This window comes from Thamnophis sirtalis, unplaced genomic scaffold (assembly GCF_051295495.1).
Source record: "Thamnophis sirtalis isolate CommonGarterSnake01/CBP01778 unplaced genomic scaffold, rThaSir2_p1.2 scaffold_11, whole genome shotgun sequence".
NCBI classification, from domain to species: domain Eukaryota; kingdom Metazoa; phylum Chordata; class Lepidosauria; order Squamata; family Natricidae; genus Thamnophis; species Thamnophis sirtalis.
The window spans coordinates 35,942,499-36,086,677 of record NW_028261391.1 but is presented as its reverse complement, the minus strand read 5'-3'; the positions used below and the strand labels follow the sequence as shown (position 1 = coordinate 36,086,677).

At 39.0% G+C, this 144,179-nt stretch overlaps 3 protein-coding genes and 1 pseudogene across 13 annotated transcripts in view; 2 read left to right on the top strand and 2 right to left on the bottom strand.

The window, feature by feature from the left end:
- Positions 1-6,196, bottom strand: part of LOC148043607 (adiponectin-like) — a 9,651-nt gene extending 3,455 nt beyond the window's left edge. Inside the window, exons 1-3 of the mRNA XM_087725520.1 lie at positions 6,115-6,196; positions 3,063-3,293; positions 939-949 (exon numbers count right to left, since the gene is read on the bottom strand). Coding sequence (XP_087581646.1) covers positions 939-949; positions 3,063-3,286 — 235 coding nt within the window. The 5' untranslated portion in view covers positions 3,287-3,293; positions 6,115-6,196. The remainder of the gene's footprint in view (positions 1-938; positions 950-3,062; positions 3,294-6,114) is intronic.
- An 8,290-nt stretch (positions 6,197-14,486) lies between these two features.
- On the bottom strand, positions 14,487-15,778 carry LOC148043606 (adiponectin pseudogene; annotated as a pseudogene).
- Positions 15,779-38,157: 22,379 nt separating this feature from the next.
- ST6GAL1 (ST6 beta-galactoside alpha-2,6-sialyltransferase 1) lies at positions 38,158-132,230 on the top strand. 11 transcript variants are annotated; one of them, XM_087725511.1, is made up of 9 exons: positions 38,158-38,233; positions 41,407-41,456; positions 48,631-48,768; positions 97,960-98,161; positions 116,915-117,562; positions 118,600-118,697; positions 125,584-125,685; positions 127,260-127,434; positions 127,825-132,230. In XM_087725511.1, exons 5-9 carry the CDS (start codon positions 116,962-116,964, stop codon positions 128,064-128,066), a joined length of 1,218 nt encoding a protein of 405 aa, XP_087581637.1. In that variant the 5' UTR covers positions 38,158-38,233; positions 41,407-41,456; positions 48,631-48,768; positions 97,960-98,161; positions 116,915-116,961; the 3' UTR covers positions 128,067-132,230. The 11 variants fall into 11 exon arrangements, with proteins under 11 accessions (XP_087581637.1, XP_087581640.1, XP_087581638.1 ...); XM_087725516.1 differs by lacking the exons at positions 38,158-38,233; positions 41,407-41,456; positions 48,631-48,768 and adding exons at positions 60,728-61,025; positions 107,019-107,104; positions 111,867-111,941; XM_087725514.1 differs by lacking the exon at positions 48,631-48,768 and having other exon boundaries at positions 38,169-38,233.
- A 77-nt stretch (positions 132,231-132,307) lies between these two features.
- Positions 132,308-139,808, top strand: GPR35 (G protein-coupled receptor 35). The gene is made up of 3 exons (XM_014068643.2): positions 132,308-132,569; positions 136,621-136,775; positions 138,482-139,808. Exon 3 carries the CDS (start codon positions 138,493-138,495, stop codon positions 139,411-139,413), a length of 921 nt encoding a protein of 306 aa, XP_013924118.2. The 5' UTR covers positions 132,308-132,569; positions 136,621-136,775; positions 138,482-138,492; the 3' UTR covers positions 139,414-139,808.
- The last annotated feature ends 4,371 nt before the right edge of the window (positions 139,809-144,179 follow it).

The window sequence follows — 144,179 nt, the reverse complement described above, 5'->3', positions numbered from 1 at the left end:
TGGATGCATAAGTATGCATTAATAAATAAGGGATATAATAGTTGATTTTGTTTTCCTTTGCCAGTACATGGACATGGTGGTTTCCCATTGTATATAGGAACTTTGTTAGGACGTGATTATCTTCAGCTAGATACTTTTAGGAAGCTATTAAAAGAAAAACATATCTCTTTATCCTGTTTAACTGATGATAAACTTTTCATGGTAATGACAAGGATAAGGATTCTCATAATATTGCTTTTATGACAGGGAGGAAGGATAAAAATGCCAGTATGTATCATAACCAGTCATGACATGAATGGCAACATATGGGTAGTAGATATTTAATATTTGTGTTTGCATAACACCCTTATTTGTTCTGACAGTCAAATCAGCAGGTTTTTTGGGGGGGTGGGGGGACGGGGACATCTCACAAAAAAAGGAGAGAAGGCCTCCCAAGATGGAAAGAACAGGTGAACAATACTGGGAAAACAGAAAAATCACTTTACTTTGAAAAGAAAAAATGTTTCAGGATTGCAAATGGATGCACCAAATGGCAGTATCTGGAACATATGTGTGGTCTTGCCTTCCCCCCCAGTTGGATAAAAAGATGTTAATAGGGATGGTTTTGGACCCAGTGGCTCGGTGGCTAAGACGCTGACTTTGTCGATCAAAATGGTCGGCAGTTTGAATCCATAGTGCCACGTAACGGAATAAGCTCCCATTATTTGTCCCAACCTCTGCTGACCAAGCAGTTCGAAAGCATGTAAAAATGCCAGTAGAAAAATAGGAACCACCTTTGGTGGGAAGGTAACAGTGTTCTGTGCTCCTTCGGCATTTAGTCATGCTGGCCACATGACCACGGAGATGTATTCAGATAGCGCTGGCTCTTTGGCTTTGAAACAGAGATGAGCGCCGCCCTCTAGAGTCAGGAACGACTAGCACATATGTGTGAGGGGAACCTTTACTTTTACTTTGGGGGTGGTTTGGTTGCATTATTATTTTAAAGCCACTTTGCCCACTTTTACTTATTCATTGATCTATTTACATTTATTTTATCTACAGAGATCATGCAATCACTGATATACTTTGCCCACTAATGCCATTTTAAATTATTATACTTGGAAGGTACTGTAGATGGCAAAAACAACAAAAACCCCAATGCTTTTTAATACTAGGGCTATGAAGTATCTTTAATTTCCCCTGCTGGAGTGGGGCATATCATGATTAAAGTTAATGAATTTGCAGATCTCATTTCACAGTCTTGAACACTACTGTTAATGCCCTGGCAGCAGTAAATCAAGAACTTGTTGGAATGAGACAAGCAACTATACAAAACCAACTGGCTCTCCGATGTGCTAACTGCTACTCAAGGAGAACTGTGTGTCATTATTAAGGTGGAATGATATCTGTTCATCCTGGACAAGGCTAAATCCATATACTGATAAAACCTTTGAGACCCATTGCGATGAAATTATCTGTGCTGAGTAGGCAGAACAATGATGATGATACAGATTTTCCCCTGCCTAAATCACAGCTTTTGTATCATTGATATTTGACATGAATCCTTCTACTCACTTTCCAGAACATTTAATAACAATCACAATTTGTTCAGGATACATTTGTTCTCCTATGTGATAATCATAATTTGTCTATATAAAATGGATTACCATATTTCTAGAACTAGATGGAAAGCACAAGTTGTGAATTGAATATAACTAAAATATATATAACTAAAATAATAATTATACACATCAAAAGGATACACTGATTTGCACCAGTAAATTCTTGATACATGTTTTTTTGTCAAAGTCTGTACAACTCCTCCCCAAAACCCAAAATTTAATAAAAAACTTAATTTTATTTTGAATTACTTAGTCTATGGTATTTCTTTTAAACTTGTACTCCTTTATTATCCCCACTTCTTTTTTAAAGAAATCATACTTAATTTGCTGGGTTTTATTTTACTATATTGACTAGTAATTTTTGAATGTTCAAATTAATGTTTGTAAACGGGATTTTTTTTCTTCCCCAGGTTCAATGAAGAATTCAACTTTATAATTATATTTTTAATAACCTGCTATTCTTCCTTTCACCTACCGTGTTAAAATATATTTCGTAGAAAGTCATGAGAAGAAAGAACTAATTATCCTCTTCTAGAATATATATTTGTTCAATATCTAATGCCACATTTAATTTATTTCTAAATATGCTACTTGATACAGTCTGGTAATGTATTTTACAGTGTTGTTTTTTGCCTTGTGCTTCCTTTATTATTGGGTTCTATTATTATCATTTTATTCTTTTTAATTGTTCTGCTGCGATATGACCTGACCAGATGCATTTGGAAAGCAACTTTCAGAATTTCCAGCAGGTGTTTTTGGAAAGAGTTGCTGGCCAAACACATCTGAAAGGTACCAGGAAGGCTGAAAATAACTTTATTCAAATATTACTTTTACTGGAAGTCCTGAAAAGAAAAGAAAAACTAGATTTATAGTTTTCATAAACAAACACATTTCTTTTTTTCGGTCAGTTAAATCTACAAGGACATCAGGTTTTCTTTTTATCTATCTGATTTGGCTGCTCTTTCTGTGTACTTAATGACAACACTATTCAGATTTTCTTTTAACATCAACATTCTGTTTCTGGGCCATCTACAGCATTCTATATTTCTATATTTTCTTCCTATAAATCTAAAGAACATTTTTGAAAAAGGTCTATCTTGAGAATTCCTGGTGTAAATAGTGTTTCTCAAAATTGTAAGATTTGTGGTGGTCAACTCCAAGAATTCTCCAGCCAGCTATACTGGCTGGGGAATTCCTACAGTTGAAGTCCAAACATTTTAAAGTTACCAAATTTAAGAAACAATGGTATAAATAATCATCTGCATCCCATTAAACAGTAAATCTGATCTAAATGAATTAAAGCAGCCTTATCACTTGATGTCACCCACATATATTACACAACACTTCCCATAATCCTTAGCTAGCACAGGAATTGTGTTGCAAAACACCTGGAGGACAGTAGATTAGAGAATACTGCACATCAAACATACCGTTCTCACAGAAACAAGCTGAACACTAAACCTCTCACCTAGGTCTCCTTTCTCTCCCCTTTCTCCTTGTCTTCCATCACGTCCATCTCTCCCCGGTACTCCATTATGACCTGGGTGACCTGGTGATCCGGCCATCCAATTTGTACAAGATCCTTGAGGCTGTGGAGAGGTTTCTTCTGCAGAACCTTCATGGTTACAACTAAACACCACTAGCAGCACCACAGAACAAAAAAGGTGGCTTGATGCTTGTTTCATGTTTAACCTGGAAAAAATAAAGTGTAATACTATCAGACATTTTTTTAGGAAGAAGCAGTGGTGGATTTCAAAATTTTTTAGAACCTCTTCTGTAAATGTGGCCTGCTTTGTGGGAGTGGCTTGCTGGCCATGTGACTGGGTGGGAGTGACTTGCCAGCCATGTGACTGGGTGGGAGTAGCTTGCCAGCCACGTGACCGGGTGGGAGTGGCTTGGCAATCATGAGACCGGGTGGGTGTGGCCAACTCATAAAATGTGGTTAAACTCACTTAACAACGCTCTTGCTTAGCAACTAAAATATTGGCTCAGAAACTGGCATTTGAAGCACGCAAGTCTTAACTCTACAAGCTACAAGACCCTTGCACCCCTAACCCTTTAGAAAAAAAACCCAGTGATGTTCAAATTTGATAGCTTTAAGACTTGTGGATGTCAACTCCCAGAATTCCTCGCTCTTTATCTTGATGATGTGCGGACAGGCTTGGGAAAGGAGCTGGAACCGGTTCTAAACGGCACTGTAGATTTGTGGAACCTCTTCTACAGAAGAGGTTAGAACTGGCAGGAACCCACCCCTGGGAAGAAGATACATTTCTGCAAAAACAAAGGAAAGAAATTATTGATCTACAGCAGGGGTGTCAAACTCGATTTCATTGAAGGCTGCATCAGGATTGTATTTGACCTCAGAGAGTCTGGGGACATGGGCATGGTGGGCATGGCCAGATCAATGTCACTTGTGTCAGGGGGACACCTGGGGTGGCCAAGTGCTCAGGCAGGACATCCCTGAGACCCTCCCTCACTCTCATTATAATCTCCTTCCTTCCTTCCTTTTTCTTCTTTTTCCTTCTCTCTTCATTCTCCTTTCTTCCTTCCTTCCTTATTTTTTCCTTTTTTGCTCTAGTCCTATCTTTCATGCTTTTTCTTTGTCTTTCCTCTTTCCCTTTCTTCTTTCCTGCCTCTTCTTGCATGGTCAAATGCAAAAGGGGAAACATTTCTCCTTTTGTTTTGTTTTTAATTTGTTTTGATAACCCTTTGCCAGTGAAAGCAGAGCTTGGGGGAGGGAGCTCCGTTTTCTCTGGCAGAGGCACTGCGGGCTGGTTCTTTGCTGTTTCCAGGCTGGCCCCACAGGACAGATCCAGCCCGCAGGCCTTGAGTTTGACACCCCTGATCTACAGCTTTCAGTATTTTTCAGCAAAGGTCATGGTGGCTGAAGGTGCTGAGTTGCAAATAGCAATAACTAGAGACCTTAGGAAACATTGGAAGTGGCTTTATCTCAGTTCAGGCCATTTTTCAGTCTGATCCATTATAGTGAGAAGTGATTTGTTCTTTATTCTTCAAAATTTCAAGGAGATATTCCTGCCCTGATTGAACATGGCTTCAATTTGAGAGCTTATGATTCTGCATGCCAATTTATACTTACCACAGTTCCTCCCTGGGACTTATATGCATATTTATATCAGTGAATGTGGAACAGATTTAGGAAATATGAAAACTCTTAATAATTCAAGATCTGGCTATCTGTGGAACCACCCATTTCAAATAATATTTGCCTGTCTAGTAGGATCAGATAGATGGCCATCTCTTCACTAAGAGAATGTAGTTTCTCACTCATTGTCCTTCTTTCGTGAATCAGCATTTCCACAGATATCTGATTTTCCAGAATACTATTAATATGTTACTTTCAAACACCTTCTCTCACATTAAATTTTACTCCAGCACTTTCCTGCCAGCTCCTTACCCTATTTCAACTCATCCTTCCCATCAGAGAGAGACTGTATGGAAAAACCTTACCAATTCTCTTCCCCACCCCCTCTCCAGCTTCAGGTTATCAACAGCAGTACATTTGTATGTCAGGGGGATCCTATGACAAGGTGGCAGAAAGTGTGACCTTTTCCATTCTGACAGCCTGCAATCCCATTATATTTTGAAATATTATTCAATGTAATGAAGTTTATCTTGGAGTGACTGGCAACCACATATGCATCTGCATTTCTGGAACTTCTCCATCCTGCATACTGTTCAGTATGTTTTGACCATGCCACATTTGTTATTTATTTGTGACTAGAAAGGAATGCATTTCTCATTGGCATACCCATCTTATACAGATATAAATGGGTGGAAATACTATCCTTGATCTCATGATGTATCATGATATCACAAATCTTCAGGGAACATAGGGATATTATGCAGTTCTTTTGCTAAAAGTTATGAGTGAATTTACTGTGGCAGAGGTCTGCAGAGAAGGCAACCTGACTGCAGGAAAATAAAACCCAAAAGGAAAGTATATGAATGCCATATTATCTATTGAAATGAAAAAAAAAACAATTGGGAATTTCCAAAATTGGCACTCAGAACAGAGGTTTTCTTTAACAATTTATCGAGAAAAGCAGTATTTTCCTTTTCTGAGAAAATCTCTCACTGCATCATGAAATAAAACTTTCAGTTTAACTAATTGATTCAAATTACAGTTCTTTAGCTGGTTGTTTTTAAGACAGTGAAATTTATGCTCAGGTTGAAAAGATTGTGCTGCACAGCTAATGACACTGAAAATGGCCAGAAAATACTAAAATTTCAAATTTGCAATTAATAAAACTCAAAAAGATTCCAAACCTGCTACATTCTACATTAAAATTATAATCTATTAAATGTTCAATCTCTGATTATTAATTCAAACAGTTTAGAACCTTTGGACAAATGCAGCAACTAAGCAGTTTAGTCAATAATAATATTCAAAATAATAATAGATGATAATATTAGCACATTAGAGGACAAGCAGAATTTCTGAAGAAAAGTACAGCTTAGTGCACTAATCTGTCCCAAAATGCATCTTTCTTACCACCTGTTTAGGTGAGGTCCTCTGTAGTTTGCAGGCACATCAGAAATGCAGTGGAGAGAATAGTGGTCCTTGGATCACTTCTCACAAAGAGGCACATGGAACTGTCAATTAAGATGCTGCCCTTTAGGTTTGTTACCTAATCTGGTAACTATATGCAACATCATTGCAAATTGCAACATCATTGTGAGAATTCAAGAATTAAGCACGCCACTAAAATCTAATGTGGCTTATTTTTTACTTGCTGTAGACAGGGTAACTTGTTGCTACCAAGGCACTGAACTTTTAATTATTTTTATTGCAGCAAGGGTCACAAAAATGTGATGGTAAAATAAATAATGTTCACTGGAGTAAGGCAGGATCAAATTTGCAGAGTGAATTTATGTATTTTTGATTTTGTTTGGCTTTTGTTTCTACAGTCAGATTAAAGCAAAATACGAACCTGAAGATGAAATATAATACATAATGCCAACCCTTACTTTAAAAAAATACAGCAATTATCATGCTGATGAAAAATACAGATTATTGTTAAATTTAATGGTTTGGATTGATAAAATACATAAAGGAGACACAAATTATCTATGGGACATGCCATACTTGTCCATATCTACTTTATATCTTAGGATGTTAAGTGTACAGGGAAGAAAAAGCAGGTTCTTTCTATGTTCATGCATTTTTAAGTGTCCCTTTGCTTTAACCTTTGATACTGTCTCACATTCTGTATACATCAAACATATCCAATGGAACAATTTGTGATTTGACCAGCTTCATGGCTCTCAGCTGCAAAAGGGAAATATTATGTAAATGATACAATGAATTATATTTGGCTGGATTATCTAAAAGCATTTGAAACATACTGCCTTGTTCTTACACAATACACAATAACTCTCTCATCCAAATTAGAATCATGGTATCAAATGTCATGATGTTCAGATGTTATTGACCAGAACGGTGCTGGAAATTCCTAACCTTAGAAATCTACATTATAATCTACTTTCTGATAAGCATGATTATTATTTTTTTTGATAGCTTCCTTTAGTTTTGGCCCCTCCTTATCGTAAATTATCCTTCTGCAAAACTGATGTCACAGCGGTACGACATGCAATCTTGCAGCTCCAAAATCACTGTCAATATCTCTGCTGCTGGATGGTCCTTTTGGACCTAAACCGTCCCGTAGAGATGGTGATAGAGAAGGGCACATTCTGTTGATCCCAGAGACTTTGCAAAGTCCCTGGTTGATCCAGGAGAAGCCCTTTTTTCCGGCGGCTGCAAGGCAGCCATTAAAGCTGTTGAAGTCAGGGAATGGAATGGAAAAGAATGCAGGAAAGAAAGTGTGTTGATTATGTGAGATAACCTTTCATCATTATTATTTGAGAGAACACCCTAAAAGACCAAAAGTATACTTAAAGTTGAATACTGAAGAGGTTAAGTAGCAAGATTAAGCCAGAATCAAACTGAGTGTTTTTTTCTTCTTCTTACTTTTTATTGCTGGAATTTGACTGGACTTTTACAAACGTTTTCTACTTTTTAAACTGGACTGGTTTTTTCCCTTTTTAAAATATTTGCATAATAATTTTTATTGTCTAAGACTTCTCCTTTCTACTTTTTTTCAATGGTTTATTGTGTTTTTTTTAATTTATTTTTCCTTTTTTTGAGTATAAGGAAAGGAAGTGAAAGTGGAAGAAAATAAGTAACACAGCCACCAAGAGGCTTGGAAATATTGTTTTCTCTTTTTGTATGAGTACTTAGAGAAAAGTTAAGAGGTGTTACATTTCAAGGACTCTGGGCCCGTTTATCGAATGATAGTGGGATGAGAATGGAGGTTTGCTTTTACAAGCAAATGGGAGGGAGGCTTTTGAAGAGAGGAGGGGCAAAGGAAAGGGAGAATGCGGAGTCGCCTTTCAGGGATGCCAAAGTGGCGGGAAGCCAGCACCGCCACCAGAATTTAAATCTTTTGGCGGTTCCAGACAGGTGAGGCAGGGAGCAGAGACCCAGGAGCCTTTAAAGTGGTGGCAGGGCCCGGCGGCAGGACTTTAAAGTCCCGGCGCCACGTCTGCCATAGAGCGTGACCGGGATCCACTCTATGGCAGACGCTACAGCGGGGCTTCGGTGGGACTTTCACGCTTGCCTCACTGGCCATGAAGCTCGCCGCATGTCACTGTGTCAGACCCTAGTTGTTTGTTCGTTGTCAGTTGTGTTAATAAATGATTATTGCATCCATTCGTCTCTGTGCCATTACCTCAGGAGAGTATTTACCACTGGCAACGAAGGTGGGTTGGGATCTGAGAGGAAGCGCACAGTTCAAAGAAATAACGACTGATAATGAGCCACAAAATGATGGCCATACCTCCTTTGGCCGCATTTATGCCCGAGAAAGAGTCGTGGGAGGCGTTTATTCAATATTTCGATTGCTTCCTGCCCATGATCTTACAGGAATAACCACGGAAAGGAAGAGGGGTTATTTCTTAAGTCTGTGTGGGCCAGAGATGTTCTAAATGGCCTGGGCTTTGGCAGCGCCAACCTCAGTGCATGCTGTGCCATGGGAAGTGCTACTGGCCAAGCTTAAGGGACATTACACATCGGCTCCCTCCCGTTTCGCTAGGTGGTTTGTTTTTTGCCAGTGAATACAAAAAGAGACTGAGACTGTTAGTCAATTCATGGTAGCACTTAGACAAGCCCCTATTTATTGCAAGTTCCCAGATCTTTTTTTAAAAAAATAATCTTTATTGGTTATACATTTTTTAAAGAATAAGATATACAAATACAAATACAACTTTAAACATATAACTCCCCCACCCCCCGGTGACAGTCATTCACAGCCCAACTTTTTTTTTCTTCCTCATTGTTTAGTCTCTAACCAGCATCTTCTCGTTACAAAGTTCAGAGATCTATTACAATACCCATGTTCACTTTTAGTTCCCATTGTTAACAACTGCTATTTAACTTTCCCCGTTTTAAGTCCCTGCGGTTCTCCTCGTCGCCCATATATACCATAGGTTCCAGCTAAGATAATGTTCCGTTTCTCCTTTGTCCCTCAGCCAACCAGTCATTCTGTCCATTTCTGCACATTCATAAATCTTTTAAATTATGGCATCTTCCAATGGTATGGTAGTAGATTTCCAAAATTGCGCATAGGTTATTCTTGCGGCCACAATTATATGTAGGCTCAAATGCCATATAGATTTACTTATGTTTTCTGGTTTTATGCTTAGTAAGAAATTCTCAGGGTTCCATTCCATGCTTGCCCGGTAACCTCTTTTAGCCAGTTTTGAATCCTTCTCCAGTATTTTGTGGCCTCAGTACAAGACCACCAAATATGGTAGAATGTGCCATCCCTTCTTCCACATTTCCAACACAGTGGAGATAACCCAGGAAACATTTTGGCTAACCTCGTTGGAGGAAAGTGCCATCTATAAACCATCTTGTATATGTTTTCTTTAAACACTGTAGATATTGTAAGTTTAATAGTCTTATTCCATAGATCCCACCATTTGCCCATTTCAATCTCATAGCCAAAGTTTCTCTCCCATGTTATTAGAAGGCTTTTATCCATCTCTTCTTTAGCATCTTGACAGGTCAAAAATTGATAAATCTTCGATAACATTTTCTTATCTCCGCCAAACAAAATCTTATCTAGCCCCTGAGGGTTTGGGTAGATCCCAAACCATACCTTATCACTTTTAAACCTATTTCTAATCTGTAAATATTCCCACCATTCCAGATTCCTGCCCTGCTGCTCTAATTCCATCTTTGCAAATTCCAGATCTTGATGAGGTGTGGTTGGAACAGCTGATTTATGGCAGCAGAGATTTAAGGCTTCAGCGCCGCCTACTAGCTAAATCCAAACTAACTTTGGTCATTGCCCTATATGAAGCACAAGTAGGTGAGCAGGCTGCCCAGTCAGCGGCAGTAATTCAAAAGTGTCAAGCTGCCCACAACCTGTCAGCAACAGCCATAGTAAATCAACAAGCAACTGAAGAGGAGGATGGACTGGGTACAGCTGGCGCACCTTAAGTTGACATCGAACAGCAGGTGAATTTACCTCAGGCAGGCTGCCTGAGTTGTGGCGGGAACCATGTGCAGTCAGCTTTCCGGTTCAAATCAGCCACCTGGCGGCATTGTGGTAAAACTGGTCATCTCACCTATGTGTGCTGTTCCAACCTGCCAGCAGCAGACAATGGATGTCCCATGAATCGACCATCGCAAAGGCACCAAGTCCAGGCTAAGGAGATCTGCCATGCCATTGACTGTAACAGTGATGACGGAGAAACTGTCAACACAGCATCTGAAGGGAAACGCAGCAGCCAGAAAATATTCATTACTGTATTAATTGAGGGATCTCAATGTAGAATGGAGATCAACATGGGGTTGGTGAAATCCATTATTTCGTGGGGCAACTTCAAAAGGATTCTGCCCACACTTTCTAAAGCAGATTTGTCCCCGACCACCTGTGTCTTAAAAGATTATAATAAAGGGCTATTCCTATTGGTAGTGGGAAGTTTCAAATTGAACATGGCAAATTCAAGGGAACATTACCATTAATAGTTGTTGAGGGACCGCTAGCTTCATTATTGGGGTTAGATTGGTTTGAGGCATTGGGGTTTTCTATTTCAGGGATTCATTCTACTGAAATTGCTGCCGGCTTCAAAGATCTGATCCAGGAATTCAAAGATGTTTTTAGCAATGCCTTGAGTAAATATACTGAATCCCCAATAACTTTTAATTTAGACCCCAATGTAGCGCTCATTTGTCTAAAGGGTAGGCAGATCCATTTGCTCTGCAAGAAAAGGTGGATGCTGAGCTAGATAAATTAATTCAGCAAGGAATTCTAGAACCAGTAGATTATGCGAAGTGGGAGACCCCTATCATAATTCCAATAAAATCAGACAGATCCATTAGGATCTGCATTGATTACAAATTGACAATTAATAAAGGCCACCATTAAAGAATTGCAGCAACTATTCTCCATTCACGCACTACTGGACACTTTGGTGTCCAATAAAGGTCCTCAATTCACCTCTGTTGTTTTCCAAGTGTTCCTAGCTGGGTTGGGCATTAGATACAAATTGGTGGCCCCTTATCACCTGTCCAGCAGTGGTAGAGCAGAACAGACAGTCCGCTGCACTAAAGATGCATTACAGTGTATGGGACCAGGTCAGAAAATCAACCAATACCTATTGGCCCAACTTTCCACCCCATGCCCCTTAACCGGCAAGAGTCTAGTTGAATTATTGATGGGATGACATCTTCGTACCATTCTGGACCGTTTACACCTGCACTACAATGTGAACACTCCACCAGAGTGTTCTTCACAAACCCACACCTTTGACATAGGGGAAAGAATATCCACAAGAAATTGCATAGCAGATCCTAAATGGGTCCCGGGACAGTTGATTCAAGTAACTGGCCCATGTTCCTATAGGGTCCGGTTAGTGGCGGCACCATATAGATTAGCTTTGGCACTACGATTCATCAGTCTGTCCACCTGCTAGGCCCACTATGCCTAGTTGTTCTTAACTTTCACATCACCACGACGAGGCCACCTGCCACCCAAACTGCTCTCAACATGCCTGAACACAACACTTCTTCGATACCCGCCACAATCTCATCAGAACACATACCTGTTGATCCGTGTAGTCCAGCAGGGGCAGAGTCTCTGGAAGGCCAAACCAAGAGGAGGAACGAGGCGCTCTGGGAGGATTCACTGGAAGCCTGCCTACCTCAGAGACTATATATGTGCAATCCGGGGGGAAGGAGTGTTACATCCAGATGCGTGCAGGCAGAAGTGTCACTCAAGTGGGAAATGTTTGTTTATTGGCTCCAGGGCAGATACAGTCTGGTAGGAGCAGGGCAGGTTCCCTATTGGTTGACTGTCTGACAGCTCGCTTATAAAAGAGCTGTCAGACCCCAGTTTTTTGTTCATTGTCAGTTGTGTTAATAAATGGTTATTGCATCCATTCGTCACCGTGCTGTTACCTCAGGCGAGTATTTACCAGCTCTATAATAGCCAAACATCAATTTAGCCATTTTTGAGAATTCACAATTTTGGTTCTTGCAGGGATTATTTTTTCCACATTAATTCATAATTATCTTTCTTCATCAAAGAACCCAGGCCTTCTGAATAAAATAATAACTTAACCTCTGTGTGTAGCATTTTTGTACAAAATAATGTAATTTTAAGCCCAAAATTGGTGGTGGTTATTAGGGAAAGTCTTGGACCTTGGGAGGTCGCTGCCTCAGATAGGTGGGTATGAGTCCCTTTTTGTGAAGTGCGGCCTTGGAGCTCAGGTGGGCCTTTTTGTCATGTACCTGTCTCCCTGCTACATTTCATTGGCTCTGCCTGAGCTGCTGGATGTGTTAGCCGGGCTGACGATTGATTTCCCCAGGCTTATGGTCCTGGGGGATTTCAATCTGCCTTCCATTGGCGAGACATCCAATTCAACTTGGGAGTTCATGGCTTCCATGACAGCTATGGCCCTCACTCAGTTAATTCGACACCCCACTCATAACAAGGGACACACGCTCGACCTGATTTTTCTCTCTGGATAGTGGATGAATGATCTAGTTTTAGGGGATATTGTTATTCAACCCTTGTCATTGTCTGATCATTTCCTCCTCAGGCTTGACTTCCATACTGCTACTGCCCGCCGCAGGGAGGTAGAACCGATTAGATGGTTCAGCCCCAGGCGCCTGATGGACCCTGAAAGGTTCCTGATGGAGCTTGGGACTTTTCCTGAATCCCTTGCTCACAGCTTGACCCAGGCCCTAAAGGAAGCTTGGGATAGGGCGGCCACTGGGGCCTTGGACCGCATTGTGCCTTTGCGGCCTCTGACTCGGTTCCAATCCAGGGTAGCTCCTTGGTTTACCGAGGAGGTCCAGGAGATGAAGCGCCGGAGAAGACACATAGAGAGTGGTTGAAGGGCCAGCCGGTCCGAATCTGACCGAACACTAGTAAGAACTCATATTAAGTCCTACTTAGTGGCGATAAAAGGGGCAAAATGGGAAAAATTTTCCGCTCTTATCACATCCGCAGAAACTGCCCAGCTGCCCTGTTTAGGGTGACCCGTTCCTTACTTAATCAAGGAACTGGGGATGACCCCTTGCAGGGCAGGGTTGAGGAATTCGTCCAGTATCCGCAGGACAAAATAGCTCAGATTTGGACAGGCTCTGGACTCTGACTGGGTAGATTCAGGCAAGTCGATGGGGATTAATCTTATGGAGACTATCTGGGATGAATTTGATCCTGTGACTCCTGAGGGTGTGGACAGGATTATGGGGAGACTTAGTGCTGCCACTTGTGTTCTGGACCCGTGTCCCTCCTGGTTAGTTTCGGCTTCCCGGGAGGTGACATGAGGCTGGCTCCAGGTGATAGGTAAAGTATTAAAGGAACAAAGATATGAGTTTAAATACAACTGAAATTTTAATTTAGGTCTAAACAAGAATCATTCTGAAAATTTTGATGCTAAAACTTTATCTCACTGGCTTGATTCACACATCATGATATTACCATAGTTGATTAAATAAATCACAATTAGCTAAAGTCACACAGCATGCCAAGCTATAAAATGTGGTTTACAAACCACAGTGCCTGTATGTATATTATATGCAAATCCAAAACCAAACTCCATTAAGGCTTAATACAACTGTAAATCCAATCATTTTTTTATTCTTTGTGATGTAACTATAAATAAACATACTGTAACATTATCTTGAGTAAGTATAGGCTGAAATCTTATGTCTGTGTGTGTTTGTGCCAGTGGAGGGTTACGACCAGTATGCCCCGGCACGGGCGTACTGGTACCTGCCGGGAGCACCAGGTACTGTTCCGGTATAGTGTTCCGGAGGGCCTACCTGCCTGCCCGCGCTCTTTACCAGTATTTGAAGTTTTTAGGGCTTCTGCACAAGCGCAAGGAGCATAGGACTTCTGCGCGATGCTCCGCCAAGCAGCTGGAGCGTCGCAGAGGGGTTGCGGAGTGCTGTGGGTGGTAAGTACGAATGTGCGCGCTGCACACGTTCATGTGGTGGGCGCCCAGCCCCATTGCACTGTATCAGTTGCAACAGGATACGGAACCCACCACTGGTTTGTGCACATGTATTCATGTTTGTGCATATGCTTATTACTTGATTTCATTGTATCTGATTATTGCATAACCGACAACTGAATGTATGAACTGAAAACCATTGAAGTGGTGTGAAGGAATACAAATATTTGATGACTTACACACAGAAATCATAATATGCAAGCAATAAGCATTCAAATTTGAACCACCCAAGGCTATTTGTGTTTCTAACATACCAGAAGTCTACAAGAAAAATGGAGTCCATATCATGCTTGGCTGTTTTCCATCTTCCCTACTTCATCCCCTTTCTACAACTCAATTCAAATCAGGGTAAAGCAGAAATCCCATGAAAGTTGAATCATTAACATTATCAGCATAGACACTACTTTTTTCTTCTCCATATAACTGTAGCCAGACTTCATTCCCCGATTCCAAATGGAGTAAAACAGATCCAGAAGCCTGATCCACATTGTTTTCCTGGTACTGGTCATAGGTGATTATGATTGCTGTGTCCTTCTTGAATAAACTAACTTTCAGATCTGAGGCATATACACTGAGATGATATGCAAAATAATATACTCCAGAAATGGTGCATTGGAACTTTCCTGTGACGGTATTGTAGTGATTTTGTTCATTGTAGAAGACCTTTGTAAATTTGATAGGCATATTAATATAAGAAACTCTGGATGTTAAACCAACACTAAAGGCAGATCGATAGACAGTGGCACTTTCCCCCTTCGATCCTTTAAAGCCTGGAAAACCTGATGGTCCTGGAGGACCTCGCATACCAGGAAGTCCGTTATCTCCCCTTTCACCCGGTCCACCTATAAAGTAAATTGAATTTTTTTATTAGGATAGTTCATTCTCATTTAACTGAAGACTCATATCTGATTGCATTATATTACCCTCTATTTCTCTTCAAGACACCAAAGTCCTCTTATAAATGGCAATAACAGCAGTTATAACTAATATTATAGTTAGCGATGAATCCTGTGATTATTTATCAGAGGTTATTACTCATGAATTCCAAGCACTTCACCTTTTCAGAGTTATGAGTTTAGTGATAGTACTCCACCAAGAACAAATAGAATGACTCCTAGCTTAATCTTCTTCATAGTTGTACATTTTGGTGTTCAGGTTTTAAGAAGATCCCCACATTCAACTGTTATTGAGGCTATGAGAGCCCATTAATCAGAAATTGCAGTTGCCCCACTTCCTGCTAGCTTCCCAAGATATGGAGCCATTCTAATCACATGAGAAATATTGTTCCATAGAAAAGGAAGGCTGTAGAGAGGATATGAGTCTGATATTCCTATCAACAATACTCTCCTAGAATGTGTTTCTAAATAGCCAGATACCATTGAATGCAGGTAGCCCTAAAGATGCACTAGTGCTATTAGGGACATTTCAAAATATCTCTGTACCTCTAGTTCTGTGGTCATAGCTGTATCAAAAGTTGTGGGGGGAATCCCTTGGGAATTTTCATTTGTATACCTCAAGGCACATATGGCCTTGGATCTAGTTTAGCTATAATGGGAATCCAGTGCTAGTTGGTGTAAGAGATCCAGTTTACCAAGAGGAACGGCAGGCTCTACTATCTCCTCCATTTACCTAATGGAGGAGATAGTAGCATTTGCAAATGGGAATGGATTCCCCAGCTATTCCTGGAAAAATCTATTATCTGCCCATAAAAGTGGTAGATGGGGCAGAAGATAATTCTTTGAGGGGCAACAGTGGATTTGGATCAATAGAAAATAAAGGATATTATCAAAAAACCAAAGTGCTGATAGTAGCAGAAGAAACAGTAAGCATTATTTTAAATGAGAAAGAGAATAAAGATATCCTTGACCATCTTCTATCACGTAAATGAGCATCTTTTTCAGTCTGCCATTTATTTTGATTCCAGTAATTTCTGCAAAACATGAAGTCTCATAAATAGTTACCTCTTATGGATGCATAAGTATGTATTAATAAATAAGGGATATAATAGTTGATTTTGTTTTCCTTTGCCAGTACATGGACATGGTGGTTTCCCATTATATATAGGAACTTTGTTAGGACGTGATTATCACCAGCTAGATGCTTTTAGGAAGCTATTAAAAGAAAAACATATCTCTTTATCCTGTTTAACTGATGATAAGCTTTTCATGGTAATGACAAGGATAAGGATTCTCATAATATTGCTTTTATGACAGGGAGGAAGGATAAAAATGCCAGTATGTATCATAACCAGTCATGACATGAATGGCAACATATGGGTAGTAGATATTTAATATTTGTGTTTGCATAACATCCTTATTTGTTCTGACAGTCAAATCAGCAGGTTTTTTTTGGGGGGTGGGGGGACGGGGACATCTCACAAAAAAAGGAGAGAAGGCCTCCCAAGATGGAAAGAACAGGTGAACAATACTGGGAAAACAGAAAAATCACTTTACTTTGAAAAGAAAGAATGTTTCAGGATTGCAAATGGATGCACCAAATGGGAGTATCTGGAACATATGTGTGGTCTTGCCTTCCCCCCCAGTTGCATAAAAAGATGTTAATAGGGATGGTTTTGGACCCAGTGGCTCGGTGGCTAAGACGCTGACTTTGTCGATCAAAATGGTCGGCAGTTTGAATCCATAGTGCCACGTAACGGAATGAGCTCCCATTATTTGTCCCAACCTCTGCCGACCAAGCAGTTCTAAAGCATGTAAAAATGCCAGTAGAAAAATAGGAACCACCTTTGGTGGGAAGGTAACAGTGTTCTGTGCGCCTTCAGCATTTAGTCATGCTGGCCACATGACCACGGAGATGTATTCAGATAGCGCTGGCTCTTTGGCTTTGAAACAGAGATGAGCGCCGCCCTCTAGAGTCAGGAACGACTAGCATATATGTGTGAGGGGAACCTTTACTTTTACTTTGGGGGTGGTTTGGTTGCATTATTATTTTAAAGCCACTTTGCCCACTTTTACTTATTCATTGATCTATTTACATTTATTTTATCTACAGAGATCATGCAATCACTGATATACTTTGCCCACTAATGCCATTTTAAATTATTATACTTGGAAGGTACTGTAGATGGCAAAAACAACAAAAACCCCAATGCTTTTTAATACTGGGGCTATGAAGTATCTTTAATTTCCCCTGCTGGAGTGGGGCATATCATGATTAAAGTTAATGAATTTGCAGATCTCATTTCACAGTCTTGAACACTACTGTTAATGCCCTGGCAGCAGTAAATCAAGAACTTGTTGGAATGAGACAAGCAACTATACAAAACCAACTGGCTCTCTGATGTGCTAACTGCTACTCAAGGAGAACTGTGTGTCATTATTAAGGTGGAATGATATCTGTTCATCCTGGACAAGGCTAAATCCATATACTGATAAAACTTTTGAGACCCATTGTGATGAAATTATCTGTGCTGAGTAGGCAGAACAATGATGATGATACAGATTTTCCCCTGCCTAAATCACAGCTTTTGTATCATTGATATTTGACATGTATCCTTCTACTCACTTTCCAGAACATTTAATAACAATCACAATTTGTTCAGGATACATTGTTCTCCTATGTGATAACCATAATTTGTCTATATAAAATGTATTACCATATTTCTAGAACTAGATGGAAATCTGTCAAAGCACAAGTTGTGAATTGAATATAACTAAAATATATATAACTAAAATAATAATTATACACATCAAAAGGATACACTGATTTGCACCAGTAAATTCTTGATACATGTTTTTTTGTCAAAGTCTGTACAACTCCTCCCCAAAACCCAAAATTAAATAAAAAACTTAATTTTATTTTGAATTACTTAGTCTATGGTATTTCTTTTAAACTTGTACTCCTTTATTATCCCCACTTCTTTTTTAAAGAAATCATACTTAATTTGTTGGGTTTTATTTTACTATATTGACTAGTAATTTTTGAATGTTCAAATTAATGTTTGTAAACGGGATTTTTTTTCTTCCCCAGGTTCAATGAAGAATTCAACTTTATAATTATATTTTTAATAACCTGCTATTCTTCCTTTCTCCTACCATGTTAAAATATATTTCGTAGAAAGTCATGAGAAGAAAGAACTAATTATCCTCTTCTAGAATATATATTTGTTCAATATCTAATGCCACATTTAATTTATTTCTAAATATGCTACTTGATACAGTCTGGTAATGTATTTTACAGTGTTGTTTTTTGCCTTGTGCTTCCTTTATTATTGGGTTCTATTATTAGATAGATAATTAGATAATTAGATTTGTGGTGGTCAACTCCAAGAATTCCGCAGCCAGCTATACTGGCTGGGGAATTCCTACAGTTGAAGTCCAAACATTTTAAAGTTACCAAATTTAAGAAACAATGGTATAAATAATCATCTGCATCCCATTAAACAGTAAATCTGATCTAAATGAATTAAAGCAGACTTATCACTGGATGTCACCCACATATATTACACAACACTTCACATAATCTTTAGCTAGCACAGGAATTGTGTTGCAAAACACCTGGAGGACAGTAGATTAGAGAATACTGCACATCAAACATACCGTTCTCACAGAAACAAGCTGAACACTAAACCTCTCACCTAGGTCTCCTTTCTCTCCCCTTTCTCCTTCTCTTCCATCCCGTCCATCTTTCCCCGGTACTCCATTATGACCTGGGTGACCTGGTGATCCGGACATCCAATTTGTACAAGGTCCTTGAGGCTGTGGAGAGTTTTCTTCTGCAGAACCTTCATGGTTACAACTAAACACCACTAGCAGCACCACAGAACAAAAAAGGCGGCTTGATGCTTGTTTCATGTTTAACCTGGAAAAAATAAAGTGTAATACTATCAGACATTTTTTTAGGAAGAAGCAGTGGTGGGTTTCAAATTTTTTTAGAACCTCTTCTGTAAATGTGGCCTGCTTTGTGGGAGTGGCTTGCTGGCCATGTGACTGGGTGGGAGTGACTTGCCAGCCATGTGACTGGGTGGGAGTAGCTTGCCAGCCACGTGACCGGGTGGGAGTGGCTTGGCAATCATGTGACCGGGTGGGTGTGGCCAACTCATAAAATGTGGTTAAACTCACTTAACAACGCTCTTGCTTAGCAACTAAAATATTGGCTCAGAAACTGGCATTTGAAGCACGCAAGTCTTAACGCTACAAGCTACAAGACCCTTGCACCCCTAACCCTTTAGAAAAAAAAAAACAGTGATGTTCAAATTTGATAGCTTTAAGACTTGTGGACGTCAACTCCCAGAATTCCTCACTCTTTATCTTGATGATGTGCGGACAGGCTTTGGAAAGGAGCTGGAACCGGTTCTAAACGGCACTGTAGATTTGTGGAACCTCTTCTACAGAAGAGGTTAGAACTGGCAGGAACCCACCCCTGGGAAGAAGATACATTTCTGCAAAAACAAAGGAAAGAAATTATTGATCTACAGCAGGGGTGTCAAACTCGATTTCATTGAAGGCTGCATCAGGATTGTATTTGACCTCAGAGAGTCTGGGGACATGGGCATGGTGGGCATGGCCAGATCAATGTCACTCGTGTCAGGGGGACACCTGGGGTGGCCAAGTGCTCAGGCAGGACATCCCTGAGGCCCTCCCTCACTCTCATTATAATCTCCTTCCTTCCTTTTTATTCTTTTTCCTTTTCTCTTCATTCTCCTTCCTTCCTTCCTTCCTTCCTTCCTTCCTTCCTTCTTTCCTTATTTTTTCCTTTTTTGCTCTAGTCCCACCTTTCATGCTTTTTCTTTGTCTTTCCTCTTTTCCTTTCTTCTTTCCTGCCTCTTCTTGCATGGTCAAATGCAAAAGGGGAAACATTTCTCCTTTTGTTTTGTTTTTAATTTGTTTTGATAACCCTTTGCCAGTGAAAGCAGAGCTTGGGGGAGGGAGCTCCGTTTTCCCTGGCAGAGGCACTGCGGGCTGGTTCTTTGCTGTTTCCAGGCTGGCCCCACAGGACAGATCCAGCCCGCAGGCCTTGAGTTTGACACCCCTGATCTACAGCTTTCAGTATTTTTCAGCAAAGGTCATGATGGCTGAAGCTGCTGAGTTGCAAATAGCAATAACTAGAGACCTTAGGAAATATTGGAAGTGGCTTTATCTCAGTTCAGGCCATTTTTCAGTCTAATCCATTATAGTGAGAAGTGAATTGTTCTTATTCTTCAAAATTTCAAGGAGATATTCCTGCCCTGATTGAACATGGCTTCAATTTGAGAGCTTATGATTGTGCATGCCAATTTATACTTACCACAGTTCCTCCCTGGGACTTATATGCATATTTATATCAATGAATGTGGAACAGATTTAGGAAATATGAAAACTCTTAATAATTCAAGATCTGGCTATCTGTGGAACCACCCATTTCTAATAATATTTGCCTGTCCAGTAGGATCAGGTAGATGGCCATCTCTTCACTAAGAGAATGTAGTTTCTCAATCACTGTCCTCCTTTCGTGAATCAGCATTTCCACAGATATCTGATTTTCCAGAATACTATTAATATTAAGGTGACCAGACGTCCCGCTTTTGGCGGGACACCCCCGCTTTTTGATGCATATTCCCGCGTCCCGCCCGCTTTTTAAAAAGGCACGCTTTTTTTGGCGCTCGCAGCTCCCGCCCATCAGCTGCTGGGCTGGCTCATCGTTTCGTTCTATGCTACCTACAAATTTAAGCCAGCCCAGCCTGCCGCTCATTGATTTGATTGGCTGGACTCCAGCCAATCAGTGAGCTGGCCAACCAGCTCACTGATTGGCTGGACTCCTTAGCTGAGGGCGCATGCGCGAGTTTCCATTTTATTTCGTCTTTCTTTCTTGTTGGGGTTGCAGCTGCTGCGCTTACTCACTGGTAGTGAGTAAATAAATAAATAATGTATTATTTTATTCTTATAATTTTATTGTCTTATTGTCTCGGTCACGGACGGAGCTTTGTGGCGGCGCCTGTGCTGTACGCTTGCCTTCCTGGCTTCCCAGCGACCACGCCGCAAGTCTGCGAGGCGTGGTCGCGTCCCGCCGCCCTCCCCTGCGGCTCTCGTGCCACAGAGTCCGTTTTTCAGCCTTGCTGCCCTTGCAGACAACTTTCACTCGCTTCCGCGGCTCTCAAGCCGCCCGGCAGAAGCCACGTGGAAGTTCTCTGGGCGAGGTGAAAAACAGCCGCCGCCCCGCCCGCCCTCCCCGGCTGGGCTAGCTTAAATTTGTAGGTAGCCTGGTAGCATAACGAAATGATAAGCCAGTCTGGGCGGGGGAGCCTCCCCCTCCCATCAGCTGCTAGCTAGCTAGCTCGCTGGGCTGGCTCATCGTTTCGTTCTATGCTACCTACAAATTTAAGCCAGCCCAGCCTCCCGCTCACTAATTTGATTGGCCTGGACTCCAGCCAATCAGTGAGCTGGCTGGGATGGAAAATTTTCAGCACGCCACGTGCTGAAAATTTTCCATCCCAACCAGCTCACTGATTGGCTGGACTCCTTAGCTGAGGGCGCATGCGCGAGTTTCCATTTTATTTCGTCTTTCTTTCTTGTTGGGGTTGCAGCTGCTGCGCTTACTCACTGGTGGTGAGTAAATAAATAAATAATGTATTATTTTATTCTTATAATTTTATTGTCTTAGACTTATTTGGTACCGTGGGAATCGGGAGGCGCTGGGCTGGGGAGAGGAGAAGGGAGGGGGAGGACAGCACCCGAACCGCGATAGCAGAGAACCGATAGGAAAAGCACTTCGTTCGTCCCTTTCACCCAAACCTGAGCTAGGGCAAGCCCCGTGGCCATTGCACACATGCGCTCCCTCACTCGCGGCGGCGGAGGAGGAGGAGGAGGAAGCAGCCCGGCGTCGCTGGTCGCCGCGTGCTCCCTCGCTCGGGGCGGAGAGGAGAAGGGGGGGAAGCAGCCCGCCGTTGCTGGTCGCCGCGTGCTCCCTCGCTCAGGGCGGAGAGGAGGAGGGGGGAATGCAGCCCGGCGTTGCTGGTCGCCGCGTGCTCCCTCGCTCGGGGCGGAGAGGAGGAGGGGGGAAGCAGCCCGGCGTCGCTGGTCGCCGCGTGCTCCCTCGCTCGGGGCGGAGAGGAGGGGGGGGAAAGCAGCCCGGCGTCACTGGTCACCGCGCGCTCCCTCGCTCGGGGCGGAGAGGAGGAGGGGGGGAAGCAGCCCGGCATCGCTGGTCGCCACGCGCTCCCTCGCTCAGGGCGGAGAGGAGGAGGGGGGAAGCAGCCCGGCGTCGCTGGTCGCCGTGCGCTCCCTCGCTCGCGGCGGCTCCGGAGGAAGCAGCCCGGCGTCGCTGGTCGCCGCGCGCTCCCTCGCTCGCGGCGGCTCCGGAGGAAGCAGCCCGGCGTCGCTGGTCGCCGCGCGCTCCCTCGGTCGTGGCGGCTCCGGAGGAAGCAGCCCGGCGTCGCTGGTCGCCGCGCGCTCGCTCGCGGCGGCGGAGAAGGATAGGGAAGCAGCCCGGCGTCGCTGGTCGCCGCGCGCTCCCTCGCTCGCGGCCAGGCTTTGGTCCCGCCTTTCCCGCTCTGCGTGGGAGAATGTGTGTGTGTGTGAGAGAGAGAGAGAGAGATTGTATGTGTGTGTGTGAGAGAGAGAGAGATTGTGTGTGTGTGTGTGTGAGAGAGAGAGAGAGAGAGAGATTGTGGGTGTGTGTGTGAGAGAGAGAGAGAGTGGGTGTGTGAGAGGTCATAAAATGGGGCAAAACCAATGTGACCACTGTCTGTGATTCCTTTGTTCCATCCAACTATATATATATATATGCTATAGAACAATTAAGAAAATAGTGTGCAAATCATCTGACTTTCTGTTTCCTAAGATCTTAATCAGTGTTTAGTCAGAGATGTTCCAAAAAGTTGATTTTAAAGATGTTAGAACAATGTGACCACTGTGATTCCTTTGTTCCATCCAACTATATACCAATTATCCCATATCCAATAAAATCAAATTCTGATTCTTCTTTTCCCTGTATTTCTTTTGTTAATATATCCATTTTGGCACAGTCCATAATTTTTCTTATTATTTCTTCTTCATTTAGGTTTAGTTTATTTTTCCACTTCTGGGCGAAAGCGATCCTTGCTGCTGTAAGTATGCGTAATATTAGATATTGTATTTCTTTTTTGTATTTCATCGGTATAATTCCTAATAGAAAGAGTTCAGGTTTCCAATCTAACTTAACCTTTGTTATTTCTTCCAACCAATTTTTGATCCTTTTCCAGAATTTTTTTGCCTCTTCACAAGTCCACCATAAATGATAATATGTGCCATGATGTATTGAATCACATTTCCAGAAATTTAGCGAGGTATTTGTTGAAATTTTGGCCAACCTTGACGGTGCCAGATGCCATCTATAATAAAGCATTTTGTACTGGTTTTCCTTGTATGGGATTGATAGTGTCATTCTTAAATTTATTCCCCAAAATTTTTCCCATTTGTCTAGTTCAATGTTATAGCCAAAGTTCTGTGCCCATTTTATCATTGGTTCTTTCACAATTTCCTCTTCCATTTGATACTTCAAGAGGAATTTGTATATTTTCCCTATCATCTTTCTGTCCAGACTTTGAATAATTTTATCCAATTCGTGTGGTTCTGTTTCAATACCATATATTTTAGTGTCTTTATTGTATTTAGTTTTAATTTGGAGGTAGGTTAGCCAATCACCTTTCATATTCTGATCTGCCAATTCTTCAATTGTTTTTAAATTTCCCTGTCTATCAATTAGATCTCTGTATCTTAGAATTTTGTTCCAATCTGTAAAATTTGGGTGTGTCGTTCTTTCTGTTGGTGATAGCCAATTTGGGGTTTTCACAAAGTGTTTTTATTTTTATTTTGAGCCATTGTTGCACTAAAGTTCCAATTAAATGATTTTGAAAGTATTTGTGCGTTTTATGTTTGTCATTCCATAAGAAATTATGCCAGCCTGCCTGCAGGTCATGGCCTTCTAAGATCAGAATTCTTTTATTCTTTAACTCAATCCAATCCTTCATCATTGTCATTGTTACTGCAGTTGCGTATATACTAGGCTCCCTGTGTGCTTCCATCCATCGCTACGAAGATCTGCTGACTCTGCCTGCCTGCTGGTAAGTGAGCCGGGTTTTTTCTTTTGTTTTTTTAATGTATTTTAAAATAATATTTTATTTATTGTGCATATGATTTTTTAAAATAGTGGTATTCTGTGTTGATTCTTTTTTTAAATTGTCTTAGACTATTTTAAAAAAGATTCTATCCAAAATAAATTGAAACAAGCCATTTTTAAAATTTCTATGCACAATACTTTGAAATGGACTCAGGAGTCATGATTGACACTGAGTGAATTTGCACTTTAATAATCAGGAAGATACAATGGCATTGAAAAAAGTGGCTGATGACCATTTTTCACACTTAGCGACCATTTTCACACTTAGCAACCGTTGTGGAACCTCATGGTTTAAAATGATTTTACTTCAATTTATTCTGTGTGGAATAGTTTGAAATGGTGACAGTATAAATTATTGCTGGTGTAATACTTAATAATGGTTTTTAAGGATTTCTTTTATTTATAGAATACCTTTTTATTATTTTGGGGGGATTTTTATTTTTAAATTGTTTATAAAATGTATTTACTACAAGAAATGTTCCTTTTTGCAAATGTGATCTTTGCAAATCTTTGTGATGCAATATGTTCAGACCAGGTTTATGTGTCTCAAAGTGGCTGCTATTCTATGGGCAGGGCAGGTTGGTGCAAGGCAGCTTTGCCAGATTTGGTGTGTTTCACCCTCATTGAATTTTATATAGTATAAAATCATATAATTTTAATTTTTTTTAGATTATTAACATGAGTAAGAAAAGAGGATGCAAATTCAACGATGATCTAAGAAATGAATTTCCTTTTCTTAAAAAAACAAAAAGCGACCACATAGTAAGATGTGAGAAATGCAATGGCGAATTTTCTATTGCGCACGGTGGGAGGCATGATATTACAAAGCATTTGGAGACGCAGAAACATAAGAGATATGTAGATGCTGTTGCATCTTCCTCCAGAATGCAAGACTATTTTCATAAACCAACATATGCAGACGAAGACAAGAAATTAGCATTGGCAGAAGGACTTATGTCTTTTCATACTATTAATCACAATCATTCCTTCCGATCTATGGACTGTACATCACAAGTGGTCAAAAAGTTATTCAACAAAAAATTTACCTGTGCTAGAACTAAATCCGAGGCAATTGTGCATAATGTGCTTTCCCCATATGCATTTACAGAATTAAGCAAAAATCTAGAGAAAATTAATTTTGTATCCATATACTCTGATGCATCAAATCATAAGGATATCAAATTATTTCCAACCCTTATTCGATTTTTTGATTCGGAAACTGGAATAAAAATCAGAATGTTAGATTTTGTTTCTTTGCCTGGCGAAACTTCGGAAATAATTTTCAGTTCCATTGTTAATATTTTGGAACAAAACAATTTAAAACACAAAATAATCGCATATTGTGGAGACAATACGAATGCAAATTTTGGAGGAAAAGTGAGAAGGGGTACCAATAATATTTTTTATAAATTAAACCAAAACCTTAATCAAAATATTATTGGTGTTGGTTGTGCAGCGCACATAATACATAATGCTATTCAAACAGCTGCTGACTTGTTGCCCATAGATGTGGAAAATATTATTGTTAAAATATATTGTTATTTTCATATATACACTGTGCGCGTTGAAAGTCTTAAAGAATTTTGTCAAGATGCGGAAGTCGAATATCACAAAATGCTTGGATATAGTAAAACACGCTGGTTAGCTCTTTTGCCAGCTGTCGAAAGAATTTTGAAACTATAGGATCCTTTGAAGTCCTACTTTCTATCACAGGATAAATGTCCTAGAATTTTAAAAGAGCTTTTTGAAAAAGAATCTTCAAAAATTTGGCTAAAGTTTGTACACAATCAAGCAGCTCTTTTTCAAAATAGTATAAAACTTATTGAAGGTGACAAAATTTCGGCGATCGAAGTAGCAAATGAACTTAATAATTTAAAATTTCAGTGTCAACAGCGGTTAGATGCAATTTTTATTCCCATTACTATCCGTAATACTATAAGGCAGCTAGAAGAAGAAGGTGCAATAAATCATGCAGATAACATGAATCATTTTAAAAACTTCTATAGTAACTGCGTAGATTATTTAGAAGAGTGGACGGTACATTTTAACAATATCGAACATTTTAATTGGGTTGAATTAAAAAAAGAACTTGATTGGCATGATGTGCAAAAATCATTCGAGCATATTCATCAAAATTTCCCAAATAGTGATATTTCTGAAACTAATCTTTTTACTGAGGTATCACATTTAAAACTATATATATGAATAAGGAAAAAGTTGAATCTTGGGCATCAGCAAAAATGACAATAGAGAATAAATGGATAGAAATGTTTAATCATTTTCAAAGAAACCATATTTCATATAATAATGTATTAAAAATTGTGGAATACGCGCTGTCCTTACCAGGAACTAATGCTGCGATTGAACGTGTTTTTTCTACGGTAAATCAAGTGTGGACATCAGAAAAATCACAATTAAGTGTTGAGACTTTGAAAGCCATTTTATGTGTAAAATATAATTTAACGAATTCGTGTGAAAAATTTCATGACCTTTTAAACAATGACAGCAATCTACTAAAAAAAATTCACTCAAGTGAGAAATATGCCAAAGAGTAAAATTATTCTGTACATAATTTTTGTAATATATTTAATAAATATAAATGTAAATAAACGTATTATATTTGTACTGTACATAATTTTTGTCAATATATTTAATAAATATAAATGTAAATAAATGTATTATATTGTAGTTATGTTGAAATAAAAAAAATATTACAATACTATTTTTGTGATGTATGAAAATTTTTGTTGCGCCGTATAAAATTTTTAATCAAGCCCCCCCCCTCCCCCCCCACCCGGCAGAAGCCCCGGGACCGAGTGGAAGTTCTCTGCGCAAGGTGAAACGGCTGGCAGCTGCCTCTCCCATGAAGATGAAAGAATGGAAGGAGGAAGGAAGAGAAAAAAGGAGGAAGGGAGTGAGTGAGGAAAGAAAAGGATGGAAGGAGGGAAGAAGGAAGGGAGTGAGGGAAAGAACAGAAGACAGATAAGGTGAAGGTAGATAAGCAAGAGGAATGAAGGAAGAAGTGAGGAGTCTCGAGGAGGGGGAAAACATTTAGTGACCAAAGTTACAATGGCATTGAAAAAAGTGACTGATGACTATTTTTCACACTTAGCGACCGTTGCGACCATTTTTCACACTTAGCGACCGTTGCAGCATCCTCATGGCCACGTGATCAAAATTTTGTTTGGCAACAGATTCGTATTTATGCTGGTTTCAGTGTCCTGGGGTGACCTTTTGCCAAAAAAAATTTTTTTAACCCCCCCCCCCCCCGGTGAAGGGCGTCCCTCTTTTCCAATCTGAAAATCTGGTCACCTTAATTAATATGTCACTTTCAAACACCTTCTCTCACATTAAATTTTACTCCAGCACTTTCCTGCCAGCTCCTTACCCTATTTCAACTCATCCTTCCCATCAGAGAGAGACTGTATGGAAAAACCTTACCAATTCTCTTCCCCACCCCCTCTCCAGCTTCAGGTTATCAACAGCAGTACATTTGTATGTCAGGGGGATCCTATGACAGGGTGGCAGAAAGTGTGACCTTTTCCATTCTGACAGCCTGCAATCCCATTGTATTTTGAAATATTATTCAATGTAATGAAGTTTATCTTGGAGTGACTGGCAACCACATATGCATCTGCATTTCTGGAACTTCTCCATCCTGCATACTGTTCAGTATGTTTTGACCATGCCACATTTGTTATTTATTTGTGACTAGAAAGGGATGCATTTCTCATTGGCATACCCGTCTTATACAGATATAAATGAGTGGAAATACTATCCTTGATCTCATGATGTATCATGATATCACCAATCCTCAGGGAACATAGGGATATTATGCAGTTCTTTTGCTAAAAGTTATGAGTGAATTTACTGTGGCAGAGGTCTGCAGAGAAGGCAACCTGACTGCAGGAAAATAAAACCCAAAAGGAAAGTATATGAATGCCATATTATCTATTGAAATGAAAAAAAAAACCATTGGGAATTTCCAAAATTGGCACTCAGAACAGAGGTTTTCTTTAACAATTTATCAAGAAAAGCAATATTTTCCTTTTCTCAGAAAATCCCTCACTGCATCATGAAATAAAACTTTCAGTTTAACTAATTGATTCAAATTACAGTTCTTTAGCTGGTTGTTTTTAAGACAGTGAAATTTATGCTCAGGTTGAAAAGATTGTGCTGCACAGCTAATGACACTGAAAATGGCCAGAAAATGTTAAAGATTTCAAATTTGCAATTAATGAAACTCAAAAAGATTCCAAACCTGCTACATTCTACATTAAAATTATAATCTATTAAATATTCAATCTGTGATTATTAATTCAGACAGTTTAGAACCTTTGGAAAAATGCAGCAACTAAGCAGTTTAGTCAATAATAATATTCAAAATAATAATAGATGATAATATTAGCACATTAGAGGACAAGCAGAATTTCTGGAGAAAAGTACAGCCTAGTGCACTAATCTGTCCCAAAATGCATCTTTCTTACCACCTGTTTAGGTGAGGTCCTCTGTAGTTTGCAGGCACATCAGAAATGCAGTGGAGAGAATAGTGGTCTTTGGATCACTTCTCACAAAGAGGCACATGGAACTGTCAATTAAGATGCTGCCCTTTAGGTTTGTTACCTAATCTGGTAAGTATATGCAACATCATTGCAAATTGCAACATCATTGTGAGAATTCAAGAATTAAGCACGCCACTAAAATCTAATGTGGCTTATTTTTTACTTGCTGTAAACAGGGTAACTTGTTGCTACCAAGGCACTGAACTTTTAATTATTTTTATTGCAGCAACGGTCACAAAAATGTGATGGTAAAATAAATAATGTTCACTGGAGTAAGGCACGATCAAATTTGCAGAGTGAATTTATGTATTTTTGATTTTGTTTGGCTTTTGTTTCTACAGTCGGATTAAAGCAAAATACGAACCTGAAGATGAAATATAATACATAATGCCAACCTTCACTTAAAAAAAATACAGCAATTATCATGTTGATGAAAAATACAGATTATTGTTAAATTTAATGGTTTGGATTAATAAAATAGATAATTGAGATACAAATTTTCTATGGGACATGACATACGTGTCCATATCTACTTTATGTGTACAGGAAAGAAAAAGCAGGTTCTTTCATGTTCATGCATTTTTTGCATAAAGGTGTCCCTTTGCTTTAACCTTTGATACTGACTCACATTCTTTTCTTTTTTTTAAGATTTTATTTCTTTTAAAAAACACAAATATTTCATCATTCGTCAATCATTAAAACATTGAAGTACATTTTTTTTGTATGCCCGTCCCTCCCTCCACCCCCCAACCCCCCTCCTCCTCCCCCCCCCCGACTTCCCAGAACCCGTACACGGTATGGATTTTTAACTAACACAGTCTAAAATCTATTGAGAAAAAAGAAACAAAGAAATTAATGACATTCTGCATTGACCTTAGCTTCTTCTTACTGAACTAACTTTAAACAGTTTAAATCATTTCTGATCTTAAGCATAGGCTAACTGGAATTTCTTGGTCCCGTATTTATTTTGTATATAGCCAATCCATTTTTTCCAGTCTCGTTTATATCTCTCATTTGAGTGATCTTTAAGATATGCCGATATTTTAGCCATCTCGGCTAAGTTTGTGACTTTCAATGTCCATTCTTGGATTGTAGGCAAGTCTTCTTTCTTCCAGTATTGCACCACCAACAGTTTTGCTGCAGTTATTAGGTGCAGAATCAAGTTAGTCTCTACTACTGTAAAGTCAGTACATATACCTAGTAAAAATAACTGAGGATACTGACTCACATTCTGTATGCATCAAAAATATTCAGTGGAACAATTTGTCATTAGACCAGCTTCCTGGTATTCAGCTGAAAAGGGAAAATATTATGTAAATGATACAATGAGTTATATTTGGCTGGATTATCTAAAAGCATTTGAAACATGCTGCCTTGTTCTCACACAATACGCAATAACTCTCTCATCCAAATTAGAATCACGGTATCAAATGTCATAGTGTTCAGATGTTATTGACCAGAACAGTGCTGGAAATTCCTGACCTTAGAAATCTACATTATAATGTACTTTCTGATAAGCATGATTATTTTTTTGATAGCTTCCTTTAGTTTTGGACTTCCTCATGGGTAAATTATGGTGGAAATAGATGAAAGCCTTAAAGACATCCACAAATTACATCCCTTAATAATATCTAATGTATACAAGTAATAATCTATAGTGATTTAGGAAGATCTTCAATAAATTAAGGGTGTTGATAATCTGCATTTGTATGAACAAAGATAAGCGATTTCTCTCATAGTAAATAGTTCCCAATGTCTTCCTTTGGGAACAGCCTTTTAAAAGGCAATCCCAAATAACATTTTTAGTGTGATACAAGGAAAATTATTGTCTTAACAATATGCTAAACTATGTTCTCTTAATTGGGTACACATGAAATATAGTTTTGAATTCTGTCCATATTAATATTTTGAGCAATATGGCCTATACACAATATTCAAAAGTCAAATATAATCTCAGTTCGGGCATAGAATTTAGCAGGGTGACTTAAAATTATGATAATGCAAATTCAAATCCCTTTTCAGATATGAAATTTCAAAAGGGATATAGTTTTAATCATTGGTTGACACTAGAAATTGCACTAAGCTATAATGTGATTGTTTCATTATGACTTTGTTTTGTGAAACAAGCCATTGTGGCTTATAAATTACTGTTTATGGCATATCAATAATAATATCAATATCAAAAATAATTATTATACTATATGGATGATGCCTTGATATGTTTAAGTGGTATGTGGGTGCAGTTCTTGTTCTTTCATCGAAGTGAACCTCTAGAGTATCTTTGAGGATGAACCCATTCATTGCATATACCATATTTTCTGTGTTACAGTATATAAGAAACCTGAATTTCAACATCATGAAGAACCAAGAATATATACAAAATGCAAACACACTTCACTCGTATCTAAGCATTAGACCAAACAAATCACATTATCCTTGGCATTTAACAATTTATATGCAATAAGTTATGTATTCAGAAATATATGTGTATTGAATATTACATCCATGAATTTGCTGGTTTGAGGGGAAGGCCACAGACATAAAATCTAGTTTACCCATAGAAATATTCACCAAAAAACAGCAGTAGCTTATTTTACAGGCCTTCTGACTATAATATGCTGAGGTAGCATCTTTTGCTTGTGTTTGAACTATAGAATCTGTTGCTGGTTGGCGCGGTGAAAAAGATTTTGGATTCTAGACTACTAAATGTGGCAGTCCCAAAGCTCCAAAGAAAAAGATGGCTTCCAGGACTGACAAGCTGCCACCACCCCCCAAAAAAAGTTTTTGTCCTGGAGTGAGAGGAATGTAAGAGGTTAATTCAGTCAGTATCTTAACTACCTCCACCCCCAGCCCCCGGAGGACCCTTTCGCTTATGGGGAAACTTATCATGGAATTGTTTCACCAATTTATCAGATTCTACATCCCAACTTTTAACCCAAGTAACTTCAGACAAAGTGTCTCCTTTCTATAGACTAAATATTGTAATCTACCCTTATGTAGTCTCGATTCCAAAATCCTTTTTGCTTCATAAGGGTGTCTCCCCTTGTACTACAATGGGTTTGGGGGGTGCCACTTGTTGCGGTCTCAGTCTCAAACTGACAGCAGGCTTTAATAAAGTGCTATGGAAAACTGGATGTACTTTCCCTAGTATGATTTCACCGGCGGCCGGAGCAGGCCTCCCACTTATTCTATGTCTCTCATGTCTCTTCATTGTTTATTGAAAGGCTGAAAGAGGCAGTCAGTTATATGAGTCTCATAAAATGTGCATCTCTCAAGTGAAATGAACCAGTGGACTCATCAGAGTGCAAACTGACGTAAGGAATAGATCATTCAGAAGATGATCCAAATGAGCTGGTGCAGTGATGGCTATCCTTTTTGTTGTTGAATGCCACAAATGTGAGGATGTGCCCACAATAGTGCAAACACATGACAGCACCCATAATGCAAAGCGCATTCCCAAATGCGCATGTGCACACAACCCCCCCATGCTCCCCCCGATACATGCCGCACTATTTGCCTCCAAGCTGGGGGGGGCTGGAGGAGGCCATTTTTGCCTTCCCCAGGCTCTGGAGGCTTTCCTGAAGCCTGGGGAGGGCGAAAACAGCCTTCCCCGGTCCTCCGGAAGGCCGAAAATCAGCTGGCTGGTGCATGCATGCGCCCTTTAGCTGATGGCTCACGTCCCAGCAGATATGGCTCTGTGTGCCACCTGTGTGCCATAGTTTCACCATCATGGAGCTAGTGTATTAGAAACTATTCCCATTCCTCATCATTGACCATGACTGGGCAATGGCAGGCTGTTGCCATCAATTTGGGAAGTAACCTGTAAGGCTAGTTCTTATGCTTCTTTCAGTAACAGATTAAATAGGTCCAGCAAAGGGAATCTTGTTTTAAGGAAGATGAGCTATTCCACCAAATTAGCATTTAGATACAACTAAAGGGAATGCCATCATGGTTTTTTTCTTCAGAATATCCTGTTGCTTAGAATGCTGGTTGAGATTAATAGATTTACCAGTTGATAAACACTACTTCCTACAGACTGGTCTTTGCATTGGTTGCCCCACCAACATACCCATTCTTTTCCTTTCTTCTTGTACCTTACTACCTACAGAAGACATATGCTTGGTCTAATATGGAAGAATCATCTATTCCAGTTATGCTGGGTGTTCTGTCCCCCCTTCTTCGCTCGTTAACAGACGACAGGCAGACAAACTTAAAAGGAAAGAACTTTATCAGTCCTCGGCTCAGACTGGCTGCGAGCCCAAAAATAAACATAAATAAAGTCTCTGACAAGAAGATAACAGAATGCAAAACAAAACTCTTACAAAGCAATTCACTTCTCCAAGTGTCTCCTTGAATCAGGGTTACAGAAAGCAAATGACTTCTCCAAGTGTCTCTCACAAACAAACCACGACCGATGAATGATGAACGTTGACTCCTGCAACCAGGGCGTGGCACCATCCATTCTTTTATCACCAAAAGAAGCCACTAATGAGCCCCAGCTGCATTGTTAATCTTGCATCCCGACTCAATTCACAGCAAACTTCTGCTGAGTCACAACAGCTGGGTATGTTAATTAAAAGATGTGAAACCTGAATCCATTTGTTTGTTAAAGTATAGTGTAGGGTTCTTCGTTAGACTTTGCAATTAAAATAATTGCTGAAGATTTGGCATGACAGTTATCCATTTGCAAATAGTAAACAGTAGAGGTATGTTTTGTACACAGCCATTTAAAACAACTCTGGACATTTCAACATAATACTCCCTTTTATTCTTCCTTAGGGTAAAACATCAGCTGTGTTAGAATATACCCATTAGTTTAATAAAAACATATGAGTGCTGCTGTTGTTTTTTCTAGGTATCTGTAAAATTCATTATTCCATAAAATAAGCATGCCTTACCAATTCTGATTTTAAGATAGTCTTATATAAATCCTTTAGAGAAAAGTCCAAATAATTCTAAAATTATAGATTAGTTGAAGTTTTTTTTAAATTATAAAGGCAGCTTTTACATGACTGTGCTAACCTAGCTATAAAACTAGAACTCAATGATTTGTTGGAACTTAAATAAAATAAGTAATTTAAAGAGAATGGATAATTCACAACTTATTTGAAAGGGTTACAAAGAAACAAGCATGGCAACGTTAACTGATTTCTGATAACATTATTTGATATTTGGTTTACACTGGGAAATAATTAACCTAGAAATGAACCAGGACAAAATATTTACCCAAATTACACATATATAAATTACCTTGGATTCTGGAGAATTATTAAACAGAGTAAGATAACAGATGTTTTTTTTTATCTTTTTTCTGTTGCAGTTTATTCTTCCTTTGTGATGAATTAGTTTAAATTTATGATCATGTTTTCAGGAAATAAGGCAATTTTGAGAAAGAGACCATCCTTTTTTGCGTCATCCCTATTTTACTTAATGTCTAAAGCATAAATGGTCTAAGATAGTTTCCAATATACTAATATATTGGGAAATTAGCAAATTGAATTTGCTGCTTATTTATCTCATGGAAATGGTAAATATCCACAGATAATTAGACTTAAATAAATGTCCATTTGTTTTTATTTAACAAATGGGAATATTCTGACTTAGTTGATATTTTAGACTAAAGAATTGGAATTTTCAAAAGATTTCTTGGATGTATCTGCTTCTAGTTGCATAAAAAAAATTAAACCAAGCAGAGTTGACAAAATCAGTCCTTCTTATAATTAAAAAAAATAAGAAAATGGTCACACATAGATTTTATTCTTAAAAAGAGCCCTGGTGGCACAGTGTTTAGAATACAGTTTTCCAGGCTGATTCTGCCAACAGTTTATTCTTATCAGCTCAAGGTTGACTCAGCCGACCATCCAGATTTTGGGGGGTAATATGTTGACTCTGTAAATCACTTAGACAGGATGGATGGATGGATGGATGGATGGATGGATGGATGGATGGATGGATGGATGGATGGATGGATGGATGGATTTGTAACTGTCTGACCAACTGTACTCAATGTGTAGTCCTCAATAAAAATACATCTACATGGAGGAAAGCATGTAGTGAGATATCCCAAAGTTCTAGGTCCAGTACTCTTCAATATCTTCATAAATAATTTAGATGAGGGAAAATATCCAACCCTTTAGAAGATAGGCTCAAGATCCAGAAGGATCTTGACAAACTTGAACCTGGGCCTTATCTAACAAAATAAATTCAGTGGTGAGAAAAGTAAGGCTTTACACAGGTAAGGAAAACCAAATGCACAGATATAGAAAAGGTAGTACGTGGCTCACTCTACAGTGGTAACTGTGAGAGGAATTTAGCAGTCCTACTAGACAACCATTTAAATATGAGCCAGCAGTGTGCTGTAGATTCCAAAAAAGTCCATGCAGTCTTAGGCTGCATCTACAGAGGAAATAGTATCAAAATCACATGAAGTGTTAGTACCACTTTAGTATTTATAATAACTTATCAGCCTCCGTGTCATCCAGTAGTTGAATAATTGTATAATAGATATGTTAAGTATTGGATAAATTGTTCTGGTGAGGCATTATACAATAGAAATACCAGGATAAAACTTGTTTTCTTCAAAGTTTTTTAGTATAAAGAAAAAATAAATAAATGTATAATGGAATCTCCCTCTTTTAATAAATTATACATTAAACCTGGGATAATAGCTTCCGATTCAGCCAGTTTGATTTAGTGGTTAAGACACCAGAATAGAGTGTGACAAAAAGGAAGCTCTAGTTCTGCTTTAGGCACAAAGTGAACTGGGTGACCTCTTTGCCATAGTAAACATTCAATGTCAACCCATTTCCAAATTCTTGCCAAGAAAACTGCAGGGACCTTTCCAGATAGTTTCCAGGAATAAACACTGGCTCAAAGGCTATTTTAAAAAAAGCTTCTAACGGCTTCGGGGGGTGGAACTGCCGCCGTCGGGAGCTCAACAAAGCTCCTGCCAGGACTCTGGTTCGTATATCTTATAAGATCTATAGATATCTCCCCTTTCTGGCAGAAAGGGGCAGGGAGAAGGTCAGTCGTTAGGATCTCTTTGTAATTCATAGCTTTTCTTTTTGCTGTGAATGGAGAAGAGGTTCAACATTAGCTGAGCCTTTACTCCGGCCAGTTTTCCGCGCTGCCTTTTTTGCAGCCTAGGCAGATTGCCTCCCCCCCAGGACAAAGCTAAGCTATTTAAAAGTCAATCCGGGCAGGGACCATTCCCGAGGAATTTCTTCTATTACTATTTAAAATACCAGCTTCAATTTCGCAAAAGGCTCCCTTTCTTTTTTAGCTGCGTCACAAGATGGCGATCTCGTAGCTTTTGTGTTTGATCTGACGTACTTAGTTAGCCCTACCCTCCTGAAGGCTTCTCCGTACTAATTGCTAAAAGATTAACTGAGGGGAGCAGAGACTTTGATTTTTGGCTCGCTTGATTGCTTGTCTTTTATTTTTATTCTGGAATGGCTCCCAAATCTAAACAGAAGCGCTTCCTTAATAACATATCTCCAAAAACTGCTATGAAGCCGCTACCCTTGTCTCCTACACCCTCCACGGGAGATTTGCTAACACAAGAATTCCTTCTCAAAACGCTTAATGATTTCAGACAGGAGATTAATCAACTGATATCGGATTTATGTGATCAATTTGATGCTAAAATTGCTCAGGCAAAGCAGGATATGATCGGAGTAATGACAGTCATGACAGATTATATTGCTGAAACGGAGGACAAATTGGAACTTTTGGAAGAAACTAACCTTAACCTGATATCAAAAATTCAAACGTTACAACAGGAAATTGAAACCGCTCAAAAAGAACTTGTCATGATAAATTTTAATAAGACTGCCTTTGCTATAAGAGTTAGAGGACTGCGTGAAAACCAACAGGAGAATTTGAAACAGACCTTCTTTGAGGCTTTCACTCGCTTGGTGGGAAGTCCGGGACTTAACTTTGATTGGCAGATTCAAAGAATTTACCGCCAGAATTCCTGGGTAGCAAAACAGCGACAGCTTCCGAGGGACATAATAATATACTTTACTACAAGGGAATCTAGAAATGAGATAATACAGAGGCTCTACGGAAAGAGGTTGAAAAAAAGCTTCTAAGATTAGACCAAAGCCTTTTTATGATGCATCATCCAGAACAAGAGCCGAGGTGGCGCAGTGGTTAAATTCAGCACTGCAGGCTACTTCAGCTGACTGCAGTTCTGCAGTTCGGCTGTTCAAATCTCACCGGCTCAGGGTTGACTCAGCCTTCCATCCTTCCGAGGTGGGTAAAATGAGGACCCGGATTGTTGTTGGGGGCAATATGCTGACTCTGTAAACCGCTTAGAGAGGGCTGAAAGCCCTATGAAGTGGCATATAAGTCTAACTGCTATTGCTATTGCTATTCTCCAACCTGATAAAAATAGCTTTAAAAATGAAAGCCTCTAGATCAGAACTCCAGCTCAAAAGCTTGTGAGAACCTCTGACATGGATATGGTGACCTCTTGCCTTGGGATTGCTGCTGACCTTACAGTTGTGTTTTGTACATGAAAGCAATGAGCTTTTATTTTATTTAAATCAGACTTTTTTTTAAAGAGACACTGGCATGTGAAAGATAGCTACAAGAAACTAAAATATGAAATTATTTTTACTAATTTATTTTAATCTATGATATTGTGAATCATTCTTAGCTCAATACTTTATGGTAATTTTGAAAGCATGCCCATTTTAGATAACAAAACGTTGAGAAAAATCTGTCTAGTTATGGGCACTAGAAGCATGCTGTTTGTTTTAGTAAGGTGATTTCTTATCCCTAGATATCTTTTTTAGGGATTTTTCTGCTTTTACTAAATAAATCCACTCCTACACCAGTGATGCTAGCCAGTTTACTACTGGTTCGCTCGTGGTCATGCACTCACTCATGCATGCAATGTGTCCGGACAGATGGGCAGCCTCTCGCCACTGCCACTACTGGTTCAGCTGGACCAGGAGTAAATCACCTCTGTCCTACACCTACTACTGCTACCACCACCAAAGTACTTATCTGAGAACATGGTGTGCATTCCTAAATGTCACACCAAACTTAGTGCAATCAGAATAGAACTGGAAGGAACCTTGGAGGTCTTCAAATCCAACCTCCTGCTCAAGCAGGAGACCCTATACCATTTCAGATAGGTGTCTGTTCCAGTCTTTTCTTAAAAACATCCACCTAGAACTTCTGAATGCAAGGTGTTTCTTAGTTTATGAGAAAATAAGAAAGCTGTCATTTTGAATCAACCGTCTTGGACTATCATGCTTTCTAAGGAAAAAATCATTTGAAAATTATACACTCTCATAATGTCATAGAGTTTTTAATCCTTTTTGCACGCCATCTTGAATCACTTACAGATGCTTCCATGGAGCAACGTTGCTATAATAGCCCATCCTCAGCACTAGCAGCAGTGCATTTCAGCAGGTGGGTTGATCTGACTAACCTTTTCTGAAGAAGCTAAACGAAATTGTTTGGTCAACACTTGAGTAAATAAGGATCACACAAATAGTCCTGGAAAAAGACAACGTCAAATACATGGGTATTTGTTATCATATATGGAATTAATTAATTTCACAAAATAGATGTTTTATTTTACAAATAATATATTTTAATCTGTGTTCATCCATCCATTCAATTTATTTCATTTTATTTTATTATGTCCCCTAATCAGCCAATGCACAAACACACTGTTATAAGTGGAGAAATACATAAGAGTGTTTCAGGGACCTATTTGACAGTCTGACAGTCTGAACTGCAAAGCAGGGCAGCTGAGCAATTTAGAGGATTCTTTTTGCATGTTCTTAACTGTCTTGTCTGTTGGATTTTGTTTTGGAGGAAAGTATCTTAAATTCAGGGTCATCTTCCTTTTGGATAATTATAGGATGCTGCTGTTCATGCAGACTAAAATTGTGTTTGTCTATTTTAGTAACCTCACGGCTATATTCACCTTGTCATCAACTGCAATTTCACATTTTTCGCACCTACTACTACTAGCCCATCTGTTCCCAGTTCTATATTTGTGCACCTAGTTTGTTTTTCCTAAGCATAGACATTGCATTTGTCTCTACTAGATTTCATTCTGCTGTTTTCAGACTGTCACTTCTTTTAATCTATCAACATTATTTTCCAATTTGTTTCTTTAGTCTTCATCAGTGTTTCTAACCTCAGCAACTTTTAAGATGGGCTTAAACTTCAAGCCCATGTTGAAGTCTACACATCCTAAAGTTGCTGAGGCTGAAAAACATTCTTCTAGATCATTCATCTAGAGGCTGATGGTTTGTAATTGTGCTTTTAATTTATCCTCTTTTTAGAAATACCATCGGTCTTAGGTATTTTAACTTTTTCCTTGCTAGCAGAAAAAAAACTGGCTGTGAAGATAGCAAATGGCAATTGTGTAACATGGGGCACTGCAACTGGCCATAAGTGTGAGCTGGTTGCCAGGCATCCTGGACAAAATCACATGGTTGAGGTGCTGCTCAGATGGCCAGAACTCTTTGGACTGGTTGTAACCCTTATTTGTTCAGCACCACCATGAACAGTAGTGGTTGTAAATCAAGGACTATCTCTGTAGTCAAGGAAGTGGAACAAATAATTAAATCACAAAAACGTCCCCTTATTAAACTTCCATGAAAATGCACTCATGCAAACACCTTAAAAACAAGCACTGTTCTGGCTAAATAAATAATATAAATACTTTTGTTTCCATGTGGAAACTGCTTCTGAACTTTGTGCTGAACTTTGGGTTTTACAGATTAGATTAGCTCTTTATAGAAATGACTTGTTCATACTATTACGGAAAAGCAAAAAACTGTGATTTGATGTTAATGCCTTATTTTACTGTAACAGAGTCAAAAGTCAATGCTTTTTTTCTTTCTTTTTTCCTATATTTCCTCACTTCACTTCCTCCTTTCCCTTCCCCCTTTGTTCTTCTATAACTTAATAAAAAATAATTTGACCAACAGGTAAAAAACAGGCACTGTTTTACTGGTTTCATTTTTACTTAATTTCTTCATATTTCCATCTTTTCACAAAATTTGCATCCCAAGAAATATAGACTCAGAGTTAGAAAATGTTCTTCATTTCTTCATTCTTTAGGGTGAAAAGTTAAGATTATGGCAAACAATGAAACATGTTCACAATCTATTGTCTAAAAAGCTGAAGCTGAAAATAAAATTCAACAGGGAATATGAGGTTTGCTGATTCCAGTCCCCATTTGATCTGCAGTAGAGTGAAATTAAACATGGAGTCTTAAAGTTGGTTCCAACATCTGGAGGAACCACCTTTAAAACTCCACAACCAGCAAATATGTGTCACATTAGAGAGAGATGTAAAACTTGCAATTTTGCTACCCAATGATCTAAAAAAAATTCCTTCATTTTTCCAAGCTGCATGTTAAACTTCTACTTACAGATTTTTCCACAAAACAACTCTCATCACATGAGTGTCATCATACTGTTACACTCATTTGGTCAGAACACAATCTGTACCATGACTTCATTTCCCAAGCACTTAATACTGTCTCACACTTTGAAAATATTCATAAATGCATTGGGAAATCTAACATATATACAGTAATGGCCAAAATTGTGGAAATCTTTTGGGAAAAGTGTATTTTTGAGATTTGATGGCTAATAACACCACTTTCTTTTGGAATTTCAAGATAATCATATTCCACTGCTGGAATGGCCTGGGAATAGCCCAGATCTTAACCCAATTGAAAATCTACGGAGCCGACTAAAGAAACTTGTTAGTCAGAAGCGACCCAGCAATAAAACCCAGTTAATGGAAGCAAGCATTCAATCTTGGTTACACATTATAACAGCTGCAAAACTAAAAGACTTGGTTCACTCCATGGGAAAATGCTGTAAGGCCGTAATTCATGATAAAGGTTACCCAACTAAGAATTAACTGACATGGTGATATAATTTTTGTATATCTCATTTTTTCTATAGTGATAATTTTTGTATATTTCATTTCACTTTTCTTCTTTATAACTGCTACTCTAATAGCAATTCCTTCATATTGCATTACATTCTTGATTAAATTATCTTTCCATTGACATATAATTTTATGTTACTACTCCCAAAAAAAGTGGTGTTATTGGCTAGTTTTAGAAAATACAATTTTTCCAAAAGGTTTCCACAATTTTGGCTACTACTGTACTATATAAGGAAGAATATCCATGAACAGAACAAAAGCCAACCCATTCTTCAAAAATAAATGGCTACCATAAATCATAACAATATGTTCTTATGCTATGCTTTCTTTAGGATGAAATCCGTGTGCTATATCAATAAGAAAACAGCTATATATTGTTTTTTGACATTAGCCAAACTCACATATTCTATTGGTGGGCTAAACTAAGTGAAGATGGAGCCCTACACTTTAGCCTTCCCTCTTATCTTTCCATGCCATACTTCTTCCTCTTTCTGTCATCTTCCCAATTGCAAAGATTTTTGAGACATATCTTTGGATAACGGAAGCATTAGTTCATTGAACTTTCTTTTAGTTGTGGTTCTCCAGGGTTCAAATTATCCCTATCAAAGTAGAATTCAAGAACTGGTTTTAATTTCTTTCTTTCTTTCTTTTTTCTGCAGATGTTATGCGTTGTACTCCAGCAATATTTTCACAGTGCAAGAATTCAGAAGTAAGGATTGTCTTGAGTACCGTATTTTCACGACCAAAAGCCGCACCGGATTATAAGCCGCAGTATCAATTAACGTTAATTTTTCAAACTTTTTCCACATATAAAGCGCACCGGGTTATAAGCCGCACGTTTCCCGACGCTTCTGGACATCTGTTGCAGTCGCGAGGAGGAGCGGAGAACAGCGCGAAGGTTCTTGGCGCTCCAGGAAGCCGCGAAAGCAGTTGGGAGAGGCGCACGGCTTGGTTTCTCCTCCCTGGACGTCGCAGCAGCAGCCCCAAACTCACCGATCTCAGTGTTTTTTGCATCGGGGTGTGCTGCAAGAGCACACCCCGATGCGAAAAACACAGAGATCGGTGCGCTTGGGGCTGCTGCTGCGACATCCAGGGAGGAGAAACCAAGCCGTGCGCCTCCCCCAGTTGCTTTCGGGGCTTCCTGGAGCGCCAAGAACCTTCGCGCTGTTCTCCGCACTCTCCTCGGCTCCTCACAACTGCAATAGACGTCCAGAAGCGGCAGGGGCTATCGAGCTGGAAATCCAATCCCCATTAGCCCCAAAAGCCGCTTCTGGACATCTATTGCAGTCGTGAGGAGCGGATAACAGCGCGAAGGTTCTTGGCGCTCCAGGAAGCCACGAAAGCAGCTGGGAGATCTTTTTCCACATATAAAGCGCACCGGGTTATAAGCCGCACTGCCGGTTTTGGATCAAATTTTAGGATTTTCAGTGCGGCTTATAGTCGTGAAAATACGGTATTTATAATCTTTGTGGAATTTGCATCCTGCAACTTCTTGGGACATGTCAGCTGATTGATGATTGGGAATGGTGTTTCCACCTATTCTAATCTGTCTCCTCCATCAGTATTTTGTGCATGGCTTTCATCAAAAGCTTGATTGGATGATAGATCATATGTAGTTTCATTGATGTGCTCTTCTGATGTTTGCCAGGTCAATTATTTCCATATTTTCCCAGTCATATATGTGATTCATCCACTTAAATTAAAATATATATTTGGGAGATGCAACACATAAGCTTGAAAATAGGAAAACACGTTGCTTTATTATAGCTAAATATGTAATCATTCTCACATTTGCATTCTGCCAAGCATGGGCAATACTGCCTCACTAACAGAAGGAAGTCAGCAAGCAGCATAGCCATGGACAATCAGCATGGCGCTGTTCATCTGTTCAGCTTAGCTATCATGTCTCCATTAGCATACACAGAGAGAATCAAAATAAAATATCAAATAAAAGGTCCATATACAGTTTGATATTTTTATAAACATTCTGGTCAACCGCCAAAAGAAGCAGATGGTATTATATTAATAGCTTCCTAAGTACACTCATTACTTTTTTCTGAGTGCATGCAACGGTTCTTTTTTGTTCCTTTCTCCATTAGTTGACAGAACAGATATTCTTAACTTTATACTCCAAATTTAATTATTGCCTCCATGGTTCTGGGGTTTGCATAAATCAGTCCATATGAACTCATATTTGGTAAGTCATGCTTATTGATGTAAAAACAGGCAATAGATCAAACACTACCTCCAGTCAAGCAAATCATCTGTATAGTATATGATAGTTTGCATAGTCTTCATCTTGCCAACAAGACCTGGACTTTTTAAAATAGTTTTTTTTTAAAACAATGCATGTTGCTGTAATTACATCTGGCACAATAGTTATGTCAGAACTCTATAGAGGTAAGAGCGGCCCTGTCTGCCACAATTCAATAAAGACTGAATTTTTCACTGATGAACAAGTTTTATAGCGTGCTTGACTTATGTTTTGCCACTAGAAAATAACAATGTATGTGACACGTTATTTTCTGTTTTGAATTCAGAGAATTCAGAGTGTGTGCATACATATAGTAAATCAAATATATTCTTGAGTTCATTTTTAATAAAAAGTAAGGAAGAAATCAAAGACTCTTTTGGAATCTTCTGGTTACAACATGATCCTCTAAATTAGTCCATTGGTTTTTAATGTTTGACAGGAAGCACTTCCAAGATGGCAATTCTAATCTATTCCAGTTGCACTGGGCTGCGTCAAACAATTCTGTCCAATAAACTATATGAATGCAGGGAGTAATCTGGCCTCACACATCTTCAAATGGATACCTGATAGGAACAGTTAATTCTGTATTTGACTGCATCACAAATTATTATTTTCATATGGATTACATGGCTATAAAGCCTTGTTATGCTCAACACCTGGGTATCTTTGTTGCTGACTATTTTGGATAGATTCTTTCTTCCCAGTTGAAGATAGTGAATTCCTTGTGAAGTTCCCACTTATCAAGAAAGGGTTTCTCAAGCCCTAGTAAGACCACACCTAGAGTACTGCATCCAGTTTTGGTCATCACACTATAAAAAAAGATGCTGAGACTCTAGAAAAAGTGCAGAGAAGAGCAACCAGGATGATTAGGGCACTGGAGACTAAAACATATGAAGAACGGTTACAGGAACTGGGCATGGCTAGTCTAGTGAAGAGAAGAACCAGGGGAGACATGATAGCAGTTTTCCAAAATTTAAGGGGCTGCCACAGAGAGGAAGGGGTCAACCTGTTTTCCAAAGCACCTGAAGGCCAGACAAGGAATGGATGAATACTGACCAAGGAGAAATTCAACCTAGAAATAAGGAAGAACTTTCTGACAGTGAGAACAATCAACCAGTGGAATGGCTTGCCTTCGGAGGTTGTGGGGGCTTCATCACTTGAGACTTTCAAAAAGAGATTGGACTACCATTTGTCAGAAATGATGTAAAGTCTCCTGCTTGAGCAGAGGGTTGGGTTAGATGACCTATAAGGTCCCTTCCAACTCCGTTAATCTGTTAATCTTGGCAAGGGTAGCTCACATTCTGCTGACCGCCTAGAAGCTCATAAGATTTTTGCTTTCCTAGGAGGCCATTGGGACTTAAATGATGCAGACGTCCAGTCCCAAAACTATTCTATTAATTATAGCTCTACTGTAATTATATATTGTATTTTGGTGGTATGTTATTGTTATTATTGTGTTATTATTATACTGGTTTCTGTACATTACTTAGAGTTTAAGTATTTAACTAAAGTAGTTTAAACATTCATAAAGAATAGGATGGGATGGAATGGAATGGAATGGAATAGAATAGAATAGAATAGAACAGAACGAATCTCAAAGAGATTCTTCTAACCAAACTCTCTGCTCAGGCAGGAAACCATACACCGTTTCAGACAAATGGCTGTCCAATCTCTTCTTTGAAAACTTCCAGTGATGGGGCATTTACAACTTCTGGAGGCAAGTTGTTCCACTGATTAATTGTTTTATCTGTCAGGAAATAAACTGTCAGGTTACAAACAGCAGCACAGAAGAACTTCATATGTGTTTACAAATATTTTTACTGGAACTTTCTTATTGCTTATGGTGTATCATTGGGAAAATAGGAAAGCTGATCTCAGGAAACAGCTTGTGTGTTGATAACACTTCTGAGAACATTATAGACAGTCATTGACCCTGTTTGTCTTTGATAATTTTTGAAGCTACAAATGAAACTAGTTGCATTATTACTAGTAGCTTTATTTTTTAAAGCTACTTTGGCTAAATTCTTTTAAGTCAACCAATTTACACTACACATAATTCAGCACTAGGATTCTATTACAGAGCCTGGGCAATTATTACATCAGCTTCATGAGTCAGAATTATATAATCACATGCCATAATGTAATTATGTAATGTAATTAATTGTGAAAGATACAACAAATATACAGTTAGCCGTATAGTTGACCATGGTATCCTTCTGGGTCAGCTCCCAAAACTGCAGTGGTTCTCCTCCTGTCTTCAGGACTGGATCCAGTTGGCTTTGGTAGTGGGGAGAGGTTAACCAAAGGGCCATTTTGTGGAGTGCTTTGGAGCTCTGCTTTCTCCCCATTTCTATTCAACCAGGTGCTACTGAGGGAGGTCATTTTTGCTTTGTTTTGATTTGACTTTTATTGAAAACTTTAATTAAAATAGTAAAAACAAATGCAAACAAAACTCAGAGAAAAGGAAATTTAGAAAGGAAATTAAGAAAAAGAGCAAGGAAGGAAAAAGAGGTAATTTCTGATCTTCAGTACAACATGTATAAACATACTTAATAGCTCATTATCCCCTGTAAGGTTACAAACAAATTTCTTCCCATAACCCATTTCTTATGCATATGCAAATCCATAATTCATCGTGTTTTGAGTCCTGTGTTAGCAGTCTGTAAAAGGTTACCAGAGATTTATAGAATCATGTCTCATTTTAACCTTGGTTAAAAGAAACCACTATAGGGGGATGATCTTCACGTTGCGGTGAAACGACAGACTTTCCGGGATCGCCACCAAATTCTGGTCGCCTGAACGGTCCAACTGGACCTAAACCATCCCATAGAGATGGTGACACGTATGGTATACCCTGTCGATCCCAGAGACACCCGCAAAGTCTCTGGTGATCCGGGAAAAAGCCGGCGACTACAAGTCATCTCTTGCCATGACTAAGAGTCAGCCATTAGGCTGCTGGAACTGCTGACAGCTCCGTAATGCAAGGGCAGGAGAGAAGCATGAAATCTTGGTGAGAGTTTTAAAAAAATTATTGGAGAGAGAACACCCTAAATTTGGAGATTTAATTTAAAATAAAGACTGATGAGAGAGCAAGCAGCGGATTTAAGGCATGGTCAATTGAAGGTTTCCTTTTTTCCCATTTTACTGCCAGAAGCCTGATTGGTCTGACATTGTAATTCACTTTTTAAATTGGACTGACTCTTTGGACTTTTTTTTTTACTTTCTTCAATGGACTCTTTGGAATCATTGGTAAATCAAGCTTTAACTGTCTAAGAATTTCCTTTTTTTACTTTTGCTTAATGAACCATTGTATTTTCCCTTTTCTGGCTTTCCTTTTTCTATTTTTTTAAAGTAAAAGGCAGAGTGTAAGAGAGTGGGAAACAGTATCACTGCCACGTAGTGGATTTGAAACAATGTTTTTATTTTTGTATGAGTGTTCGGAGAGAAGCTGTTCCTTTCAAGGTTACTTAGTCAAGGCTTGATAGTGAGAGGAACATGGTTGTTTAGACAGGTGTTCCTTGGGAAACTCTCAGTGTCTGGAAATTTACCTTGAAAGAATAAATAAAAAAATTAAGGGAAAGCTCAGAGTGACCTTGGAAAGGCTTTCACCTTATAAAAGCTTTGAACTCTTTTTCCTTTTTTTGGTGGCAGTGTTTACCTTACTCTGCTTTGAAAGTTGTGACTCCTTTCTGTCCACTTTTTCTTTTTTGAATTTTTTTTCTTTGTTAGATTGCTTTAAGTGAATTGGACTAAGGGAAATTTTAAACACTTTTTCTTTTTTCCTTTTTCTTTTTCCTTTTCATAATGTTTGCATTTTCATATTTCTATATTTTTATTTGGGGATTGTTGTTCCTTTTCTCCCTTTTTGCTCCCCCCTTTTTTTCTTCCTCTTCCTTTTTTAATTAGAACCAACTGGACAAGGGCATACAAGAGATTAAAGATTTTTAACTTTTTGGTTTTTCATATTATTGTATATTTTCCTTTTTCTTCTTTTGGCTTTTTCTGTTGCCCCTTAACTCCTGTTTATTGTTTTATTTTTATTTTTTGACCCACATTAGGCAGATTAAAACACAAAAAGAAGATGAGTAAAAAAATAACAACTCTTGGCTCCGCAACAACAACCCCCTCTTCTTCACCTGCAGGAAGACAAAGATCAATACAGATGATGCTTCAACAGGAAAAAGACAAGGAGTAACATTAGAGGCAATTATGCAAGGAATACAAAAATTACAAGAGCGGAGAGCATTGAAAAGAGAACAGAAACTATTGAAAAAAGAACAGAGAACATGGAAAAGAGAATTGAGATGATAGAACAATGAACAAAAAATATAAAAGACAGGTAAAACAGAAGAAAAAATTGAAAATATTCAACAATGGATGATTTTACCTGAGGACAGACTACAAAAAATTGAAGAAAAGGATGAACAAAGAGAGAAGAAAATTGAGGACATTGACAGTAGATTGAGTACAGTGGGAAAAGATAACAGCAGAATATTGGGATGGGTGATGGATCAGTCAGAATTTTTCTTAAGATTTCAAAATATAGAAAAAGGAGAGAACCTGGCACAAATAATATCAGAAATTCTGACCGATGTGTTAGAGATAACCCAAGAGAAGATGATGGATGGTATAGATGGAGCATTTTGAGTTTACACAAGATATGCAGCGAGAAATGCTCTCCCAAGGGATGTTCATGTAAGATTTACTAAGAAAATAATCAAGTCACAAATTCTACAAAAAACAAGAGATAGAAAACTGGAATATAAAGGCAAGGAGATTGTAGTTTTGAAACAAATTCCAAGAAGACTGAGAGAGACGAGAAGACAATATCAATTCCTGACTAAGATTTTACTTTAAAAAGGTGTCAATTATAGATGGCTTATACCAGAAGGTTTAATATTTGCGTGGCAAGGATGAAGATACAGAATAGATACAACCTAAAAAGCAGAAGCATTCTTCATAGAGCACCTGAGAGGGAAGGCTGAGAAGGCTGGAAAAGAAGAATTATTGGTAGAACTCTAAGAGGCATCCACAGACGAGACTGAGAAAGTAGAAGGTGCTATAGGCAGGATTGAAACAGAAGAAGGTGCTGTAGGTGGTGTTGATATTAGAGAACTACGAGAACCGAGATCAACTAGAGCTATAAATCCTACTTGTAAAATATAAACATGGAAGAGAAAAAATGATTACAATCAATATAAATGGACTTAACTCAGCAATTAAAAGAAGAATATTTCACAAATTAGAAAAATTAAAATTGGATAAAATCTGTCTACAAGAAGTGCATATTCAAAAACAGTATGAATACTTATTGGTGCAGCAAAACTTGGGAAAATATTTACCGCATTGGAAATCTGTAAGAAAAGAGGAGTGATATTTTACATTAAAGACACAATTCCAGCACCATCACAAGATCCCAGTCAGGATTGAATTCCCTACTGGGAAGGATAAAAGACACAGAAGTTCATGCCGTGTGCTAAAAATATTGCATTGGCTGAGATTCAGAACCTTATCCTATGGTGGCTCTCATTTACTTTCCCATTGGTCACTTCCTACTTTTGTTGTAGTAGCCTCTACATGTTTCCAAGGAAACTTCATAATTTCTGCTTGTTTATCCTTTTCTTTGAAGTTGGTGATGATGGGAGCAAAATGTGGAAGTACTGCAGAGAGAAATAAGGCCGAATAAGTACTCCAGATGGAAATAAGGCGAAATAAGGCTCCACCTCCATCTTCATTGGTCATGGTGTCCAGAGCAGAAGATGCACAGGTATTTCTGCCAAGGAACTGTGTCCTAAATTAGCACTCCAGATGGAAATAAGTTGAGCAAACACATACATTAAAAATATAGTGATTAGTGATTAGATAATATCAGTATATTTTTAGCAGGTAATGTTATTTCCAGCGAGAAAGCAAAAAACTAGCATATCAATATTATTGTCATACTATAGTTCAAGGCAATTACCTCCCTGCGACCAATTAGATCACATAGATTAGGCCTCCTCCGAGTTCCATCTGCCAGTCAGTGCCGACTGGCAACTACACGGAGGAGAGCCTTTTCAGTAGTAGCTCCGACCCTTTGGAACGATCTCCCCGTGGAGATTTGTACCCTCACCACCGTCCAGACCTTCCGCACAGCCCTTAAGACCTGGCTAGCCCGTGAGGCCTGGGGATAAAGATAATTTGTCCCCACCCGAATGATGAATGAATGTTGCTTACTATTTTACTTCTATGTATTGTTTGTGTCTATTGTCTGTATCCTCCCCTCCTTATTTTATGTAAGCCGCCCTGAGTCCCCTCAGGGAAAAGGGCGGCCTATAAATACTAATAAAATTCTCAAATTCTCAAATACCTCTGGCAACTTCCCTGTTATTCTGTACTGAAGCAAATGCATATTTCCCAATAGGAAGTTACATTTGTAACTGAATTGTGTATTATTCAGATTTTCAAAGCAGAAGATATTGTAAGTAAAAAAAAACAACCCCTAGAGGTCAGCAATCCATTTTAGTTTGCATATACTTTCAGGAAGAAGGTTGGATGGAAAGCAGAAATGTGAGGCAAAAAGGCACTGAAACAGAATAGAACATATTTTCTGAAATTACATTAGAGCATTTCAGCTGAAAGGTGGGATATAAATGCTAGAAAAGAATAAATTTTCTTGACTTTTTCTTGTCAGAAGGTCGTAAAAAATGAGCACATAACCCTAGGACACTGCAAATGTCATAAATATGAGTCAGTTGCCAAACATCTGAATTTTGATCATGTGATTATGGGAATGCCTCAATGTTCAAAGTGTGAAAAACAGTCACTTTTTTCAGTGTCATTATAACTTTGATGGTTACTAAACAAACAGATGTAAGTCGAAGACTACCTGTATGGGGTAATATTCTTCCACAGTAGAGATCTTTGCTTAAGACAAGAGTACATCTATTAAGCCAGGGCTCCCCAACCTCTAATCCGTGGACTGGCACCAGTCCCCAGCATGCCAGAAACTGTGTGACACAAACAAGTGAAGCCCCATCCACGGGAAGCAGGCATCATGTGAAACCACGCCCCCTCCAGTCCACAGAAAAATATCTCTCCACAGAACCAGTCCCTGGTGCGCAAAAGGTTGGAGGTGTGGCACTGTTTTAGGCAACTATTCTTTTGTAGTTAAATTTTTTGGAAGGTTTTCTTCCTTATTCACTCTAACTTGGTGTTTGAATATTTTCACATATTTTGGAAGAATTATTCTGAGAAAGCAGTATTTTCAATGTAAATATTTCAGATTTTTTATCTTAAGGTAATATTGATATATTAATGATTTAAAAACACCAGTGGATTTGAGGAAATGTTGGTACACTTAGAGACAGATATCCATGTTAGTAACTTTAAGAAATTTCCAGCAAATCAATAAATTATTAAGGAAATTTAAATTAAGGAAGAATTCCTACATTTCTTAATCTAAATTAGAAGTATCATAAGGCTAACTTTCCTAACTTTCAGCTTTAGCACTGTGCATACACAATCAGTTTTTTAAACTAAGTTGTCACAAGAAGAATTTCTATTTTCTAAAACTGGAGAATATCAGTACATCCAATTAAAACATCTTTTTTAATTCACAATTTTGTTCGAATGCTTTAGTTGCACCTAAAATTCCTGATTTACTATGAATACTGAAATACATTATAGTCCTCAACTTACAACAGTTCATTTAGAGACCATTTGAAGTTATAATGGCACTAAAAAAAAGGTGACAGGTGACAATTGTTCACACCCATGGGCACAAGGTCAAAATTCAGATGCTTGGCATATTTTTGAGGGTTGCAGTGTCCTGGGGTCATGTAATCATCTTTTATGACCTGACAAACAAAATCAGTAGGGATGACAGATTCACTTAACAACTATGACAAGAAAGGTCATAAAACGGGACAAAATTCACTTTACTGTCTCTCTCTTAGCCACAGAAATTTTCGACTCAATTGTGGTCATACAAGTACCTGTACAGATTTATTTTATGTCTTTTGTTAGGTAAGCTCCCCATTCAGGGAAGCGTTGTGAGAGTTTTGTTTTTCATTAAATAACCGAAACCGTATTGTGAATAATGATCCCTGATACTTAAACATGACAGGCATCTCCCAAACTGGTTTTCAAAGATCCTATTATATCAGCAAAAACAAGAGGTTCCTTTGCTTTAAAACCATTCAGTCTGTTTGCAGGAATAACTTTGCTCTTCTCCTGATTGCAAACATTGCTGTTTAAATGTTTTAGTTTTACTCCCTCTGACAATTTAACAGTTTGTTGTTTGCTTGAAATTAATGTGCCCCATGCATCTATGTAGTAAATGTATACATTCATCATGTGGTTTCACATTATCATAAACTGAGTTAGTTATCTGGGCATCAGATATAACATATAAACCATTTGTTAATTTGGCAGTAACCTTATTATCTTCTTTTTCAATTATATAGTTATCTCCCCTAAAGGTTACTACATAGCCAATATTAACAAGAGCCCCTACTGATAATAAATTAAATTTCAGTTTAGGTACATATAACATTGGTAACTTCTCCTTTAGGAATGAACAACATGCATTACCTTCACCAGCCGCCTTCACCTTCCATCCGTTTGCCAAAAATACACATTCCTTGCTCGTGGTCATTTTTACAAACCTTTTTCTATCTCTAGCAATGCACTGTGATGCTTCACTATCAATAACCCACAAATCTTGGGTTACTGGTGCTTTGCTAGATATAGCCAAAGTAGACATAGCCAAGTTGACATTAGCATTTTTTCTAGCTCTTCTGGCATTCTGTTGTTTTGCCTTTTTATTGTATTTTTATTGTATACTATTGTACAGTGTGGATATCTTTCATCTTTTTGAACATTATATCATTGGTTACCAGAGACTATTTGCCCGGCAAATGCAACCCAACACTTGGCAAATGCATTCAATGATCATTGGTGTGTACTTTCCTTTTTTTAAAAAAAAATTTTTAATTAACAAACATGTAAAATACACACACACAAAACATAAGACGTACATCACATTTACACAATACAAAATGAACAGAAGCTTCCTGTTTTTTTCTAAAAGCAATTGATACCGCTCACTTTATGTTATTTCCTCTTCTATTGTATTTCATTTGGATTTCACCATTCTTAATCCTTTTGGTGTGTACTTTCATTGTTGACCGACTCTTCCACAAAAAAGTAGTGACAGAGTACTGACAGAATGGATGGAGGGGTGGAGGAAGGAGGAAGGAGGAAGAAGGAAGGAGACTTTGTCATGGCTACAACTGCTCCACACCCAATATATTTGTATAAGAGAGAGAGGGACTGGGGCAATGACCTGCCTTAATATTTCTAAAACTCAGCCTTTCAGAGCAGCCACCTCTATCTTCATTGGTCATGTTTCTAGAGCAGAAGATGCACAGGTCTTTCTGTCAAGGAACTATGTGTCCCAATTTCCTGCTTCCAATTTGTTTCTAGAGAGCCGTGGTGGCTGGAATGCAGTGGTTAGAATGCAGTACTGAAGGCTACATCTGCCGGCTGCCTGCAACTTGGCAATTCGAATCTCGCCAGGTTCAAGGTTGACTCAGCCTTCCATCCTTTCGAGGTGGGTAAAAGGAGAACCCAGATTGTTGGGGGGCAGTAAACCGCTTAGAGAGAGCTGGAAAGCACTGTGAAGTGGTATATAAGTCTAAGTGTTATTGCTATAGGGCGGCAAGGGGATGAGCAGGACATGTACTCTGTACAAGTTCAAAGGCTCTTTCTTTCTTTCTTTCTTTCTTTCTCTTTTTCTTTCTTTCTTCTTTCTTCCCTCCACTCCTTTGGCCACCAATTTTGATCAAATTCGCAATTCGTATACTGTTTTCTACCACCATCTCATCAAGCGGAATCACACACACACACACAGACACACACACACACACACACAGACACACACACACGTTGTTGGGGGGGCGGGGGAGGTTGAATTACCCCGCCTCACAGCAAAGACGCGGCGCAAAGTCGGCGCTGCATGTGTTCGGTCCCCGCTTACGCCGAATCAAATCCGCGGCCAGCGGGACCAAGGGGTTGCATTGCAAAGCCGCCAGTCCTCTTGTTTCTTCTCCAACTCCCTGTTGCTCCGCTCCGTTTCCTTCCCGCGAATTCTGTTTCCCCTACCCACCCATCTTGGGCGCGCTTCTTATCTTTCTACCGCAGGCTTTCTGCGTCGCCGTCTTGTCGGGCTTCCGACCTCACATGGGAACGGCTGGAGAACGGTCGCAGGGTGAGCGGTTGAGGGCAGGAAGGGCGTGGGAAAGAACGGCGGGAGGCACGCTGGCTGTAGCAAGCTGGTTCATAATTATGCTTATATAATTTCCCATTTGAAGTTAAAATGTTAACTCCAAGATATTTGACTTTTTCAACTACCTCACATCCTAGCATCACTCCTAATTCTTCCTTTTGTTTAATATTCATATTTACAGCTAATATTTTGGTTTTTCCTAAGTTTATTTTAAAGCCCGACAGTTGACCATATTGATTAATCATATTCATTAAAACCATACTGGATTCCTGCGGTTGTTCCAATATTATGACCAAATCATCCGCAAAAGCGCGGACTCTATATTCTTGCTGCCTAATCTTGATCCCTTTTAAACCATCCAAGCCCCGTATTTTATTTAACAATACTTCCAAAGTTATAATAAACAATAATGGGGACAAAGGACAGCCCTGTCTTGTACCTTTTCCAATTTGAAAAGAGTCTGTTAGACTTCCATTGACTATGATTTGTGCTGTTTGCTGTTGGTATATTGCTTTAATTGACTGTAAAAAATTATCTCCTATCTGCATTTTTTGCAGTATCTTCAACAGAAATTGCCAGTTAACTCGATCAAAGGCCTTCTCAGCATCCAAAAATATAAACGCAGCAGGGATCTGGTTGTTCTTTCCCAAATATTCTAATGCATTAATAATTAATCTAACATTACTTTTCATCTGTCTCCCTTGTATAAAACCTGTTTGGTCCGTATGTATCAATTGTTGAGTGACCAACATTAACCTATTTGCTAATATTTTAGTAAAAATTTTATAATCTACATTCAGTAATGAAATAGGTCTATAATTTTTGGGTTGAGTAGTATCTTGATCTTCTTTGGGTATCAAAGATATAAACGCTGTCTTCCAAGATGGAGGGACTTTACCTTCCGTTTGAATCATATTAAATAATTCTCTAAGAGGTTCTACCATTTCTAACTGTAAGTTTTTATAGTAAACCGCTGTCAAGCCATCTGTACCTGGTGCTTTCCCTGACTTTAATTGCTTAATTACCTGCAGGATTTCCCCCGAGGTTATTGGTTGATTCAATTTTTGCCTGTGTTCTTCTCTAACTGAAGGTATTTTCTCTTTGTCTAAATATTTGTCTATGTCTAAACCATTAATTTTATCCCCTTTATACAGTTCTGTAAAAAATTCCCAAAAAGCCTTTTGAATCTCTTCCTGTTGAAACACCTCCTTCCCTCTGTAAATCAGTTTAGATATATTTCGAGTTTTCCTTTTTTTCCTAATCTGATAAGCTAACCATCTGCCAGGTTTGTTTGCATTACAAAAAGTATTGTGTTTTGCATATAATAGATTAGTAGCCACCTGGTCAGAGATCAACATGTCAAATTGAGATTTTAATATGTTAATAGCTTCCTTAACCTTTGTATCGTCTGGGTTCATTGTTAACTCCAGCTCTTTTCTCTTAATTTCCTCTTCCAGTTCTGTTCGTTTTAACCCTTGCTTATTTCTATGTGTTTTATTTATATTCATCAAAACTCCTCTCATATACGCTTTGCTTGCGTCCCATACAAATTCCATAGATGTACCCTTATTCATATTCAAAACAAAATATTCAGATAGTAATTTTTTACAATCATTAATATACTTTTCATATCTAAATAAGTTTTCATTCAATCTCCAAGACCTTCTTGCCTGCACTACCCTTCCCAACTCCATCCAAACTGGGTTATGGTCCGAAAGGATCCTAGCTGCAATCTTTGTTTTCTTGACCCTAGAAAGCAAATCATTAGTGGTTAGAATAAAATCAATCCTTGAGAGGGATTGATGCCTGTCCGAGAAGAAAGTGAAGTCACATTCCTCTGCATTTCTTTCTCGCCAAATATCTCTCAATTCAAAATCATCCATAATGTCAAAGAAAGATTTGGGTAACTTTGCTCGCATCTTGGTATTTAGGCGGGAAATCTTCTTATCTCTCTTAGTGTCTATCACTCCATTCCAGTCACCCAATAGTATACAGGAACTATAGTCCCACTGTACTAATTTAGCATGAAGATTTCTATAGAATCTATCTTGCTGTTGATTGGGAGCATAAATTCCCAAAAGTAATGTCTTTTTCCCTTCTAAGATTAAGTCTAAAGCAATATATCTTCCGAAGGGATCTGCTTCTATTAATTCAGCTTTCATATCTTTTCTTAAGTATACAACTATACCATTCTTCTTTTCCATAGCAGAAGCTGCAAAATGTTGACCAAGTTTTGAGTTGATCAAATATTTTTGATCAGTTGACTTGATATGAGTTTCTTGCAAACAAATTACATCGTTCTTAAACTGTTTGAGATAATGAAATATTTTCTTCCTCTTCTGTGGAGAGTTCAGTCTGTTGACATTCCATGTTAAAATCTTAGTTGTCATCTTTGGTTGGTTGAAGCATTTTTAGAGCTTCCTGCACGGCCTGTTTAACCTTAGGTCTAGCTCCTCCCATTGCTTCCAGATTTGTTGTTGTAGATCCTTGATCGATGGCCGATGATTGTTGATGCTGTTGCTTTTTAGCTTGTTTCTCCATACGTCTAGTAGTCATGCGGCTAGGTCTTGGTTCCATAGCACCTTGCACTTCTAGAGAAGAGAGATGCTCCATCTTGTCTGGTGGTTGTGTAGTTTGCTGTCTATCCTGTTCTTCTTGTGGTCTTTCTCTAGGTCCAGATGGTGCAGGGTGTCCGGCCTTCAATATATTATAATAAAAATCTCGGGCTTTCCATACAGAGTTGAGGCGGTACCTTTGCTTATCAAATGTAAATATGATGCCGAATGGTGCATCCCATCTATACTGTATCTGACGATTTCTGAGTTCTTCGACCAAAAAAGCGTAGTCTCTCCTGGCTCTTAACATTTGAGGTGGTATCTCTTTCAAAACAGCCAGGTCTTGACCGCCAATTTGAAGCTTAGTGTTATAAGATGCTTGCAGTACCATATTTCTAAACTCTCTTGTAGTAAAATATATAACGATGTCTCGAGGAAGCTGCTTCTGCTTTGCCAGCCAGGAGTTAACGCGGTAAGCTTTGTCAATTTGCCAATCTTGATTGGTCCCTGGTCTTCCCATCAGGCGGTCAAAAGCTTCCGATAGGATCTGTTTCAGGTTCTCCTGTTTCTCCTCACGCAGCCCCCTTACTCTTAATGCGAACTCCATTTGTCGGTACTGTATCATAATAATTTCTTTTTCAGCATTTTCCACTTTTTGTTCCACCACCTCTGTTTTCAATGTCAAGTTAGCATTGGCATCATTAAGAACCTCTAGAGTATCTTCCACTCCAGAAATATGTTCTGTTAATACAGTTACAAGACTCAGCATGTCGTCTCTAATTTTATCAACCTTAGCATCAAATTTCTCATACAGCTCCTGTTTAAGTCCTTTTATTTCACTTTTAATTTCTTCTTTCATTTCTTTTATTTCCTCTTTTCTCTCCTGCTTTACCACCTCTCTATTATCTCTAAACTTATCTTCCATTTTAATTGTCTGTGCATTAAGAGCCTCGCTTAGATTACTCAGGAAAAATTCTTTCGTTAACACATCCCCAGCAGGGGGTGTAGGAAGCGGAGGCTGCAGCTTTGTGCCAGGCACTGAGGATGTGCCCCTGGAAGTAGAGGGTGACGACTTCAAGTTAATATTTGGTTTTGAGGCCATTTCAAAATTTATCTGCCTGCAGTTAATAAAACTCTATTGCCTGAATATGCAGCTTTAAGTAAAGAGGCTTTTATTTTGAAGTTTAAGGCTTGGCAAAACTTTCAGTGAGTAAACATTGTAACAAGACCATTCAGCAGATTCATCACCATTTAACTTCCAAATAAGCAAGGTTAATGAAGGAGTAAAATTCTTCTATTGTGAAAACAAAACAAATGATAAGCAATCTCTTTTGTTTTGAATTCTTGTGAGGATTAGCAAAAAGTGTTCGTTATTACCGGAGAAACCAGCCTGCTCGGCGCCATTTTAAAAGCCTCTGAGTAAATAATTTTTCGGAGGAGAAAAAGAAAAGAAGCTAAAATGTTGATAAGCAATTATTGTCCACAGTAAACGGATCCAGCTCGTGATAAGAATAAATCAAACAAAACTTTGAGCAGAGTGGGAGAGACCTACTTTGTCCTGCACAAGGCAGTTTGAAGTTCCCAGCACGGACAGCCGTTCTGCCTTGGGCTAGCCCCCCTTTCCTTGCAAGCACCAAAGCTGCAAAAATCGAAGAGCATTTGCCAGCAAAACAGTTTCTTCTTTCCTTCTTGCCTGAAGGATAAGAAAACCTGATAAGACGTCAGATGGAAGATCCTCTAAACAGGTACGTAGCCAGGAATTCGGAGGCAGCTGATTTTTTGCTGCCCCCACCAGTAGGCTCCTCCCAGGAAGCCCACAATCAGTTTTTTTAAACTAAGTTGTCACAAGAAGAATTTCTATTTTCTAAAACTGGAGAATATCAGTACATCCAATTAAAACATCTTTTTTAATTCACAATTTTGTTCGAATGCTTTAGTTGCACCTAAAATTCCTGATTTACTATGAATACTGAAATACATTATAGTCCTCAACTTACAACAGTTCATTTAGAGACCATTTGAAGTTATAATGGCACTAAAAAAAAGGTGACAGGTGACAATTGTTCACACCCATGGGCACAAGGTCAAAATTCAGATGCTTGGCATATTTTTGAGGGTTGCAGTGTCCTGGGGTCATGTAATCATCTTTTATGACCTGACAAACAAAATCAGTAGGGATGACAGATTCACTTAACAACTATGACAAGAAAGGTCATAAAACGGGACAAAATTCACTTTACTGTCTCTCTCTTAGCCACAGAAATTTTCGACTCAATTGTGGTCATACAAGTACCTGTACAGATTTATTTTATGTCTTTTGTTAGGTAAGCTCCCCATTCAGGGAAGCGTTGTGAGAGTTTTGTTTTTCATTAAATAACCGAAACCGTATTGTGAATAATGATCCCTGATACTTAAACATGACAGGCATCTCCCAAACTGGTTTTCAAAGATCCTATTATATCAGCAAAAACAAGAGGTTCCTTTGCTTTAAAACCATTCAGTCTGTTTGCAGGAATAACTTTGCTCTTCTCCTGATTGCAAACATTGCTGTTTAAATGTTTTAGTTTTACTCCCTCTGACAATTTAACAGTTTGTTGTTTGCTTGAAATTAATGTGCCCCATGCATCTATGTAGTAAATGTATACATTCATCATGTGGTTTCACATTATCATAAACTGAGTTAGTTATCTGGGCATCAGATATAACATATAAACCATTTGTTAATTTGGCAGTAACCTTATTATCTTCTTTTTCAATTATATAGTTATCTCCCCTAAAGGTTACTACATAGCCAATATTAACAAGAGCCCCTACTGATAATAAATTAAATTTCAGTTTAGGTACATATAACATTGGTAACTTCTCCTTTAGGAATGAACAACATGCATTACCTTCACCAGCCGCCTTCACCTTCCATCCGTTTGCCAAAAATACACATTCCTTGCTCGTGGTCATTTTTACAAACCTTTTTCTATCTCTAGCAATGCACTGTGATGCTTCACTATCAATAACCCACAAATCTTGGGTTACTGGTGCTTTGCTAGATATAGCCAAAGTAGACATAGCCAAGTTGACATTAGCATTTTTTCTAGCTCTTCTGGCATTCTGTTGTTTTGCCTTTTTATTGTATTTTTATTGTATACTATTGTACAGTGTGGATATCTTTCATCTTTTTGAACATTATATCATTGGTTACCAGAGACTATTTGCCCGGCAAATGCAACCCAACACTTGGCAAATGCATACAATGATCATTGGTGTGTACTTTCCTTTAAAAAAAAAAAAATTTAATTAACAAACATGTAAAATACACACACACAAAACATAAGACGTACATCACATTTACACAATACAATATGAACAGAAGCTTCCTGCTTTTTTCTAAAAGCAATTGATACCGCTCACTTTATGTTATTTCCTCTTCTATTGTATTTCATTTGGATTTCACCATTCTTAATCCTTTTGGTGTGCACTTTCATTGTTGACCGACTCTTCCACAAAAAAGTAGTGACAGAGTACTGACAGAATGGATGGAGGGGTGGAGGAAGGAGGAAGGAGGAAGAAGGAAGGAGACTTTGTCATGGCTACAACTGCTCCACACCCAATATATTTGTATAAGAGAGAGAGGGACTGGGGCAATGACCTGCCTTAATATTTCTAAAACTCAGCCTTTCAGAGCAGCCACCTCTATCTTCATTGGTCATGTTTCTAGAGCAGAAGATGCACAGGTCTTTCTGTCAAGGAACTGTGTGTCCCAATTTCCTGCTTCCAATTTGTTTCTAGAGAGCCGTGGTGGCTGGAATGCAGTGGTTAGAATGCAGTACTGAAGGCTACATCTGCCGGCTGCCTGCAACTTGGCAATTCGAATCTCGCCAGGTTCAAGGTTGACTCAGCCTTCCATCCTTTCGAGGTGGGTAAAAGGAGAACCCAGATTGTTGGGGGGCAGTAAACCGCTTAGAGAGAGCTGGAAAGCACTGTGAAGTGGTATATAAGTCTAAGTGTTATTGCTATAGGGCGGCAAGGGGATGAGCAGGACATGTACTCTGTACAAGTTCAAAGGCTCTTTCTTTCTTTTTCTTTCTCTTTCTTTCTTTCTTTCTTTCTCTTTTTCTTTCTTTCTTCTTTCTTCCCTCCACTCCTTTGGCCACCAATTTTGATCAAATTCGCAATTCGCATACTGTTTTCTACCACCATCTCATCAAGCGGAATCACACACACACACACACACACACACACACACACACACACACACACAGACACACACGTTGTTGGGGGGGCGGGGGGAGGTTGAATTACCCCGCCTCACAGCAAAGACGCGGCGCAAAGTCGGCGCTGCATGTGTTCGGTCCCCGCTTACGCCGAATCAAATCCGCGGCCGGCGGGACCAAGGGGTTGCATTGCAAAGCCGCCAGTCCTCTTGCTTCTTCTCCAACTCCCTGTTGCTCCGCTCCGTTTCCTTCCCGCGAATTCTGTTTCCCCTACCCACCCATCTTGGGCGCGCTTCTTATCTTTCTACCGCAGGCTTTCTGCGTCGCCGTCTTGTCGGGCTTCCGACCTCACATGGGAACGGCTGGAGAACGGTCGCAGGGTGAGCGGTTGAGGGCAGGAGGGGCGTGGGAAAGAACGGCGGGAGGCACGCTGGCTGTAGCAAGCTGGATTTCGGAGACAATGAGGCAGCCCTTCTCCCACCTCCCCATCAGAGCAGGAGAGGAAGCGTAGGAAATCGTGGAGCGGGGCAGCTCCTGTATTTTTGTGCGAGGCATCGTTTCCCTTTCCCCGGCCTTGGACAAGGCTCTGCCCCCTGCGCGCCCCCCTCGCACAAACACACACGGTGCCCTGCACACACACATCCGTCCGCAGACTCACGTTTGCATAATCCTCCCGCCCACTTACCAACCCACCGCCCTCCTCTCCCACTCCAGCCGGGTGTGTGTTTTGTGGCGATGGGGGTCAGGCTTTCGTTCAGGCGGGCAGCCTTTGTGCAGAACGGCATAAGGTGTCCGCAGCTGTACAGGACGCAGCTTTTAAACGCCTGGATTTTAAGGCGGTAACAAAGGCAGAAAGAAAGAAAGAACGAGCGAAAGGAAGGAAGGAGGGAAAGACGCACAGGCGACAGGACGACTCCCTGGGCCGCGGCCAGAGTCAGCAGCAGTAGGACCAATAGCAATAGGAACAAACGGGGAGATACAACAGTTTAAAGTGAGTAAAAAAAAAATACTCCACCAACTTCCGAGGATTAATCTTCGCATACACACGTGCACACTCATTTGAACTACATATCTGGCACATGGGTGACTAGGATGGAAGGAAATGTTTTCTTTGCCCCCATCCTTCCTTGCGTTTTCACCGGCGAAGCTGCCATTTCGGTCTCTTCTGCTCCGCTAGTTCCAATTGGCGAGAGGTGTAATTTCACTATCGCCCCTTTGATCTTCCTTTCCCGAATCTCCGGCAATCTCTTCCAAACTTACTTTGACCCATAGCTGTATTCCTTTTTAAAGGGATCGCAAGAGTCCCCCCCCCCCCAATCTCATGGTCTAACTCTGACCAATGTTCCCGGAGGTGGGGGGAGATGAGTCTTCTGATGCTTAACAGTTGCTTCTGTTTTGTGTCCGTGTATCCCATAGCAATTAGGATGGGGAAACAACTGATACCTGGAGAATTTATGAAAGGGTTAATGTTATTTTAGGTCGTGTGGACATTTCAGTTGTCTTTAGCTTATTAACAAGGGCCAGTTTGTCTCATTTTGCAAGGGCAACTTTAAGTGTTAGGCTTCATGGTGATAATCTTTATGGCTCTTTGCAAAAAGAGCTGGGAAGTTAAAGAGCAAAAAAAGCAAACAAGATTCAGAAGGTTTGCCTGTACAGTTTGTTGTGTGGTAGCAGTGATCGTTATGCTACACTGTCTGTAATTCAACCATTTGACTAAGCCCATTCAGGAACAATTAACTCTGAATTTACTTGGTGGATGGATGAGTTGAAGGTGGAAAAAGTTCCAGGTTTAGCCTTTCAATAATTTATATACTTCTTATTTGATGAACGTTGTTGGGTCTGGAAATATTGAGCATTTTTTCTAGAGAAAAGAGCAATTTGCTGACATAATAAATGGGACAAGTAGTATTGCTGTTTTCTCTTGAAGATCCTTGCTTCTTTGCCATTGATAATTACAAAATAAGTATTTGTTTTGTGCAATGTTTGATGTTGAAGAGCAGGAAGTTGTTGCTTTACATCTTACTAGCAATGGGCATATCTGCTTGCCCTACATAGTTTAATCAAAATTGACTTTCCTTAAAAATAAGTTTATATCTTACATATTTATTGGAATATATGTTATATATTGTACTTGATCATAATGGAAACTATGTTTGTTCATAAATCCAGAGAAATCTCCATCGTTTCCAGGAAAAAGAAACACTATCATCTAGAATTTAGATTGCTTGCTTAATTTGTAAAATTCACAATGTGTATTTTCTGACCTGATGTTACCTGTCATTTTGCTTTCAAAAGGATTGAGCCAGCAGTAAGGACTGTGAGTTGAAGTGGAATATTGAAATTTGGAATAAAACAAATTTGTATTTTTGTATTTTTTTACTTGTACTTTTCAAGCCATTTTAAATTGCACATAAATTTAGCCTCATTTAATGGGGTTTATACATACACTATTAGGCAATTCATAAGATGGCAACAGTTTTAGATACAGTTTAGAAAGCAATTTAGCTACCAATTTTCATAGACCAAGTTTGGTCCCAATGGGAATTAGGATCCCCACAAAAATACATAGCATGATTACTTTCCTATTTATATGAATAATTATTGTAATCTTATTTATTTCAGCCAATTATTTAATTAGGTAATAATATCAGCAGAATTATAACATGAGAAATATAGACATTGGAAATTAGTAGAATAAAGCAGATAAGAAAATGCTTTAATGAGACATTTGAAGAAGTGTTAAATAGTTTTAGATTTCTAGACTACAAGCTCTTCACATCCATATTTACAGATCCATGCCTTCTCAACTTCTTAATGATCTTTAAGTACGCAGCTGAGTCCTGTGCTAGATTTTACACACAAATCACTCCAGCAAATAATTGTTAATGAAAATTCTGGAAAATATGACAGAATTTTTCAACTTGCTTCATATCTTTACAGTGTGTTGAGATTGGAGGATGATTGGTTGGTATGGTTGATTGATTGATTGATTGATTGATTGATTGACTGAAAGATTTTGAGGGAATGTCAAGTACAGTTTCACAAATATTCAAAGTACCTATATATCTTGCATGTAGGAATACAAACTGGTATACAAAATATCCTGTGAAGGATATTTTCAGATTATCACTAAATAGCTAATGCCTATTTTTATCTATTCATCCATTCATTTGTTTGTTTATTATATCTCTTAACTGCCCATCTCCCTTGGAAAGGATCTCTTGTGGTGCACAATATAATCAATAAAAGTAACATTAAAATCTTTGATTATCACAGTCAGGTGTTTTTTCTGATTTTTGATAGTGCTGTAAATTGTATCAATCTAGAATCAGAAGAAAAAAGAAAAAAGGGAAGGAGAGGACAGGAGAGAGAGAGAGAGAGAGGAAGATAGAAGAGAAAAAGAAGAGAAAGGAAGGAAAGAAAAAAAGATTCAATTTTGCATTCCGTTGAAAAGTTGCAAAGTAGCAATAGCTTGATAGTTTCTTTTTCTGTTTTTCTTCTTTCTGTGCTATTTCCTGTTATTTTCAAACTGTAAAACTTACACGGTAGTTTCAATAGCAGAATAAGCACTCCAATTGTTTGCACTGTTATCTGAAATTACACAGAACACATTCCTCTCTGCTGACCAAATTATTAATTTTAAGTTTTCCAATTGGTCACATAGAAGTTCATATATAAAATAGTTCACTTGACACATTTGTTCTACAGCAGGGGTGTCAAACTGTATTTAATTGAGGGCCGCATCAGATTTGTGTTTGACCTCGGTGGGCTGGGGTAAGTGTGGCCAGGATGGGCATGGCCAGCATGATGTCACTTGTGTTGTGGGGGGGGCAATGGTGGCCCTAGCACTCTGCAGGCAAAAACGGGCTCCTGAGCTCCAATTTCAGCTGCGACAGTCTCCTGCAATCCTCTGCCAGCAAAAACTAAGCTTGGGAGGGTCACATGCAGCCCTTGTGAACTCTGTTTTCATTGGCTCCACAAGCCAGTCCTTCATTATTTCCATGGTGGCCCTGTCGGCCAGATCTAAGCACCCCATAGGCCAGATTTGGCCCCTGGGCCTTGAGTTTGACACCCCTGTTCTACAGTAACTGATAGGTAAAGGTTTGGTTGTTACATGACTACCGTATACACCCAGGTAAGCTTGATGTGATACTTGCTTATGTTTTAACCATTATTTTGCTGAAATTTCAACCAGACAGATATAAACAGGTGTTATTTTTTTTTATTTGAACAACAGCTTTTTATAAACCACACATTGTCACTGAAAAGGTTGTTGTTGCTGTTTTCTCCTATGACTACATTTCAATAATTAAATAAGCAGAAAGCTTCAGTGTCTGAATTTCTTATTTTAAAGAAATGATTTGGCAACCCTAAATGTTGATCAATTACATTTAGCACCTGATTACATGCTATAATTTTGTAAAATCTGGTTGGTTTGGTTGTTTGTTTGGTAGGTTGGTTGGTTGTTTGAAAAAATGAAGTAAGATTTTTTTTAAAAAAAACTTACTCATACACATTGTAAAACATGGACTATCAGATGATAAGGTATCATTTTATGTCATATGAATCAGATATTTGTTATATATCATAGGAATATCAACTTCAGAAATCTAGCGATTTGTAAAGTTTCTTCAAGAGCCATTGCCATTGTCAGAATAACCAGCAAGTAGTGCAGATGTAAGAATGTTTTTTTGTTGTTAACATAGTTGTTTTTGCAGCTTGTCTCCCACACTTTTATCTTATGAATCTCAAATATCACAATTCCAAGTATATGGATACTTTCTAATTACTTTACTGGTCCTCGTAAAGGGTTTCTTTACATTTTCATTTCTTTTCTAATGAGTTGTTTTCTTTTTACCAAAAGGCTCTCCTAATATTATGTTATGTTTGATCAAGTGTATGTGTTCTTAGAGTTTAAAGTATACTCTCGTCCCGCTTAGAAGGAAAAGTCATTCAAGAACGTCAAGTCCCATGAGAGGCCGTTCTTGCTGCTGATTTCCTTTTCCATTTCTATTTTTTCAAAAAAGCACTCCCTAACTTTGTACATTGTGTTCCTGCCACTCAGCTTTGCATGGTAAACATACAGTAGATGAAACAGGCTAACAGTGAAAGAAATAAAGTCAACATGCAATGTTCTTCTCTTCTCCTAGTTTATAATTTTTTTTTTCAATAGCTGCTTCCTCATGCATAACTGATGAATTTTTGATTGAATGAAGACTATTCTCTAGTCTGCAGGCTGCTTCCTGGTTAAGACAATTTGCCTGGACATGCCTGTTTATTTGGTCAGGATAAATGATATTGATTGTATGGATTTTTACAAACTGTAAAATTTCAAATGGATCTCAATATTACTTAAGCTGATGCAGGTTACGAGGTCTTGTTTGCAAGTAATCATGACTCAGTAGAAAATAGAAAGCTGGTATCATAGAATAGTTTTGTGGCAGTTTTTGTGGCAAGGACACAATTTCGTGCACAAAAGTCCAACATGAATCTGTGCATACTACCTGTGATTTTCATTGCATTACAAGAGAAATCTGTAGCTGTTTAGCAACTTTGTCCTTCGGAAAGCTAAGATATAATATTTCTCATATTGTTTTAGTTTAGTTTCTGCAGGTGAATTTGTTCTCAAATCTTGTTTGCCTTTTGTTTATTCTGGAGCTAAGTACCATTAACATAAGGTTTTCTTAGATCATCATCACTGATATGGTTTTGTAACTAAAATTCAGTGTAGTCTTGGATGCAACTATTATTTTCGAATTAATTCCTTAGTTATCAGGGCGGGGCGGAACTGCAGCCGGTGCAGCTGGAGCGTGTTTGCAGTAGTGCCTCCCGGTTTTATTTTATTTCATCAATATTTAGTACTCCCATTGGATCCTTTTTTATTTAATTAACATTTTTTGGTGGAGCTAACAGCGTAGAACATAATACAAAGAAAAACTTTTGTTGCTGCCGAGAATTTAAAAAGCATGGGAAAAAGAAAGAAAGGCCATGGCACCAGCCCAATATCTCTCCCTCCAGTGAAGACACCAAAATAACCAAGAATTGAGGAGCTCTTTGTTGGCAAGAGATCTGTAAGTAAAACTAACCCCCGCCCCATCCCCAACAATCTGGAGAGATTAGAATGGGACCGGCAAAAAGATGTGGCAAAATAGCATTTACTAGACTTTCCCAATCTGGCGGGGGGGGGGGGGACAAACTGAAAGCCAGCTCTTCTCACAAACAACTAGCCCAATAACTTCCTATATGGAGGCTGAGCTAAAGGCAAAAAAGGTGACCAACAATCAAGTAATTCAGAGTACAGAGAGTTTACCTTGGGAAAATTCAACTGAGTTTATGGCAAAGCAATGCCTTTTCACAGCACAAACAGTGGTTTCAATATATGAATTGCCATCCAACATGATGTAGAGACATTGAAAAAAGATTTAGCTGTTTTTCTTTTTCTTGTTTTTCAAGTAGCAATAGCAATAGCAGTTAGATTTATATACCGCTTCATAGGGCTTTCAGCCCTCTCTAAGCGGTTTACAGAGTCAGCAAATTCCCCCCAACAATCTGGGTCCTCATTTTACCCACCTCGGAAGGATGGAAGGCTGAGTCAACCCTGAGCCTGTGAGATTTGAACAGCCGAACTGCAGAACTGCAGTCAGCTGAAGTAGCCTGCAGTGCTGCACTCTAACACTGCGCCACCTCGGCGCCAGGTACCCCCACTAAAGTTCTTGGCTAACTCCCATATGCAGGATAAGGAAAAGGAAAAAGAGCGAAGAGCCAGAGAAACAGTTAAAGAGTCAGATAAAAGGTGGCAGTCCTCTCAGAAAAACAGTCCCTCCCCAGACAAGGCAATGAGAGGAAAAGGTATCAATAAAGAAGAAATCAGGAAAGCATCCCTCCCTCAATTACAACAATCACATCGATGACTACAAACCCAACAGATAGCTTTTAGAATCCATATGAACGCACTTAATAATGGATGTTGGAATTCCAGAAGTGCAATTCTAAATTCCCTAAGCCAGCTTCTTCACTGTCACAGGGGCATGATTGATCTCTGTGCTATGGAGTGGTTACCTGAGGCCCCAAATTGGAAGCGGATTCTCCTGTCTTTCAAACAGCCCACCATATGTTATTCAAGATGAAGGCATGTTTAGCCTCCTTCCAAGTCTTTCCCATCAGAGTCTTTGAGAAAAGGGTTACTCCGTTAATAGCTAACATACGAGCTCCCAAGGTGGCTGCCTTCTCCTCATTTTCAACCTTGGAAAAGAGAGAGAAAGACAGTGGGAGTCAACCAGCCCTGCCTGGTGAAGAGATACTTAACAGCACAGAAGCTGGTCTCATTAACGCTTTTGGCGCTCTCCCAAGGAAAGAATAAGACAATATATTATACAAGTTAGAAAATTTAAAGAAATCCTTATTGGTAACAATGAACACAGCAGAGCTGCTTATAGATCTGGTTTCCCCAATAATTGAGCCTCTCACTTCTCCCCCAGAGGACAAGGGATTACATGAATACAAGATCATGGAAAATAGAAGCCAAGACCCAAAGGGGGTATTAGAGATCCCAGTAGAGATGGAGATGTTTTTATCCCATGACACCTTCAGCACCTTCAGCACCAAACCAAGAAACTGAGTCGACCCACGTCAAAGCCACCATCTCAAAGAATGAAAGACGACTTAATAATGCCTTGCCCTATACCCAGAGAAGAGGCATAGGAATGGCAAGCTCTGTTAGCTGGTGCTAAAACCTCTTACCCTGAACAAGTTCCTCAAGAGTCTACACATGACCTAGATGGGTCCTCCTTATTTTTAAAGAAGGCCAATTCAGTGTGCGATGACATCTCAATCCATGGTAACAACCAGACAACTTTCCTTTGTTTAAATCAAGTTTCCTGATGAGCTGCAAAAGATGACCCACTTTCCCTTATAACCTGGAATATAAAAGACCAACTTTTTTTTGGACTATATATCACAATTTGACATCCTCTTCTTGCAGGAAACCTGGGCCTCCAAAGAGATTCAGTTAGATGGCTATTGGGTTAACTCAATCCCGGCTGTTCCCAGGTAGCGGGGGGAGAGCTAAAGGGGGTATTGTGACATTAGTTAATACATCCTTGCAATTTAAATGTGTACCACTGGCACCTTTCCAGCCATGGGTTGTAACTACATTACTCTTATTTAAACAGGTGGAGATTTTGCTTTTTAATATCTATATTCCTCCACTTAATAAGAATAATGTGATTAACAAGATTTGGGACAGCATAGAAGATTTTATTCTTGGCTGTTCAGCCAAATTCACCAAAGCTGCAATAATTATAGGGGGGGACTTAAACACTAGAATGGGACCAAATGATCAAGCATTATTTAATCATTTTAAGATTCACTAGGATGAAAATGTAACAGAAGAATCTTTGCATTCCAGACAATTTAAAGACGCTAAAGCTAATCCGGCAGGTTTGTGTGTAAGACAAATGACTGTACGTTTGGATCTTTGTGTCTTTAACGGTTCCCCATGGGGTGACTTTCCAGCAGAATATACTTATTGGGGAGCAGGAAGAAAATCCACAGTTGATTACTGGATAATATCATATGACCTCCTGAAGTTCTTACAGACTGGCGACTGGAAAGCGATCATAATACACTACTCCTTACTCTCACATTGCCCCAGAAATCTCTAAGGGTAGGCATAGCACAGGTTAGAGACTCAAAATACCCAGGTAAAAATTAAATGGGACGAGAAAAATGCTAAGGAAGTTACCAAATGGATGTTAGCCCCTGAAACCATAGAGTTACGTACATCTCTACTAAGAAATAAGTGTGGAGGATCTTACCTAGAGGGGTTTGAATCCTTAATTTTAAATTTGAATTTGGTTTTCCGTAACAGATCACTAGCTCACTCCAAAAGGCTAGTTTCAAAGAACAAAAAATGATTCGATAGAGATTGCGTGCAAGGATATAAAATATGGAATACAAGAAAAGTAAAAGTACCCCCCTTTGAGGATCACACTTATTACTTAAAGCAGCTGAAAGCACAATATAAGAACCTTCGAAAAGAAAAGAAAAGTTCGGCTCTGAAGGAGTCTTGGCATAGACTAATTACGGCAGTTAGGACAAATAATACATCCCTTTTTTGGTACATCACCAGGGGATTGGGAAAACCTCCCCTACTCCCAACAAATCAGGTTCTGATTCATGCCTGGGAAGAGTATTTTAGGAAGCTTTATACAGATCCTGACTATGTAATCAAGGAGAGCCAAGCTAGTTTGGACCAAACTCCTTACTGGCCCCCTGTTACACCAGACGAAGAGAGCAATTAGGGCAACACTCGGCTATTGCAGGCAAAACAAGCTAGACCTTAACTTTGATAAATCAAAATTTTTAGTTTTTGCTAAAAGACCAATACTCCTGGAAAATAGAAGGACATAGTTTGGAACAGGTAAGAATATTTAGATACCTTGGGGTGGTTTTCCACTCACAAGGGACATGGAAGGCACACCTGGATCACACATTGCAATAGGTCGCCAATAGGTCCCCAAATGCAATTAAACATTTATTTTATGGAGGTCAGTTAGTACCTACTGCCTTAAAAGTTTTTGAGGCCAAAATATTGGCACAAATTCTATATGGGGCACAAATAGGAATCCTTGCAAAGAAAGACTTGCTAGAAACCATACAAACCAAATTACTGCGAGCCATCTTGGCTGCACCCAATGGAACTCCAAATGCCCAATTAAGAATTGAGATAGGCATGCCTCAAATTCAGCTAAGAGCCTGGAAGATGATGAACAATCATTGGCTTAAAGTGCATTTCTTTCGAGAGGGACTGTCCCCACTAGTGTTGACTGACAATTTCCTCTCCCCCTGGAAACAGACAATTGATCACAAGCTGGGCTCTTATGGGCTCTCACCGTTATTCTTAATGTCCCTAGGCTTTGATCAAACAAAGCAAGTAGTAATTAATAGAATGAATGACATGGAGTTCCAAGAAGAACTAAATAGGTTGCCTCTCCACAGTAGGGACAGAATCAAACAGGGTGTGTGGGAATCGGCAAGATATCTAAATGACCTGATCTTCCCAAAACAAAGAATAGCTTTCTTCAGAGCCATTTAACATTCTTCCTTCAGCACTCCTCCAGGGCAGGTATAAGAGAACACATATAGCAGAACGGGTTTGTATATGTGGTAAAGGAGAAGTAGAAGATAATTCACATGTTCTATTACACTGTGAACTATACAGAGCTTGTAGGTCTGCACATATTCTCTCCTTATTAGAGAGATTGCCAGGGAGGGCGGACAATTTTAATTTGGCTTTCTCCTCCAGGACACAAACCCGGTTACCACATATGCAGGGGCAAAGTTCTGTGCTGCTGCAATGTCCATAAGAAAAAAATTGGCTACAGAAGTATAGTTGTCATCTTGTACCAATTATCTGGACATATCTCTAACGATCTTTGGACCATTGTATTTACTCCTATACTTAATAGCGTTGCACCCAGGTAAATCAGAGAGTGACCCAAACAATCTGAGAACATGTATGTCATTTTCCACTTTTAATCTCAGTATTTTTTTTATTATATCTTAATAGCAGTACTTTTTAATATATTGTAAAAACTAATGTGTATTGCTGGTCTTTGACAGTAATAAAGATTTACTTACTTAGTTAGCAGGATTATAAAAGCAGATACCATACAGAGGGAGATTTTGTGGAATAGTTTACGTGGACTGACATTCTTCAAACTATTATTAATCAAATAGCATTTAAAAAAATTTCTTACTAAATAATGTTCAAGTCTGTAAATAAGCTTGTTATTATAAGCCAGTGGTTCCCAAACGTGGCCACTTTAAGACTTGTGGACTTCAACTCCCAGAATTCTCCAGCCAGCTGGCTGGAGAATTCTGGGAGTTGAAGTCCACAAGTCTTAAAGTGGCCACGTTTGGGAACCACTGTTACAAGCTTTATATACCTTTATCCAGTTTCAGGTATCCTTAACTGCTGAATAGATCATGTTGATAATGGATTCCTTCTTAAGCAGCAAAGAGAATCCATGCCCAAGGAAGACTTGGACATCTATATCAGTTACAGCTCTCAGTAGATAAAGATGCTTTGGCAGAAATAATCCGTTCTGTCACTGTTGCAGTATGAAAGTCCAATATTGTGGGGGCCCAACGTTGACCTCTTGAGAAGATTGTGCACCCATGCCTCCTTCAGGACAGATAGTAGCACTCCCTCCAGCACAGAAGCATAAATCATCAGTTGGACCTAACAACATGGAAAATGGATCCCAGAACACCAGTGGCCAGGCTCATAACCCCAAGGACCCTCACTTCAAATTCTTCCCAGGTAACAAGATACAGTTGTGTCTATCACCTCCAAAGTCTCTGCCCTACTAGAATCCAAGTCCAAGCAAAGTTGAGTGAGAGCCAAGGTGGCGCAGTGGTTAAATGCAGCACTGCAGGCTACTGCTAGATCAGCAGGTCAGCGGTTCAAATCTCACCGGCTCAGGGTTGACTCAGCCTTTCATCCTTCCGAAGTGGGTAAAATGAGGACCCAGATTGTTGGGGGCAATATGCTGACTCTCTGTAAACCGCTTAGAGAGGCCTGAAAGGCCTATGAAGCGGTATATAAGTCTACTGCTATGCTCATTTAACAGATGTTGAGAATATTCCTCACAGCAACCCCTGTGGTTCCTGCTTATTCAGAGGGACCTAGTTCCTTTAAACAGGGCTGCCAGTCAGACTTACAGACGCAATAAGGATGAAGAAATAATTACGCTTTACCACTCTTATTGCCACATGTGCTATTTCCACCCCATCCCTCATAAGGTAAAAAGGTTTCCCTCGCACATATGTGCTAGTTGTTCCCGACTTTAGGGGGTGGTGATCATCTCCATTTCAAAGCCGAAAAGCCAGTGCTATCTGAAGACGTCTTCGTGGTCACGTGGCTGACATGACTAAATGTCAAAGGCTCACAGAACACTGTTACCTTCCCACCAAAGGTGGTTCCTATTTTTATTTTTCTACTTGCATTTTTACATGCTTTCAAACTGCTAGGTTGGCAGAAGCTGGGACAAGTAACAGGAGCTCACTCTGTTATGTGGCGCTAGGGATTTGAACTGCCAAACTGCCAACCTTTCTGATTGACAAGCTCAGTGTCTTAGCCACTGAGCCACCACGTCCCTCCCTCTCATACACACACACACACACACACACACACACACACACACACACACACACAACTGTGGTTTAATGGTTTTATAGCAATAGCAGTTAGACTTATATACCGCTTCATAGGGCTTTCAGCCCTCTCTAAGCGGTTTACAGAGTCAGCATATCGCCCCCACACTCTGGGTCCTCATTTCACCCACCTCGGAAGGATGGAAGGCTGAGTCAACCTTGAGCCGGTGAGATTAGAACCGCTGAACTGCAGATAACAGTCAGCTGAAGTGGCCTGCAGTACTGCACTCTAACCACTGCGCCACCTCGGCTCTCTATTGCTCTTTATTTTGTGATTTTTAGTTGCCTTTTTGTTTCCAAATTTGTTTCTTTTGGTTTAATTAAAATATACATTTCACTGACTTTTAGAATTTAACTAAGTACCTAGTCATATTGCAATATTATATTTCAGTTGGGAAGCACAGGGCTAAAATTTATATTCTGTTCTTCTCCAACTTACACTATATTGCCAAAAGTATTCGCTCACAACTGCTTCTGATTATGTGGATGGGTGAGTAAATACTTTTGGCAATATAGTGTATTTCATATTAAAGTTTTGTCACTTGCAATTACAACATTGGCTATGTTTCCTGAGGATAATGACCAAAATAGGATAACACTTCTAAAGAATGCTACATTAAGAAAGCTGTTATATCTCATGCTTGCAGTAAGGTTTTTTGTGGTTGTTGTTTGTGTTTATATATTTTGTACTTTAAAATCACATTTATGGCAATTATCCTTCTGTGACACTAGTAAAAAAAATGAGAGGGAGAGAGGGAGAGATATGCTACTACAGTAAAATGTTTAAGAAATTTATTTGTTCTTATTGGGCAACCATAACTTCTGACCAGGAAAAGAAAAAACTAAAGAACTAACATAAAATAAAATAATCAAGGAAGAGTATTTTTAACAGCATTTTGAAATTAGATTTATTGTTACATATTTCATGACATTCATTGAATTCTGCAAGAAATTAGGTGGCATATCAATTTAATAAATAAATAAATAACATTTGTGTTCAATTATAAATGACACTTTATAGGGGGCATAGAATTTACAGGGGACAATGATTTATTCAGATCAAGAACATATCCATAGCCCCCCTCTCTCTTTCTCTCTCTCTCTCCCTCCTTCCCTCCCTCCCCCCCTCCCTCCATCTCTCTCTCTCCCCACCACAATCTAACTTCAGTTTTAAGTATTTTGTGGATATATAGACCATAGTGCCCACTTTGAAAGGTGGCTGGGGGAGGGGGACCTGCATTTATTGTCTTGAATTTTATGGCCTAGCATGTCCTTTATGAGGGGGAGAGAGTATGTGTTTTGCACACACACACTTGTTAATTCTTCTAAAATCCACATGTAACCTCATCAACCTGTCTTTCTTCTGTTTGAAGAGGACTGGGGCAACCACTCTGGACTTAACCGGCTGTAGTTAGTTAGTTAGTTAGTTTATTATTTATAGGCCGCCCTTTTCCCTGAGGGGACTCAGGGCGGCTTACAATTTATAGGGAAGGGGATACAAGACAATAAAACAATAAACATGAAAACAGTGCAAGTAAAAATAAAACACAACATTCATCATTCGGGTGGGGACAGATTACGATCTTTATCCCCAGGCCTGACGGGATAGCCAGGTCTTGAGGGCTGCGCGGAAGGTCTGGAGGGTGGTGAGGGTACGAATCTCCACGGGGAGATCGTTCCAAAGGGTCGGAGCTACTACTGAAAAGGCTCTCCTCCGCGTAGTTGCCAGTCGACACTGACTGGCAGATGGAACTCGGAGGAGGCCTAATCTGTGCGATCGGATAGGTCACGAGGAGGTAATTGGCAGGAGGCGGTCTCTCAAGTACGCAGATCCACTGCCATGAAGGGCTTTAAGGGTGGTAAGTAGGACCTTGAAGCGCACCCGGAGATCAACAGGTAGCCAGCGCAGCTCGCGGAGGATAGGTGTTATGTGGGCGAACCGAGGTGCACCCACAATCACTCGCGCGGCCGCATTCTGGACTAGCTGAAGTCGCCGGATGCTCTTCAAGGGCAGCCCCATATAGAGCACGTTGCAGTATTCCAGCCTAGAGGTCACAAGGGCCCGAGTGACTGTTGTGAGAGCCTCCCGGTTCAGGTAGGGTCGCAACTGGCGCACCAGGCGAACCTGGGCAAATGCCCCCCTGGTCACAGCCGTCAGATGGTGGTCAAAGGTCAGCTGTGGGTCCAGGAGGACTCCCAAGTTGCGAACCCTGTCTGAGGGGTATAAAATTTGACCCCCCAGCCTGAGTGATGGAACACTAACCAAATTATTGGGAGGGAAACACAACAACCACTCGGTCTTCTCCGGGTTGAGTACAAGCTGGTTAGCCCTCATCCAGTCCCTAACGGCTTCAAGACCCCGGTTCATCACGTCCACCGCTTCATTGAGTTGGCACGGGGCGGACAGATACAGCTGCGTATCGTCCGCATATTGGTGGTATCTTATCCCGTGCCTCCGAATGATCTCGCCCAGCGGTAGGAATCCCCAAGCTAAGTTGGTGTCAATGTACTCCCACAATTCTGTCATTTCTTTTGGGATCATGGAGTACATCTTTGGCTTGGGCAGTTTGGCTCCTCGCACAAACACTATGGCGCAATCTGAGGGGCAGTGAGGAGGAAGGGAGTTGCACTCCACTGAAAGTTCCTGCCAAGTCTCGGTTCTCCCTAAAGATCTGGGAGCTCCCTGGTAGTGGCTTGATGGCAGCGGCAGTTTTCTTGCTTTGTTTGGTGGCACTTAATCACCGGTTACATCCTCCCTTTGTGGGGTCAGGAGGGGGAAGGGGCCTACTTCCAGTCTCAGCTTCCAGTAGCCGTCTTCCCTTGAGATATTGGGCCTCTACTTGTCTAGCCTTGCCAGGCCTAGGAAGACAGCTTCTGTTACCTTTGGCACCACAAAGGAATCGGATCAGTTCCCAGTGGTGGCCCATCTCTAACCTTATGGCCTCGGTGACTAATGTGGCAGGGGTTCTCCCCCCCCCCAATTATCCACCCATTGACTTGCTTGAAGCATATGAGATAGATTAGAGGCTTTGTCCTGATCCCTAGCTTTTTGATGAGAGGGAGGATAATCAAGCATTGGGTGAACTCTGTATCTATGATGGCTTCTACTTCTCCCTCTACCCTTGTTTTCGGCATGATTAGCTTTGATTTGATAGTGAATGAATGGATGGCTTCACTTACCATCAGGACATCCTTGCTGTCCTCATTGCTGTCCCTGGTTGCCAGCACTGGGCTTCCTTTAGCCAGAGTTCCATCTTCCCCTTCAGAGGGAGGAGAGAACTGAACAGCTTAGCGGGTGAAGTTCACCGGCCCAATTGTCTCTTGGGCTTTTTTCTCTGGAGCTTCCTTTTGGTACTGGTGGAACTCAATGGTTATGGCCATTTGGTACCATGGATGCAGTCTGGGATTCCCTATCAGATGCAAGTGTGGCATAGTTCTTTGTCTAAGCCCTCATTTTAAAAAGTGGGCTAGAAAGCATTCAGGCCAATGTCACAGTTTTCTGGCAATTCTGCAAAATGTTCTAACATATTCGTTGGCTGGGCACCCCCTTTGCTTGATGGCCTTAATTTCTGCCTCCACTTCTTGGGCTTGGGCTTCATTTTTGAACCTATTATTCAATTTCCGGAGATAATAATTGACATTCCCTAGTTCTGGCACATCTTTGTTGTGCAACTGAGTTACCCATTCCGCTGCTTCCCTGCATAGGTACTCCGTGATGGCTTGGGTGATTTCTTGGTCATTGGCATAGACATCCTGATAATGGTCAATGTGCACCTACACCCAATTTAGGTAGAAGGCCAACTTGTCCTCCCATCAAAAGCAGCCCTGAACCATGGAGGTGTAGTCAGCCATGGTGGAGGTGGCACTTGACCAAACCTTGCTCAGGTTGTAAGCCCAGCTAGGCAGTATTTGCCAAACCAGTAGTAACTGCCTCCTGCGCTATGGAGGACTCCACTACTGTCCTGGACTCAACCCGATCATGGGAAGCAGCAGTGGGCTGGCAGCATGGCCCGCTGCAGTTGACTGGTCCCACCTGGGGAGAATCAGCCTCGAGCTGAACTGTGCTGACGGGATGGCATGGAAGCCATTCTATTTAAATCAGAGCTAGTAACAAAAGTTAGAAAGAATTTGTGATACATTAAAAGCTAGCAGATTTATTATGGGATAGATAATTGTAAAGCTTATCAGTTTTAGGGGCTACCTGTTTTATTAAATAAATGTGTGTGCCTTCATGTTTTTCTTTGTAATAAGTTTTCATATCTACTTTGGGGTGGGGAGTATAATTGTATCATATACAAATTACATACACAGCATATATCTTAAATGGCAAATATTATTTTTGTGTTAGTGTGTTTAAATCATAGAAGACTTAAATTGCAAATTTATATCAATTATTATCATTAAATCTATGTCATCTAATTCACTGAAACCTAGGAATTATAATTAATCGAGGGTACCAAGAATTCTCACTTAAGCAACTGTGCCTCACCTTCTCCTGCCTGTAATGATTAATGATTAACTAAACAGTTGACAATTTATAAACAATATCAAAAATGCATACCTGAAACTCTCTGCCTCCTGTTATCTAACTGTGGGTGTAGCAAAGTGCTGATTCAATCTTGAGATAAGATTTAATATTTTCAAATGAACATATTCTTTTGAATTACATTCCTATCATCAGGGCCGGATTTTCCTATAGGCTAACTAGGCTTCAGCCTAGGGCCTCAAGATCAAGAGGGGCCTACATTCAAATTGTTAGCAAAATTAAAATTACACTATTCTAAAAACAGTGAACATTAAAACACTGAACCGAAAATAAGGAGAAATTCTACGCATATGACTAATAAACAAACATAAAAATGTATTGGTTAAGATCGTTCCAGCGCCGCAGCAGTTGGGGAGCCTGCCCACGTTCCCGGCACTGGCGGTCGGGCGAGAGGCGCGGCCGCTCCCAGTAGCTGCCCCGTTGACATGGAGCCCACCAGCAGCCAGGCAGGTGAGGGCGAGGGGGCCGAGCCGGGCAGCTGAGCACAGCAGGGGAGGCGGCTGGCCTCGCTGCCTTTGCCGCAGAGCAGAGCCGCCATCCGTCGGGAGGCCAGCTATATATATAGATATATATCACAGTAATGATGTATTTTATTGTCTCTCATGCAATTTACAAACTTAAAAATGGTAGGTGAAAGGGCCTCATAAGTGGAATAGCCTAACGCCTCTTTTCATCTAAATCCGGCCCTGCCTATCACCATCAGGACAAAGAGAAGAGGTTTTCCATGCCTTTCTTATAGCTGAGACTTGTTCTCCAGCACTGAAAAAACAAATTTATGTCCCCAGTTACTCAGAGTTCTGCACTGTTGATTGATGTTATTACAGTTTACAAATAAATTACAAATTATGTACATTAACTGTAGAACAGTGGTTCCCTCAATTTGATTTTTAATGAGGGCAGTTTGAACCTTGTTTAAACCAAGTTATTGGCCTGTGTGTAGAGTTCACTTTTTGAGTAAAGTAAGAATTACCATATTTTTCGGACTATAAGATGCACCGGAGTATAAAATGCACCAAGATTTTGAAGAGGTAAATTTTTTAAAAAAATGTTTTTGCCCTTCCCAGCCCCCAGGAGCAGTCTGCAGGCCTCCCACACCCTCTGCATGTCCCGTTTTTCACAAGAACTGGGTGTACAGAGAGTTTCGAAGGCCTGCAGAGTGCTCCTGGAAGCTTGGAAGGGCAAAAACACCTGTTTTTGTGAAAAATGAGCTCTTTTTCACTCATTTTTGCCCTCCCGGGCCCCCAAGAACACTCTACAGGCCTCCCAAACCCACTGCATATCCATTTTTGTGAAAAATGGGATGCACGGGGTGGGGTTTCAGAAGGCCAAAAATGTTGTATTTAGTGTATAAGACACACCAGATTTTCACCCTCTTTGGGGGGGGGGAAGGTGCATCTTATACTCTGAAAAATACAGTGTATGTCACAGGGAGGGCATCAGGATTTTAAAGATGCTTATGTGGGGCATGGCCAAAAAAAGTTGGGAATGACAGCTATAGATAATAATGGCTACCATTCACTGAGATGCTGATGTAGAACTTTATATATGCTCTGTATCAGTGGTGAGTTTCAAAATTTTTTGGAACCTCTTCTGTAGGTGTGGCCTGCTTTGTGGGAGTGGCTTGCCAGCCATGTGATTGGGTGGGAGTGGCTTCCCGGCCATGTAACCAGGTGGGTGTGGCTTGCCAGCCATGTGACCAGGTGGGAGTGGCTTGCCAGCCATGTGAGCAGGTGGGAATGGCGAAGACAATGTCACTGAATTCTTTGCCCCAATGTATGATCTACAAAAAGATTAAAAAAAGAAATTATTATTTTGTGTACTTACTACTTAAACAAGATTAAAAGAAGTACACAAAACAATAAAAGAGCTACTTACAGAAGGAAGATGACTGTCCTTGCCAGTCTTCAATATCACTGACTTCAATGAATGGCCTGCACAAAGAAGAGACACAGAAATGAACTCTTTCATTGCATGCACTGCATTAGGATGAAACCAGTACACAAAATAATAGAAAAGGAAGATTACTGTCCTTTTGTGTATTGAAGTCACCCATTGACCACCTGCTCCAATGAATGGCCTGCAAAAAGAAATACAGAAGGGAAGACTTTAATTGCTTGCACAACTATATTAAGAATGAAACAAACACACAAAGCAATAAAGTTACTTACATAGGAAAGATGACTGTCCTAGCAGTTATACTCTGTTGCCTCTTCATCCTGTTAAATAATACTAACTGCGTGAGAAATAAAACAATATTAGACTTGATTGTGGTTGTAAGCTGAGGACTACACTACAGGTAACAGAAGGGACCTCTGTTTTCACCCAACAATGTACACCATGTGACTGAAAGGGGGTGGGCGGCGGCGGAAGGAAGCTAGCATATGCCAGCCCATGGCTTTCACGAGGGAAGGCCTGATGGCTGGCGTACGCTGCGTGGCCGAAAGGTAGTGGGCGGCAGTGGGAGGACGAAGAGGGGTGGAATGGGGACAAGATGTGACTTCAAAGTCCCATAAAACCAATTAAATCTATTACTTGGCAATCAAGTGTTTTGCTAATGTACTATTCAATTCAATTCAATTTATTAGATTTATAGGCCGCCCAATCCCGGAGGACTCCGGGCGGCTTACAAGAGCAAAAGAAAAACAAAGTAAAATAAAAATAATTTTAAAAATTCCCCAACATGCATACGTTCTGATCGGGGCTGGATCCTACATAATAAGGTCAACAGCCCCAGGCCTGCCGGAACAGCCAGATTTTAATGGTTTTTCTGAAGGCCATGAGGGTGGGTGAGGTCCCGACCTCTGGATGTAGCTGATTCCACAGGGTCGGAGCAGCCACAGAGAAGGATCTCCCCTCCGAGGCCCGCCAGCCGACCCTGTCCGGCTGACGGCGTCCTAAGGAGGCCCACCCTGTGGGATCTTATCGGCCGTTGGGAGGTATGTGGCAGTAGGCAGTCTCGCAAATACGCTGGTCCTGAACCATGTAGGGCTTTAAAGGTAATGACCAATTGGCAGCCAGTGCAGCTCGCGGAGGATAGGTGTAATATGGGTGTATCTTGGTACACCCAATATCGCTCGCGCAGCTGCATTCTGGACTAGCTGTAGTCTCCGAAGCTTTTCAGGGGTAGCCCCATCTACTAATGAAAAAAACTGACATAAATTAATAAAATAGGACTCCTGGAAAGCAAATATTTAACTTTGTTAGTTGCTAATGCAATTGTTAATGCAATCCTTTTTAATATAACTACTAGAAAAACACTTCCTGATGCCAGGGATTTTTAGCTTGGTGGTTTGTTTAAGCTAAGATAAAGTGAACTGAGTAAATGTTGAAATAGTCAAAAATCTGTTATGAAAGAAAATGGTTAAAAGTACAATGACATTGCAGTGTAATGTGATATCAAAATATGTTTGTTGCAAAGATGATCCAAGTTAATTTTCCCAGCTTAAAGACTTCATTGTTAACTGCAACACTAAAATGGGTATTTTGGTTTCATTGATTTGTTATTTTTTAGAGATTTCAAAAGATTGTTAAACAATACTTAAGAAGTGTTGATTTTGCTACATTAGGTTACTAAAGTTATTATTCTGGATCATGACCATTGGGATTTCCATACTTTTCTCTGGAGTCCAGAATTTTACCTCAATAAAATGGAGAAAATAAAAATGTACATTCCCTTCATCTCCCATGTGCTCTGTTTTCTTCTTCCCAATCCTTTCGTGTGCTTTTGACTGCACTTTATTTTAAATTTAAATTTCACATTTCTATTTCTTCCTCTCAATTTGATGTAACCTTTCCACCCTTTCGTTTGCTTGATTCTTACTCTTTGCAGGTGAATAGACAATAGAAGGTTAATATATTACAATTTATTCCTGATCTAACCCAGACTTTATACCTATTTATTGGTTTATATGGTTGCTTAGGAGCTTACATGGAGCTTGCAAGTAATGAATACACTCTGCTATCAGTTATGTAATAAAGTTGTGTGACTCCTAGCAGCTGGAATTATTACAACTTTTTCTCCAGCTAGCAAACCAGTTTTCTCCAAATGGTTAAGCAACCTTCTGCATTAATATGACTCTGGGATTCTAAGTAATTATTTTATGGGTAAGAAAGTAGACTACGTAACTGTGTGAACTATAGTCTTGCACATTTGAAATTCATCTAGTTTTAAATGTGTGGAGAATAATTAAAGTAGATCAAGACAGTGTAACTGGAATGCATGAAAAATGTGAATAGGACTGTAGGAAAGTATTTAAGAGAATTCAAGATAAACTGAATTCTCTTGAATATTTCCCAACAGTCCTATTCACATTATTGTCTTATGTCAGGGGTGGGTTTCAGCCAGTCTGCTCTGGTCTGCACGGACCGGTTCAAAGAATTTAGCATGCCTTCCCATACTGGGGCTTCTGGAGACTCCGCACCGGAACGGTCCCTCCCCTGGCCTGCCACTTCCTTGGTCCCCCGCCTGCATACTCACCACTCACTCGCCCTGCCAGTCTGCACCATGCTTGCCCCACCCACCCACTTCCTTTGCCTGCCCAGTCACTACTATTTCTTCTGTAGTGAACCTTAAAATACCATGGGGGAAAAAAACAGCATCAGTACATTATGATGGATTTAGAATATGGGTGCATTTTTTTTTTCCTGAGTGGGTTCCAATGATTATGGCTGGAACTACATGCCAGCATGTAAGTTTAAAAATGCTAATCTCCTTCCTTCCTTTCTTCCTTTCCTTCCTTCCTTCCTTCCTTCCTTCCTTCCTTCCTTCCTTCCTTCCTTCCTTCCTTCCTTCCTTCCTTCTACCAGAACAATGTCCTTTTTTCCATCTGAACAGTGTAATTATATCCAGATTTTAATGAAGATACAGCAAGCATATTATTCTTCAGTTCTCACTGCTTTCACATAGTTTAGTGTTGTTTTTGAAAGGTCCTTCTTTTAGATAAAATGATGTATGAATCATTATTATATTGTTCTTTTGTCTTTCTCGTGAAATTTAATTAGAGCATATTATTCCTCTTTCTTCCCAACCAATTTGCAAAGTTAATCAAGTTGAGATACCAAGAATTATGATGGCCATGTGGTATGTGGCTTCAGGCTTGGATGAGATTTTGATAGCCAAAGCAGGCTCAGCATTTTTTGTATGGGTTCTCTTTGGGGAACATACAAAGACTATTTATTTATTTTATTTTTTTATTAAAAGTTTTTTTTAAACGTTTTACAAATATATACCTCGCCTCCCCCCCAACCCACCTCCCCCCCCAGGCTCACCCCCCCCCCCAACCTCCCAGAGCAAATACAGGATATAAACATTTAACAACCATATTCTAAAATAAACTAACAGGCTTTAGCATCATTCCTCACTTGTACTTTAATTCCCCTTTTGTAAAGCTGACAACAAGTTGTATCATTCCTTACTCATTCAGTCAAAAGCTATCTGGAATTTCTTAGTCTCATGTTTATTTTGAATATAATCAATCCATCTTCTCCATTCCAGCTTATATTTCTCATCTGAATGATTTTTGAGATTTGCTGATATTTTAGCCATCTCTGCTAAGTTTTTACTTTTAAAGTCCATTCTTGAATAGTAGGCAAATCTTCCTTCTTCCAGTATTGTGCCACCAACAGTCTTGCTGCTGTTGTTGGGTTCAGAATCAAATTAATCTCTATAACTGTACAATCAGTAATTATACCTAACAAGAATAACTGGGGAGTAAACTTTATCTTCTTTTTAAAAATATTTTGCATAATCCACCATATTTTTATCCAAAATGCTTTGACCTTTTTACAAGTCCACCACATATGATAATACATAGCATCAGCACAATCACATCTCCAGCATTTAAGTTGTAAATTCGGATAAATACAAGCCAATTTTTAAGGATCTAAATGCCATCTATAAAACATCTTGTAGAAATTCTCTCTCTCCAATTTGCATCTTTTGCATTATTTTCATTAGGAATTGCCAATTCACTCGATCAAATGCTTTCTCCGCGTCCAGAAATATAAGCGCTACGGGGACTTGGTTATTCTTTCCCAGATACTCCAATATATTAACAATTTGTCTTACATTACTTCTCATTTGTCTCCCTTGTATAAAACCAGTTTGATCATTGTGAATCAGTTGCTGTATAGCTAATATCAACCTGTTTGCTAATATTTTGGCAAAAAAAATGTAATCTGTGTTGAGTAATGATATAGGCCTATAATTTTTTGGCTGGCTGAGATCTTGATCTTCTTTGGGAATCAAGGATATAAAAGCTGTTCTCCAAGATGGAGGTACCTTTCCTTCCATTTGGATTCTATTAAATAATTCCTTAAGGGGTTCTACCATTTCTAATTGTAATTTTTTATAGTAAACCACTGTCAAACCATCTGTACCAGGTGCTTGCCCAGCTTTTAACTGTTTAATTACCTGGAGGATTTCCTCCGACGTTATTGGTTGGTTCAATCTCTCCCTTTGCTCATCTTTAACTATAGGTATTTTTTCTTTCTCCAAGTATTTATCTATATCTAAGCCTTGTATTTTATCACCAGTGTACAATCCTGTGTAAAATTCTAAGAAGGCCTTTTGGATCATATCCTGTTGATGAACTTCTTTACCTTTATAGTATATTTTTTGTATGGTACGAGATTTATGTTATTTTCCTCGTCATATATGTTAACCATCTGCCTGGTTTGTTTACATTGCAAAAAGTATTATGTTTAGCATAATACTATAATATAACAAATTAGTAGCCATCTGATCTGACATCAACATATTAAATTGTGCTTGTAATAAGGTAATTGCCTCTTTTGTCTTCTTGTCACCTGAGTTGGATATTAACTCCTGCTCTTTCTTCTTTATCTCTTCCTCTAGTTCCTTTCTTTTTTCCCGCGTCTATGTCTATTTAGCTTATTTAAATTTATTAGGACTCCTCTCATATACGCTTTGCTTGCATCCCAAACCATTTCCATAGATGTACCCCTGTTCATATTAAGAACAAAATATTCTCTCAGCAATTTTTTACATTCATTGACATTTTTCTCATATCCAAATAAATTTTCATTTAACCTCCAACACCTTATAGATTCCTTCCCATATTCCAATTCCATCCAGACCAGGTTATGATCTGTTAAGGTTCTGGAACATATCTTCATCTTCTTTACCTTAGAAAGCAAATCATTTGTAGTTAGTATAAAGTCAATCCTAGAAAAAGATTGATGTCTATCAGAAAAAAAATGAAAAAAGTCCTGTTCTTTAGCATTCCTTTCTCGCCAAATATCTCTTAGCTCCAAATCATCCATCATATCAAAAAAAGACTTAGGTAGTTTCGCACGTGTTTGGATATTTTGCAAAAGATCCTTCTTATCTTTCTTGGTATCCAAAACTCCATTCCAGTCACCCATTAATATGCAGGATCTGTAATCCCATTGTATTAACTTGGTATGGGCCATCTTGTAGAATTTTTCTTGTTGTTGATTAGGGGCATATACTCCCATTAAGAGTATCTTTTTTCCTTCTAATAATAGATCTATTGCAATATATCTTCCTTGAGAGTCTGCTTCAATTAGTTCAGCCTTTATGTCCTTTCTTGGGTATATAACTATACCATTTTTCTTCTCCGAGGTGGAGGCCACAAAATGTTGTTCCAGTCTTGCATTCATCAAATATTTCTGGCCATTTGTTCTAATATGTGTTTCTTGCAGACAAATTACATCATTTTTGAATTGTTTCAAATAATGCTTTATTTTTTCCTTTTCTGTGGTGAATTTAAGCCATTGACATTCCAAGTTAAAAATTGAATTGTCATCTTTAGTTCCCTGAAGCTCTTTAAGAGCCACCTGGAAATCCTGTAATTTGATTTTCGGCCTGGCTCCTCCCACCACTTCTGAGCTAATATTTATGGCTTCTTGAGCCGTTGTCTGGGCTTGTTGCTGGGCTTGTTACTTCTTTAGTTCTTGTTCCTTACGTCTGGTAGCCGCTCAGGTTTGTCTTTGCTCCTTAACTCCTTCTAACTCCACCAGAGGATTCAAAACTTGGGCCACCTTCAATGATCCTTGGGCGTCTTGCTGTCTGGCCTCTCCTACTTTCTCCCTTTCTCTAGATCCTGGAGATGAGGGATAATCAGCCTTTAGTACATTGCTGTAAAAATCTCTGGCCTTCCAAACTGAGTTAAGAGGGTGTCTTTGTCCCAGGTAGTTGACCACTAATCCGGCTGGTGCTTCCCATCTGTATTGTATCTGGCAGTTTTTGAGTTCGTCCCCTACGAATGCATAGTCTTTTCTGGATCTCAACATTTTGGGTGGAATTTCCTTCAATACTATCACCTCCTGGCCTGCAATCTGCAACTTGGTTTTATAGGACTCTTGTAGTATCAGGTTCCTTATATTCCTTGTGGCAAAATAGACTACACTGTCTCTTGGAAGTTGTTTCTGTCTGGCAATCCATGAGTTAATGTAGTATATTTTGTTTATTTGCCAGTCATAGTCCATTCTTGGTTGACCTACTAATTGATCAAAGTCTTCTGAAAGAATCTCCTTCAGGTTTTCTTTATTATTCTCTTTAAGGCCTCTTATTCTCAGAGCAAATTCCATCTGCCTATATTGTAGCATTGTGATTTTAGTTTCTGCATCGTGAACCTTATTTTGGACTTCCTCCACTTTATTTGCTATATTGACATTAGACTCGTTAATTTCTTCCACTTTATCATCCAATAAAGATACATAGCCAGACAAGCCTTTAAAGGTTTCCATAATATCTTTTCTGATCTCTTGGTTGTGAATCTGGATTAGTTCTTTAATCCCCCAAATCTCCTCCGAGACCTCCCTGAAGGCAGCAGAAACATTTTCCTGTATTTTGAGTTCTTAAGCAGCTGCATGGTCTTTTAGAGCAGTGTTTTTCAACCTTTTTTGTGCAAAGGCACACTTTTTTCATGAAAAAAATCACGAGGCACACCACCATTAGAAAATGTTTAAAAAATTTAACTCTGTGCCTATATTGACTATATATAAAGTAATTCTCTTGAATAGGAATCAAATAAATATGTAGTGGAAAATGGGAGCAATGTCAAAATAGCTTTGTTTGCCAGAATGGGGAACACCTTGGGTGCTGCAACGGTCGCTAAGTGTGAAAAATGGTCGCAACGGTCGCTAAGTGTGAAAAATGGTCATCAGTCACTTTTTTCAATGCCATTGTAACTTTGGTCACTAAATGTTTTCCCCCTCCTCGAGACTCCTCACTTCCTTCTGCCTATCTACCTTCACCTTCTCTGTCTTTCTGCTCTTTCCCTGTCTTCCCCTTTCCTCCCTCCCTCCCTTCTTTCCTTTCTAGTTCCATCTTTTCTTCTTTCCTCTCTCCCTCTTTTTCTTTTTTCCTTCCTTCCCCCTTCCTCTTGCCTATCAACTTCATCCTCTTTGTCTTTCTGCTCTTTCCCTCTCTTCCCCTTTTCTTCCTACCTCTTTCCCTCTTTTCTCCCTCCCTTCTTCTTTTTCTTCCTTTCTTCTTCCATCTTCCTCCTTCTCCTTCCATTCTTTCTCCTTCCATCCATCTTTTCTCCTTCCATCTTCTTCTCCCCTCCCTTCTTCTTTTCCTCCCCCCCTCCTTCCTTCCTCTCCTTCCCTTTCTCGCACACAGGAAGGGGAGGGGGGCTTTCTAGTCGCTTTCACAGCATAATTTCTTTATCTAACTTTTAAAAAACAGTGTGCAAATCAAATGAGATTTTTGTAACCTGCGAAGCACCAAGTTATATTATGTTGTTACAAATTCGCAGCTACTCCATTCTTTCCGATAGGGAACTGCATTTCCCAAGATGCCTCAGGTCCTCAAAGCGCTGAACGCGGTTTTGCAATTGACTCCAGCGAGGCCCGGTAGCCGCCGGCTGGGGTGGCTGTCAGGGCGCTGCGGAGCGGACGCGCCGTTTGTTACTGCTTCCAGCAATCGGGACGGACAAGGGAAGCGACTGAAACGGACGCCGGCCGCAGGAGTGCGAGGCTTCTGCCGGGCGCCACAACCGGGTATTTTTCCCACGGCACACCTTACAGTGTGTCACGGCACACTAGTGTGCCGCGGCACAGTGGTTGAAAAACACTGTTTTAGAGCGTCATTTAAGACTCTTTGCAGCACCTCTTGGGTTAAAATGTCTGCAGCAGGAGGAGGGGGTAATAATGACTGTAATTTATTTGTTGGGGCTGGAGAGCTTCCAGCACTCTTCAAGGCCGTTGTTGTTTTAAATTGTTTTGAAGCCATTTCTAACCTTCAATTAAGTTTATATTCCACCAGATTATTAAGTCCAAACAAACCGCGTATTCCAATTATTACTCTTGTAACTTGTTAATAAATCAATGCTGTTTTAAGTGATCTTAAGCTCTGTAGTAGTTTGTTAAATTACAATTCAGCCCCGCCTTCAAGACTCTGGCACCATTTTATCTTCTGTCTCCTTAGTTTTAATAGAAGGAATTTCTAGAAAATGGAGCTAAAGTTTAAATATACCTACAGTTGTAAATTTTCCGGTATTTGCTCTGTCTGCTTTTTGCTCAGATGTAAATCAAATGTTGTGCCGGGCGGCCGCACGGGCGATTAAAACGTCCGCATTTGCCTCCTTTCTTTCCAGGGCCGCCCTCCTCTGGTTGAGGCAGTTATTGACTAAGATTCCGACCAGAGATACCAAATTAAGGCAGGATATCAATAAGATCATGGCAGCCACAGAGTACACTGCCGATGCCACCCTGAGCGCAGCCAAATTTGCCTCTCGGGCCCTAGCGTCCAATGTCACTACCAGGCATCTCTTGTGGCTTAGGCACTGGAACGTGGACATGCATTCCAAGTGGAAGCTAGTTTCGGCTCCATTTAAAGGGGACAAGCTTTTCGGGGAGGTCCTGGACCAGGTCCTAGTAGAAAACAAGGACAAAAAGAAGGTGATGCCATCGGTCACAAAGAAGCCTGACCAGAAGGGCAGAGCCATCTTCCTGTTCCGCTCCATCAGTCATACTCCCAGCAGGCTGACCGGTCCCAGGACTGTCAGTCGCTTCATGACAGAGGTCACCAGCAGCACTACTCCAGACGTCCCTTTCGGGTGGTCTGGCTCCCGTCCTTTCAAGAGATAAAAATGACCATCAGAGGTCAGCTGCCATAGGAGGGCATCTCCAGTTATACCATGCCCAGTGGGAGCAGACCACGTCAGACCAGTGGGTTCTACAAACAATCCGACTGGGTCTCACCCTGGAATTATTTTCCTTCCCCCCCCCCCCGACATTTCATCAGGTGTCCCGTCCCGTCATGCCCGGTCAAACGGGTCCTTATGGAACAGGAGATCAGGCATCTCAGGGATATCAGGGCCATAGAGCCAGTTCCGTCAGGCCAGGAGGGGACAGGATTTTACTCAATCCTGTTGCTGGTCCCCAAAAACTCTGGAGGGTGGAGAGGGATCTTAGCTCTAAAAAGGTTAAACTATCACATAACCTACCAGAGATTCAAGATGCAGTCCCTACAGTCTATCCTGGGCAGCATCAGGCCGGAAGATATCTTGACATCCATAGATCTCAAATTGACCTACCTCCATGTACCTATTCGCAAAGCCCACCATCGGTACCTCAGGTTTGCTTACACCGGCCGCCATTACCAATATTGGGCCCTGGCGTTCAGCCTATCCTCAGCCCCAGGACATTTACAAAGATCTTTGCGGTTGTGGAGGCTTTCCTCAGATCTCATCCAGTAAGGCTACACTGCTACCTGGACGATGTCCTCATCCAGTCGTCATCACCCCAACATGCGATCCGGGACCTGGAGTACACCATGCAGGTGCTTCAAGTTCACAGCTTTTCCATAAACTTGGAGAAGAGTCATCTTCAACCAAGGACCAGGCTGCAACATCTAGGAACCATCATCGACACCGTCTCCTGCCAGGTATTCCTATCACCGGAGCAAGTAGTGAGCCTCAAGGAAAGAGTCGCACAGGTGCAGCGATCTCCCCAAGCCAGGATTGTTCAACTTTCACAGCTTCTAGGCAAAATGATCTCGTGTCTGTCCATCGTTCCGTGGCAAGACTGCATTCTCACCCCTTCTAGTGGCTCCTGCTGCCTTACCAGAGGGCCAACAAAAGCAGCTTGACAAGACTCATTCCAGTCTCCATGAAGGTACGTCGTTTGCTCAGATGGTGGATGTCTCCAGCTCTGGCAAAGGGCTCCCCGTTCAGGGAGCCGACCCAACTCACCATCACGACGGATGCCAGCTTATACAGTTGGGTGGCCCATTTCCACAATCAACTTGCTCAGGGCAGGTGGTCTCCAACCGAAGCCGCTCACAGCATCAACTGGCTGGAGCTGAGGGCTGTTCGATTAGTTCTTCTTCAATTCCAGACCGGCATCCAGGGGCGTCATGTGGGGGTGTTGATGGGCAATGTTGCAACGAAGGCACACATCAACTGCCAGGGGGCACGTGCTCCAGATCCCTGATGTCAGAGGCCAACAACCTAGGTCGGTGGCTGGAGAAACACCTCCTGTCCATACAGGTGGAACACATTTCCAGCATGACCAACATGTGGCCTTGGAAGCTTCCACAGAGAAGCTTCTGCAGAGGCGTTTTTAAAAAGAAAACGGTCTTCTTGGGAGGGGGAATGGGCTGTGCTCCTGGTTCTGGGGATTCCCCCCCACCAAAGACCAGCTGCCCATCTCTCCAAATTCTTTTCAGGATTTTCTTTTTAAAAAACGCCTCTCTGCAGATGATCTTGAAAACCTGCGAGGCATTCCCCCACCCCATCTCTGGTTGCCTGCAGCCTCGGAAGCTTCCGCAACTTCACAGTAAAAGCAATTAAGAATTTCTCTCGCTCGTGAGATTTTCTTTACTGTGCAAAGGCTTGCTTTAAAACTGCAGGCTCCCGGGGAGGGGGGCAGGGGGAAATGTTGCCCATATGTCCCCTTCCAAAGCAACCTTGCAGGTTTTCAAGATCATCCGGAGAGGCGTTTTTTAAAAAGAAAAACCCTGCAGGCACCCAGCGACAGGGGCTAGGAGCTAGGAACCCGGAAGTTAATTACTTCCGGGTTCACTGACGAACCGGTTCACGTGAACCGGGAGGAACCCACCCCTGATTTCAATGTTATCATAACTTCTAGAAAACTACCTGTTAATTCATGTTGATCTTTGTTTTTAACAAATACAGAATGTTCTCACAGGAAAAAAATTCTCCAGTCTTCTAAAGAGTGCTGTACATTCAAATTCATATGACATGTCCTTTGTCAGAAAACCACACCCTAATCCAGGTGTCCACAATCCACACCTTTTTTCATCAGCCCAATAATCAAACAAACATGTCTTTCATATTTATCACTGCATCCACTAGAACATTTCAATGTTATCATAACTTCTAGAAACCCCGTTAACTCATGTTGATCTTTGTTTTTAACAAATACAGAATGTTCTCACAGGAAAAAAATTCTCCAGTCTTCTAAAGAGTGCTGTACATTCAAATTCATATGACGTGTCCTTTGTCAGAAAACCACACTCTAATCCAGGTGTCCACAATCCACACCTTTTTTCATCAGCCCAACAATCAAACAAACATGTCTTTCATAGTTATCACTGCACCCACTAGAATATTTCAATGTTATGACTTCTAGAAAACTACCCGTTAACTCGTGTTGAACTTTTTTTTTAACAAATACAGAATATTCTCACAGGAAAAAAAATCCCCACTCTTCTGAAGAGTGAAAGGTCAATAATTACATCCCCTGAGATAATCTGGTTTTTAAAAAGAAAAATGTGAAATAATCATTTAAATGTGAAAACCATTTAGTTTAGGTCTTTTGGGCTAAATTGCCAGGTCCACTTAGAAATTAATTCTGAGAGCAGATGTTATTATCACATTCCACATGCATAGAAATATTATTTTGCATTTGGTCCCCCACATCTGCATTGGTCGTTGTATATTCCATAAAAATGCAGCAAAAAACAGAGTACGAATAGGACCAGTAATACTGAAGGGTACCCCAACCTGGAATGATTTGTTATATTTCTAGAAAAACCCATTTTTATTCTGTTAACAAATTCCATCAATGATGGACATTGTGTGGTCCTGAAAATATTCTTGGTTTCCAACTCTCTCTGTTCCTAGCAAGTATAGCTAGTGATGAATGATGATAACAGCTAGAGTTCAGTCATGTCTGAAACTCCACATATTTAATGTTTCTGATATACACGTAGTAAAAGCAGCAGGAATTATGTTTAATTTGAAATCCCATTATGTTTCAAATGAGTGGCAAATACAGCAATTATAATTTTAAACATCATGCATGAACGTAATAGTATTGTCTTCCTTAATTGCAAGATCATAACTATGTATTGCCATTGGGAGTCTAATTCTTTAATTTAATGATCACCATTGTGTCCATTCTCACCACCATAATACCATGCCAATGTTTATAATAACCTAACTGTATGGAAGAATATTGGCGAAGGAGGCCTGTGAGAATCAACGTGTTTTTCAGAAAATACATGGAGCATCCTGAAAGATAACAAAATAAACTCGGACATGATTTTGTGACATCTATAATCTGGAATAAAAAATGATTTTGATGAAGTATCTGTAAATATAATATCTGAGCCATAAAAATGGTTGATCAAGAATCCACAGTATGTTATAAAGTGGGTACGTAGGTCCATAAGGAAAGCATACTTGCATTAAATACGTCAATTTTTATATGATTGGTAACTTATTGCCAGCTTTATTGATAGATTGTTTATTGTTGTTTACATTGCTTATTATTTAGAAATCATTATTATGTCAGATAATAGATAATAGGTTCTTGATATCAGCCATACTTTAGGGTTCATTTTGGAAGAATGTACAACACTTCATGTGCAAAGTACAAATACTGAAAGACAAATGAAATCATTTTTAATAGTGATGGTTCAGTCACTCCTGAACTTCATGGAATAACTCATGGAAATATTCATCATGAAGTAAATGTTATAATTAGTGACATTTAACACTGTGTTAAATCATTACCTTAACAAAGTACCTTCTAGAAGCAAAATCCTCAATGAGGATGAATAAAGTAGGAGATTTTACAGAAGTTTGCGCTCTCTTTAAATTCATTTGCATACAGTATTGTATTTGTCTTCTTACCATTTCTATAGCATTTTTACTACTTTATAGTCCTAATTTTAATCTACTCACTGAATCATTTTTCAATTAGGTGGCTCCAATAATATACACAACACAAAAAAGTAAAATAAATTAAAGGCAAGGAATAAGAGAAAAGGAAGATTAACCCAATATTAAGTTTACAGGAGCACTAGTTAATAAAACTCTTCATGCCTTTCTCTCATTGGAAACCATCTTTACTTCCACTACATCTATATACTGCTTCAAATATTGTTTCTTATTCTTTAAACTTCTTTCTTCTTTTGAGAGTTTGATCAGCTCCATCCAGCCATGAATTTCTCAGTCTTCCTTTAAAGTGACAGGCCAGTATGTCCTAGTTGGTGGAATGCAAGGTAGACTCCAGATTACAGATTCTAGCTTGCATAGCTATTATGAAAATCTTTAGAGTAAAATTGGATTAGATTGCACTCACAGAAATTGGCCTAATTTTTCAAACCTGATTGGTATTTCATCTTTACTATGAGCAGGGAATGTTGTATAAGGTAGGATCCAACTAAGGCTAATATAATTTTTCATCATTTATGTGATAAAAAATTAATTGCCAAGATTAATTTCATACTAGGAAATTGAAAACAAAAGAACTACAAATCTATAAATTATTAATATCTGGAATAAGGTATATAGTTAGAGTCCCACACTAAAGCTGATATACAGTATATGTGTTTTAAAGCTATATCTTTCATCTGATTCCCAGCATGGTGAATGCATGCCATCAGTTTTTAGCAATCATGGCCAGAGACAGCTGTGAGGACTAAAAAAAGATTCAGGGGGCATTTGCTGCCTTCCCTAGCAACTGTTTCATATCTGCAGATTCTGTGTTCCCTCCTTAAATGTTGGCCTTGCAATGACTAAGCAGGATTCCTGGATTTATAAACTAGAATGCTAATGAATCATGGTTGTGCCCCAAACTCTTTTCTTTCTATCTTATTTCACTTTTCATGCAACCAGTGAGGAATAGCTTTATATAATGCCATAAATTGGAATTATGATTGAGCAGGTAAGCAAACCTGGATTGTAAGTAAACTCTAAACAAGAGGTTTATATTATTGGCTTAAGAACACTTGATTATTTGAGCATACTAAACTGTAGCCAGAAGGTCTGGATACAAAGTTAGCCATTTTGTATTTAATAATCTACTTTTGTGAGAAAAAGAAAACTCAACCATGGACATGACCCAGATTACCAGTGTTCCATCGCATAATGGTGGGCATGCTTCACCATCAAGGCAATGGCAGGGCATTCTGCCATGGTCAGGGGGATCATCAGCCCAAGCCAGAGTCATCCTAAGACTTTGCTGTCTTATGACTTGCCTCATGACAATAGGATAGCACAGCATCAATACTTTCCTACTCTTAATGCAGCTGCAGATTCTACTCTTAATCCGGCAACTCTGTTCTGAATGATCTAAACCAGGGGTGTCAAACTCGCATTGTCACTGAGTTGTCACATGATTTATTGCAACTTTTTCCCCCTTCGCTAAACTGGGCGTGGGCATGGCCAGCGTGTGATGCATCCAGCCTACAGGCCACGCGTTTGCTACCCCTGATTTAAAGTCTGTTAAGGAGAGGCTTGGGAAGTGAGGTTTTTCTCACAGTTCTCCCTTTGTTCCCACTCTCCCCAGCAGTGACAGGCAGTTCCATGGGTCAGCCAAAGAGAAGGAGAAGTGATTGGCAATGCTCCTGCCAGTTTCCCACAAGCAATATTAATAGGGAAAATGGTAGGAAGTTGAAAGTCGCTCCCATTCCCACAGCCTTTTTGCCCACCTGTGATCATTCTCTGTTCTGTTTCTTTGTTCTGATAATGAAATATCTCTGAAAGCATGACTTAGAGTAGATCATGGGTTGATCAGTACTTAATGAATTCAGAAAGTGCTCATGTCCTTCTAGGTAGGAAACATTTCATGCTTAAACCTTTGTGGAAAAAGTTTTTATATTTAAGCAAATGATTTCATTGCAAAACCAACCTCCATTTCTAGCCACTGGTTATGGACAATTGTTTCCACAAACATTTCTATTTCATTGCTCAGAATGAAATCCTCTTTGAATTTGATGTTTTTTGCTAAAAGTCCTAAATAGATTTTCTTCACTGAACACATCTGATTGTCTTAAAAGACAACTACATACTTTACACTGTGTAATAATGGCTTCTAGCACCAATCAGAATCCTAATCTTTGCTCTGGTTCAAAGACCTGTCAAAAAAAAGAGTGAAATTTTTAAATGGTTGTATCATCTGTAGGAATTGTGAATATTTCTGGAATGAAAATCAATAAATTCTAATCTGAATAAAAAGGCTTTAAGATGCTGATGATAGGAGGAGCCAATGTCACAACGATATGGACATGCGGTCTCGATGCTCTGAGACCGCAGCCAATACTTTTGCTGCTGGACCTAAACCGTCCCGAAGAAATGGTGAACAGGAAGAATACATCTTGCTGACCTCAGGGACATCACAAAGTCCCTGATAGATGCAAGAGAAGTTATTCAAGCAGGCGACAAAAAATCCAGCCAAGGCTGACGAAGTTGGGGCGGCTCCAAAACGGAAGGAGATGGAAAGATAAAGTGTTTTCAGCTGGTGAGGAACTTTACTGTTTTAAAAAGAGACTGCCTATACAAAAACTTAAAATTAATCTAAATTGAAGAACAGAAGAATCAAGCGGCGGAATTAAATTTGGAATGGTTTTGGACAGTGGTTATCTTACTTTTTAAATGCTATCTTCATGGATAGAATTTATGCAAGCCTTTTGAAACAGATGGATTAATTTTTCTTCTTCTATTTTTTCTTTTATTGTTCTCTGTAACCTATGGACTAAAGTTTTCCTCTTTCATTGCTGTGGGTATTTTTCTAACTTTAAAGATTGGACTCTTTTTTCTAACTTGAAATACAAAACAGATACAAAAGAATTAAGATTTGCAACGGTATCACTGCTGCTCGGCTGGGAGGTTTGTGGATTGGAGTTTGTGTATTGAAAATGGAACACTTTTTTCTCCACTGATTGTTTTGACTTGGCACTACAAGGTTTCACTGCTTGGCTACAGAGAGTGATAAGAAGGGAAGCACACAGATGTCCCATTGAGGTATATCTTTAACCAGAGAAAAGTTAAAACAAACGTTTTTGTGAATCTATGTTTTAATTCTATTAACCTTCCAAGCTAGAGCAGCTGTGTTTGTTAGTTGAGAGAATGGCACAATTTCAAAAGAAAACAGAAATTTCAAGCTTGCAAAAGATACTTTCAGAAATACAGAAATTATCAAATACATATGAAAGGATAGAGAAGAAACTGCAAGACTCAGAGTATATAACAGCAAAATATGATGAAAAAATTGGGGATGTCTATCAAATGCAAAATGTGGTTGTTAAAACTCAAAAAATCAAAGTGGAAAATGAATATAAAGAGATTAAACCTGCTGATATTTATGGCGATTGGTTTGTCTCTGAAAATGGAAAGAATGGAATACTGAAAGAGGAATTAAATGGAGAGGAAATTTATCCCAGAGGGCAAGATACTGAAGAAGAAAAAACCAAAGAATCTATGGATTTAAAGAGAGAAATTCTATTAGCAAAAGCATTGATAACACTGCTGACAATCAAAGATAAGCTGAATAAGGAAACAGAAAGAGGGAATCAAGATTATATAAGAGATTTTATAAGCAAGGAGTTGCTAAGAGGAGCCTATACAAAGCTGATCAAGAAGATGATTAGAGGACTAGCAGCACTGATGACAGAAAATATGAGACTGTTTTGCTAGTGGAAAGATACAGATTGATAGATGGAAGAATATAATTGAAAACCAGTTAAACTTAGTGAAATTTATTGACAATAGATATAGCTTAAATAAATAACTGATAATGTTACTAATGTATACAATACAATAGTGTTATGATGAGTATAATTGAATATGAATATTGAATGGTATCCATGTAAGGAAGATTAGCAATCTCTTTGGATTATACATAAAGGTTAATAATAACAATAAAAAAGAATTAAGTTAGATACAGTTAAAGTTAGGGGGAAAATGTTATGATATAGTATACAGTCAAATAAAAGGGATAAGAACGTATATATAGATATGGGTATAACATAAGGAAACTGGACGTAAATTTTAAATAGTGATTTGGAAAGGAGGATTAGAAAACTTTGTTATTAAATATTATGGATGTTTAGCTAGAATAGGACATAAGGATTTAGTGTTAGTGGAGGATTTTAGAAATAGTAATTGAAAGGCCAGTATGTGGTTATGTATTAAATTTTGGTATATTTTATGATGAAGGACGCTTAAACAATTATAGTCAAATGAAAATGGAGATATGATGATGGTGACATATATGAATATTTGAGTTAAAATGCTTAAGTTAATATGAATTATGTTTATTGACTGTGGAATAGATGCATGAAAGTCTTTGCAACCAACTGATACACTTTCTATAGCATGTAAAGAAGGATGTTGTATTTGTTTTAAATTTAAAAAATGTAAAAAAATATTTTAAAAAGATGCTGATGATAGAAATAATGCAATACAGAAATTAGTCTTTAGGCTTTAAAGGATGATTTTAAATGGAGATTAAGCTATCCCTGTAAAATCTTATATGTATTTTATATGTAATCTTGTCCAGTATTGTTTTATGGTATGTAATAGTGTTTGTCATAACAATATTTTTGATATGTCATATATTTACTCTTAGAACTGTAAAAAATGATGTAAAACAATATAGAACATAAATTATGATAATGATGCTGGTTTGCAGATTTTTTTACAGTTTAATCATAGTTTTACATTGTAGTGGAAAGATTGTATACTATTATACATATATTCCCAAAGATGGATACCTATGCATGAAATTGGAGCTTCCAGAATCTCTAGTTAGTGTAGCCAGCCATACTGGCTGGGATATGAGCATTGTAATTGGACATATCTTGGTAAAGTACATTGGATACTATCTTGATATAGTACATTGGATAAGGCAGGTTTAGGGCATTCCTATTATAATGAGTATAATACATGATAGTAGATTATCTCTGTTTCTGGGAAACTAATGATAGTACTGAGATCTTCCACAATTACCAGACTGGCCCAGAATAAGCAATTACTGCAATGGATATACCACTCAAATGATTTTTAAAAAGAACATTGCAAAGGTTAGACCATTTCAACCTTGTAATTTATGTATTGCATTTTGGAAATGCTTACTAGATTTCTATTTCTTATGCTTCATGGTAATGGCAGAGTAAAGGGTAAACTAGACTTCTTCCACTAGGGTTTCCACAACACTGATTTCATCTTCCTTTTCAGATTATCATTTTATCTCCAAATCAAACTGCATATGCCTGTTTTCTCTTTGGGTCAATATTCAATGTCTTCTATTTGAGGAATGAAGCAATGATTGTCTATACAAATACTACAAGTATTACTTCATCTTTCCTGTTAATTTTGGATCTAATTTATATGTGGGTATGTGATTGCTCCATACCCTTCATTAGCATAAAGTTAAAAGTTTTAGGGTTTCAACATAGCATTATTTTAGTCAGGTAATTGGCTGTAGAAAGATAGCATTCTTAGTTATTATCTCAAAATTCTTTGGTGAAATGTGTTGAGGAAGAGGAAATAGCATCAGCTAGACATTTTTTCAATTGTGGGAAAAAACGGAATTAGTTTTCTGCAATGGTTACATTTATGGTTGGAATCCAGGTTTCGTGAACCCATATTTTTCACTCAAACACACATCTTTCAATCTCTGTTTACTTGGAAGAAACTTTTGTGACAGTATAGTTTTAGAAAAAGGAAATACAATTATAAAGTATATTCCAAGGATACAAATTATGTAGATAAGATTAAGATGTAAGAGATAGGGAATAAAATATAAAATTTAAAATTAGCTAAACATCTCATAAAATCCAAATCAGGGCAGAAGCTCAAACATAAATGATAATACAACACTTTTAGAGAATAAATATATTGACACATGTATTATTACAGGCCTGTAATGTGCTACTTAATCTAACAAAATTTTCCTCTTTATTTTTTAGGACATATTACAGTAACCAGAGGAAAATCCACTAGAAGTGCAAGTTACATTCTACTATTGTTGTTTAATCCTGATGCCAAGTGATGTTAGCTAGCATATTATAGACTTTAATTCCTTCTATAACCAAATCAATCAGGATTAATAGAAAATTAGATACATAATATAATAGTCTTTGGAAATTGACATTCTGGAATTAGAATCAGGTAAATTGGATTAATTTGTTTTAAATATTATTGTATCTGTAACGTGTTTTTAAAATATTTGGTTTCCCACCATCCTTACTACAGTGACGTCTATTGTCTCTTGTAATTTTCAATTAAATTCTTGCATTTTTGGCTCTCTTTATTAGACAATCACAACATATTATGAGTGTTATTGAAGTGGTCACTAAACAAGCTTTCAAAAAATATGCTGGTGCTATTTTCTTATTTTGGATAATTATTCAATATCACTACCAGAATTTATAATATATAGCTATGCAGCAATATATGGTTTATTCAAGGTATGCTATGCATTAGAAATCTAATTTCTGTTGGATCAAAATGATTATGGATTACTGTAAGAAATTGGGATTTATTTAGATTGTGTGCATTCTGTTCAGGTTGTGTAGAATATTAAAGATTACATTTTCTGGAAAATATTACAATATGTTGAACTACTTATAAATCAGTTTAAATTATATCCGAATCTTTGGAGCGAATATACTGTAATTAAAATGCATATAAACTCAATGGATATATGTCTTCAGATCCAGATGCTTGTCATATTTAGTTCTGGATAGTGTTGCATTATTCCAGATAGACCCAGGCGCAATATGGGGTTGTTTTCTAGACTGCTCAAGAGATGGAGAAAACATTCTAGATCTATCTTATCCTTTTCACCAGACTTATCAATTTCCAAATCCACTTGGGAGCAAGTGAGGGAGGAGTGATACTCTCTGTAATGTTTCCGATGACTTCCCCTGGCCATCTTTTTTGAGCAGGAACAAGGTTATGTGGTGGTGTGATTCTTATGGATAAAGTGGCCTAGAAACTCTGGCCTTGAGGGGGGGAAAGGGAGAGATTAAAAGGCTGTGCAGCACTGAGAAAGCACAAAATTTGAGAAACTTTTAAGAAACAGCCTCTCCTAGTGGAAGATCAAACAGGTTCCTGACAAACCTAGCTGACAACATGATCACCCAAAAGCTGGAAGAGGTAACTAGAGGGTCAGCTATGCTGGACTTAATTACTATTAATAGGGATGAGATGATCGAGGGAATGGAAGTTGTAGGAACTTTGGGGGAGAGTGACAGTGTCATACTAGAATTCATAATGCAGTCACAGGTAAACGAGATAATAAAGGCCCAAACAAAACCAACAAGAGACTCCAGAAAAAAACACATGCACAGAGAGCTCTCAGAAAAACAGAAGAAAAAGGACAGCCTTGTTTGTTTATTAATGCCAGAAGCATCACAATTAAAATAAGGCATAGTATATGACATAAAATTTAAAATAAAAATTCAATATTAAAATATGTACCTTAAACAAATCTTGTCCGGAAACTATCAACATTAACTTACAGCACACCCATGTTGAGAATGCTTTGTAAGATTTCCAACAATAATTAGAATATCAGATTCCTTGAGTGTTAAGAAAAGCTCTTCATCCTGTCAAAACATTGATATTTTTGATTACCTTTTGCACACTTAGGGGGTAAGTGGCCATTCCCTACATTTTACAGAAATGTAAAATGTAGATTGAAAATTCAATTATCCACGATCATTTTGATACATGCTGGAATGGATTTCAGGTTTGTGTCTGTTAAAGATGTGTAATTTCTCACCCATTAATAGCAATAGCAACAGCAGTTAGACTTATATACCGCTTCATAGGGCTTTCAGCCCTCTCTAAGCGGTTTACAGAGTCAGCATATTGCCCCCAACAACAATCCGGGTACTCATTTTACCCAACTCGGAAGGATGGAAGGCTGAGTCAACCCTGAGCCGATGAGATTTGAACAGCCGAACTGCAGAACTGCAATCAGCTGAAATAGCCTGCAGTGCTGCATTTAACCACTGCGCCACCTCGGCTCTCTTAAGCATCCTTCATGTGTCTACACAAGCGAATAACTTTCCATTGGGCAAGCCCAAGTTACAGAATACAAAATTAATAGCCGTTGTCCCAAATCGTGATTAAAGATAATCCATCACAAGCCTTTACTCCTGCCATGCCCTCAACCCAAATAGAGGCTATGTAAGCAGTTTTGTGCTGATGGAAGAGGAACAATGAATTCAATTAGTCATTTTTAATCATTAAACAAGAGCTGGAAAATTATCCCAAAAGAAAAAAAAGATCACACAATATTTTCCTCAAAATCTCAATGAGATATTAAGGAGGTTAAAAAAAAAGTTATTTTGGCCCATTATTCTGTAAAAAGTAACAGAAAAGTAACAAAATTAAGAACTGTTTGTCTTCTCAATCCAGAATTGGAATCTATCTCTCTCTATAAAGAGACAAAAGGAAGAATTAACCTTTTATATTAAATGCCAAATAGTACATCTATTAAAATGAACCCATCATATTTTAACATGTTTTAAAGTAATATTTAGACATAGTCATCCTTATTTATTTTACCCACTCTCAAGAAATCCAGTACACATTCCATTTCTTACCCTGCCCTGTTAGGTTTACATAATATTGTTACAGGACATAATATTCTGATTCTTTCCATCTCAGTTGCTCTTGGAAATATAAACTCAGAAGAAGCAGATCCTCTTTCCAAGGTAACTACCCCATTAACTGGCTCAGACTCACTAATAATACACAGATGAGGATAGTTTCTGATTGTGGACTCTAAGGGATATTCTACAAAAATATTCCTTTCTCCCTTTTTTCCGTGCTGGACTCCATATACAAATGCTGTTGGTATTAGCAGGAAGTATTCCAATGCCACCAAAAAGAGATATTTCTTCAGTTCAAAAACAGTTTCAAACAATTCTTGCAAGGACAAATCTTAGTATCCACTCTATGAGGATTCCTATTCTAAGGAACAAATAGTTATTGGAAGATTGTATGGATAAAGCAAAGGCAGAACATTCATTTGTTTGAATTCAGAAAAGTTTTGAATTGGGAAAAAAAACTTTCTCCCTAACAATGAGTAGCAAACAGGCAGGTAACAATAGAATAGTTTAATTCCATTTTTTCAATTGTCTCATATTTTAATAGACCTTCATAATAACTTTTTGAAATATGATTTTAAGCACAAATGAAAAATGTTGAAACATTATTTAAAGTGTTCTCTTCCAATGTGATCAATATTCCTCTCCCAACATCAGCAATTTTTTGCTTGAAAATTCAAGCAGCATTTTGAGTCACATTTCATGAATGTTTATACGTATATATCATTTTGTATGTTGCTTATACAATATAACCTATGTGATTTGCTCCTTTACATGGTTTTTATTATTTTAATTAATTATAAATCTTTAGATATAATTCATATTTCATTTCACTCAAAAATTTAATGTAACTCATTCAAGTAGACATGAGCAAAATTTGTATTACATGAAATCTTTTAGATTTCCCCCTTTTTCAGGTCCCTAATTTTTCTAACGAAATATATATTCACTGTAATTATAAGTTACAAAGTCAAGTAATAGCAAGATGACTTCCGAATAAAAATATGGAAGACTGTTGTTTTGTCTCTTGTCAGAAAATATCTCTTATGGAGGCTACTACTGAAAAAACTAAAGGGATTTGCCCTTGGGGATGTCCCTGAACAAGAATATACTACCAAAATATTTTGCATAATAGTGGAGGTTTTGCACATGGCCCGTTTGTTTTAATGTGGTTTAATAATTGCTTTTTAAAAAAATTATCTGGAAAGTAATAAGCATGATTGCATAAAAAGGAACCTAAGAAGTTGTGGAGGGCAAAGTATATGAGGCGTAACATCTTCTCTTTGGCTGTAGATTGTTTGAAAGAGGTTGCTGCAGGCAATCTTTTGAGCAGCTGTTATTTAGTTGTGACATTCAGTATCTTCTGTTGTCCACCTGCTTCCCCCTCCCTTCCTGTTTCATGCAAAGTTCAGTTTAGTTCCATCATTTGCACTGAAATAGATACATTTCTGGATTAAGAAATCATCAAAGAAGCTTGCAATTTAAATTTGGCCATATAAAACTGAGATCCCCAACCCTTGGTCTGTGGACTGGCACCGGTTCACAGCATACCAAGAACCGGGCCACGCCAACAAGCAAAGTCCCATCCATAGGATGCAAGAAGTACCTGAAACCACATTCCCTCCAGTCTAGAGAAAAATCTCTCTCCACAGAACTAGTCCCTGCTGCCCAAAAGGTTTGGGGTCACTGATATAAAACATCATCATCTCCCTGTTTACTAAATAAAAATATTTGTTTAGCTACAAATAAAGCAAGAAGAACAGCATAAAACTGGGCAACCTGGAAAAATAGGAGGAAGATGTGTTGGATATGTTTGCCACCTTATTTGTAAAAGTAATAAAAGTGAGATAATTAATAAATAAAAAATATACTAAGGTGGGATCTTCATAAATTTCCTTTTACTTTTTGAGTAATTGAAAAGCACTTGGTAAATTATTTTGTCAGACAATATTTACTACATGGATAAGAGCCCTTTTCACATGAATAGTCTATCTATCATATCAAGGTTTAGACGCATATGAGAAGAATCTGAGCTAGCTATTAAAACAACAGTAAGTGCTATTGTTATAAACACTGCCAATGAGTGACAAATGTACAATTTACTTTTGTACGTTGATATGAAACACACTATGCCTTTTAGTGCAGGAAGATTCAATATGATTAACCCAGATGAACATGTAACATCACCATTACTACAGTGTTTAATATATCCTAGAACGCTAAACCTATGCCAAATAAACTGATTTTCACTAATCATCCCAAGCCAAAAGAAATATTATCTCAATTTGTATGGAAATTTCATTTTGTTCAACTGATTCAACTTTTAATTCCATCAATTATTATAACTATGATTAGCAAGATTGAGTATTTTATACTTATCTCTTTCAGGCAAGAGTAGTTGTTACATCATAATAATAGAAATGAAGGTTGGCTTATTTGAGATCAAGAATGGAATCAAGAATTCCATTCATTTAAAAGATTATCCCATTTTTCAAAAAAAATATAGCCAATTACACAGCTAGTCTTTACTATACCCCATCTATCAGATTTACCACAATAATGGTAAAGTTTTATCATCGTTTCATAAAAATATGGCTTTAAAAAGGTTGTTTGTTCTGAAAACTTGTTATAGATCCATGGTGGTGAACCTATGACACGCATGCCACAGGTGGCACATGGAGCCATTTGTTAGGGCACACCAGCTGATTTTGGCCTTCTTTTTCGGTCATTTTTTGCCCTCCAGAGACTTCCCTGAAGCCTCTGTGAGGCTCTGGAGGATGAAAAACACCCCTACAGGCAACCCAGAAGTGACTTCCAGTTTGTCCATAGAGCTGTTTTTTGCCCTCTGGAGCCTTCAGTGAAGTTCCTTAGGGCTCCGGAGAGAGAAAAACAGCTCTAAAGGCAAACCAGAAGTCACTGTTCCCGAACTTCCGAGTTGCCCATAGAGCCATTTTTCGCCTTCCAAAGGCCTCAGGGAACCTCATGAAGCCTCCCGAGGATCTCCAGAGTTGTGTGGGGAAGCTTTTTTTGCCCTCCCGAGGATCCTAGAAAGCCTCTGGAGCCTGGGGAGGGTGAAAAAAGCATGCCAAAAGCGGGTAGAGCGCTGGTTGCACATGCGGGTGGGTTGTCACGTACATAGCATTATGGGTGTGGGCACGCCCTGTGCTCCCCCCATTTTTGGCACGTGATCTGAAAAAGGCTAGCCATCACTGGTATAGATCACGGCTATGACTAAATTAGGTCACATTAATTTCAGCAAATCTAAGTCTTAGACATGACCCCAAAAAGCTATTAATCATTTCCTTCTCCTTGTTAATGTCCCTTTTATCCACTCCAACTAGAGTGCATATAATATTTGACATGGTAAGCTACTTCAGAAACAGGAATATTATAATGTATACATAATTATACATAATTCAAAAAACATCAAGGATGTGCTTTTTTTGCATTCAAGAATCAATTATTTGCATTCGTTAATTTGTTTCTGAGACTTCAGAACTCTTAGAGAGTGTTTTAACTATTATTAGCCTGTGTATTATTTATGTTTAATTGGCAGGCAGAGTTATCAAATGTTTATACCTTGATCTGAAACACAGTCATGTGCCATGAGGTTTTTTCCATTAATGTACTGTGTTTGTGTGTGTGTGTGTGTGTGTGTTTGTGTGTGTGTTTTCGTAGATTTTCACAGATGTAGGTATGCTGGTCTTGTATTCGTGTCTTACGCGGGAAAAGACGTGAATACAAGAGTATGGTTTGCAGCTTTTATGGGGCATCTCATCATTATTAAGTCTCTGTATTTTTAGATATCAGCAATGTTTTTAAGAGAACACAGTGAGAAATCAAGCTCACTTCTAATGCTATTTTTTTTATAGATGCCTGCCTGTTTTAATTTCATTATTCATCAACATCAGGGATAAATCTGTCAACCGACTAGCTAATATACTTTGACAATATACTTAAAACAATATTTTATTTCATAATTAGGAATTGATTTGTTATATAGTGTACATGATTAGTGACTATTGTTTTAATGCTATTTATTGTTAATCTCATTGAAAGTGTAATTTGCTCATGGCTTTTTTAAACATTTTTACAATTTCCATCATGGTGGTATTATACCAAGATATGATCCCTATATCAAAATGTGATTTGAAAAATCTCACGTAGCATAAATTGTTGCCAAGCAATAATGTTACTGATATAGTACATATCGATGTATGTTAGGGTGACCAGACATCCCGCATTTGGCAGGACAGGCACGCCTTTTCATAATTTTTCCCGCGTCCTGGGCCGTTCTTAAAAAAACCTGCTTTATTTTGGCGCTCGCAGCTCCCTCGCTCCCCCGCCCATCAGCTGCTAGCTCGCTCACTCGTTCCATTCTATCTACACTAAAAATCTAAGCCAGCCCAGCCTGCCGCTCACTGATTGGCCTGGACTCCAGCCAATCAGTGAGCTGGCTGGGATGGAAAACTTTAAGCATGCAGTTTTCCATCCCAGCCAGCTGACTGATTGGCTGGAGTCCGCTTAGCTTACTGCGCGAGTCTCTATTTCATTTCGTCTTTTGCTTGCTGCAGCTTAACCTGTGAGTAACGGTACCGGTGGGAATCTGGGGGCGCTGTGGGGAGGAGACGGTCCTCCTCTCCTTCTCCCCCTTTGCGGAGTTTCCCTGTGTCTCCCAGGTCGCGCCCGTCCCCTCTCATAAGGATTCGGCTCGGCCACCGCTTCCTCCTCTTCTTCTTCCCTGTCTGCAGTTCCAATTGCAGTTGCAAGGAGTGGGAAGGAGAGGAAGAAAGGAGGGAGGGGGGAAGGAAAAGAAGAAGGGAGGGGGGAGAATATGGAAGGAGAAAAGATGGAAGGAAGGAGAAAGAATGGAAGGAGGAGGAGGAAGATGGAAGAAGAAAGAGAAGAAAAAGAAGAAGGGAGGGAGAAAAGAGGGAAGGAAGTAGGAAGAAAAGGGGTCGCCCGAGCTCTGATGCCGGCAAAAGAAAAGTCCTTTCCTTCGCCTGAATCACGCCCGAGCTCTGATGCGGGCACCAGTGGAGTGCATGCAGGGAGAAGAGAGATTCCTCCCAGCACGCACCCCACTGACTAAAGCACTTTGAGTGGGATGCGTGCAGGGAGGAATCTCCTGTCCTCCCAGCTCCCTTTCGCCCGCAGCAGAGATCGGGCAGGCCAGAGAAAGCACTTTAATCAATGGGATGTGTGCAGGGAGGAGAGGATATATTTGTCCCTGCGCGCAGCCCACTGATTAAAATACTTGCTTTCGCTTGCCCGAGCTCTGATGCCGGCGAAAGAAAAGTCCTTTCCTTCGCCTGAATCACGCCCGAGCTCTGATGCGGGCACCAGTGGGGTGCGTGCAGGGAGGAGAAGAGAGATTCCTTTCTGCACAAGCCCCCCCCCCCTTCTTTAAATTTCATAAATGCCAGTACACATCCTTTCTGCCAAGAGATCAGAAAAAACAATGCTCGAATCTTCTGATATTTATAACGTTGTTTAGATATATAATTTGGATTACATTTGAAAGCTATGCATTGATTAAATACTATGGAATACAATCCTGCAGCAGTTCTTCTTTCCTTTTTGGTTTTAGAAAAGGATAATTCCCTTTTTAGCCAGGCTTTTTTAATTAGATTAACACCAGTTTTTAAATAGATTTCAATTTTTAAAAAATCTGTTAGCTGCTTTGAATACGTTGAAGATGAAAAGATGGGGTACAAAACTTAAATAATAAAAAAAATGTACATTCATTTTGAAAAATAAATGCAATACTTGATTAATTTCATATCTTTATTTAAAATAGTTTTGGCATGGCATATGATTTTATTGACTCAGTTGGAAATGATGTGGATGTTGTATGTGATTCTGAGGTATATATATTCTTAAGTAACATAACATATAGCATTTAGTGATTATAGAGTGGTTTCTGTTACTAAGTTAAATACTTGTTACAAATGAAAGTAAACTTTGTGATAGTAAATTTCTAAGACTTTACCTTTATTTTAAAGGTTAACAAGGGAAATATTCTCCTAAAATATGTTTTATATTATTCCTATCAGAGGTGGGTTCTGGCTGGCTTTACTGGTGGTTTGCTCATGCGCGTGCTTTGCATGTGCAACACACGTTGAATGCATGCTGTACACGTGCACAATTCAATTAAAATTATTCTGCGCATGCACAGAACTCAAAAACAAAATGGCGGCAACAACCGGGGAACCGGTTCGGGGGTGTGACAGGCCTGGGTCGCTGCCAGTTCCAGCAACCCAGGCTGCCATACCACTACCAGTTCAGCCGAAGTGAGCCGAACCAGTAGGAACCCACTTCTGATTCCTATCTATTTTAGTCTTTCACAGTTGTTTTAAATTATTGTTCCTGCCTCTTTAAAATGTATTGTTCATTTATTACAGACCTCCTCTAATTGCTGTCTTTGGAATTTCTTAAGTCTCGTCAGCAGAATGTGTACAGCATTTTAGCTGCATATTACTTCAGAAAAGTAAGTTATATATTTTATGGATGAATTGATACTACAGTTCAGAAATAACCTGCATGACTTGTTGATATTTCTTTTTTATTCATTATAAAACACAATGTGCACAGAACTGCAATTGTTAATTTAATACAGTTTTATTGACAAGAGTACTTTGGGGCGATCAAAGATTAATGAAAGTTCCTTTTTTTAAATTGTATAAATTACCAACGCAAGCAGTATAGTTCCCCTGCCTTAGTTTAATTTTGTCTAGTAACTTCTTCTTTTATCGTAATGTTTGCATGGTAACAACACTTGTTTAATAACAGAGAAAAATAGATATTAGTTGTTTGAAAATTTTCAATCTGATTACGAGCCTAGACTCCCAATGAAGGACTTGAAGCAAAAGTAGAGTTTATTTGACAACTAAACAACGAAACCAATAATCAACGTTTGAAGGTGGCCACAAGTGCATGAGAAAAGTCAGTTATATTTATAGAAGAATTTGCTTCTTGTTTCAGAAAGCAGTGTGAATGTAGTTCGCTTGGGTGAGCGGGGCAAGTCTAATAGGAGAAAATGTGGTTTCTCACCCTGCGGGGTGTTGTAATCATTGTCCTTTTCTGGTTGCATGGTAGTCTCATAGAATTGGAAAGATCATTTATATAACATAGTCTGAAGTCTGCTCAGTACCGAAATCCAAATTAAAGGCAAAGGTTCCCCTCGCACATATGTGCTAGTTGTTCCTGATTCTAGGGGGCGGTGCTCATCTCCATTTCAAAGCCAAATAGCCAGATCTGTCCGAAAATGTTTCCATGGTCATGTGGTCGGAGTGTCTAAATGCTGAAGGCGCATGGAACGCTGTAACCTTCTGACCAAAGGTGGTCCCTATTTTTCTACTTGCATTTTTACATACTTTCGAACTGCTAGGTTGGTAGAAGCTGGGACAAGTAACAGGAGCTCACTCCATTACGGAGCGCTAGGGATTCAAACCGCTGAATTGCCAACCTTTCTGATCGATAAGAGCAGCGCCTTAGCCACTGAGCCATGGCCTTCCTATCCAAAATTAAATCCAAATTACACCATCCCTATTGATGGCTTTTCATGATTGTATAGAATGTTGATTCCACATAACATAGATAAATAGAATTATATTATATTTATAATATTTACATAAAAATGAGTTGGAGAAATGTGACTTTCTTTTGAACCTCAGATGAAAATTCATGTAAGCAAACACTAAGTGATAATGGTAATGGGAATTGCAATTTAATGAAGCCTGTAATTGCAAATGATTTTTTTTTTGTGAATTAAAAACACAGCAGTAAGCAACAAAATTATTAGGCTTTTTTAAAAGGAAAACTTGATTTTGATTCAGTACTAGCATGTAAACTTTGAAAATAAAATAGGTTTATGGAGTGAAAAAGTGCAGTTGCTATTTTATGCAGTGCTAAAGAAGGATATTGTTTGTTTTGCTGTTTTGGTAAATTATGCTGAATCATAGATTCAGAGCCGAGGTGGCACAGTGGGTAGAGTGCATACTGCAGCCACTTCAGCTGACTGTTATCTGCAGTTCAGCGGTTCAAATCTCACCAGGCTCAAGGTTGACTCAGCCTTCCATCCTTCCGAGGTGGGTAAAATGAGCACCCAGACTGTTGGGGGCAATATGCTGACTCTGTAAACCGCTTAGAGAGGGCTGAAAGCCCTATGAAGCGGTATATAAGTCTAACTGCTATTGCTATAGATATTCCTTTTCTTGTAATGAATATAAATATATATTTAATGCCAACCTCATAAGATGAGTGTTGAAGATTTATTAACACTAACTGCAAGTTAGTGCAAGTTCCTCCTGTGTTCCTCAGAAGCTTCCTTCAGATTCTCTGTGTTGGTATGAAGTCTTAGTTCCTCAGAAATGGGGCTTGTTCAAATGGATATTTATATACCAAGATAGGCATAGGAAATGACTTATCATTATCAATTCTCTTTATTACTGATGTCACTTGTCCAAGTAGAGAGTATAAGGCATACACCTATTTCTTAAATAAAGAGCCAGAGCACATGACTAGACTACCTAGTTCTTTATCTGTGATTGCAAAATGTCTTACTTGTTTCTGCTTTGGTACTATTCTGTATGCATGAGTTCACACAGTTGTTAGAATAGTAACAGCTGCATAGAAGTCAGAGTAACTAAAACCCATCTGCCCTTGATCTAAAGACTTCCTGCAACAGCTATTGAAGCTTGCCTTCTTGCACAAGCAAACAGGTGTTGGTCTCTGAAATCCATCATAGCAAGGGTGTCCAAAATGTCTGCCTGCCTTACGCAGAGTTTATTTTGCTTTTATACAGTTTTAACAAGCAAAGCAAGAGCATAGGTAGCAACAGCATCTTATTGGTACATTTTCCTTGTCAATCTCTAAGACCATCCCAGCCAGGGTTGAAGCTCGCGTAACTCCCTGGTACGGCCTGGTTCTGCTAATTAGGTGAGGTCATAGATGTTGAGGTAACAGGTTACTGAGATCATGGCAGTTTGCTGCTCATCTCTGTACATAACCTTTGTATAACCTCTACATCTCACTCTTTTTTATTTTGTTAGACAAGGTATCATAAGAGGGGTTTCATAAAAGAATCATAATCAAAAAAGGAACATCCTTACAATTACTTATACAGGGCATATACACGACCCTGAGGCAATGTAGGAAGGGTTTTAGGGCAAAAAGCTGTGATACATATATTGCAAAAGGGGGGGGGAATACTAAACAAAACAGCACCCACCAATCAAAATAGCACAAATAATAACTAAATAACGTAGGACATTTCCCAATAAACCTGTGGGCAACCAAGGCCAAAAGCTTTCCCACCAAGATCCTAAAGTATCAATTTTCAAATCAGAGGCCAAATTGTGTAAAATATTGAACTGGTGCTGTATGGTTCATGATTCATCTAAAAGATTGAAACAACACATTAATTACTAACATAGCTAAAAAAAAGTAGCATTAATTATTTGTACCAAATTACACACAACAGCCTTAATATTAAGATGAGCGCAAACCCTGGCACACTCACTATAGATACAGCCAATGCTATTTTATTCTATTCTACTTTATTAAGCAAAGCTATCTCAGAGTCCCAAGTACTATCCAGCGTGACTCCGCGTTGAAAAAGGCTTGAGTGAAGTTGATGTTGAGAAAGCAAAACAGGAATTAACCGGCTAAAACAACACTGTGCTTCACTAATATTAGCAGGAATATAATTAAAAGTTTCTTGACCACATGTAAAGAGATCATGGCAGTTTGCTGTGCATGTCTGTACATAACCTTTGTATAACCTCTACAAACAGGAGTTTCCCTGGGGAATTCTCTTAAGAAGCAGAAGAGAGAGGAAGACAAAAAAGAAGATTTAGTGATAGTTGTTGGTTGTTTTGTGAATACCGAGGTATGATTCATAATTGCTGCTATTTCACAAATCCTGCCAATAGATTATTGTATGTGACCAGACTATTCTGGCTGCTGATCTTCTTGAGGCACAGTTAGAGGTTAATGATTGAAGAATAGATCAAGTCAATGACATCTCTTAGTAACTACGTAGATGCATTGTTTCCAGGATTATCTGTCTTCTGTCTGGCCTTTTAGGTCTCTGATTCATTCCTGTCATAAATCCATCCGCAGTGCTGCTAGACATCCTCTTCCCTTTGCTTCAAATTTCCCTATCCTTATGGGCTTAAGAAAACTGAATAATTGTAATTTTGTAGGTGTAGACACATCATGAAACATGAATATCCCTTCTAAGAGGTTTATTGCTAACCTACCATGTGTTGATTTGCAGTATATTTCTTCACTGTTGATGGTTGTTCATAAAAGGCAGACGTTATTTACCATCCTGAGTATCACTTCAAGTATCACTTCACTGGGCATCTTCTACCATTTGATTATCTTATTTGGAGCCTCTATAAAGGATATAGAAGGAAATCAGTTCCCCAGAGAACAAGCTCACTTTAAGAGCTTACAGGGAGAGAAAAGGAAGTCGGGGGAAGCACTTCTATTTTTACTGGTTGTACATCAGAATATGACGATGGAGGAAATTACTCTCATTAATCAGTGAATGAAAAGATGCAGAAATTGCAAGCTTTGGAAGTTAAGATGAGAGTGTTATAGGCAACCTATCCACTCTTTAGATTGTCATGGTTAGGGTTGATTTTTGAGACCGATCAGGAGATGTGGTTTTCACAAGAGGAAGCGGTGAAGTTAATATATTAGGCTAGGAGGTCATCAGCAGCCATTATGGCCTCCTCCAAAGGATGACTTGACTCATGTATGCCCTACATCAGCTCTTGGGGGGGATCTTCTTCAGAGTGGATAACATTGAAACCATTTAACAACTTGCTTCTGCTTTGATACTATTCTGTATGCATGAGTTCACACAGTTGTTAGAGTAATAACAGCTGCATAGAACTCAAAGTCACTAAAACCTTGAGGGTGGCTCAAGAGATGTTGGGCAAAAAGATGTTAAATCATGCTGCATCTGACTCATTGAATTTGGCAAGGATCCCTTGCCCATTTGTTTCTGGAGTCCCCATGGAATATCCCGATGAAAGTAATAACTCCTTCTCAACTGCAAGAACATCTACTGGCCCAAGAGGATTCAGGCTTTTATTTTTTATAGGGCCATTTTCAGGCAATCCATTATTTGCTGAGAGGGTACTGAGAGGCTCAATGTTTGAAGTTACAAGGTCTATAAGTAGTTTGGCTGTGGCATTTGTGACCAAGGTTTTGTTCCATTTTTCTACTTTAAACAGCATTTTGTCTTGCTTGTGGTAAAGAGCCAAAAGCATTAATAAGGTCAGCTTCTGTGCTGAGAACATCTTCATCAGGTAAGGCTGACTGATTCCCCTACTCTTGCCCTCTCAGGGTTGGGAGTGAAGAAGCAAGGACCTTGGGAGCTATCATATCAGCTATTTAAAATTTAACCTTTTCATCACAAAAGACTTTGAATGGAAGCCTGATTGCTCTTATCTTGAATAGCAACAAAGGCTTCCAATTTGGGACATCTGGGCACCATTTGATAGCACACAGATCAATCTGCCTACATTGGCAGTGAAGAAGGTGATCTAAGGAAGTTAGGATTGCTCACCTGCTATTCAAACATCCAACATTAAGTCTATGAATACAAATTCTGAAAGTGACCTGTTATGTTTGAAGTAAATGATTTAATTTGGGGGGAGGGATTCTTTGCTGGCTTCCAATGAATCTTTAACATGTGTAAGTTCTCCTCTCTTTGATAAGAGAGTTATTCTTCAAAATTGTGGCTTTTTGACAAGTTCTTCAGCTATTTCTTTGGCTCTTTGCTCCTTATTAGCAGTGGGAGTGGGAGATTTGACTGTGTATATTACAAAGGCTTTTGTGGGAGTAGAGGATCCTTGCCTTTAAAGAAAGGTAGCTTAAATATGTTTAGGATACAGATAAACAATTAAGGTGAAAGAGTCGTAGAAAAAATAGTTATGAGAAATGTTTTAAATGAGTTTGGCCTAGGGAAGAAAATATTGTGAAAAGACATAATAGTATGAAGTATCTGAAAAGTTTACATGTAGAAGACAGGCAAGATTGCTGGTCTAGAGGACAAGACAAACAGTGACATTTTCAAGGAAATTGAATTTGGCTGAACATCAAGAAACAAAACAGTATGAGCTATTCAATTGCCTTAGAAGGTGGTAGATTTTTCTTGGTCGGAGCTGTGTAAACAGAGGCTGAATGACCATCTGATATGGATGCTGTAGTAGTGGGTTCCTATACTGGTTGCACTAGATGTTATTTAAGGTCCCATATAACCTGTACATTCTATGATTCTATGCTAGAAAAAGGAAGGTTTAATAACACTTAAAACATGGGCTTTGTGCAGGCACCAGAAAGGAGCCAGATAGATAACCTTTCCCTTCTATGTTTGTGAGTCTATATGTTTGTGAACAGCTGGCATTGGTAGAAATGAAATAGTTAATAAAAAGGAATCCCCTGATTTTCCTGTGCATTGCTTGGAGAGTCCAAGCAATGGGTTAAATTGGTCTGGTTGCCTTCACTAGTGTTTTTCCTTGGCCACGCCTCCTGGTGCCTCGTGACGCCAGATTTTTATCTCAGTCTGGCCCAGTTAGGGATTAATTCAGTGAGTTCCAGCTTTTACTTTAATCCAAGGCTTGGACTCTCCTATTTTTTATTTTATTATTTACCTTTTTCCTTGCCATTTTGTTTTTTCTTTATCCTGTCACTCCTTTTTTGTTTTTGAAACCTTCTCCTTACTTTCATCAGACTGTGAATTGAGGTAGGAATGGACGTGGGGGGGGTGCTCCCCTGTTCATGTCGCTTGTGGACAGCAGCGGAGGTCCTTTTAAAGTTTTTTCTGTCCTTGTGAAGAACGGCGGTGCTCTCGGCGGCTGCCAGGGGTGAACCAGGAGCTTTTGTTTACTTTTTTCACTTGTGCTGAGCCACGGAGAGCGTGGCAACTGCATTGCTACCATGCAGTCGCCATCTCTCCTTCTCCACCCTCACACGGGTGTGGCGGCCATTTTGAAAGGGGTTTTTTTGTGCCCTTTTTTCCTGAGCCTGTTACTGCCTGACCATTCAAGTAGATCACCATGAGGTCCCTCTAGAACCACGGGTTCTCCTTGAACCTGGAAAAAAGTCATCTTACTCCGACTATCAAGCTTCTCCACCTGGGAGTGGTGATAGACACTTCCAACTGCAGGATGACCCTCTCCCAGGACAGGATAGACAGCCTAGTCTCCCTAGCTTGCAAGGTTCAGGGGTCGAGGCAGGTCCCTGTGTTGCTTCTCTCACAATTGCTAGGAAAGATGATTTCGTGCATCTCAATAGTCCCATGGGCACGTCTCCATTTCCGGGAGTTGCAGTGGTTATTCCTGCCTCATTAGAGATCCAACAGAAGCAACTCCCAAATGAAGGTCCGTCTTCCTCCGGCCGTGAGAAGGTCCCTCGGATGGTGGCAATCAGCCGCTCTTCGGAAAGGTCATCTCTTCAAAGAGCCAGAGAGTAGTCATCACAATGGACGCCAGCCTTGCCACCTGGGACACGCACATCGGCCCTTAGGTGACTCAGGGCAAGTGGTCTCCAACCGAAGCGGCTTGCAACATCAACTTCCTAGAGCTGCAGGCAACAAGACTCACCCTGCATCATTTTCAATAGGACATTCTACATCGACATGTACTCTTGATGATGGACAATGTGGCCACCAAGGCCCACATAAATCAACAGGGGGCACGAGATCCAGAAAGCCCATGGCAGAGGGAGATGCCCTAGGCAGGTGGGAGGAGCATAACATCAAATCCCTCAGCTCCAATCCCATCTCCGGGGTGGACAACACCCAGATGGACTGGTTGAGCAGGACCACCATAGACAATGCAGAGTGGCAATTACACCAGGTCCTGTTTCGTCAGTTGTCCAACAGATTCGGCACTCCAACAGTCAACCTGTTTGCCACCCACGAGAACACGCAACTCCAACGGTTCTTCTCCCACTTCCACTCGCAGGGAGTGGAGGGGACGGATGCTCTCCACTGCAGGTGGCCCCAGAAACTGCTATATGCCTTTCCACTTCCCCTGTTACCACAAGTGATCCGCAAAATCATTACAGAGAGGGCGGAGGTACAATTGGCCGCACCTCACTGGCCTCGGAGGTCCTGGTACGCCGATTTTGTCAGCTTGTTGGTGTCCAGCCCATGGTGAGTACTTCAGGGTCAGGTCTCCCTCAGGGGGCCATAGTCCATCCAGACCCCCAGTGGCTCCAGTTGGCTGTCTGGCATTTGAGGGGGACCTCCTGAGGAGGGACGGCCTGTTGGAAGAGGTGATACGTACCATCCAGGGATCCAGGCGACCTTCAACGACCAGAATTTATGATTCCACCTTCGCCAAGTGGTGCAACAACCTCCAAATTGATCCAGTCACAGCACCTGTTTCCTGTGTATTGGACTTTCTTCAGGAGGGCCTCGACAAGTGGCTTGCTCCTAATACTCTCCATTGCCAGGTAGTGGCTTTATCCACCATTTGTTCGGGGGCTTCAGTCCAGCCCCTCAGCAGGATTCCAAGGCTTTGGTGTTTCCTTAAGGGCGCTTCCAACATACACCTCCAGTGGTCCACCAATACCTGGCAACTATTGGTGGTCCTTCAGGCCCTCACTTCAGCTCCTTTCGAGCCGCTGAGCACTACTTCTCTTTGACATCTAACTCTCAAGACAGTTTTTCTTGTCGCAATAACATCTGCGAGGCGCATATCTAAGCTGGATGCCCTATCGGTCTGAGAGGACCTTTGTATCGTCCATCCAAATAGGGTGTACTACGCCTGGACCCTGCCTTCATCCCAAAGATCAACACAGGTTCTCCAGGGGGTTGTTTCCATGGCCGAATCCCTGGCCAGACCTTCCCACCCTAGTGACATGTAACTTGGGTATGTCCCATTGCTTGGACTCTCCAAGCAGTGCACAGGAAAATGACCATTGGCTTACCTGAAGGGTTCTTTTCTGTGCACTGCGGGAGAGTCCAACCCGCCTTGGGTCTTTCTGCTCAGAGATTTGGAACCATCAGGTCTAATCAGACTTACTCCTACTGCATCAATGAACCAACTACCTTCACTGGATCCAGAACTCATCAAAAATCTGACATCACAAGGCACCAGGAGGCGTGGCCAAGGAAAAAGGTTCCCAGGGCAACCAGACTAATTTAACCCATTGCTTGAACTCTCCTGCAGTGCACAGAAAAGGACCCTTTAGGTAAGCCAATGGTCATTTTATATGCACATCTCTACCCAGTTCAATGGTGCTGCATCAAGTAAACGTATCCAGCAGAGACATTTCTCTATCCAATTCTAAAACAGTCATCTCCTCTTACATGTATTGACTCTTACCCAGGGGTGAAATTCAGCAGGAAATTTTGAGTAGTTTGGAGAACCGGCAAATACCACCTCTGGGTGGCCCCAGAGTGGGGTGGGAATGCAGATTTTGCAATATCCTTCCCCTGAAGTGGGATGGGATTGGAGATTTTGCAGTATCCTTCCCCCAGGAGTGGGGAGGGAATGGGGATTTTGCAGTATCTTTCCCCTGCCACCCTCACAAAGCCCCGCCCACAGAACCGGTAGTAAAAAAAAATTTTTTTAACTCTGCTCTTACCATTTGTACTTTTATCTCATTTATCTCTCAGTAAAAGAAAGAAGAGAGGGAGATGTCTGTTTACTTTATGAAATGTAACACATGAGCATAAAAAGCCCTATATTAATAGAAAATAGATATAGTCCAGTCTCTTAAGATCTGAGTTATGGGAACTATTTAAAGATAGTTCCACGCGACCTATTAGATCTCATTGATTAGGCCTCCTCCGAGTTCCATCTGCCGGTCAATGCCGACTGGCAACTACGCAGAGGAGAGCCTTCTCAGTGGTAGCTCCGACCCTATGGAACGATCTCCCCGTGGAGATTCGTACCCTCACCACCCTCCAGACCTTCCGCACAGCCCTCAGAATCTGGCTATCCCGTCAGGCCTGGGGCTAAGACTGTAACCTGCCCGAATGGTATGAATGTTGTGTTTTTAATTATGTATTGTCTTATATGTTAAAAGTTTGTCTCCCCCCTCCCCTTTGGGTTGTGAGCCGCCCTGAGTCCCCCCAGGGAAAAGGGCGGCATACAAATAAACTTCAATCAATCAATCAATCAATCAATCAATAGTGGCAATCCTATGCAATCAGCTTTTGGAGAGGTACTTGAATCAACATCTAAAAAGCACTAATGTATCTATATATTGTTAACTCTCCGTCCCCCTCCCCCCATTAATATACTTACATTATTTCATTTTTCAGGTCTATACATCTGAAACTGAACTTTCCAGCCTAATGTATTGTACATTATGGGTCATGTCAAGTTGTTTAGAAAATGGATATTCGGCATTATCTTTTTCATTTTGGTCCTGACTGTTTCTCTATGGAACGAAACTCGGAAAGGAACTTACATCTCCATAAAAATAGAAAGCCAAACTGATCATCTGCAGCTGTGGAAATGGATTAAAATGAAATCAGGAATGGGCCAGAATAAAATTCTCAATGGCACAAGCAAAGTTACTTTGTCTAACAAAAAATCCCAGGCTAAATTTAATAATGCTGAACCTAAGCCCAAGAAAATCAAAGTCTGGAACCAGTATAGTTCTTCCCAAATACTTCACCCTAGACTGCAAATACAAAGAAAGAATTACTTAAACATTAACAAATTTCATGTGAAATACACTGGACCAAAGAATATTGTTAAACTCAGCCCAGAAAAAGTGTTTTGCCAACTTCGGAAACAACTAGACTTTAGGATGATAAATACATCTGATGCCCCTTTTAATACATCTGAATGGGAGACATATCTGCCTAAGACAAATATCAGCATGGAACTGGGCAAGCTGGGCCGATGTGCAGTTGTATCCTCTGCAGGATCTATTAAGCACTCGCATTTGGGAGCAGAAATAGGTTTGTATTTGTGTATTTTTCTGTTACAACAAAAGCAACGTAATATGTTTACAATGTTTTCCTGTGAGTTTTCTGTACAATAGTGCAGGAAAAGGTAGTTTATCCTGAGCTAATTGTTAGAAGCAGTGGCATGATTTGTGTCTGGATGTTGTGGGTGCCTCAACACCGAAGGTTTTGGACCGCTGAAGAGATTGGACAGCCATTTGTCTGAAATGGTATAGGGCAAGGGTTCCCAACCCCCCACCCCACCCCCAGTCTGTGCACTGGCACTGGTCTGCAGCATTCCAATAAATGGGCCTTGCAAACAAGCAAAGCCCCATACACGTGTTGCAAGCAGCATGAGAAACCATGGCCCTTCTGATCACGAAAAAACTTATCTGCACAAAACCGGTCTCTGGTGCCCAAAAGGCCTCTGGTATAGGGTTTCTGCTTGAGCAGAGGGTTGGACTAGAAGACTTCCAAGGTCCCTCCCAACTCTGTTATTCTGTTGTTTCGAATAAAAATATCTGGAGTGCACGAACTTGGATAAGGCTAAAAAACCCAACTGGAAGCCCTAGCCAATTTTCCTTGCTATCAACTTGTCCAGATTAAGGTTCATTTGGTCATTCCTCATACACTCCAGTTAATTGCAATCCATCAGAATCACCTTGTGTTTCTTAATTGCAAGAGAGGCAGCTGCAGGCATTGAATAAAGCGATCTATGCCCAACTCTACATCTTAGTTAAAGGAGTAGTTTATTGTATAGAGATTAATGCTCTTGAGTTTTAAATGATCTCTCTCCCTCCCTCCCTCCCTCCCTCCCTCCCCCTCTCTTATTTTTTTTCAAAGGTTTAACATTAATGTAGAAGCAGATCAACATAAATTAATTATAAAACTATGGTATACATTTTTCAAATATATGACAAGAACATTGAGGTGACATTGAAACTTGTTCCTAGCTTTTTTTCTGTAGAACACAGAATTTCCTAGCTGAGCTACTGAAACTTTAAAGAATTTGCTCTGAGATGTACTCAGTTCATATTTTCTGTGTCTTTCAGACAGCCATGATGCAGTCCTGCGGTTTAATGGGGCCCCTACCAAAGGGTTTCAGGAAGATGTTGGTGAGAAAACTACAATACGTCTTGTTAATTCTCAGGTAGGTCAGCTAAATAACAACAGAAGTGGGAGAAGTTGGGTGGTTTTCATAAGGGCTAGATCTACAAGGGTAGTCTGTTCCTAAACAGCAAGCTCTCCTCACCAGGCCACCTTCCAGGTTTCTTGCCTGCGGAGCCCCAAGGAGGATAAAGGCCAGGTGAGGGAGGGTTGTTGGGTGCAAAAACTGGTACTAGTTCTGCATCCAGTCCAACACTGGGCTCTTACCACCATGGCTGGCTGGTGGAGGAAGGGAGCAGCCAAGAAATAACGCTTACCACAGCCTATGCCTGCTGGTTACTGCAAGCCCTATGAATTGGATGTTTTCTGTTCCTTCTGCTAAAAGGATTTCTAGGCTTCTTGGGGAAGCTGGGGAGGATGGCAACAGAATATAGCAGCCTCTGTGTTTGGCCATGTTGGACTGTGTGGTGAAAAGGGCAGAAATGGGTCAAGGTAGGCTGGTGGAAGAAGATGGAATGGAGGCAGTTAGCGCAGAGAAGAATAGCATGAAGTCTTTGCCTAATAATTGTGCAGTCCATGCTTAACAACCATAACTAGGTCTGCCGTCATAAAGCAACACAGCCCCATAATGTTTTGCTTAGTGATGAAAATGACAGTCTGAGTTAGGATCATAACTCAAAGACTACCTAGGTTAGTTTAATTAAATGTTAATTGAATGTTATTAAATTAAATTTAGCTTCTGTCTAGATCATATCTATTACCATGTTTCCCCAAAAATACAACATGTTCTGAAACTAAAGCCTTGCCACATTTTTCAGGTGGGCAAAAATTTAACCCACCCCCGAAAATAAGCCCCCTGGACAAACCCCCCCACTCCAGCCAGGCAGATCACCACTCACCAACCTAGCGGTATCCCAAAGGTGCCAAGCCATGGGAATTGGGGAGGGAGGCAAAGGTGATCGTGTTGCTTGGCACCTTCGGGATACCGCTAGGTTGATGAGTGCCTCTGTGCCCAGCTGAAGAGGGGAGTTGCCGGCGGTTGCTCTCTTGTGAGCGGGCTCCCAAAGACCCGGGCACAGCCTCATGGGCGAATGGTTGTGCTGCCCTTTCCAGGCAGGCACAGCATCATTCACTGACCTAGGGGTATCACCAAGCCGCATGAGCTGCCACCGGCTCCTGTGGCTTGGCGCCTTTGAAATGCCAGTGAATGGCGCTCTTCATGGCTGGAGAAGGGGGTTACGTGATCGGCTGTTCAGCGCTCGCTCCCGCGCTTCCCAACCTCACGATGCCCTGGCCCAGCTCTCTCTGCAGAGGAAGAGCTCCTCCGCTGCCGTGCATGGTTTTTTCTGCGGCTTCCAAACCGAGTCGTCTGGCAATGGCCGCTCTGGGCGTACACTCTTTGGTTGTGGGCCAGCTGCCGGCAGAGCATACGCCCAGCGTGGCCATTGCTGGAAGACTCGATTGGAAGCTGCAGAAAAAGTCATGCGGCGGCGGCAGCAATGGAGGTACTCTGCTTCTGCGGGGAGAGCTGGGCCAGGGCATCGTGAGGCTGGGAGGCGCGTGAGTGAGAACAGAACAGCCGCTCGCGTAACCCCCTTCTCCAGCCGTGCAGAGCGCTATTCACTGGCATTTCAAAGGAGCCAAGCCGCGGAAGCCAGGAGGCAGCAAACAGGCGCTCACGTGGCTTGGCGATACCCCTAGGTCAGTGAATGGAACTGTGCCTGGCTGAAAAGGGGGTTTGCCGGTTGGCTGCTTGTGAGCGTGGTTGTTTCATGGCTGCTATGTTGCGACAGCACAACACAGCCATTCACCCATGAGGCTGTGCTCTTTGGGAGCCCACTCAGAAGGGAGCAGCTGCCCAGCAACCCCAAAACAATAAACCCTCCCATCATAATAAGGTCCAAGCCATATTTTGTGAGTAAAAAGAAAATAAGACTCTGTCTTATTTTTGGAGAAACACAGTAGTTTATTTAAATGTTAATTTCATGTTTTTAAGTTACATTTAGCTTTTGTCCAGATCATATCGATTTCTATCTTAAGCCTGCCAGTTTTTTTACAGCTGACGTTCAAGTATCATAGTCCAAAAATAGATGTGCAGTTTGTGCTAAATTTAATTGTGTCAAGATATGTCTCCCAATATAAAGAAAGTTTTCTTTCTTACTTTATATTATTAGCAGATGTGCTTTTGATTGTTTTCGTAATTCTTTCTGGTTTTGCAAGTTATTCTAACTTTTTTATTTTTATTATTATTAAAGGAAGAGAGTGCAATAATACTGTTACAAATTTGTACTTAAAAATGCTCTGCTTCCACAGCTGGGTGCCCATGCCTCTTTTTTTTTTTAAATGCCAAATAAGAAAGTTCCTTTCTCTATTATTGGGGGGGGGGGGTAACTGAAGCAGGGGAAACCAGAAGGGCTGCAACCTGCAGAACAGTGGTGGTTCCGGATCCCGTTGCAACCCATATGCTGCAATGGGGCCAGGCACCCACCACGTGCACATGCGCAGCACGTGCATGCATACCCACCACCCGTGACACTCCAGCTGCTCTGCGGAGCATTGCGCAGGCACCGTACACTCCATGCATGTGCGCAAATGCCCCAGTCAGGTCAAATAGTGGTAAGGGGAACGGGTGGGCAGGTGGGCCCTCCAGAGCACCGTACCGGAACAATACCTGGTGCTCCCCAGTAGGCACCGGTACACCCATACTGGGACGTACCAGTCGTAACCCACCACTGCTGCAGAACCCTGGAAAATGGAAGAGCTGCATGCACACCTGTCATCAGTGCAAAAACTTCCAAGCCTCATGAGAATTTCACTGAAATTTTCTGTTTTCTGATTTTCAAAAAAAACACATTGAAAGCAATTTTTTTTTCGACTTGAGCGAAAGAACAACCAAAATAAATGCAGGTGTAATTAAAGGCAATGCACTGTTTTTAACTGTGCAATCCTTTTAGGTAGAAACTTAGATAGTTTTAAAAGTTACTTAACATATTCTGTAATAAAAAAACCCAATTCAGCTTCGTATTTACATTGCAGGAATCCAAATCATAAAGCAGCCAAGGGATGCAGCTTTGATTCCAAATACAGCTTTGACTTCAAATAAACGTATTACCAGAAAGTGCTTTATGTATGATTTGGATTTTGAGGAAATGATACGGGGAAACTTTGCAGAAGTTTCTGCACAGGGTGGTGGGGGAGGTTTTAAGCCTCCACAATTACAGTTTTGACACACAATGTGCATGCTATTATTAGTCTTTGCAGGAAAATAAATATCTTTAGTGCCTGTAAATTAATGTCAATGATGGGGGGAAAACTTCACTGAGATCGTACAATCACCATGAAAATTATTCTCCCTTTCTCTAGTAAAAAAAGAAAAGAAATTAATAATAAGTATTAATAAAGATGCTAATACACTATCTAAAAGCTATAGTGGGAATAACCCCTATGATGGATTTCAGGAAGTTCAGTATAATTCTGTACATGTTTACTTATAATTAAGCAAGTCAGTGGTACAAAAACTGTATCTGGAGTTGACCTCGAATAGTAGCCATGTCTGAATTAGCTGGAAAAGAAAAGTCTCAACCTGCATTGCTGTTCTAGAGACTTCTAGCCAGTTTCAGAAAGTTGTTGTCTAACATGTTTGGAGGGCACAGAGTTGGAGAGGAGTACTCAAGAGATTCCATATTCATTGCAGCTGACTCCATCAAACAATGTTGGAACGCATGAATCAGTCTGCATATGATGCATGCAGGGCAGTGATGGAAATGGAGTCACTGAAAATCATTCATTCTATACAAATACTTACAAGTTTATCTGAGCACATGGAGAGAATTTATATATATTTAGGTAGTCCTCGAAATACGACCACAATTAAGCCCAAAATTTATGTGGCTAAGTGAGAAATTTGTTAAGTGAGTTTTGCTCCATTTTATGAGTTTACTTGCCATCTTTGTTAAATGAATCACTACATTTGTTAAATTAGTAATACAACTGTTAAGTGAATTTGATTTCCCCATTCCCTATTTGCTTGTAAGAAGGTTGCAAAAGGTGATCACATGGCCTCAAGACACTGTAACCATCATAAATGTGATCAGTTGTCAAGCATCTGAATTTTAATCACATGACCATGGGGATGCTGCAATGGTCATAAGTGTGAAAATGGTAATAAGTCACTTTTTTCAGGACTGTAACTTCGAACAGTCACTAAGTGAACTGTTGCAAGTCAAGGACTCCTTGTATTTTAGAAGTAGTAGAAGTAAAATTAATGCTGAAGTGAAAATTAGTTGATACACTAAAGTTGGCTGGCCAATAGGAATATTGCATTATTGGTTAATTGGTGTAATTACTTATACCAGAGGAATAATGGAAACAATTAATTGAAAATTTAAGAAGAAATGAGAGACCAAGCAGTTAAATAGATAACGAAGGGAACAATCAATACAAAACAGAATTACTAAATGGTGGATTTATAACAGTTAAACGGAATTCAACAAGTCACTGAGAGCAGATATCTCAAGTTGTAGCTCTGATGCATTGTGCTCAGCTAAAATAACCGGAAATATGCAGTGACAGGATATTAATGAGGCAGCTGAGTTAATGGATAAGGACTTTGTTAAGACAAATTCATTATAAACTTCCTTATCACTGTAGTTCACAGAACTCAGAGACGTAAACAAAACATGCTCCCAGTCTTTGTTTAATGGTGATCTGCTGCCTCAGTTGAACATCTGAGCTGCTATGGCAATTGATACTCTTCTGAAGAACCCTTCGGTTTATGAGTAACTTCAGAGTTACTTTCTGAGTAACATTAAAAATGCAACTGCTCTATAAACCAAAAATAAAGTTATAGCATACTATTATAACAGAAATAACTCTGCTATCTTTGTATAAACATTCTCTGCCATCTTTGTATAAACATTCTCTGCCATCTTTGTATAAACATTCTCTGCCATCTTTGTATAAACATTCTCTGCCATCTTTGTATAAACATTCTCTGCCAGAGACAACATTCTTTCCTTTTTTAATATATTTTTTTGTAAAAAGGAGAATAAAAACTAACAAGAACTAATATAAGGAAAAAGAAAGCATAAAAGGTAGAAGGGAAACAAGAATGAAGCCAAAGTGCAAGAAGGATGAATGAAATGTAATAGAAAGAAGTAACTTTCAATTTTATTTACAGCATTTGTTTATAAGAACAAATACAAAATTACCTCTTACTCTATGGTTACAAAAAAACACCTCTTTTTTTCTATAATCCAGAGGCAACAATATTTTGAAAATTAAAAAAACATTTACATTTGGAAGCAGTTACAGTCATTTGGGAATCAAAGGCTTTGTTGGACCTTTATTACAAAACTATACAGTGGAAATTGTATGAACTATTGAAAGAGGGAACTCTGACTGATTTCTGCTTACTATCAGAATTGGATCCTTGGCATTATCTGAATAAAAATTAATGCTTGCACTCTCCAACTAATGATCACCTGATGATCACCTTTGGCCGAACCAGTAGTAGCTTGGCGGCCTGGGTCACTAGAACCAGCAACAACACAGGCCTGCCAAACTGGTTCTCCCAACAGCGCCATAGGCAGCACCATCTTGTTTTTTGCTTTTGCACATGCGCAGAGCAAGTTGTACTGCGCACGACACGTCCCTGAGTGAACCAGCAATAGTCTCTGTCGGAAACCACCCCTAGTTAAGGGTTAGGGTTGTTCAATGCTATGGCAAAATTTCAAAGGATAAAAATTTCACCAGGGGAGGTGCCTGCGTGTGCGTGCATGGGTGGGTGTGTATCTTTGTGAAGGCATTTGAGGTATTTCTATTCGTGACCCGTCAAAACCGCGGAGGACAAAATCGCGATTGACAAAAGCGTGCATGTGACGTCATCACAGCGCGACGAAAAAAATTAAAAATTGAAATAAAATTAAAATTAAAGCAAGCCGATTCACATAAAGGTAAGGGTTAGGGTTAGGGTTAGGTTAAGGGTTAGGGTTAGGGTTAGAGCGTTAGCGTTAGCATTACGTTTAGTGTTAGGTTAAGGGTTAGCGTTAGGTTTAGCGTTACGTTAACGGTTAGGTTTAGGGTTAGATTTAGGGTTAGGTTAAGGGTTAGGTTTAGGGTTAGGTTTGGGGGGGTTAGGGTAAGGTTTTCGCTTTATTTTTACATTTTTCGATCACAGCGCGATGTTTTCGTCGCGCTGTGATGACGTCAAATGCGCGCTTTCATCGAGCGTGATTTTGTACTCCGCGGTTTTGTGGTGGAACCATTTCTATTACTGTTTCAGCAAATGAAATAGGGAAGTGTGTTTGAATGCAAAGGTTCAAGATCACGGGGACATTGGAAATATATTTCAGATTTTTGCTTAAACATTCAAAATTAGAACTGGACTAACCTGTACTATGTGTGTGGTTGTTGTATGACTCACAAGGTGTTTATTTCTTCCTCTCCATATTAACCCTGCATTCATGTCCTTGAATACTCTTTGCTCACAGTGTGTAATTTGCTATGACTGAAACCTCACTGAGGCAAGAAAAGAAAATGTAAAACTCATGCAGCAGTAATTTATTCCCATTAACTCTACTGTCACATAAATTAAGGGCTGGTAGGTCATGAAAGTAAGTGTATTTGTTTTTGCTTGTGATGCTGTATATACAAGATCTTCCATGCTATCTCAAGTCCTACACAGATAAGTTGTGTAATGCATCTGGAAAGCATCATGTTGGAGAAGCCTAATTTAAAATAATGGTCCAAATAAAGCCGTGTCATCTGACTCAAATTAGCTTTCTGCAATCTCAGATACATGCACTTCAACTTTCATAATTCTAATAAACTGAGAATTCTAAGAACTGAATTGCATATACATTTAGATTGCCCCAGACTTTTCAAATAGGGAAGAATGCAATGATCTCCATCTCTTTTGTCATTTCTAGCTTATTACTGTTGAAGAAAAGAGTTTTGTTTCAGATGTACAATTCAGCTTTGGAATCATCATTCTGTGGGATCCAGCACCATATCATGCCAGTATTTATGAGGTAAATGTCATTGGTGTACAGTATGTAGGATGTCTAGAAAAGTTGGTGGGCCAAGGGATGGTACCGTATTTCATATGTCTTTCATTTTAGTATTTCATTGAGATGTTTTCTGATCTCCAATTTAAATGAACTCCTTTTAGGGAGTTTTCTTTTAATATAGCCTTTCTATCAGCATCACACAAAATATTCCTTCTTGGGAGATTGGCAACAGCCACTTTAACATAGTAAAGGTAAAGGTCCCCCTCACGTATATGTGCTAGTCGTTCCCAACTCTAGGGGATGCTGCTCATCACCGTTTCAAACCCAAAGAGCCAGAGCTGTCCAAAGACATCTCATGGTCATGTGGCTGGAATGACTAATACCAAAGGTGCACAGAATGCTGTTACCTTCCCACCAAAGGTGGTTCATATTTTTCTACTTGCATTTTTACATGCTTTTGAACTGCTAGGTTGGAAAAAGCTGGACAAGTAACAGGAGCTCACCCCGTTACGCGGATTCAAACCACTGAACTGCTGACCTTCTAATTGACAAGCTTAGCCACTGAGCCACCACATCCCCTTTAATGTAGTTTATAGGTTTTCAAATAAAGCTGTTCTCAAAGGCAAAGCAAAGTATAAATATAGTTTACTGCCTTCCTATGCTTCTCAAAAGCATTACTGGGTCGTTTTAAAGAAAGCACAATATCTTTCGTGTTAACTCTTTTCACTGTTAATATGATAGTTTCACTTTGTGTTTTGTAAAACAAAAATGTTTTTGAATTTAACATATCTATAACCACAAGAGAGAGCTCTTGCACAAGGAATCATTTCTTAAAACTTCCCTGTATTTTTTTTCTGTTAAGTTAATTTATTCTTGAACTATATCTAGGAAAAAGATCCAAGGACATTTACACCAGTAAAAGGACATGTAAATTCTATTACATTTTGTATTTATTTAATGATATGCTATTTTCTATTTTATGTTGTATCATTGCTGTAGGGATAGCACAAGGAGCTCCTGTAAACACACACACACACACACAAACACGCACAATTACTTGAGATTGTCAGCAACAATTGTTATAAGATTTACAATGAAGATTGCCATTTATTCAATCAATTTATTCCTACTTTTTATACTACATCATATAAATACTTATATAATATTTAAGACATTTATAAATGAATGTTATTTTACATTTAATATCTTACCTTTAACAGTTTAATATTCATTTTTAAATCTGTTTAATGAAAAGGCATTTCAAGGTCAAATCTGCCATTTACTTGCTAGAAATCAGTAAGAGAAGACAGGATAAAAGGATAAAATGCATCAAGAGTGGAAGAAATCCAACCAGAAATTGATTCCTCTTTGTGTGTCTCTCTCTCTGTGTGTGTGTGTGTAAGATTGTACTTGTGATGGAAGCTACCTCTTTATATATTTTTCTTTTTTTTCTACATACACTTAATTCTTTTTTTTTAACTCTCATTTGTATTTTCTTTTCTCTCTGTAATTAAAACTTTCAATAAAAATATTTTTTTAAAAGGATCTTATTTCCAAAGAGGAAATTTGCAACTCATTTTCATTTTTGGTTTCAGTGGTTTCAGAAACCAGACTACCCTTTCTTTGAAAGCTACAAGCATTATCGGAAGAGACATCCCAAGCAGCCTTTTTATATCCTGAATCCCTACATGCAATGGCAACTCTGGGATATCCTTCAGGAGAACTCACCGGAGGACATTCAGCCAAATCCACCTTCTTCTGGCATGCTTGGTAAATCTTTGGTTTTTCCTTTTGATTTGTATCCCTATTTTAGAGAAATAAAGTACGAAGATGATATTATGTCCAATATATAGGTAGTCCTTGACTTATGACCACAATTGAGCCCAAATTTTATGTTGCTTAATAAGACATTTGTTGTGAGTTTTGCCCTAATTTACTATCTTTTTTGCCGCAGTTGTTAAGTGAATCACTGCAATTGTTAAGTTAGTAAGTTAATAGAAGATTAGTATGGAATCCTTCAAATTTTCTATCATTAGAGGTTTCTGGGCAAAAGAAGGGGTTTTTTCCCCTTTGTTTTGTTTTGTGTTACTATTAATATTTTTTGCTATTAAATTGTTTCTTTAACATGCCTAAAAGTTTCTCTTTTTCTCTTTTTTCTAGGCATTGCTCTTATGATGCACTTCTGTGATGAAGTGAATGTTTATGAGTTTCTCCCCTCTAAGAGGCAAACAGACAGGTGCCACTATTACCAGAGTGTCCTTGATCAAGCATGCACAATGGGTGCCTACCACCCACAGCTCTTCGAAAAAAATATGGTGAAGCACCTTAATCAAGGCACAGATGAAGATATTTACAATTATGGAAAAGTGACTTTACCAGGCTTAAGGAAAGTACAATGTTAGAAGTGTGTGTATCCCATATTCTGGCCTTGGAAGCCTGTCTTGAATCACAAAGCACTTTAATTTTTAAAAGTAAGAGTTGTAAGGGCCCTTTCAAGAAACCAATGTGCATTTCTTCCATTCAGTTTGCCTTAATTCAGGATTGCAACATGTGCCAGAGACATATACAGCATTCTACAGAATGCATTTCTAATGAGGGCCACGAATGTAATTGCCCATTAGTTGTTACAGGAATGCAATGAAAAATATATTTTAAAAAAATAGGTTTGTGTCTAATTTTTGTGACTGAATTTTTTAAAAATACACCATTCTGGCCAGTTACTGCTTCAAAGCTTCTAAATGAGGCTTGGAAACTTCTAGATGAGGCTTCCATATTTTAGAAACAAGCCAATGGTGGAGGGACCAGGATTTCCGTGCCTTGTTGTCAATGTGTCTGTTCTGCACTATTCAGGTCAATATAAAAATATGATCCAGGATGGCAACTGTGTGAGAAGAATATATGAATTTAGAGAGCCATTTGTAAGGCCAGGCATGCCGATAGACATATGAGAACTGGAAATTCACAAAGTCCACATTCTGGACAGAAAGTGCTACTAGTTTGAAAAGGAGTAAAAGATGTTAGATAGATGTTAAAATTGAACAGCTCTCTCTCAATAGAATGGAAGGGATAGACCTCACCTACTGTATCTCCTGTTTATAACACAATCTTTTCACAACTCCAAGAAGATTTCAATCCATTTGCACTCTGATTTAGGTGATCCTGAGGGCACAGATAAATGCCCCCAAGGGGCCTCAATGACTCTCAGAGAGCTAATGACCTACCTTGAAAGTGCCAACGACCAGATGACTGTAAAAAATACAAATCCTTCCATTCCACAGCATTCAGTCAGAACTGAGGATGCTTCTTAGATAAGAAGCTAAATATCTTCAAAAAAAAAAAAGTCAAGTTGCCTGTTGAAAAAGCACCTTTGGGACAACCATGACCTGGATGACTGGGAATCTCCATAGACACTGGAAATGAAAACTAATATATCACTGTTAGAGGAATGAATCCCAGCCCTGAGCTCAAGCCTTTACCAAGACATTTTGCAAACCAAAGTAAAGGATGAGATGACTTGTTTTATCCAAAAATTAACACTCCAGAGCTCTTAAAGGTAGCAGAGTAGTATAGCAGGCATGGGATATGCCACTTTCCAACATTTTATTGCTGCTAGTCATCAGCATTCTGTAGGTCCAATTCTGTAGGCGTTGAATAAATGCTATTCCAAATCATATGTTGCAGATACTATAAACAGTGCCAAATTCTGTTAAATGCCTGATATGCTGTGATACTTTCAATATCACTAAAATAAACCCAGTTTTAAGAATTGGAATGTAATTTTTACAAATTTCATTGGCTGCATCTTCCCTATGTGTCATTAAAGATGGAGCTATGAAAAATGTGCTTTATTTTGTTTCAAGAATATGTTTTGCAGGGAAATACTATTTCTACCGATTCTACAATTTCTATATAGTGTGGATAATTTTGAAAATACATGTGTTTTTCATAGATGATGATGAAAAAGACCAAAACTCAATTAATGCTATATAACCTTCAACACGAATGTTGCTGTTTTTCACATATGTATATTCAGGAGCCAAGGTGGCGCAGTGGTTAAAGGCAGCACTGCAGGCTACTTCAGCTGACTGCAGTTCTGCAGTTCGGCGGTTCAAATCTCACCGGCTCAGGGTTGACTCAGCCTTCCATCCTTCCGAGGTGGGTAAAATGAGGACCCGGATTGTTGTTGGGGGCAATATGCTGACTCTGTAAACCACTTAGAGAGGGCTGAAAGCCCTATGAAGCGGTATAGAAGTCTAACTGCTATTGCTATATGCACACTCACCAATTTTTACACTACACTACCTCTGAGCACGTGGCCCAGGCTGTTTCATTTTAGCTGATTTATCAAAAGAACTAAACTGCTAAGATAACAATGTGCTGTGATAGGTTGTTTAAGTCACTTTCTAAACTCAAATGTTGACAGGGGTGCCGTTTTTGTCATGCCATGTTTCCCCAACTCTCCCCATTCTTAGTTTCAGTGAGGAAAACCTTTGCAGAGGCTATTCTGAGTTCAGTATGATCAATTGAAAAGCAGTAGCTCTAAACCAGGGATGTCAAACTCACATCATCATGGCAATGTCACGTGACATATCAGGACTTTCCCCCCCCCCTTTGCTAAACTGGGCATAGACGTGCCCAGTGTGTGACGCATCTGGTCCACGGGCCAAACGTTTGGCAGCTCTGCTCTAAAATATCCTCTGATCACTGTTTTAGGGCCTGCAACTGTACAACTGAGGAATGATATTGTTGGTATAATTGCATCTGCAACACTTTTTGCAGCCATAATTAGTACCTCAAGATGATCAGACCTCCTTTTATCAAAAATAGGAACCCTTAACATCCATCCTAGCAACCTAATGAATATTTCAACATCATTTTGTTTTGTTATATTGTCACTGTTTCAAATATATTATAAACACTTTTTTCTTTTACTTCCTGAGGCTTACTTTAATACTTTGACTTTGTTGAGATATTTTCATATTGATAGATATGAAAGGGCTACTTTGGGTATTATTATTGAAGTAATTTGCTATGTTGATTTTAATACGGTTCTTTTGAAAGAAAATCAAATGTATTAATATAATGTTGTCGGTGAACAATTAATATTTTTTCCAGGAGAAAAGAGTATTGTAAAACATTATGATTACAGGTTGTCCTTGACTTACAACAGTTCATTTAGTGATCGTTCAATGTTACAATGGCGCTAAAAAATAGTGATTTATGACAATTTTTCATAGTTATGACCTTTGCAGCATCCCCATGATCATGTGATCAAAATTCAGATGCTTGGCAACTGGTTCATATTTATGACCATTGCTGTGTCCCAAGGCGATGTGATCCCCTTTTGCGAACGTCTGACAAACAAAGTCAAGGGGGAAGCCAGATTCACTGAACAACCTGTGTTACTAACTTATCAACTGCAGTGATTCACTTAACAACTGTGGCAAGAAAGGTCATAAAATGGGGCAAAACTCATTTAACAAAAGAAATTTTGGGCTCAGTTGTGATCATAAGTGAAGGACTACCTGTACAATGATAAAATAATCATATCATAGAATTAGACTAGCCAAACTTTTACCTGTTTATTGGACTATCTTTATTCTAGCTGCTTTTTGGTTTCATGTATTCCTTATGTATGTAACCAGAATGTAGCCCACATATGAAAAAGGGTCAACATCCATTTGAATAACTGTGTAGTAGATGAAATAATAAATTCCTCATAAGATTCCAATTTGTTATCAGTTTTAAGTACAGTATGTAATTATACATAACAAAATTTATGGTTTTGAGGAATACAGATGGAATTTGTATATACACTAGATGGAATTTTTATATGCACCAATATATATATATATTAGTGTATCAGTATCAGTATCTCAACTACTAATTTATTAATGTATATAAAACCAACTGGATAAACACCAGCTGTTTTACTTTTACAATTAATCTGTATACATTTATTTTAATTTCTTTAGTCAGATCACTGTCAGGTTTTTCAAGTATTTTAATAATATGAAGGGGTTATATAGAACTTCCCAAGGAACTGAAGAAATATCTGTGGAAGTAACACAAAATAGCCATCCTCAACTAAAAGTTGGATAATTAGAGAAAACCTTGATTATGTATGCTTTTTATATGAAATTGTGTCATATAAATTACTCCATCCAGCCACAGTATTTGAAACAAGTATATATAATAAGTCCTCTTTAATCAATTATACATATCTGAAAAATGTTATTTTCCAAAACTATTTGAAGGCAATGATGTTCAATAATGTTGCATTTTTAATGGACTTGGCTCAAAAGAACTACTTTTAAGATCCAAATCCCAGCCAATTAAATGCTTTTCATTTTTGCTCCAAAATGTACCTCGTCTCAAGGTGTGTTTCTTTACTATTTTTATATGCCTGTAAAGGATTGTTCTATTAAGAAGCATTTGCATTTTTTTCCAGTTTGAATGTGTAAAGCATCCATGTCTGATTTGTCAATAATGTTCTTTAAAATATTTTGAAATAACTCTGAAGGACCCAAAGATGTAAAAATTGTAATAAAAGTTTTGTAAAGTCATTGTTTCTATCTCTATTTGCTTCATAACATTTCATTAGTTGAAATGAAATTAGAATTTGAAACTGTGTGGATATGATGTGATTCAATTGAAATACACTGGCAGGGGCATCAAACTCGATTGCATTGCAAGCCGGGTCATGATGACTGTGGCCTATGGGGACTTTCTTTGCCTTTGCAGAGCCAGGGTCGTGGCCTACACAGGCCATATCTAGCCCACGGGCCGCCCGTTTGACACCACTAAAATACAGCTTGAAACTGAAGCTGGAGAAGAAATTACATAGAACCCTCATCTTCTCTGCTGGAAACAGCAAGCAAATAGTCTTCTGCTTCTCCATCTAGGTACTGCAGGGTTGTTGAAAGTTCTACAACTAAATTTATTACAAACAGAAGAATTACAGAATAAAATAAAATTTGCTAAATAGAAAAAAGTTAAACATGCAAATATACCAGGAAACCTTAGACATAGGAAATACAAAAATGCCATAATTAGAGTCAAAATTGTTACATTCAAGATCAGAAATAGTAACAGAATTGGTAGGTTTAAAAAAAAATTATTTTCAAAACCAACATACAAATCCTCCTTTACATACTGTAGAACAGTGTTTCTCAACCTTGGCTACTTGAAGATGTTTGGACTTCAACTCCCAGAATTCTGGGAGTTGAAGTCCAGACATCTTCAAGTGGCCAAGGTTGAGAAATACTGCTGTAGAAAGTGTATCAATTGGTTACAAAAGGCTTTTGTGTATCTCTTCCACCGTCATCAAATATAATTCATATTAATTCTAATATTTTAACTCAGATATTTATTATATTACCATCATCATACCTCAACTTTTATTTGACTATAATTATTTAAATGTCCTTCATCCTAAAATATACCAAGATTTAATATATAGCCACATGCTGGCATTTCATTTACTTATTTATAAAATCCTCCATTAACATTATATCCTCATATCCTGTTTTAGCTAAACATCCATAATATTTAATAACAAAGTTTTCTAATCCTCCATATATATAGTTTATTATTGTCTTCTTAAACAAATCTGTCTGGACTCCTCTTTGCAGCTCCTTGTTTATAGTATTTCTCATGTAATATTGACGAGCTGTTTCTGTTTCCTTTTTCAGCTTATCTTTAATTCTCAGCAGTGTTATCAAATATTTTGCAAATAGTATTTCATAGTCCATAATTTCTTTAATGCCTTCTTCTTCTTCTATGTCCTGTCCTTTGAAGTAAATTTTCTCTCCATTTAGTTCCTTTTCCAATATTCCACTCTTTCCTCCCTCAAAAGTGAACCAATTGCCATGAATATCAGCAAGCTCAATCTCTTTATACTCATCTTCCATTTCATTTTTTTGAATTTCAATCTTCTTATTTTGTGTTTGAAAAACATCCTTAATTTCATCATATTTTGTTGCCAAATGCACCAAATAATCCAATTTCCTCTCGGTTCTTTCCTCTGTTTCCAACACCCTCTCCAGAGCTAAGAGTACTTCTCGGAGAGACACCATGTTTATATGCAGTTATATTTTTTCTTAGAAGCTCAGCAAGATTGGAACACTCACTCGCAAACTCTCTGCAAGCAAAAACAGACTTCAGAGGGACAGCTGTAAAATCTTATCAGATCTTAAGCCAAACAGCCGCACAATAAAAGCTTAGAAAGTCAAAGTCAAAGCAGGTCTATCTGTGTCTTGCAGAGAGTCAGAGAGAAATGAGGGTAAGGGTATAATCCATCCATTTGAAAAGTTTTGCTTAGAATCAATCCATGTAAATAACATTTAAAAGGTAAGATAACCACTGTCCAGAACCATTACAAAGATCAAATTCGCTCCTAAGTTCTTCTATTCTTTGATTTAAATTAGTTTTTAGATTTTATAGGCAGTCCTTTTTTAAAAACAATAAATGTTTCTCACCAGCTGGTATCACTTTCTATTTCCATATCGTTCCGTTCCTTTCTGGGGTTGCCCTGACTTCGTCAGTCTTGACAGACCGGAATTTTTATTGCCAGCAGAAGACTCTTGCTCTGCTTTTCTCGGAGATTTTGCGATATCCTCAAGATCAGCAAGATGTAATCTTCCTGTTCACCATCTCTTCGGGATGATTTAGGTCCGTTGGAACCCCCCAGCAATAAAAGTGTCGACTGCAACCTCAGAGCTTTGAGATTGCATGTCATCTCGTCACGGCATCGGCCCCGCCCTCCCATATTCCAAGACTATTCTTGATGAAGCAGCTGTGGATAAATATATTGAAAAGTCAGTTTGAGAAGTATGGTAATGGTGAACAGGTCAAGGGAAACTCAGAATTTTATGGTCATCATGACACCATGGGTTTTTCCTGTCATCACTAGCCTGATCCATACTGCAGGCCAGGTGAAACCATTCAATCCCAACTCATGACTAGGGCATTGAGAGAAGTTGGTCTGGAGAGAAGAAAATTATGGCTTTATTGAACATAATACAAAGACCTGTTTCTGGGTGGATTCAGAAACACATTACCAAGAGTGACTGTGGTATGGCAAAAATTAGTCATTTTTTTCTTTGCACTCTGCTGAGGTTATCATGTTGTTATCTAGATCTTCAGCAGATTTCGCATAATGCTCAGTGTGATTTCCTGGCTTTCTTACATGCTGCATCCACTTTAAACATATGGCAGATGACACATAAAATCATAAAAATGTCTCTGCTTTTGTTTGGAGTGCAACATATTGCTTCCCCATTTCCCTTCAGTATCTCTCTTTCTTTATTAAATATGTCATGCCAGCTGCCCAACCCAAAATCAAACAATGGATAAGGGCAATCTTATTAAACATTGATCTGGCATTCAATAACAGCAGCTAGAGCTGGGCCAGCCAGTATCCAAACGCCTGGCATCAGAAGTAAGTAATGAGGGGTGAAAAGTGGGAGCGATCTCAGCCATGGATCTTTCCATCCTGGTGATTGGCCCCCCTGCAGACTTGGACCATTATTCCTTTGTCTATCATGAGCAAGATAGCATTGCCTGCCAATTGCCCACTTCTCTGCCCCTACTTTCTCCCCCCCCCACACACACACTTCCAGACCATAAAATCTATTCAATTACCACAAGCACACACACACACACACCCCAACACCAAGCCACAGTAACTTTCCTCAATAGCTCCTGTACTGTTCTCAAGCATTCAACAACCTGAAGGCTGCTCTACTGAGACAATTAAACCAATAATCCACATGCAACCCTCAGAAATTATTTAGATAAATTGATCAGTAGATCAGTATTTTAAATTTTGCAAAATTAAAGAACCAGTAAATATTTTGCCATTTATTGTAAATTGAATTGTGATAGTTTTCCATTTCTTTTAAGAAAATTACCAAGTAATTATTAGACATATACATTATGCTACTAATTTGTATGTACAAATTTTCCTCACAACACAGATATGTTTCCTGACTTAAGCATTTTCCACAAATGTTACTTTTTCTCCCCTTTGTTTTTTGAAGGAATATTATTATTATACACATACACACCACTTCAGTTTTCTTTTTCCCCATCTTTTATTCAAGTTAATTATAAGATAAAATACAAATAGAAACAAATATTGATAAAGTTAAAGAAAGAAAAAGAGAATTGTAGAAAGAAGTGAAAGTTTAAGAAATTTATCTATACAAGTACCGCACTCTAGAAATGTTGCTCAAATATTGCTTGTTCTTCTCAAAAAATGTTTTTAATTGGTTCCAGGAAAGTTCACAAGAAAATGGATATATAAATTAAAATATATAACATTCCATAAAAAGCCTTATATGTGAATGTAGTTATTGTACGTTATGGTAAGGTGATTGCAGCTTGCAGCCCCTACATTTCAAACTATAGTATAATGCAATAGTTTCTTCCTGCCAAGTGTGGACTACTGAAAGATGCTGTTTTACTCTGTGATAAACCACAAGATGCATTATTTATTTAATGCTGAACGACTGATGTATTAGACACTGTTTTCATCTATACTAAATAGTCATCTTTTTTCATAAAAAGACAGAGGCATTTCCAGCCCCCTTAAATTCCTCCCCTCAGAAGAAACCCTTCCGAATTGTAGAGTTTCTAAGTAAAATAGAGATGATATTTTAAACTAAGAGAATTGGAAGAGAACTTGCAGGTCATCTAGTCCAACTCCCTGACCAAGCAGGAAATTCTGCATCTAAAATGATAGTGTTGAAATGTGCAACCAAAAGTTTCAAGTGGATTTCCTTCCAATCAGAATATTACTCACCAGGCTTTCATTGAAGTCATTTTTGGGGAAACTTCAAAGATTATCAAGTTCAACTTTTTTGAATTTCCGCAAGACTGCCTTGATTTTGAATGTTGATATGGCCATTCTGACCTCAGTGTTAGTACGTATATGAAATTGTCTTAACACAGGAATATGACAGAGCTGATTAATCTAACAGGAGAAAGAGTGATGGACAAAAAGCAGGCTGAGCAAAAGAACTCATCATCCTGAAAAGAGAGGGGAGGTGGAAACCCAAGGTGGAAGCAAACAGAAGAATATAGTGAAATCCTTAAAATTCTGAAAGGTAAGTTCTTTTGGATAAATATGTCTAGATACTTCCAAATAAGTCTTTTATTGTTATAATTGTCATGCTTCAGTCATAACATCCTATAGTATAGCCTGACAGCTATATTGTTCATTGTTAGTTTTTAGTGCCTTCTCCATATTTTTCATTTTGTTTTAAATGGAAAAGCTACAGTGATAGAAACCATCTATTCACAAGCACCACACTGCAGCTGATCCCTAAATGATACTGCCTATGACTTTAGCAACTATAAGTGAATATTGCTTTTACACAGGCAATATACTGCAACTTGCAAAAATAATTATTTGCAGACTAAATAGCAGGCAACAATTCAGTACTTCATAAATAACTTATTTTGTTTCAAACCAGACAGCTGTTAAAAAGTGCCGATCTGAACGCTGGAAAAAGATCCTTTGCAAGTCAGAGTTCAAGACTGTAAAATTTCTCTTCTTGAAGCATCCTCATGGCAATGTCTAATACAGAGGTAGTCAACCTTTTTATACCTACTGCCCATTTTTATATCTCTGTTAGTAGTAAAATTTTCTAACCGCCCACCAGTTCCACAGTAATGGTGATTTATAAAGTAGGGAAGTAAATTTACTTTATAAAATTTATAAAGCAGAGTTACAGCAAACCCCTACCACCCACCATGAAAACTGGAACGCCCACTAGTGGGCGGTAGGGACCAGTTGACTACCACTGGTCTAATATATATTTACATGGCACAATCTTCTACCTACCTACCTACCTACCTACCTACCTACTACCTACCTATCTATTTATTTATCTATCTAAGAAACAGGCATTGTGATCTCCGAAACTTTAAAATATATTGCTCACTAAGCTTTCATTAGCCACTGCTAACATCGCCAGAGTGTAAAAGCCATTAAAAAGATACCTGCCTTTATACAATGTTAATCAACTTGGCCATTGTGTGTGTGATAGGCCCATCCACCTGCCTCCCACCTGTAATTAGCTTTGTTGTTTTTACATCAGGCATCTTAATCGATGCTCCTATTCCTATTCAAGGCAGGTATCTCTTTAATGGCTTTTACACTCTGACAATGTTAGCAATGGCTAACGAAAGCTTAGTGAGCAATATATTTTAAAGTTCCGGAGATCACAATGTCTGTTTCTTTTATAACTACACCTGGAACTCGTGATATATACAGTATATACACATACACACACACACACACACATTCTTTTCATTAAAAATAATTTATAAAATGCTAAAAATGAATTTAAGAATATTCAAATTTATAATTAAAAGTAATTTAGAAACAAATGTTGAAACTCTGCAATCTCAAGCACTATCTATACTTTATGTTAATATTAAGCAGCATGACAAAATGAAAACATATGTTGTTCAAGCTTATTATAAACACTTCCAGAAAAGGGAGAGAGGCGGGGAGAAAGGGAATTGTTCAGGTGTATTTATAATTGGTTAAGAATATTTGGGCGCCAATAGGAGTAAGCCCTTAGTTTGATGGAGGCCTTGAGCAATTCCTTTCCAGTTAGTTCCCATCTGCTTTGTGGGAATAATTATACTAACTTTCTAAGATTATTGCAGGAATTAATATAGCTGTACGTTACACAATTAAAAATTGTACATAAGTATAAATATAATGCTATATATATAATTATGTAATAAATAGATAATTGAAATGTTACAAAAATAATTATTTTTTAATTTTCTTTTACAGATTCCCCAAAAATGAGCCTCAGAAATGATACTAGTGAAAGAAGCATTCATATTGCTGAAGCAATCATTTATGTACCAGTGTTCTTTATTGGAGTTATCCTAAATGTGTTTGCTTTAAGGATATTCTGTTGCAAACTGGTCAAATGGACTGAAACCAGAGTATATATGACCAATTTAGCCATAACAGACTGTCTATTTCTCTTCACTTTGCCTTTCAGACTAGTTTCTAACTTTCTATATAAGAGTATATATAATATATACCTGAATAAATTATGCATGGTTTTGGAGACTGCATATTTTATCAGTCGATACATGAGCATCTTCCTTATTACCATAATCGCACTTGATAGATGCATCGCCATAAGATATCCTCTTCAAGCAAAGACTATCAGGTCTCCTTTAAAGTCAGCCCTTGTCTGTGGACTTTTTTGGATCATAATTATAACTATTGCACTTGCATCCATATATGTGAATAATGAAAAGGGCAAAATTTGCTTTCAAACAATTCAAAGACCACCATCAGAGACTTCTTTTGCCGTGGTAATATGGGGATTTTTTATACCTTTAATTATCTTGAGTTTCTGTTCGGTTCAAATAATTAAAAAACTCACAAGGAAGAAAAAGACCCATCTTCATGAAAAAAAGGTCATTCAGAAAGCAATCAACATAATTCTGGCAAATATAACCACATTCATCATCTGCTTTTTACCACTCCATGTTGTCTATTTCGTTAAATACATAAATTTCAAAAATGCTACTGATGCTAATCTTAAACATGATCTGTCTCTAAAGGTTGCTATTATTCTTGCTAATACCAACTGCTGCTTGGATGCATTTTGTTATTACTTTGTAAGCCAGGAATTTAAGGAGGCTTCTGTAGTACGAAAGACACAGAATCAAGCACCTGAAAATCAACTTACTGAAATTATTTAGGAAGGCCATGACTCAACAAACAATTCTGATACCTTCAGACCTGTCTGGCATCATCTTCCTCCTAAAAGTTTGGATTGGAATTCTCTTTGCAGTCTTGATAAAGTACAGCTTAGCCTTCTCTATTAATATATTCATATGAAGACAACATGTTCCCATGTGTATTGGAGTATACATTATAAGTTTCAGGGAAATCAATTTGAAATGCAGATTACTTCCTGGAAATGTTGCTGTTTCATTCTCACATTTACAGTAATTAATGTCTCTTATTGTTTGATTTGTTGCTTTTTGATGCATCACATACACCAAATGTATATAGCATGTGTTTTTTACCCTATTCTGTAGCCTACCTCACTCTCTCCCCCTCCCCTTTAATAAACACATTTTGATTTGCTTGATGAACTTGTGGTTCATGCTGTTGGAAGGTGTGAAAAAACAACTTGGCAAAGTTAATCTATCTATCAAATTCATAGATGAAATTTTTATGAGCTAGATGACAAATTCGTGCCTAAGTTTTAAAGGACCAGTAGGCATATGAGATTTATATGTATTTAACTTCCTTTTAATGGCTTTTCAAAAATTGTTCTAGATAATAAACATTTAAAATGTCAATTTTTATTCATATGGCAATAGTATACATCGCTGTTCGTTAGCTAGCATTTTGATTTTTTTAAGCTTCTGTTTTAATTTCAAATAGTTTTATATATAGCAAATATTTTCAACTATGCTGCTTAATGCCAGGCAAGTCAAAAACAAGACTCCTCTTATTGTGATCTCATAAATAAGGAGCAGTATGATCTGGCATGTATTATCAAAAGCCAGCTGATCCTGTGGTGGAAACTGCCTTCTCAGAAACTAGTCTGATTTCTGTTTCTGTGTAAGAAATGTATTCTGATTGGTTGTCAGACTCCCATGGGGCCATGCAGGGGCAACCCTATGGCTGTATTTTGAATGCCAAGTTTGATTGAGTTTCCAGTTGCAATGTGGTGAGTTTCTGTGAAAAGCTGATACTACCTTTATTATGTAAAGTAGACTAGCTTGGGCTTTAATGGCTCATTGACAAAGGGGCTGGGGGCAGGAAGCTGCAGGGAGCTACTCTGTCTTTAAAAACATGTTTCTCCCTTTTCACATCCAGGGAAATGTAATATTCTGCCTTTTCAATATTTCCTAGGATATTTCATTTTTCTAGGGGGGGTGCAGTGGTGGGTTGCAGGTGGTATACCCCAGTATGGGCATACCAGAGCCTGCCCAGAGCACCGGAACCGTTCCAGTACAATGCTCCAGAGGGTCCGCCCGAGCTTCTTACCTGTCCTTTAAGTCTTTGGCGCTTCCGCGCACATGCATGGTGCATACAGCCCCTGCGCAGTAGTTCGCCAAGCAGCTGGAGCCTCACGGAGGCTTGCGGAGGTGTCACAGGTAGGTACAATGCATGCGCATGCTGCACGCGTCCATGTGGGCGATGCCAGGCCAATTCCAACCGTACTGGTTTTGACGGGATCTGGAACCCAGCACTGGGGGGGTTGACTGCTAACTACAACCCCATCAACTAAAGAATTCTGACTAGCAGTAAGCAGGAAGAGAGGCTTCTATGCCACTGCCCACATCCTGTGGAACATTCTTCTCCTAAAAGCAAGGCAGGCTCCCACTCTACTGGTCTTCCAGAAAGGTGCAAAAATGCTGTGGCCTTGCTTGGGACTCATAGAAGAGCATGCAGTTGTGGGGCTGGTCAGTGCCCTAAAAGCCCTTCCTCTACCTTTTAATTAACTACTAATATTAATTTTGAATCCTTCCTAGTATTTTTAAATTTAAATTGCATATACTCTTTTTATGTTACTTGTACATAGCGCACAATTCTTTCTAAGGAAGATGAGTATTTTAAAATTTTGATGAATGAATGAATGAATGAATACTTGTTTCATTTATAGACAATTTAGGATTAGACAAACCTCACAATATAAGCATAAGAGAGAAGTTTAAGTACACAAAAGTAATATATTACTTGGATGTTTATTAGTTAAAATTATTAATATTCATAAATAACAAATTATCATTCCACAGGCATAGATGTACTTAACATAATTGCTAGTCAAAACCATTTCATCTATACAATTTAATACATTAATTTCACTTATTCAGAATTTGAAAATTTGGATATTTTTTTAAAAAATGCAAAGATCCACTTCTACCATCCTTTGATCACTTTGATACCATCTATTTTGGTTCAGTTCCTAGTCCATGCATGAACAAATGCCAGTTACAAGTTGATTTTGTAGCTTTTCCAGGGACATTCAAGTCATTTCTTGATTCTGTCCATCTTGCTTATTTGTTACTTGCTTATCTTCCCTTCTAGTTTCCTCAATCTTTCTAAGCAACATCTCTTTTTCTAGGACATTGTCTACTCATATCATAAATCCCAAAAATTTGAATTTCTGCTTATTGATTATAATTTTGCAATCCATTTTTCTAGGATTTGAACCTAGAATAAGTTCTGACTTATGTATGACAAGTTCCCACTTAAGATAAAACCAGTCATGTACTGCCTCCTGGTGGTCAATGTAACCATTTTGATCAACGACACTCTCTTCAAGAACTTGCTTCCTGACATTCCTCACTTTGCACACACCATATTTTTATTCTTAAGTTACAAGATCTTAAGCAAATCTCTTTATTTTAATACAAAGCCATTGTCACTTTATGTGTGGAATTAGTGCAGTGACTTGTTAATTTCTACATTAACTTGCATTTTTAATGCAGTGGTGTGTGTGTGTGGATGGGTGTGAGTGGGTGTGGGTGTACATATCGGTACATATTTTATGCAACACCATCTTATTATTTTTTGGTAGATTGATAGCATTTCAATTGCTTTTTCCCACACAGCTTAAAAACTTCAAAATAAATATGTATATATTCTAAACAAAATCTGCTAAAGATATAGATACATCCATATATAAGAGCAGTAGGACATTTGGAAATGTAGGGAATGATTATAGAAAATAATCTTTATACAGAGAGAGAGAGAGAGAGAGAGAGAGAGAGAGAGAGAGAGAGAGAGAGAGAGAGAGAGAGAGAGAGAGAGAGAGAGAGAGAGAGAGAGAGAGAGAGAGTGTTGAAAATTTGAACAAATTTCAATTAATTTTAATATTATATAAATGCCTATAAAATATAGATCAGGTTCTTTCGAAAATATGGAATGAATATTTTAGATCTTATCTTAGTGAATCAATTTGAAACTGTTTATCAAACAAAATTCCATTTAACTTTTTTTTAGCATTTAAATGGACTACTTATAGTACAATAAACTTCTAAATTAATATTTTATTAATCAACATTTTTCTACATTGTTGGTACTCAACTATTTTTGATGGTAATTACTATATAAATAAATGTTTTTAACATTAGTTGAAAAACAATAGTCAAGAATATGTTGTAATTCATTCTACTCTGTAATTCATTTACAGTCATCTTCCCATCTTTCTTAGAAACAGTAGTATTTGAAAATGTAGGAAATAATGTATATAATATAATATTACCTACTACTCAGTAGGCTCATTACTACCCATTAATGCAACATTTAAAGATGTCTTTGTCTTCAAATTAAACATAAACCTAGACTAATAAAAATAGGAAAATTCGATACATGACAGTATATTCAAAAAGGATAACTTCTAAAATAAGTCATAAAATAAATAAAAAAATCTGGAAAAAAGCTTCAATGAATGAAGATTTTATTCACATTTCATATAAACTTTTAGAAGATGCCACTGAGATTATCCACTAAAATACTATTCAGTGAAGTGATCACCCTTTTTTAATTATATGAATAAATTAATTCCTGATTGTTCCTTCATAAGATATTTTCCTAGGGAATAAAATGTATATTCAAGTTAATTTTTTCTTTTAAAATATTTATTACCGAATTATTTTTCTGAATAGTTTACATTGTTTTTAAAAAAAAACATTTTTTTAATCTTCAATATTTAACAAATTCTTCATAAAAATACATAAAATGTTAAAATGACATGTAGGAGTAACATTATTCGCATCCTTCCAGAACAAAAGCCTAGTAAAGGAATGAGGATTTCTGCTTATATCCTTACTCAGTTTCTTAATCAATGGAGTTATTTCTTTATGCAGTTTACAGTCTACACCTAAGCTATATTTATTTTCAATGAAAATTATTCATTTTTCATTTTATAGTGTTTAATTGTCTTACGTTTAACAGCATTGCCTAATTTATGGGCTCCAAAAATATGTTACATGAATCCAACACATTTTGTCAGTCAGGCCACAAGTAAAAGTAAATCTAAGTAAATAAAAAAAAAGTAATTTAAAAGATAACTGTAAAATGTTGATTGGCTGACAAAATGAAGTTTCCAAACAGTGACTTACAACCATAAACAAGTGGAGTTAATTATTTTCTTTCACGTGTTAGTGGTTACTGTAGAGAAACTTCCAAGATTGAAAAGCAATGGCAGTTTTAAAAAGTATTACAATATTTTAAATACAAAGACCCAATTCTGTTCTGATTGGAATACATAATGCATATTGTTACATACAAAAACACACATATCAACAATAACTTTAAAGAATAACAAATATATTGTCATATTTTACTGAATATGACAGAGAGGGAGGGAGAGAGATAGAGAGAGGGAGGGAGAGAGAGGGAGGGAGGGAGGGAGGGAGAGAGATGAATTTGGGATATTTGACTGAATGTTATTCAGGAAAAAAATATTTCTATTTCTCTTTTCAGATGCCATTAGCTATCT

Bases quoted from the DNA above. Each gene is read 5' to 3' on its own strand.
- ST6GAL1 (XM_087725511.1), top strand. From the start codon at position 116,962: ATGGGTCATGTCAAGTTGTTTAGAAAATGGATATTCGGCATTATCTTT. The intron at 117,563-118,599 runs GTTTGTATTTGT...TGTGTCTTTCAG, and splicing joins GCATTTGGGAGCAGAAATAG to ACAGCCATGATGCAGTCCTG. The intron at 125,686-127,259 runs GTAAATGTCATT...TTTTGGTTTCAG, and splicing joins ATCATGCCAGTATTTATGAG to TGGTTTCAGAAACCAGACTA.
- GPR35 (XM_014068643.2), top strand. From the start codon at position 138,493: ATGAGCCTCAGAAATGATACTAGTGAAAGAAGCATTCATATTGCTGAA.